At 35.2% G+C, this 115,524-nt stretch overlaps 1 protein-coding gene across 1 annotated transcript; it reads right to left on the minus strand.

The window, feature by feature from the left end:
- Window positions 1-40,633: 40,633 nt before the first annotated feature.
- On the minus strand, window positions 40,634-108,492 carry SHOC2 (SHOC2 leucine rich repeat scaffold protein). The gene is given in 10 exon segments (XM_017887130.1): window positions 40,634-42,697; window positions 44,525-44,642; window positions 44,970-45,107; window positions 46,994-47,116; window positions 49,523-49,711; window positions 53,736-53,866; window positions 67,721-67,858; window positions 87,372-88,052; window positions 88,055-88,307; window positions 108,369-108,492. Coding segments are annotated over 9 exon segments (1,746 nt in total). The 5' UTR covers window positions 88,074-88,307; window positions 108,369-108,492; the 3' UTR covers window positions 40,634-42,488.
- Between the last annotated feature and the right edge of the window lie 7,032 nt (window positions 108,493-115,524).

The following is a 115,524-nucleotide window of genomic DNA, read 5'->3' on the forward strand; positions in this document are numbered from 1 at the left end:
AGGGAGGAGGAGAGGGAGGGAGGGAGGGAAGGAGGGAAGGAGGGAAGGAAGGAAGGAAGGAAGACAAAAATCCTAAATGTATATGCACATTAAAGATCTTCAAAATACGGACAGGCGCAGTGGCTCAAGCCTATAATCCCAGCACTTTGGGAGGCCGAGACGGGCGGATCACGAGGTCAGGAGATCGAGACCATCCTGGCTAACCCGGTGAAACCCCGTCTCTATTAAAAAACACAAAAAAACCAGCCGGGCAAGATGACAGGTGGCTGTAGTCCCAGCTACTGGGGAGGCTGAGGCAGGAGAATGGCATAAACCTGGGAGGTGGAGCTTGCAGTGAGCCAAGATCCGGCCACTGCACTCCAGCCTGGGCGACAGAGCGAGACTCCATCTCAAAAAAAAAAAAAAAAAAAAAAATTTTAAAAAAACTTTGAGAAAAAATTAATAAATTTTAAAAAAAAAAAAAAAAAAAAAAAAAAAAAAAAAAAAAAAAAAAGATCTTCAAAATACATTAAGCAAAAATTGATAGATTTTAAAAAAGAAATACACCAATTCACAATGATGAGTTCAACACTCCTTTCAGGGTAATCATATATAAAGGTCCTGAAAAAACTATCAACCAAATTGACATTTATAGAACACTCCATCAACAATAGCAAAATACATACTCTTTTCAAGTACAAAAGAAGATTCATCAAAATACCAAATTGGAAAGATGACCTGTGTTCATATACTGAAAGACTTAATATTGCAAGATGATAGTACCTACCAAATTGATCTACAGATTCAATATAATTCTTATCAAAATTTCAACTATCTTTTTATTAGAAATTTATAAGTGATTCTAAAATGTACATAGAAATGCAATGAACAAGGAATAGCTAAAATAATATTGAAAAAGAAGAAAAAGTTGGAGAACTCACACTTCCTGATTTCCAAATTTGCTACAAAGCTACAGTAATTAAGACACTGTGTTTCTGGCATAAGAATAGACATATAGATTAATGGAATAGAATTGAGAATCCGTAAATAAACTTTCACATCTATGGACAATTGATTTTCAACAAGGGTGCCAAGACAATTTAATGGAGAAAAAGAATGGTCTTTTCAAAATGTAGTGCTCAGACAACTGGATTTTCACATGCAAAATAATGAACTTGGACCCCTACCTCACACCATATGCAAAAATAATGCAAAACAGAACAAGGACCTAAAAGCAAGAGCTAAAACTATAACACACTTAGAAGAAAACAGAGATACAAGTCTCTGTATCTTGGATTAGGCAATAGTTTCTTAGATATGACACCTAAAACACAAGAAGCTGATGAAAAAATAAATATATTAGACTGCATAAAAATTAAAAACTTTTGTGTTTCAAAGGACATCACCAAGAAAGTGGAAAAACACACAAAGCACAAGAAAACATTTGCAAATCATATATCTGATAAGAATCTAGTATCTAGACTATCTAAAGAACCTTTATAACACAATAATAAAAAAGATCCAATTACTAAATTCTATGTAGGCAAAGGATTTGCATAGACATTTCTCCAAAGAAGACATGCAAGTGACTAATAAGCACATGAAAAGACCTTTAACAACTTTCTGTATGCTAACTTCAACTTTCCATAGATGGAAATGCATATTAAAACCACAATAAACCCAAATGTGATGAGGTGCTCCTATAGTTCTTGGGAGGTTACTTGGGAGGCTGACATAGGAAAATCACTTGAGCCCAGGAGTTCAAGGCCAGCCTGGGCAACACAGTGAGACCCCATCTCTTAAAACATATGTAAACACATACACATACAATGAGATACCACTTCACACCCATTAGAATGACTCAAATTAAAAGTTAGATAATGACAAGTATTGATAAAAATGTCATCTGCTTTGGAAAACAGTTTTGCAATTCCTAAATGTGCTAAACATAGAGTTACCCTATAACTTAGTAATTCCAGCCTCAAATATATACCCAAGAGAAAAGAAAACATATGTCCACACAAAAATTTGTACATGAATGCTCATAGCCATTATTAATCATATACAAAAATATTATACTTAATATACATATACAAAAATCAAGTACTTAATGTTCTTTGATGAATAGATAAACAAAATGTGGTATATCCATATATCCATATAATAAAATATTACTCAACCATAAGAAGGAATGAACTACTGATACTTCATTTTCAAGTTTTGGATAAAACTTGAAAACAGCCTGGGTGAATAAAGCCAGACACAAAACGCCACATATTATATGATTTCATTTGTATCAAATGTCTAAAATATGCAAATCCATAAAGATAAAGTAGAAAATTACTTGCTTGGGGCTGGGAGGAGAGAATAGAGTTACTGCTATGGGTACAGAGTTTCTTTTAAAGATGGTGAACAATGATCTGGAATTAAATAGAGGTAAGGGCTGTGCAACCTTGTGAATAAAGTAAAAACCACTGACCTGTATGCTTTTAAACAGTTAACTTAATGGTACTTGAATTATCTCTCAATAAAAATAAAAAATATAGACCATATTCTGGCTTATAAGCAAACCTTACTAAGTTTAAAATAATTGAAATTATACATAGTATATTATCTGACCATAACATAGCCCAACTAAAAATCAGTAACAGAAACTTATATGGAAAATCCCCCAAATATTTGGAAACAAAATATCACATTTCTGCAGAACACACATGTCAAAAGGGAGTCTCAAAAGTAATTAGAAAATATTTTGAATGGAATGAAAATCAAATACAACGTACCAAATTTTTGAATGCAACTAAAGCTGTGTTTGGAGGAAAATCAGTAGCATTATATGACTATATTTAAAAAGAAGCAAGTTCTCAGACCAATGATATACATTTTTTAAAATAAGTAAATTATGCCCAAAGCAAGCAGAAGGAAATAATAAAAAGTAGATATTAATAAAAACAAAATCTATTGACAAAGATCAATGAAACCAAAAGCCAGTTATTGGATGATATAAACAAATTGATCAATGTGTAGCCAAATTGATCAATGATACTTACACAGAACTGCTACCTATAGGCTGCAAAGAACTCAGGTCAGTTCATTTACCCTGAATGGTTTGCTTTTTTAACTTCTCAGGGTTGCTCTTTAACTTCTCAACCTGTTCCTGTTGAAAGCCAAAATTTTACCTCAGGCCAAATAAAGCATGAGAATACAGTAATCATAGTATAATATTTCTAAGCTAGTGGAAATTCTTAAAATCTTTAGGTAAAAGAAACATCACCCTAACATTAAAAAAGAGGTAGAGGTAAGGGTTGCCTGGCTGTGCCTTAGAGAGATGTCTATCAAGAATTAAAAGACTTTTATTTTCCCAAATTTAAAATATTTTGGTTTCTAGTCCAAAATATTTTATTTCAATGAAAAATACTTATTTTTTATGTAGCTACACTAGTTCTTTATGGAGATGTCAGGCAATCATGGAATAATTTTTTTAACTTTTTATTTAAAATAATTTCAAACTTACCAAAAAAGCTCCCAGAATAATAAAAGTCTCATATATCCTTTATCCAGATTTACCTATTGTTAAAATTTTACTCCATTTCCTTTATAATTTACTCTCTCCGTACTCCTTTTAAATCTCCACATGCATGTGCACACACACACATACACATACACACACGAGTATTGCTTTTCAGAACTATTTGAGAGTAAGTTACAAATATCATAGCACTTTACCACTAAATACTTTGGTGTGTATTTCCTAATAATTACCTGTTATTTTACATAACTACAGAACAGACACCTGTACATTGTTTTCACCAATCTACCATTTGTATTTCAATTTTGCCAACTGACCCAGTAATAATTTCTTCACTACAAAAGCCATTTTAGGATTACGTATCACATTTTATTGTCATGTCTTTGTAGTTGGCTTTAATGGATCATTTTCAGACTTTGTCTTTTATAATAAATATTAACATTTTTGAAGAACAGTGGGTTGTTTTAAATATGATTCCTCATTCTGGGTCTATCTGACATTTCCTCCTGATTAAATTCCAGTTATACATTCCCATCAGGAATACGAATGTGATATTGTATCCTTCTTAGCATATCACATCCAGAGCAAATAATGTTCATCTGCCTCCTTTGGTAGGTTAATTTTGATCACATAGTCAAGGTGTTTCTCGGATTTCTCTTTTTTGTAGTGACCATTTTTTCCTTACAACTAGTAAGCAATCTGTGGGGACTTACTTTACAGTTATACAAATATCTTGCTGTTGATAAAAATATCTTCCTGGGTCTATCATCTGTTGACGATTTTGTTTTACAATGATGGTTGAAAAATTATTTTCTAATCTCAGCACTCTATCCTCTGACTCTCTCTGAGTCAATTTTTGGCATTCCACAAGGACCCTAATTTCTTCCTTAAGTATTTATTAATCTATCACTGATATGTATTCATGGCTTTCTATTTTTTCAATGATTTATAACTAATTATTGTTCTTAATTATTTTGGTGTTCAAATAATCTGTGATTTGGCCTCTGAGAGCCCCTTCAAGCTGGTTCCTGTGTGCTTGTGACACGCCCTTGTCAATTTTCTGAGTACTTTCTTGCTTTGGCTTAAGAAGAAGTTTCAGGGATTCCTCGTCCCTAGATTCAGCTGTTTCTCTAAAGAGCCCTGCTCCCTGTTAATGAGGTAATAGAAACCAACATCCAGACACTAGGAGCACTCATTGCTGCTTAGGTGTCTTTTTCTGGGTCCTTTCAGCAGATAGAGCTAGGAAATATATGAATGTATATACACATAGACATAGATGCATATATACCAACACACACCTATACATATACATGTACACACATATTTTAGAAATCATGAGTTCACATTGTTACCCCAGTGCCTGTCCATTCCCACAGGGCTCTTTCTTGCCTTTCCCCATTCCAAATTTATATGACCCTTCTTTCACAATAAGGACCCTGACTCCTAACAACCTTAATATAGATCCTCATTTGCTCAATCTTATAATACATATAAAATGTTAATAATTTAAGAGTTGCTTCACTCATCTTACTACCCAAAAAATCTTCTATAAAGAGTCCAGAGATCTTAAGTATACTAAATGAAAGAAGCAAGACACAAGAGTCACATACTGTATGATTCTATTTATAGGAAATAGCTAAAATTGCTAAATCCATAAAGACAGCGGATTCATGCTTGCCAGGCACGGGGGTAAGAGGGAGATAAGGAGTGATTACTTTATGGGTATAGGGTTTTCTTTTGGAGTGATGAAAATGCTTTGGAACTGGATATAGGTGGTGGTTGCACAACCCGGTAAATGTACTAAATGCTACTGAATTTTACACTTTAACAGCTAATTTTATGTTATGTGAATTTCATTTAAAATATGTTTTAAAAATTTGTATGCCCTTCTCCTCTATCCTGCAACCCCCAACACTGAGGAAATACAATCAAGTAGGATTGAGTTTGTATGTTTGCTTCCAGGTTTTGTTTGTTTCCCTCTCCCCTTCCTATCTTTATTTAGTTTTTTTGTTTGGTTTTTGTTTTCCAGAGTTATTACTGTATAACTGACAAACAGAAATTGTACATATTTAAGATGTATAATGTGATGTTTTATACATCGTGAAATACTATCACAATCAAGCCAATTAACACGTCCACCACTTCACATCACTTTTTTTTTTTTTTTTTTTTTTTTTTTGAGACGGAGTCTCGCTCTGTCGTCCAGGCTGTAGTACAGTGGCCGGATCTCAGCTCACTGCAAGCTCCGCCTCCCGGGTTTACGCCATTCTCCTGACTCAGCCTCTCGAGTAGCTGGGACTACAGGCGCCCGCCACCTCGCCCGGCTAGTTTTTTTGTATTTTTTTTAGTAGAGACAGGGTTTCACCATGTTAGCCAGGACACATCACTTTTTTTTAAAATGGTGAGAACACCTAAGATTTGCTAAGAAAATTCAGTTATACAATAGAGTATTATTAACTGTAGTCACCATGCTGTACACTAGATAATCATCTTATAATTGAAAGTTTGTATCCTTTGAACGTTTCCCCATCCCCCCAGATCCAGCTCCCAGCCCTTGGCAACCACCACTCTAGTTTCTGCTTCTGTGAGTTCAAGTTTTTTAGATTCTCCAGATACGTGAGATCAAACAGTATTTGTCTTTCTGTGTCTAGCTTATTTCACTTAGCACAGTGTCCTCCAGACTTATTTATGTTGTCACACATGGCAGAATTTCCTTTTCTAAAGGCTCAATATGTTAGATAGAGACAAGGACAGATAGATCACATTTTCTTTATCCATTCATTCTCCAGTAAACACTGAGGTTGTTTCCTGGCTATTGTGAATAATACTGCAATGAACATGACAGTGCAAATGGTCTCTTTCAAGACACTGATTCCATTTCTTTTGGAAAAATACCCAGAAGTGGAATTACTGGATCATATGGTAGTTCTATTTTTAATTTTCTGAGGAACCTGCATACTGTTTTCCATAATAGCTATACTAATTTACATTCCCACCAACAATGCACAAGGGTTGCCTTTTCTCTAGACCCCTGTCAACACTTTTTTTTTATCTCTTATCTTTTTGATAATTGCCATCCTAACAGGCATGAGGTGGTATATTATTGTGGTTTTGATTTGCATTTCTCTGATATTCAGTAATGTTGAATATCTTTTCATAGATCTGTTTGTCATTTGTATGTCTTCTTTGGAAAAAATGTCTATTCAGGTCCTTTGCCCATTTTAAAATCATGATAATTTGGGTTTTTGTTGTTATTATTGAGCTGTGTGAGTTGCTTATACATTTTGGATATTAACCCCTTATCAGGTTTATGGTTTGAAAATATTTTCTCCCATTCTGTAGGTTGTCTCTTCACTCTTAATCATTTCCTTTTCTCTGCAGAAGCTTTTTGTTTGGTGTAGTTTCACTAGTTTATTTTTCCTTTTTTTGTGGGTGCTACTGGTGTCATATCCAAAATAATCATTGCCTAGATAAATGTCAAGGAGCTTTTCCCCTAGGTTTTCTTCAGGGAGTAAAATGGTTTTAGGTCTTACATTTAAGTCTATAACACGTTTTCAGTTAATATTTGTGTATGGTGTAAGATAAGAGTCCAATTTTATAATTTTCATGTGGATATCAAGGTTTCCCAACATCATTTATTGAAGAGGCTATCCTTTCCCCCATTGTGTATTTTTGGCAGCTTTTTCAAAGATTACATGACCATATATGTTTGGGTTCATTTCTGGGTTCTCTAGTATGTTCCATTGGTCTATGTGTCTGATTTTATATGGCAATGCCATACTGTTTTGATTACTCTAGCTTCGTAACATAGCTTAAAATAAGAAAGTGTATGCCTCCAGCTTTGGTCTTCCCACTCAAGATTGCTTTGGGTCTTTGGGGTCCTCTGTGGCCAACACAAATTTTAGTATTTTTTTCTATTTCTGTGAAAAATGCCACTGGAATTTTGATAGGGATTGCATTGAATCCATAGATAACTTTGGTAGTATGGACATTTTAATAATATAAATTCTTCCAATCCATAAACATTGGTTATCTTTCTATTTATTTGTGTCTTACTCAATTTATTTCATTTATATCTTGTAGTTTTTAATTTACAGATCTTTCACCACCTTGAATAAATTTATTCCTAAGTATTTTATCCTTTTGATGTTATTGTAAATGGGATTTTTTTTCTTTTTCAGGGAGTTTTTTGTTAATGTATAGAAGTGCAAATAAATTTTTAATATTTATTTTGTATCCTGCAACTTTACTGAATTTGTTTATTCTAACAGTTTTTTTGGTAGAGTCTTTAGGGCTTTCTATATATAAGATCATGTCATCTGCAATTTAACAATTTAACATCTTCCTGATTTGTATGCCTTTTATTTCTTTTTCTTGCCTAATTGCTCTACCTATGGTTTCCAGCAGTGGCCACTCTCATCTTTTTACTCATCTTAGAAGAAAACCGTTCAACTTTTCACTGTTGATTATGTTAGCTGTGAGCTTGTCACATATGGCCCTTATTATGTTGAGATATATTTTTTATAGACCTAATATGTTGGGAGTTTCTTATCACAAAAAAATGCTGACTTTAGTCAAATGCTTTTTCTGCATCTATTGAGATGATCACGATTTTTATCCTTAATTCTGTTAGTATGATGTACTATGTTTATAAATTTGCCTATGTTGAACGATTCTTGCATTCCAAGGATAAATTTCACTTGATCATGATTTATGAACCAGTTAATGTGCTGTTGAATTTGGCTTGCTAGTATTTTATTGAGGATTTTTGAATCTATGTTCATCATCAGGGATATTGCCTATAATTTTCTTTCTTGTTATGTCTTTATCTGGCTTTGGTATGAGGGTAACAATAGACTCATAAAATGAGCTGGGACAATTTTTTGAAAAGTTTGAGAAGGATTGTCATTAACTCTTCCTTTTATTTTTTATTTTTATTTTTTGAGATGGAGTCTCACTCTGTTGCCCAGGCTGGAGTACAATGGCCCAATCATGGCTAACTGCAACCTCTGCCTCTGCCTCGCGAGTTCAAGCAATTCTCCTGCCTCAGCCTCCTGAATAGCTGGGATTACAGGTGTGCACCACCATGCCTGGCTAATTTTTGTATTTCTAGTAGAGATGGGGTTTCACCATGTTGACCAGGATGGTCTTGAACTCCTGACCTCGTGATCCCAAAGTGCTGGGATTACAGGTGTAAGCCACCGCGCCCAGCCCATTAACTCTTCTTTAACCCTTTTCCTGTTTAGAAATAAAAGTGCAGCTTGCTGCCAGCACTCATTTAATTTTACATAAGCACACTCTTCCAGGCTGAAGCAAATCAGACTGATTTTCCATTGTGAAAATAAAATATGAAAACTGTTTTTGGAGTTATTTCTAAACAGAACTAACATCAGAATCGTCTCAATCATCAGAATCATCTATTTTGGAAAAATCTGATTCATCAAATGAATCTTCAGTCAACAACTGTTCAAGAACGATGTTAACATCGTGTGTAGGAATGCTATGCTTTCAAGGATTTGAAATTTTTAGCAATCGAGAATTACTATATTTTGTAAATGGAGATACCCCTACTAAAAACAGAATGCTATAAATAGAATGATGTATTTTGTTTCCAAAGTTGATATACTAGATCAATGCAAAAATAATAAAAGCAATATACTTTGTAGCAAAGTTATCTCGGGGTAAATGCTGCAGCTGCAAGTGCCGCTGGTGAATATTCTCAGGGCAAACGGGAAAAGGGTTAAATTTTTGGTATAATTCACCTGTGAAGTTTTCTGTTCCTGGGCTTTTCTTTGTTGGGAGATTTTTGATTACTACTTCTCTCGCCTTACTTGTAATTGATCTGTTCAGATTTTCTATTTCTTCATGATTCGGTCTTGGTAGGTTGTATGTTTCTAGGAATTTATCCATTTCTTTGATGATCCAATTTTTTGGTGTGTGACTGTTCATTGTAGTCTCTTATGATCCTTTGTATTTCTGTAATATCAGTTGTAATGTCTCCTCTTTCATTTATAATTTTATTGACTTGAGTTTCTTTTTTTTTTTCCTTTGGTTAATCTAGCTAAAGGTTTATTTATCCTTTCAAAACAAAACAAAAAACAAAACCAAGCTCTTGGTTTATCTATTTTGTTTAGCCTTTCAAAGAAACTTTTAGTTTCATTGATCTTTTCAGTTGTTTTACTATCTAAAATGTCATTTATTTCTTCTCCAATCTTTATTATTTACTTCCTTCTGCTAACCTTGGACTTAGTTTTCTTTTCTAACTCCTTGATGTATAAAATGAGTTTTTTTTATTTAAGATATATTCCTTAGGCATTTATCACAATAAACTTTAAATTTTAAATTTTATTTATTTATTTTTGAGACAGAATCTTGCTCTGTCGCCCAGGCTGGAGTGCAGTGGCATGATATCGGCTCACTGCCACCTCTGCCTCCTACGTTAAAACAATTCTTTTGCCTTAGCCTCCCAAGAAGCTGAGATTATAGGCACATGCCACCATGCCTAGCTAATTTTTGTGTTTTTAGTAGAGATAGGGTTTTGCCATGTTGGTCAGGCTGGTCTTGAACTCCTGGCTTTAAGCAAACGGCCTCCCAAAGTGCTGGGTTTATAGGTGTGAGCCACTGCACCTGCCCTTAAACTTTGATTCTATAATTACTTTTGCTGCCTTGCATAAGTTTTGACATATTGTATTTTCATTTTTGTTTTACACAGGATACTTTTTAACTTCCCTTTGATTTCTTTGTTGACCTATTTTTTTCAGGAGTGTGCTGTTTAATATCCACATACTTGTGGATATTAAATATTTAATACTTAATTTTTAATATCTACATACTTGTGGATATTAAATACTTAATACTTAATTTTAATATCCACATACTTGATATTAAAATTTTCCAATTTTCTCATTATTTACTTCTAGTTTCTTATCATTGTGATTGGTAAAGATACTTGATATGATTTTAATCTTCTTGAATTTCTTAAGACTTGTTTTGTGGCCTAAAATGATATATCCTGGAGAATGTTCCCTGTGTGCTTCAGAAGAATATATATTCTGCTGCTATTGGATGGAATGTTCTATATATATCTTAGTTCCATGTGATCTATAGTAGTGTTCAAGTCAGCTATTTCTTCCTGATTTTCTGTCTAGAAAATCTATCCTTTGTTGAAAGTGAAGTATTGAAGTTTGCTACTATTATTGCATTGCTGTCTTTTTTTCCCTTCCAGGTTCTTCATATTTCTTTATATATTTAAGTGCTCTGATGTTGAGTGCATATAGTTACTATTGTTATATCCTCTTGATAAACTGACCCTGTATCATTAGTGACCTTCATTGTCTCTTGTGATGGATTTTGAATTAAAGTCTATTTTGTCTGATATAAGTATAGCCACCCCTGTTCTCTTTTAGTTACCATTTGCATGGAATGTTTCCATTTTTCACTTTCAGCCTGTATGTGTCCTTAAAGCTAAAGTGATGAAGTGAGTCTTTTGTAGGCAGCATATTGGTGAGTCTTGTTTTTCTTTTAATTCAGTCACTGTGTTTAATTTTGAGAATTTACTTCATTTATATTTAAGGTAATTATTGATAGGTAAAGACTTACTATTAGCATTTTCTTGTTTTCTTTTTCATAGCTCTTTTCTGTCTCTCTTGCTTTGTGATTTGTTAATTTTTGGAATTATATGCTTTGATTCCTTTCTCTTTTTTGTGTATGTACTATGAGGGGTTTTTGGTGGTTATCATGCTTATATAAAATATATTTATAACAGTCTATTTCAAGTAAATAACAACTTAACTTCAATTGCCCACAAAAACTCTACACTTTTACTTCTCCCCTTACCCAATATGTTGTACTATTTATTTTATACTTTACACCTTTTTATACTGTGAATGTATTCATTAACTCATTACTATAGCTATAGTTATGTTTAATTACTTTTGTCTTTAAATATTTATACCAAAGTTAAAAGTGATTTCTACACCATTACAGTATTTGAGTACCGTTGACCCTTGAACCACATGAATTTGAATTGTGAGGGTCCACTTATACACAGATTTTCTTTTACCTCTGCCACCCTTGAAACAGTGAGACCAACTACTCCTTTTTCTGTTCTCCTCAACCTACTCAACATAAAGACAATGAGACCGAAGATATTTATGATGATTCACTTCTACTCAATGAATAGCAAATATATTTTTCTTCCTTAAGATTTTCATAATATTTTTTCTCTAGCTTAAGAATAGAGTATATAATACATACAACATACAAAATATGTTAATTGACTATGATATCAGCTTTTAGTCAACAGTAGGCTATAGTAGTTAAGTTTCTAGAGAGAGAGTCAAGATTATACATGGATTTTCAACTGTGTGGGGGGTCAGCACCCCAACCCTTTTATTGCTTGAGTCAACTATATACTGAATTTGGCTATATATTTATCTTTACTAGTGATTTCTATACTTTCAAGAATGTTTATGTCATTACTTGGCATCCTTTTATTTCAACTTGAAGAACTCCCTTTAGCATTTCTTGTAAAGTCTAATGGTGATTAATTCTCTCAGCTTTTGTTTGTCTGGGAATGTCTTTATCTTTCCTTCATTTGTAAAGGACATATCTTCTGGGTATAATATTTTAGGTTCACAGTTTTCTTTCCCCTTAGCATTTTTTTTTTTTTTTTTTTTTTTTTTTGAGACAGAGTCTCACTCTGTCACCCAGGGTGGAGTGCAGTGGTACAATCTCGGCTCACTGCAAGCTCCGTCTCCTGGGTTCACACCATTCTCCTGCCTCAGCCTCCCGTGTAGCTGGGACTACAGGCACCCACCACCATGCCCGGCTAATTTTTTGCATTTTTAGTAGAGACAGGGTTTCACCATGTTAACCAGGATGGTCTCAATCTCCCGACCTCGTGATCCGCCCACCTCAGCCTCCCAAAGTGCTGGGATTACAGGCGTGAGCCACCGTGCCCAGCTACTCTCAGTATTTTAAATGTTTTATTCCACTTCCTCCTGGTCTGCAAGTGTTTACTGAGAAATCTGCTGATAGCATTATGGAAATTGGTTTGTACATGAGTCATTTTTCTCTTGCTGTTTCAAAATGTTCATCTTTGACTTTTAATAATTTGATAATAATGTGTTTTGCTGTGGATTTTTTTTTTTTTTTAGTTTATCTTATTTGGTGTCCTTTGACTTCTTGGATCTGGATGTACATTTCTTTCACCAGATGTGGGAAATAATTCAGGAAATTAAGTAAGTTTTCTACCCTCTTTCTCTGTCTCTCTCTTATCCTTCTTAAACTCTCCCATAATGCATACATTTGTTCATGTGATTGTATCCCATAGATCCCATATGGTTTCTTCACATGCTTTCTCTCATTTTTGTTCCTCTAACTGGCTAATTTCAAATGATCTGCCTTAGAGTTCACTAATTCTTTCTTCTGCACGATCAGGTCTGTTGTTAAAGCTCTCTATTGGATTTTTTTTAAGTTCTGTCAAAGTATTTTTCAGCTCTAGGTTTTCTATTTGGTTCTTTTCAATATGTTCTATTTCTTTATTAAACATCTTTGTTCAATCACTGTCTTCCTGATTTTATTGTTTGTCTACCTCTGTTCTCTTGCATCTCATTTAGCTTAAGATAATTACTTTGAATTCTTTGTCAGGCAATTTGTAGATCTCCATTTCCTTGAGATCAGTTGCTAGAACGTTATTGGTTCCCTTTGGAAGTGTCATGTTGGTCTGATTGTTCATAATCCATGTAGCCTTCCACTGGTGCCTGTGCATTTGAAGGAGCAAGCACCTCTTCTGGCATTTACAGACTGGTCTCAGTACGTAAAGATCTCCTGTTGGGTCCCTGGGCTGATAGGATTGCTTCTGGGATCACAGTTGAGAAAGTTTGAAGCTGGGTCATGTGGCTGCTGCTGGGTTCACAGTTAGGTGTGCAGTTGGCAAACCTATTTCCAGAGGTGTGGATCCTTCTTGGTCCCTGAGTGAATGGGACTGCCACCGGTACTTTGGTCAGTAAGGCTGGCTCTGCAACAAGAGTTCACTTCAGGGTGTGTAGTTGTGTCTACTCTTGCCAGGTGCATAGGTGAGTGTGACTATATACTGAATTTGACTACATGTTTATCTTTGCCAGTGATTTCTACACTTTCAAGTTACTTGGACAGTTTTAAATTTCACATTGGTCCCTGGGTGGGCTACCATCAGGTGTCTGGGTGGGTTCCTGGGTGGGCAGGCCTGGCCCCAGACTGTGGCTGAAAGGGGCTGGAACTGAGTTTGACTGAGTCACTCTTCAGGTGCCACAGCCAAAACTGAGATCTGCAGGTCTGCCTCCCAGTGTACAGACAGGTGTGGGTCCATGAGTGGGTAGAACTGCTCCCAAAGCATCATTGAGAGGGGTTGGAATTGAGTTATAGGGCCACTTCAGAATCAGCAATTGGACCATGATCACAAGGCCTGTAAACCAACACATTGGTAGGGATAGCTCCTCCCAGATTCCTCAGTGGCCAGTCCTATTGGTAAGACCAAGGCCAAATGGGGCTGTAAACAAGTCCACAGAAGAACAGAGTTGTTTGTTTGTCCTGTGGGAAGGACCACCCTTGCATCATATTGCATCACCACCACTTGTACATAGCCAATTTACTTGTCTTCCTTCTATAAATATAAGCAAATGTGTGTTTATTTCCTTTTACTACACAACAGGTAATATTGTATATATGTTTATATTTTGCTTTTTTTTCCTGAACAATCTGTCTCCTAAACATCACTCCATAACAGTTATAAAGACTTCCCTTCATATATTTTGTATAGGTGCATAGTATTCCATTTTGTGGATACATCATATTCAACTAATATCCAAATCTGCTTGAACTATTATTTTTCAATATTTTGCCATTATAAATAATGCTTCAATGACTAGCTTTATGCATATGTGCTTTCATATTGTTAGAGATGTATCTTCAGGGTAAATTACTACAAATGGGGCTGCTGGAGTGAAAAGAAAATGTATACCTAGTTATATTAGATATTGATAAATTTCCTTTTCAGTGGTTGTGCAATATTGCTTTCCCACCAGTAGGGCTGGCACTGCAACAAAGGTTCACCTCAGGGCCTGTTCTCTACAAAGCCTTGCAAATGGAGCATATGGTCAAACTTTTACATGTTGCCAAGCTGATGGGTGAAAAATGCATTAATTTACATTTATCTTATGAGTAGAGCTGAATATCTTTTTTACATATTTTACATCTATTTATGTATTTAGCTTATTTTTCTATTATTCAATTAGCTACTTTGGTCATAGTTTAGAAGGTTTTCCCTATACCCATATTAAAAAGTAAATCACCTATGTTATCTTCTAGTTACTTGCGCTTTTTAAATTTTACATTTAGGTCTCTGATTCATTTGGGGTTCATTCTTGTGTGTGGTGGGAAGAATGGATCTAATTTTTTCAAAGAGCTATCCAGTTGTCCTTATACCATTAATTTAGAATATTTTTCCCAAGTGATTTATCACCTTTATTACATAGATTTCCACCTGTAATTAAGCCTATTTCTGAATTTTCTACTCTAATCCATTGGTCTCCCTATACATGTACCAGTATCCCATTTTTAATTTTAGTATATTTTATTGTCTGATAGGGAAATGCTCATAGCTTTGTTTTCAGTGTTTTCCTGGGTATTCTTGCATATTAGTTTTCTTACAAAAACTTTAACATCAACTTGTTTAGCCCCATAAAAACTCATTGGCATTTTTTGTTTTGCACTAAATTTGTAACTTAGGGAGAATATCTGGATGATGCTGAGATGTGTAAGCAAGAAAAAGAATTATCTTTCAAATTGCTCAAGTCTACTTGTCTTTCAGGTGCATTTTATACTGTGTGCATGTACATATGATATATATATAGTATGTGTACATATATATCTATATATGTGTATGTAGTTTCTGAACATTTCTTGTTAGATAATTTGTTTTTCTTGCTAACATAATTGGAATTTTCTCATCCACTGCATCAACTAACTGGTTATTACTTGTGTATACCACACATTCTCAATAGTGGCATTATTGTTCCTCAAAGACAAAAATTGGTTTGGTGGAATAAAAATCTAGTTTGTGGGTCTCTAAAAGATCACAGTACGTAAGCAGAATACACTATACCTCTGTTCAGGTTTGGTCTCAATTTTGTTATTTTATGTTGTATTCATTGTATTTCTCTACTTGCTGTGTCCTGTCTTGCTTTTTAAAAATTTATTTAGGTATTAGAATGGTTTGCCTTTTTATTTGGAAGGTTATCTTTGCATTAATAGTTTTAAAATAATGCCCTAGTCCCCTTCTCATTAACCTTTTACTATATGGTATGTTGCTCTTATGTATCTTTCAAGTTTCACCTATACAGTGATTGATGATCTTATTTAAGCTTTCTCTCTGCCTTCTCCCTTTTAACAGCTTTATTGAGATATAATTGATATAACATACAATTCATCTACCTAAAGTAGATGCTGTTTTATTAGATACTATTTTATTATATTTGGAGTTATGCAGTCATCACCACAATCAATTTTAAAATATTTTATTACCCCTGTAGAAATTAGCAGTCACTCTTCATTTTCCTCCAAGATTTCCAGCCTTAGGCAACCACTAATCTATGTCTATGTTTGCCTATACTGGACATTTCATATAAATGAAATTATACAATATTTGGCCTTTTGTGACTGGCTTCTTTTACTTAGCTTTTTCAGATAATGTTTTCAAGGTTTATCCATGTTGTAGCATTATCAGTATTTCCTCAGTTTTCATTACCAAATAACATTCCAATCTGTGGATATACTACATTTATCTATCCATTAATCACCTGATGGATTCTTGGGTTTTTGCCTTTTTTGCTATTATGAATAATGTTGTATGAATATTCTTGTACAAGATTTTGTGTAGATGAATGTGCTCACTCATATTGGGTATATATCTAGGGGTGAAATTGCTGGGTCGTGTGGTAACTCTGTTTAACATTTTGAGTAACTGCCAGACTGTTTTCTAAAGTGGCTGTACCCTTTAACATACCCACCACCAATTTATGAAGGTTCCAATTTCTCCACATCCTCATCAATATGTATTCTTATCTGTCTTACTAATTATAGGCATCTGAGTGGGTGTGAAATGACATCTTCTTGTGGTGTTGATTTATATACCTCTCCTTTTCAGACTGCATTCTCTCTACTTTGTCAGAGTATTTAGTGTTCATCTGCCCTTCATTCCACCCCGGTTTTAATGTTATTTCCACAAATATACAAAATGCTCACAGTTGGTGTTTGTTTTCGCAGTCATCTTTTTGCTCAGTAATACTATCTAGTAGATTCTTCAGGAAGGGTACATGTTTACAGCATTGCCTTAGATCTTGCACATTCAAAACTGCTTATAGCCTTAATACTTGAAGGTTAACTTTGATGGATATAATCTTCACACTAAACTTCAAAATAATGTTCCACAGTTGTGCTTGTGCTTTCATATTTTTGAAAGTATAATGTCTCTCAATCTCTTGCCTTTAAAAATTTTTTTTCCTGAAGGACTTAAGGATTTTTTAAAAGACTCTTCAATAGTTTTACATAGTGTGTCTCTGAGTCAACTATTCTAGTCAATTTTCTTGGGGAATCAATAGACTCCTTCTGAGTGTGTACATTCAGGTCTTCTTTTATTTCTGGAAAGTTATTTTCACTGTAACCAAATATGGTGAAATACTAAGTCCTAACCTATATTCAGTATTTTGGCATTTAATGTTGAATTTTCTCTTTTTGGGGTGAGTTTGTTTATCTAAGCAAAAACGGTGGAAGCAACACAAAGTTTACCACACCAACTTGGGCAAATGCTGATGGCTTTTCCACCAACACCTCAATATCCTCCTAGGTTGGTGACAAGACTTCACTACATTATTTTCCACAATTTTATCTCAAATGACCAAAATATTTCCTGTTCTTCCCAACATTAGAATGTAACAAGTCAGAGAAGAATGTCACTTCTAGGGAGAAGTGAAAGTTTTAAAATAGAAAAATCAGAGATGCAGAAACACTATTTTAAGATTACATTTTTTGTGAAAGCAATGAACAAGCTTTTAACAAACATTAACCAAACAAAAGAAAAAGAACTTAAAAGTGACATGATTTTTGACAATATTAATTGCAAAATAAAATGATTTTAGAAAAAATGTGCTAAAGAGGAGTTAACCATGCTCACTACCATGGTAGGATCCAATATACAGTATCTGGGGGAGGTCAGTGTGTTATCAAGAGTAATTCTGAGAGTTGCACAATAACTGCATGCTAGGACTTTTATAAGTCATACTTAGAGATAAGGATAAAATCGCAAAAAAAAAAAAAAAGTTCTTAAAAGGATATTTTGAGGCTATTTATTGATACTTGGGGCATCAGGGTACTGCCATAATAATTTCATAGAGAGGGCACAGGAGTTGATTTCTCTCAAAAAGAGAGAGCCACCAGAGAATTTCTGAGAATGACGGTTTCTCAAAATTTTGAGAGGCTCGTTATAAATCCAGTAGAATAACTAAAATGAAAACGTCAAACAATAGTAAATGTCAGGCAAGATTTGGAGCTATGGAACCCTATATATCAATTAGTAGAAGTGCAAATTAATGCAACCACTTTAGAAAATTGTTCAATAGTGAGATCATTTGGCTGTGTCCTCACCCAAATCTCAACTTAAACTGTAGTTCCCAGGATTCCCTTGTGTTGTGGGAGGGACCTGGGGGAGGTAATTGAATCACAGGGGCCAGTCTTTCCTGTGCTATTCTCGTGATGGTAAATCTCACGAGATCTGATGCATTTATCAGGGGTTTCCACTTGTGCTTCTTCCTGATTTTTTCTTGCTGCCACCATGTAAGAAGTGCCTTTCACCTCCTGCCATGATTCTGAGGCCTCCCCAGTCATGTGGAACCATAAGGCCAATTAAACCTCTTTTTTGTCCAAGTCTCGAGGATGTCTTTATCAGCAGCATGAAAAGGGATAATACAGTAAATTAGTACCAGTAGAGTGGGGCATTGCTGAAAAGATAACAGAAAATGTAGAAGCAACTTTGGAACTGGGTAACAGGCAGAGAGGTTGGAACAGTTTGGAGGACTCAGAAGACAGGAAAATGTGGCAAAGTTTGGAACTCCCTGGAAACTTGTTGAATGGCTTTGCCCAAATTGCTGACAGTGATACGGACAATAAAATCCAGGCTGAGGTAGTCTCAGGTGTAGATGAGGAATTTGTTGGAAACTGGAACAAAGGTGACTCTTGTTGTGTTTTAGCAAAGAGACTGGGGGCATTTTGCCCTGCCCTAGAAATTTATGGAACTTTGAACTTAAGAGATAATTCAGGGTATCTGGCAGAAGAAATTTCTAAGCAACAAAGCATTCAAGATGTAACTTGGGTGCTGTTAAAGGCATCCAGTTTTATAAGGGAAGCAGAGCATAAAAGTTTGGAAAATCTGCCACCTATGTGATAGAAAAGAAAAACTCATTTTCTGGGGAGAAATTCCAGCTGGTTTAAGGAATTTGCATAAGTAACAAGGAATCTAATGTTAATCCCCAAGACCATGGGGAAAATGTCTCCAGGCCATGTCAGAGACCTTCATGGCAGCCCTTCCCATCACAGGCCCAGAGGCCCAGGAGGAAAAAGTGGTTTTGTGGGCCAAGCCCAAGGTCCCTGTATTGTGCAGCCTAAGGACTTGGTGCCCTATGTTCCAGCTGCCCCAGCCTTGCCTGAAAGCGGCCAATGTACAGCTCAGGCTGTGGCTTCAGAGAGTGGAAGCCCCAAGTCTTGGCAGCTTCCATGTGGTATTGAGCCTGCAGGTGCACAGAAGTCAAGAATTGAGGTTTGAGAACCTCCACCTAGATTTCAGATGTATAGAAATGCCTGGATGCCCAGGCAAGTTTGCTGCAGGGGCAGGGCACTCACAGAGAACCTCTGCTAGGGCAATGTGGAAGGGAAATGTGGGGTTAAAGCCCCCATACAGAGTCCCTATTGGGGCACTGCCTAGTGGAGCTGTGAGAAGAGGGCCATCATCCTCCAGACCCCAGAATGGTAGATCCACTGACAGCTTGCACAGCGCACCTGGAAAAGCCACAGACACTCAACACCAGCCCCTGAAAGCAGCCAGGAGGGAGGCTATACCCTGCAAAGCCCCACAGGGGCAGAGCTGCCCAAGACCATGGGAACCCACCTCTTGCATCAGCATGACCTGGAGTCAAAGGAGATCGTTCCTGAGCTTTACAATTTGACTGCCCTGCTGGATTTCAGACTTACATGGACCCTGTAACCCCTTTGTTTTGGTCAATTTCTCCCACTTGGAATGGCTGTATTTACCCAATACCTGTGCCTCCATTGTATCTAGGAAGTAACTAGCTTTGATCTTACAGGCTCATAGGCAGAGGGGACTTGCCTTGACTCAGATGAGACTTTGGACTGGGGACTTCTGGATTAATGCTGAAATGAGTTAAAACTTTGAGGGACTGTTGGTAAGGCATGATTGTTTTTGAAATGTGAGGACATGAGATTTGGAGGGGCCAGGGCACAATTATATGGTTTGGCTCTGTCCCCACCCGAATCTCAACTTGAATTGTGTCTCCCAGTATTCCCCCATGTTGCGGGAGGGACCCAGGGGGAGGTAACTGAATCATGGGGCCAGTCTTTTCCGTGCTATTCTCATAATAGTGAGTAAGTCTCATGAGATCTGATGGGTTTACCAGAGGTTTCTGCTTTTGCTTCTTCCTCATTTTCTCTTGCCGTCACCATGCAAGAAGTGCCTGTCGCCTCCTGCCATGATTTTAAGGCCTCCCTAGCCATGTGGAACTGTAGGTCCAATTGAACCTCTTTGTTTTTTCTCAGTCTCAAGTATGTCTTTATCAGCAGCATGAAAACAGACTAATACAAATAGTATCTAGTAAATCTGAATATCTGTATATTCTATAAGTAATTCCACTTTTAGGTATATACCATAGACACATACATATGTTTATCAAAAGACACATTCAAAAATGTTCATAGCAGCATTAGTCATAGAAGCCTGAAACTGAAAAGGAATCACAATATTCATCAGCAGTAGAATGGTGATATAAATTGTGGTATATTCACATTATGGAATACTATATAGCAATGCAAATGAACAAACTACAATTACATATGCATCATAAATTTCATTTGTAATTTGTGTACTTTTATATATATTTTTACTTTTATAGTTTATATAAAAAAGCCACCTACAACTGAAAAATATATATGTGACTTACTTGACAATGTAATACCTTTCATACACACAGAGCATTTAAGATCAGAAGGAAAACAAAACTAGTAACTCACAAAATAGTTAAATTTTCAGAAATTGTGAAAAAATATAAAAGGTAAGTTTTTTCTTCCAGATTTAAAGACTGCTACCCAAAAAGAAGCATTTGATGATATTGCACATTACAATTCTAGCATTAGCTAGATTAAAAGTCTTGGAAGTTTAATTCACACACTGTATTCTCCATTTTGGTTAATGACGACAAATGCCTTTATGTTACTTGTCGCCTTTCCCATTGGTTTCATATCTTGGGAAGCATTTTGTTTTTTCCTCTTAGGAATTTTAAAGAAAGGTAACATTCACATCCAAGAACGAATCAGATGCTAACTCCATGGTACCCAGGTGTGACAGTGATAAATGTCAGTGATAATTATACATTATAAAATTCTCAGATTAAGATTTAAAGTGATAATAGATACTAAAGCTCAGACTAATTCCATGATCTTTCATATTTCATCATGTCAAACTCTAAAAAGGGAAAAAGACAGTGATCCTTTTTTTTTTTTTTTTTTTTGAGACGGCCGTCATCGCTCTGGCGCGCGAGCGAGCCGGAGCTCAGCTCACTGCAAGCTGCCGTGGCGCGGGTGGTTCCCGCCATTCTCCTGCCTCAGCCTCCCGAGTAGCGGGACTACAGGCGCCCGCCACCTTCGCCGGCTAGCTTTATGTATTTTTTAGTAGAGACGCGGTTTCACAGATTAGCCAGGATGGTCTCGATCTCCGGTGACTCGTGATCGCCCGTCTCGGCCTCCCAAAGTGCTGGCATTACAGGCTTGAGCCCCACCGTGCCCGGCCCGACAGTAGTACTTTTAGTGTTTGGGGGGAAAGTTCAAAGTTGTGGTATTCTCATGGCAATCACAAAGGAAAAAACCTATAATAAATACACTAAACATAAAAAGCAAGGAATTAAAACATACTACCAGAGAATACAGAGAATACTACTTATCCACAAAGGAGGACAAAGAAGGAAGACAGGACTTACAAAACAACCAGAAAACAACACAATGGCAGTAAATTTTTAGTAGAGATGGGGTTTCTCCATGTTGGTCAGGCTGGTCTGGAACTCCCGATCTCAGGTGATCCGCCTGCCTCGGCCCCCTAAAGTGCTGGAATTACAGGTGTGAGCCACTACACCTGGCCTAAACCTCTTTTCTTCATAAATCACCCAGTCTCAGGTAGTTCTTTTTAGCAGTGTGAGAATGGACTAATACACGTGTTTTAATGCATCTTAGCAGGGCTGATCATAAACATATTTGACAACTGAATAGCACAGGCATCAACCAGTCAGAACAGATGCTAGCAGTAAATAGCCATGAATGTCTCTGGGGCTCATAACTGAACTAAAAGGACCTCAATATTCCCCATCCGGCTGGTGATTGGGGTGCTAATAGTCCCCTGAGAGTGGGTTCCTGCTGTTTTCACTACACCACCCTGGCCTCCATAATAAGTCCTTACCTATCAATAATAACGGTAAATGTAAAAGGACTAAATTCCCTAATCAAAAGACATAGAGTGCCTGAATAGATTTAAAAACAAAAACAAAAGCAAGACCCAACTATATGCGGACTATCAGAAACTCACTTTATCTGCAATGACACATGTAGACTGAAAGTGAAAGGATGGGTAAAAGATATTCCACACAAATGGAAACCAAAAACAGAGCAGTAGCAGCTATACTTATATCAGACAAAATAGAATTCTAGTAAAAAATTATAAAAACACAAAGTCATTATGTAAATGATATGGGAGGGGGCAGGGAAGTGCTGGGTAGGGACATGAAGGGTACCCGACAAGGGCTCTACCCTCGGGCCTGTGCCTGCAGACCTACGTGGGCAGGCACTCCAGTTTTTGCAACCAAATGTTGCATTTTTCAAGACCACCCTGGCCCGCCATGCCCCCATCCTATGTCTAAGAAAACCCTGAGACCCAAGACCCTAGCGGGCACAGAGACAAGCGGCTGGACGTAGAGAGGAACACACTGGCGGAAGAACACACAAGTTCCTGGATGTGAACCTCTTGAGGGGCAGAGTGGAAGAGCACACCGACAGGTACCAGCAAATGCTGACGGGTCATCAATGCGGGACAACATGGAATTCAGCCAGGGCGATCACAGGACAGTCCACGGCTGGGTAGCCCAACTCCAGGGGAAGACCACCTTCCTACTCCATCCCCCTTAGGGCCTCCCCATTCAACTCGCTGAGAGCTACTCCACTCATTAAAACTTTGCACTCATTCTCCAAGCCCACAGGTGATCCAATTTTTCTGGTACACTAAGGCAAGAATCTGGGATACAGAAAGCCCTCTGTCCCTGCGACAAGGCAGAGGGTCTAACTGAGCTGATTAACACAAGCCGCTTGTGGACAGCAAAACTGAAAAAGCACACTGTAACACATGCCCACTGGGGCTTTGGGAGCTGTAAACACTCAGCCCTAGACACTGTCCGGGGTCAGCACTCTCCACGACCAGCCCGTCTGTATGCTCCCCCTAGGGGTATGAGCAGTGGGGCACTGAAGAAGCAAGCCACATCCCCACTGCAGGCTCTGCGAGGAGAATAAGGCAACTTTTCCAGATGACAAAGGGGTCAATTCAATAAGAGGATATAGCAATAATAAATAGGTATGCAACCAACATCAGAGCACCCAAATATATAAAGCAAATATAATAAATCCAAAGAGAGAGACTGAAATAAAATAATATTAATAGATTTCCACATCCCAGCTTCAGCAATGGACGGATCATTCAGACAGAAAATCAACAAAAACATATCAAAATTCATCTCTAGACCAAATAGAACTGATATTTACAGAACATTTCATCCAACTACTGCAAAATACACATTCTTCTCATCAGCACATGGAACATTCTCTAGGATAGGACATACGTTAGTTCACAAAATAAGTCTCTAACAAATTTAATAAAATCAGAATTACATCAGGTATCTTTTCTGACCACAATGGAATAAAACTAGAAATCAATAACAAGAGGAACTATGGACACCAAACAAATACATATGTTAAACATGCTCCTGAATGACCAATGGGTCAATGAAAAAACAAAGAAGGAAATTTTAAAATGTATTGAGACAAATGAAAACACAACGTACCAAAATTTACAGGACCTAGCAAAAGTAGTACTATGAGCGAAGTTTCTAGCAATAAACAACACCAAAAAGTAACAAGATGTCAAATAAACAAACTAGTGATTCACCTTAAAAAATCAGAAGAGCAAGAACCAGCCCAACTCAAGATTAAAAGAAGGAAAAAATAAAGATGAGGGCAGAATAAAATTGAGGCTACAAATATACAAATACCAACAAAACAAAAAGTTGGTTTTTTGAAAAGACAATATAAGCAAATCTTTAGCTACACTACCTAAGAATAAATAAATAAATAAATAAATAAAGTTAGAGACAAAATAGGAGACATCACAATGATACCACAGAAATTCAAAGAATTGTTAGGGACTATTATGAGAGCAATGTAGGCCAATAAAGTTGAAAACCTAGAATAAGTGAATAAAGTTCTAAACACATACAATCTACAGGATTGCAATATGAGAAACAGAAAACCTGAACAGATCAATAACAAGAAAGAAGAAGTAATAAAGTCTAACATCAAAGAAAAACCCCCAGGACCCGATGACTTCATGCTGAATTCTAGCAAATATTAAAAGAACTAATTCTCCTCAAAGTGTTTCCAAAAACTGAGGAGGGAATACTTCACAAACTCATTCTACAAAGCTAGCATTACCCTGATACCAAAATCATACAATAATAATTTTTAAAAAAAGAGTACAGGCCAATATCTCTGATGAACATAAATGCAAAAATCCTCAACAAAAACCTAGTAAATTGAATCTAACAACACATAAAAGAGATCATGATGATCAAGTGGAATTCATCTCAGGGATAAAAGGATGGTTTAACATATGCAAATCAATAAGTGTGACATCACATTAATAGAAACAAGGACAAAAAAAATGATCATTTCAATAGATGCTGGAAAGGCATTTGATAAAACCCAACATCCCCTTCATCGTAAAAACTCTCAACAAACTGGGTATAGAAGGAACACAATAAAGGCCATATACGACACACCCACAGCTAGCATCATATTGAATGGTGAAAAATTGAAAACCTTCCCTCTAAAATCTGGAACACAACGAGGATGCCCATGTTCAACACTTCTATTTAACATAGTACTGGAAGTCCCATCCAGAGTCCATTCCTACTGGAAGACAAAGAAATAAAGGGCATCCAAATTGGAAAGGAAGATGTCAAACTGTCTGTGTTTGCAGATGACTTGATCTTACATTTAGAAAAAAAGACTCTTCCAAAACATTACTAGAACTGATAAACTAGTACTTACAAGATACAGAATCAACATACAAAAATCAGGAGCTATGATGTTAGTTACGCACTTGAAAAAAAAAAATCAGTAGCATTTCTATATGCCAAGAGCAAACAAACTGAAAAGGAAATCAAGAGAGCAATGCCATTTCTAATAATTATAAAAAAGCCACACCTAGAAACAAATTTAACCAAAGAAATGAAAGAACTCTACAATGAAAACTATAAAACACTACTGAAAGAAATGGAAAAGGACACACACATACCAAAAGGAAATACATTCTGTGTTCATTGTTTGGAAGAATTAATATTGCTAAAATGTCCATACTACTCAAAGTGATCTACACATTCAATGCAATCACTATTAAAATACCAATGACATTTTTCACAGAAATAGGAAAAAATTCCTAAAATTTGTATGGAATCACAAAAAACAAACAGAATAGCCAAAGCAACCCTGAGCAAAAAGGACAAACCTAGAGACACAATATCTGACCTCAAAATATAGTACCAAAACAGCATGGTAGTGGCATAAAAAGAAACACAGACCAATGGAACAGCATAGAGAACTCAGAAATAAATCCATACATTTACAGTCAACTGATTTTTGACAAAGGCACCAACATATATTGAGGAAAGGATAATCTCTTCAATAAATCATGATAGGAAAACATATCCATGTGCAGAATGAAAATAGGCATCTCTCTCACTGTATACAAAAATCAACTCAACATGGATTAAAGACATAAATATATGACCTGCAGCTACTAGAAGAAAACACTGGGAAAACACTTCAGGCCACTGATCTGGGCAAAGATTTCATAAGGCCTCAAAAGCACAGGCAACGAAAGCAAAAACTGACAAATGGGATTACCTCAAGCTAAAAAGCTTCTGCACAGCCATGGAAACAATCAACAAAGTGAAGAGATAACCTAAAGAATGAGAGAAAATATTTGCAAACTATTAATCCAACAAAGTATTAATAACCAGGATATATAAGGAACTCAACTCAATAGCAAATACTAATACTCCAATTTAAAAATGGGCAAAAGATCTTAATAGACATTTCTCAAAAGAAGACATACAAATGGCCAACAGATATACGAAAAAATGCTCAGCATCACTAGTCACCAGAGAAATAAAAATCAAAACCACAATGAGGTATCATTTCACCACAATTAAAACAGCTATTATCAAAAAGACAGAAAATAATAAATGCTGCCAAGGATGTGGAGAAATAAGAATCCTCATACACTGTTGGTGGGAATGTAAATTAGTAGAGCCACTATGGAAAACAATATGGAGGTTTCTCAAAACACTAAACAGTGAACTACCATATGGTTCAATAATTTCTTTGCTAGGTACATATCCAAAAGAAAGGAAATCAGTATATTAAAGAAATATCCATACTTCCATGTTTATTATAGCAGTAATCACAATAGCCAAGATACGGAATCAACCTAAGTGTCCATCAACTGATGAACGGTTAAAGAAAATGTGGTATATATACATAACCAAGTATTATTCAGCCATGAAAACAGAAGGTTATCCTGTCATTTGAAGCAACGTGGATAGAACTGGAGGACACTATGAAATAAGCCAGGCACGAAAAACAAACATATCTTCTCACTTATAAGTGGCATCTAAAAAAATTGATCTCATGAAGGCAGTGAGTAGAATGGTGGTTACCAGAGGCTTGGTAGGGCAGTGAGAGTGGGGGTTAAAGAGGGGTTGGTTAATAGGTACAAAAATATGGTTAGATAGAAGAAATAAGATACAGTGTTTGGTAGCACAATAGGGCAATCATAGTTAACAATTTATTGTATATTTCAAAATAGCTAGATTTGGAATGTTCCCAACACAAAGAAACTATAAATGTTTGAGGTGATGGACATCACCTCAATTGCCCAGATGTGATCATTACACACTGTATCCTTATATAACTGCATGCATCCCATAGATATGTGCAACTACTTTTTTTACAGTTCGTGGGATTCTTGTAATTCTAGGAACTCAAGCTAAAAACCTTAAAATCATCCTTCGCTCCCCTTTTCTCACACTTGCCATACAATCTTTCAGAAAATACGAATTTAAGGGTATATCTAGAATCTACCTCTCATCATTTCTACTGCAATCACTCTTATCCAAGCTATTGTTTGATTATTGACCTTGCCTTCTAATTGGTCTACCTGCTTTCACCCTTGTGCCACTAATAACCTCTACTCCTCATCACTACCTCTGTATATGTTCAACACAGCAAATAGGAGCATTTTAAATACCTAATCAAATAATGTCATTCCCCTGTTCAAAATAATGATGCAAATACTAATAGCCATATATATATATATACATATAACTCCTTTTAATGCTCATATTACTAACACTAATCGTTAGGTATTCTTATTATCCCCATTTTAGATATGAGTAAATTTGGAGCAGAGAGGTAAAAATAACTTGCCTAAGGTCACAGAACTAGTAGTGGCAGAGCTACATTTATTCACTTCATTCAGGATAAAAACTAAAATCCTTAGCATGACACACAAAGCCTCGTGATCTGCTTTTCTCTTCCCCATCTCTCTGACTTTATGATCTACTCTTAACCAACTTGCTTTTCCTCACTCCAGTCACACAGGCCTCATTTTTCCTTAAACATCAGCTGTTTTACCCAAAATGCCCTTCCCTCAGATATAGCTAAACTTCATCTCTTATAAGACTCAAATGGCACTTTCTTAGCCAGACTTACCCATACCACCCTATCTGAAATAGCAACATCATATTTTTTCAAATACAAGTTTTAAGAGCAATTTTACATTCAGAGCAAAATTGAGCAAAATACAGAGCTCCCATATATACCTATTCCATACACACCCACAGCCTTCCGGGCCAGTGTCCTGTGTGGTACATTTGTTACAGTTGCTGAAGACTGATACATATTAAGACCCAAAGAACATAGTTTACATAGTGTTCACTTTTGGTATTGTACATTCTACAGGTTTTGCCAAACGTGTAATGACATGTATCTCCCATAATATCATACCGAGTTCTTTCACGCGAAAAATCCTCTGTGCTCTACATATTCGTTCCTCCCTTCCTCCAAACTCTTGTCAACCACTAATCTTTTTATTGTCACTAAACATATGCCTTTTCCAGAATATAATTTAGTTAGAATCATACAGTATAAAGTCCTTTCAGACTGGCTTCTTCACTTAGTAATAAGGATTTCAGTTCTCCATGTCTTTTTATGGCTTGATAACTTCTTTATTTAGGGATTTCCCAGACACCTCAGGCTCTCTATGTGACCCTGAGAGGCAGTCAGAGTGCATCAAAATGGTAAAGGCATACAAGGGGTCTGGCTGTGATACCTACAGTATTTGCCACTCCTCCTCCTATAGAATAGAGTAATATCCCATTGTATGAATGTACCACAGTTTATCCATTCACTTACTGAAAGACATCTTGATTGCCTACAAGTTAGCCAATTATGAGTAAAGCTGCTGTATGCATTTAATTGCAGGGTTCTGAACAGATGTTTTAATATATTTGAGTAAATACTAAAAAGCATGATCATATGGCAAGAGTATGTTTTGTTTTGTAAGATATTGACAAATTGTCTTCCAAAGTGACTGTACCTTTTTGCATTTTCACTGGAAATAAATGATATTTCCAGTTATTCCACATTCTCACCAGTATTGGTGCTGTTGGTGTTTTGGATTTTAGCTGTTCAAATGGTTGTGCAGTCATATCTCATTGTTGTAATGTGCAATTCCCTAATGATAGATGATGCTGACCATCTTTTCATGAGCTTACTTACCATCTGTATATCTTCTTGGTGAGGTGTCTGTTTAGATCTTTTGCTCAGTTTTTAATTGGGTTGTTCCATTTCTTATGCTGAGTTTTAAGAGCTCTTTGTCTATTTTGGGTGAGTCCTTTATCAGGTATGTCTTCAGCAAATACTTCCTCCCAGTCTGTTGTTCTTATTCTCTTGATAGTGTCTTCTGAAGAACAAAAAATTTTAATAAAATCCAATGATGTCTTTCATGAATTGTGGGTTTGGTATTGTATCTAAAAAGTCACTGCTAGACCTAAAGGCATCTAGACTTTCTCCTAGGTTTCCTTCTAGTTTTATGATTTTCCATGTTACATTTAAGTATGGCCAATTTTGAGTTAATTTCTGTGAAAAGTTTAAGGCCTAGATTTGCTTATATTTACATATGGTTGCCCAGTTGTTCCAGCACTGTTATGTTGAAAAGAACTATCCTTACTCCACTGAATTGCCTTTGCTTCCTTGTCAAAAATGTTGACAATATGTGTGTGGGTCTCTTTTTGGGGACTCTCTAGTGTTACTCTGATCTATTTGTAATATCACAGTATTAATTACAATAGCTTTATAGTAAGTCTTGAAGTTGGGTGGTGTCAGTCCTCTTGACTCTTTCTTCTCTTTAAATATTTCACTGGCTATTCTGAATCTTTTGCCTCTCCATATAGGTTTCAGAATCAGTTTGTCAATATCCACAAAACAACTTCCTGGGATTTTAATGGAGATTATGTTATGTTGAATTTATAAATCAAGTTGTGAAGAATAGGCTTCTTGACAATATCAAGTCTTCCAGTTCATGAACATGGAATCTCTCTTCATTTAGTCTTATCATTAGAGATCTGTATTTTTCCTCATGTGTATTTTGTATTTTGTTTAATTGATACCAAAGTATTTCATTTTGGGAGAGAGGTATTAATATAAATGGCATTATGTTTTTGATTTCAAATTCCAATTATTCGTTGCTCTGTATGGGAAAGCAATTTGCTTTTGTATATAAACCTTGTATTATGCAACCTTGCTATAATCACTTGCTATCATCAGTTGTTTTTGTCAGTTCCTTTGGGTTTTCCATAGACAATCATATCATCTGCAAACATAGACTTTTATTTCTTCCTTCCCAGTCTGTATGACTCTCACTTCCTTTCCTTATCTTGTGGCATTAGCTATCACTTCCAGTAAGATAATGAAAAGAAACTGTGAGGGAGAACATCCTTCCCTTGTTCTTGGTCTTCGTGGGAAAGCTTCAAGTTTTTATATTTTATTTTATTTTATTTTACCAGTAAACATAATGTTAGCTGTAGGTTTCAGGTAGATGTTCTTTATCAAGTTGAGTAAGTTCTACTCTGTTCCTAGTTTGCTGAGAGTTGTAACGAAGGAGTGCTAGATTTTGTCAAATGTTTTTTCTGCATCTATTGATATGATTTTTCTTCTTTGCCTGTTAAGGTGATGGATTACATTAACTGTTTGTTGTTTAAACAGCCTTGCAGGTTGACATTAATCTTGTGAATTCTTAGTCATTACTCCTGAAGTACTTCTGTTTCTTTCTCTTTATTCTTCTGGGCTTCACGTTAAATGTATATTACATCTTTTGTAGTTGTCCCACAGTTTTTGGATATTTGGTTCCAGTTAGTTTTGCTTTTTCTCCTCTTTGCTTTTTATTTGGGAAGTTTCTACTGACACATTATCTTCAAGCTTCCTTCCCCAGCAGTGTCCAGTGTACTAGCCAATCATTCTTTATCGTTAGTGCTTTTTATTTCTAGCATTTGTAATTCTTTTGTAGAATTTCTCTGCTATATTACCCACCCATTCCTACATGCTGTCTACTTTTTCCATTACAGCCCTTAGCATATTAATCCTACTTATTTAAAATTCCTGGTCTGGTAATTCCAGCATTTGTCATATCTGAGTCTGCTTCTGATGGTTGCTGTCTCTTCAAATGGTGTTTTTACCTTTTTAGTATGCCTTGCAATTTTTTTGTTGAAAGCTACCCACAATGTGCTGGTTAAAAGGAACTGAGGTAAATAGGCCTTTAGTGGTGTAGTGCTAAGTTGTGGTGGGGAGGGGAAGCATTCTACAGTCCTAGGATGAGGTCTCAGTCTTTTAGTGAGCTTGTGCTTCTGTGCTGTGACCTAAACAAATGCTCTTAGCTTCCCCTCCCCCACTCCCAATTAAGTCAGATAAGAAGTATAGAATTGGAGATCTCCCTTCTCCCACATGGAAAGCTAGAGGTGACTAAAGTTGGGTATTTCCCTTTCCCTGAATTGGGTAGGCAGGAGGTTAGGCTCTGATAAAATAATTTCTCTTGAGGCCAGGCTTTGTTAAGAAATACAGAATGCTCTGGTGTATTTCAAAATGGTTCCTTTTTCTCTCCCCATGCTGGAAACATGAGATTTTGGTTTTTTTCTTCTCAATCTTCACTATGAGAACCGGGTAGGGCTCCTAGAGGTAAAACTCAGAAAAGGGAGGGGATCCATTTTTGATACCCCTCCAAGGTTTTGTTTTTAAAAGTATTTGTCAAGACCTAATATATTCAAAGTGTACATGATTTAATATACATATATTGTGGGATAATTACTACAATCACATTAACATATCCATCGCCTTCCCCCACAAGTTAACTCTCAGACTTGTCCACATTGAGCTTCCAGCAGTATGTCAATTATAGCTTAGGTTTTTCCTACTCTGCCCTTGGTTCCCACAAAGGTTTCTGCTTGTGGGTTTTTGATCCAGTAAGTTGTGATTCTCTGCATCCATGTGTCTTTCTCCAATTTGGGGGGCTTCAGTTTGCTCTGTGACCTCCATTCTCTGATGGATCTAAGAAGAGTTGTTGATTTTGTTTGTTCAGCTATTTGTTAGGACACAGTGACAACTTCCAAGCTCCTTACATGTTACATCAGAAACCAGAAGTCCATTGCTTTTTTATAAATAGTATCTATCAACCTTTAATAAATCATAAAATTTACTTAGTATATTTATCTTTTGCTTGCCTTACTAGAATGTAACTATGGTCTGTTATGTTTGCTAACATATCCTGCACCTAAATCAGTGCTCGGCATGTTGGTGAGTGCTCAGATATTTGCTGAATGATATACACACTGATTCTTCCTAAGAAACGAGATATAAAAAATATCAGTTGGGCACTGTGGCTCATGCCTGAAATTTGGAAGACTGAGGTGGTGGGATCGCTTGAGCCCAGGAATTTGAGACCAGCCTGAGCAACACAGCAAGACCCTGACTCAACAAAATAATAATAATAATAATAATAATAATAATAATAATAATAATAAAATTAGCTGGGTGTGGTAGTGTGTGCTTGTAGTCCCCCTGTTACTCAGGAGGCAGAGGTGGGAGGATCACTTGAGCCCAGGAGTTGGAGGCTGCAGTGAGCTATGATCATGCCACTGCACTCCAGCCTGGGTGACAGAGCAAGACACCTTTAAAAAAAAAAAAAAGATAAAGAAAAAATATATCTTAGACTTTCCTAGGAAAGTCATGAGATAGAAAAAAAATGAACTTGAATGTAGACTCATATATCAACCATACTACAAAAGACAACTGTGATAACTTTAATTTGCATTTATATATTGCAGGACACCTGGCTTCCTTGGTCTTGGAAGAAATGCAGTCTGGCTGCAATACCTGTCATTCCTTTTTTCCCCCTGGATTCATCTAAGCCAATCAGATTGGCTAGCCAAGAGGCACTCTTTCTTAATTACTGCTGCATGCACAGCTCCAATCTCTCCCAAAGCTGAATTTTTAGAAAAAAGAATGTGATCGTGGCTAAAGCATCAACACCAATTCACAAAATCACAGTTAATGTGATAGAATCAAAAGAATACTATACTAGGACAGGTGGTCCCCAGTATCCTTATACTATTTATCAGACAGTTGGCTTAAAAACCTTCTGATTTGGTTACTTTAAAATGGGATAATGTCTTATCTTCCTGAGAGAAAGGGGGCAGTCTATGTGATTTTTTTGAACCTACAACTGTAAAGTCACTGTCCAAGACAAAAATTGTATTTGATATTCTCCCTATAAACATGAAAGATCCCAAACAAAAATAACAGCAATTACGTATGCAAATTATATAGATTATACACTTAAGTCTTGCACTTTTGTTTGTGGCTTTACTCTTGCATTTGGTTTAAAAGGATGAGGAGGAAAGAAATGTGAAACTAATCAAATTTATGGCTATTACAATATATGCTTTTTCAAGTTGGAATATTAATGGGAGAAAAGTTGTGCCTGATATGGCTTTCACCTGGTTAGCCTATTTTAGTCAAGGCCCCACTTTATCAGCTTTCACCTGGCTAGTCTATTTCAATCAGGCCAGTGCAGATGTCATGGTTTAGATGGTGAGGCAATACAGTGGAGTAGAAAGAATACTGATTAAGTAGTGAAAGACTAAGGTTGTAATTTCAATGCTGATATGACAGTGCATCAATGTATAAGTCATTCACTTTCCCTGGATATTCCCTGAAAATAAACTTAGATTTACATAGAAACCAAAGAATCAGGAAAGGAAACATGAAATTAGCTTATTTGTCTAAAATAATACACAACTGATCCTTAAATAAACAAACTAAGCATAACTAAAACTAAAGAAGTGTAAAAAATGATTACCAACATTGTCATGACAAGTTTTTAAAGGTTTAAAAGAAACCTAGGTCCTTAACAACACTCAATTTAACTTGTGGCCCAAATGGAATGCTAGTAATACAAACCTTTTAAAAATTTGCACTTGGACAAACAATAGTATATAATAGAGAAAAGCTATAAAATAACTGCCAAGGCACACAGGCATAAGCAAACTCTTGTTGAATTCAAATTATTTTAAAACTTCCCTTGGAAGAACGGTTTACAGTACAGTATTTTTTTTAAGTAGGTATTTAGTAAATAATATTCAAATGTCCTACAAATGTAATTTCCATGAAGAGTGGTAAATGAAACAAATATACATATGTATGGGTATACACATATAAACTGAAAAACAGTAATGCTTAATTCTTAGATATATCATCTATGCTAACACCTAATGAATATGGTAACGATCATCATGCCCTGAGAAAATTAACTGGATAAATTATTGTACAAAAACATAAAATTTGAAAAATTTTGCTTTTACGGTTCTCACCTGCAATCCAAATAAATTAAGGGTTACCCAGAATTATTGGATGTACAGTATTCTTTTGAAGTGCATATCAAAGGCCAAAATCTGTAAATTTATGACTTGCCTCTAAGTTGATGATCACAGAAAGAAAAAAAGAAAAGTCATCTCCAAACATTTTATTAGAAAACAGTGATTACCTCAAATCTAGGTTCATCCATGAATCTTCACTGTTAACATTTTAGTCTCTATAAAGGCAATCAATGTCCTCACTTGCCCCAAGATGGACTTTATTCCACAGTCACGGGAGGTGCTTTGGAGGTTAGAAAAATCGAATTCTGAGTTAAATCAGATATTCTTACTTTTAAAAAAGTAGATTACTCAAAATAGGTGTGAATTCCATTAGTTTGTGATCTAAGGGCAAAAATTTTCTATCTGTCCATTGTGTGTGTTTGACAACAGAAGATATAGGATAAACATTTAATTTTGCACTACTGAACAGTGCTAGTTAAAAGACATTGAATATATAATAAATAAAATTCAGCAAAATATAATGATCCCAAATCAGGGAAAACCAGAGAAGAACTTCTTGACAAATTGGTCACCTGCCTGAGTTGAGACACATAAAGTTCACTTTTGTTTGTATTTTCACCTTGGTGATTTTATCCCTTTTCTCCTCTTTCATATATTCGTATGTATGTACACACGTGTATACACATGGTACATCTTTACATTTCAGAAACTGAAAAATGAATCCCAAACACTGTGTGCACTTCTGCCATAAGAAATACGGCCATTTAGAGTCTAAAACACTGAGCATTAAAATCCACCACCTTCTTGCTCTAGAAAATAAATTTCATTAAAACTGGAGTTTCCAACTAATTTTCAAAGTTAGTGATACAATCTAAACTAAAAAAATCCAAACATTTAGATTCTTATCTCTAATCTCAACAAGGAAATTATTCAATCAAATAAAATATTTTTTAAAAAGATCTGGACATTTGCAATGCCTGATTTGGAAGATAATATTTATAATATATGTTCTCAGGAGGTATATAACTCAGGGGTAGAGCATCTGGCTGTATATATATTCTCAGATATATGCACTTGTAATTTGAATAAATGATTACCCAGTCTTTAAGAAATTCCAGTAAAAAAAAGTTCAACAGTCTAATCACTACTAAAGCATTACAGAGCCAATAATCCAATCATTTAAATGTAATTTATTTTTATATTTTATAACAGTATTCTTTTCAAGTCAGAATATTTTGTCTGTCTATTTTAGAACTGGACCCTTCCAAAATACAGGCATTCTCTTCCTAGGCCTAAATTTTGCTAACAAAGCTAAGACTATGAAAAAAAATCTAATTCTTTAACTGGATCAGGTAAGCCACTCTGGATCACAGATGAATTAAAAACTAGACCTAGTAGTTATCTCAAACCTAATCTATTCCACAAGGTTAACCACAAAGTAAAGGAAGAGTTAAAGAGCAAAATGAAGAGGGAAAAAACAGCATAAACAGGTTAATTAAATAATTAAAAGTCTGGAAAAGAGCGATAAAATTTTTTTTAATGCAGAAAATAAGCTCAATCTTTACGTTATTTCTAAAGAGAAGATTTAAGGGAATTAAATCTAAATAAAGAGTATAAGCAGTCCTATACTGCCCTTAACATTCTCCACCCCAATTCTTTAAGGAAATAAAATTTCTCACCTCTACTACAGCTACTTCTTGATTTTTGGAGTTCATCAGGGATTCTGTCTTTTTCCCATCCTACACAACCTCCCTAGGGAATCCTTGTTTCAATTACCATCTATATGTTGGATCATCTGTTTCCAGGCCTAACTTCCTAACAACATGTACGTATCCAATTGCTTACCTGGTATCTCCACTTCATGTTCCACAGGCTCTAAAACACATTCTCTTCCTACCTCTAAACAAACCAAAAGAATCTGGTCCTCTGCCAAGGTTCCTTAGTTTAGTAAAAACACTCAGATGCTTAAGCCACAAACCTGGGAGTATTCTTTGATCCTTACTCATTTTACCCAATCAATCATTACTTCGTACTAATATGTCTTGCTAAGGCTCCCTTAAGGGTCATTCTTTCCACCCCTATTACTAAAATTCCAATCAAAGCCACTGTCATCCATCATCTGGATGACTCTAACAGTCTCTCATCTGGCCTCTTGGTCTCTAGTTGTGACATCCTTCAATCTATTCTTCTCAAGGTAGCCACAGTGGTTTTTAAAAATACATATTAAAGAATGATACCAGGAAAGATGACATTTAATCACATTGTGTAAAGGACTAAAATTTGTTGTTTTCCTTTTCTTCAGTCAATTAAATAGTAGTTATCATTGGGTATTATCTCCTTTATCCTCATAGCTTTTGTTCTTGTGAAACATTTTAAAACACAAACTTACATAGTTTTCTTTATTAGCCAATATTACACCTTTTTTTTCTAGGAAACCTGCACTCAATTTCCACCTTTAGTTACCATGACATCCTAAACAGCTGAGTCAGAGCAAACTTTCTTATGAAAGTTTACAAAAGAACACAAAAACATTTTCTTTACATAACATGGAGATCATGATAAAAATACTATTAGGACTAGAAGGCTCAGAGCATGGGAGAATTACTTCTAAGAATTCATTTCTCCATTATAGAGCACAGTCTTCATTATAGGATATAACAACAACAACAAAATCCGAAATTTAAGGTTTTCAAAATAATAATATATAAACAACATAAACAACTATATTGAAGGACACCACTGACCATATCAAATACTATGCTGCATGTTTTTGTGCACTTATTTCTGTATACCTTCTGCATGCCATTTGCTGTTTCAAGTTTTCCAGAAGAATTTCATAGTAGTAAAAAGTCATTTCTCTCAGTTCCACATTTTTATGGTTTCATGACACTGCAAAGACTGATTTCAGGTCCAGCTTCAGTTACACACAGCATTGGAAATCTTTTCAAAGACTCTATGGCAGAACGTTTACAAATACATTATTTCCATTGAATAACAATACAGAATGACTTACTAAAATGGCAATTTTTATAAAGTCAAAATAATCAACAATATAATTCAGGTTCAAAGTACATTATGTGAAGGCTGTTTATACCTTTTAGTCTTGAATCATAATTCAGAATAGCTAAGTATTCTAAGCACAGTACAAGCCCTGTTAAACATCAGTGGAAACCTGATCTTTACCTGGAGAAAAATCCAAACTGTTAAATATATCATCATGTTCTTATGTAGCAATTATAAGGTAACTTTCTGAACTATGTTAAAAATGAGTTTTGAGGTGGAAGAAGAGACAAACAGCAAATGTGAAAAAAGTGTATATTAGTATATTTTCTATTCAAGACTAGTATTAAAATAAATTATTTGATCCACCCATAAAACATTTTTAGTAGTGGACATCAGGTTTTAAGTACTAGCTAAATTGGCAGATTTCTTAAATAATTTCTTTGAAATCATAAAAAGAAAATGGCATAGATGGCTGATGCAGATGCTACTTGTATACTGTTTAATCAGACCAGTGGAAGGTTAAATTCTCCATAATGCTTTAAAAACTTTATCTATTTTCATTTTAAGAAACAACACAGGCCGGGCGCAGTGGCTCACGCCTGTAATCCCAGCACTTTGGGAGGCCGAGGCAGGCAGATCACAAGGTCAGGAGATTGAGACCATCCTGGCTAACACGGTGAAACCCCATCTCTACTAAAAATGCAAAAAAATTAGTCAGGCGTGGTGGCAGGTGCCTATAGTCCCAGCTGCTCGGGAGACTGAGGCAGGAGAATGGTGTGACCCCGGGACGTGGAGCTTGCAGTGAGCCAAGACTGCGCCACTGCACTCCAGCCTGGGCAACAGAGCGAGACTCTGTCTCAAAAAAAAAAAAAAGAAACAATATCAGTAATTATAAAAAGCAAATTAGATAACACAGAACATCTAAATGATGATGGTCACTGATAAAGCACCCAAAAACTCTCATTAGATTTTCCAAGTAAGATGATTTTTTGGAGTACCTATAATATATAAAATGCTTCTAATGCCATTTAAATATTATTACATTATTATTAGGATTCCTAGGATGGAACTCTAACAATTTGCACAAAGACAGAATCTCCCCTCTAGCCAAACTTGCACCATTGTGCAAGAAACAAAAAAAAAAGGCTCCTTCCTTAAGGTTCTTAAGTCAGAAATGTGACATAATATACTGATTTTGTTAGAACAAGAAACTTTACCAACACCTGCTAAAAAAAAAACTGTGATAATATACAAATCTATGACGTGAATAAACGTCACCCCCAGTATGGTATGCTGCTGTATACTGCACAAACTGCAAAAGCTGTATACTGCATGCCCTGCCCCAACTACTCTCAACAGTAGAGGCTACTCCTCCTAACAAACTTGGATACATTTCCAGTCTGAAATACTATAAACTACTACCCAGATAAAGTCTTGATCACAGACAGGTATTTAAATTCAAAACCGTTTACATAAAGAACTTATAGTATGTCAGTGGGATATTTAACAAGTGTATACAAAAGAAAGTATTAAGGGTAATGAGAACCAACTCCAGTTTTTTAAAATTTAAAAAATCCCTTATTTTAAAGTCATTTTTTAAAGTGAAAAAATAAACCCAGAAATTTTTCTCAGAAAGGCATTCTATTCAGTAACAAAGTACTGATAACTATTTTATAAAACATTCTCATATTTTCCTAATATAACAATATTCAAGATACTCCCTTAGATACCAAGTCAATGTCACAACTCTTGCACATTCAAATTCTCCAAGATTACATAATCAACTAAAGATTTGCCATGTGTTTCCCAATGACTCCTCAAGACTAAACTACTCAAAAGAATAAAGCAAGAGAAAAGTTTTAGCTAAGACATTTGATACACTATCTTATCTTCTGATCAAGGCAGAAGGAGACCTTTCCTCACAAATAATTCATTTTAGTTCAAGTTTATAGATTTCAGGAATGTATACTTCTCCAGTTTATTTTGAATTATGCTATCTGCTTTCATCTAATTTTAATCATGCAAGAGTGATCATATATTCTGATTTCCTGAGACCACTGTTGCGCTGTTGTCCCTATATAACTATCGGTAGTGCCCCCTTTTCATTTCAGAAGTGTCTACTTTTATATACTTAGTTACTATACATTCTTATTAATAAACAATTATAAATTCTGCAAGGTGAAATTTGGATTCAATGCACATGGCTTAGAAATAACAGATGAGGCTGGGTGTGGTGGCTCACGCCTGTAATCCCCACACTTTGAGAGGCCGAGGCGGGCAGATCACGAGGTCAGCAGATCCAGACCATCCTGGCTAACACAGTAAAACCTCATCTCTACTAAAAATACGAAAAATTAGCCGACCATGGTGGCAGGTGCCTGTAGTCCCAGCTACTCGGGAGGCCGAGTCAGGAGAATCGCTTGAACCTGGGAGGCGGAGGTTGCAGTGAGCCGAGATCACGCCACTGCACTCCAGCCTGGCTGACAGAGCGAGACTCTGTTTCAAAAAAAAAAAGGAAAAAAAAAGGAAATAAAAGATGAAAAGCAAAAGGTTTTAACAAAAATTTACAGAAAACCTAGACAAATTTTAATGTATAATAAGTAACCTATTTTAAATGATTCAAGCTGCACAGATAAATTAGAAATTTGCATTACATTTTTTAGAGATCATTCCCATTGCAATACCTACATTTTAAGTAAAAATAAATGTTTTAAGTGTATTTTTCCTTCCTGTATCATCTACTGTTTTCATTTATATCTATAAAGTTCATAAATTATTTAGCACCTCCTCCTTTCTGTATAAAATAATCATGTGGGATTTAGAAAGTATTAAACTCTCACAAAAGGACAGGCTGACATTACCATTGCCATTTTTCTGCTACATATTAACAAAAGCAAAGTTTAGAGCAATGTTTTATAATGTAACATCCTTGAACATTCTTATTTGCTGAGTCTCATGGAGAGACTAAATGTAATTTCTTTAAAAGAAAGGAAAATTTTTGGACATGCCAATTAGTCCCATTGCAGTTTCAGGAAAAAGTATTAGCTCAGATGTAGTCTTCAACAATATCCCTTATTATATTCAAACTATTTAAATATTAAATATCTTGATTTCACAGGGATATCTTAATCAGAGTTCATTTTAGTTTCTTGGTAGAAATAATGAAATTTGTGGGCTCTTACAAGGTGACAGACTGCAGAGGATATGTTTTATACTTCTTCAAAATTTTTTATAATTTGTCATTATATTGCTTACACATAGCATGACTTCTACATGTAAGACCGATCATTTTACATTTCTGTTACAGATTAACATAAATAAAGGTGGAACAAAAATGCTTTTAAAACTCTATTTTCATTTTAAGAAATAATAACCATTTTTTTTTTTTAAGAAAAGACATTTAGTTACTACCTTTAAAGTTCAAGTTCCATCATCTTAATCTTAATACATAAAAGCATACCTGGATACGGAATTTAAAAAAACCACAACATACACACAAGCTCTAGGTAGAGCTGTAATAAACAAATTCCTTTTATAAACAAAATTTTAACTGAAAAGCCACAGTAGATGGGGGGGAAAAAAAAGAAGAAAGGATATTACTTGGTAAAATCCAGTGACATCTACAATAGTTTTACAGCACATTTAAGCATTCTAGGGTTTTATATCTTCACCAGCCTTCCATTTCTTAGTTGATCCTTATAAAATCTCTAATTACAAACATAGGTTTGATCTCAAACCTAGTCATGAATTTGAGTGCCAGGAAAAGCAGAACAACAGTCCAAATTTCTATCTTAATATCACAGCCTTAATTCAAAAATGGTTTTGTGTAAAACACAACGCCCAACTAAATGGAAAAAAAAAACACAAGCAGCAATATGTAATTATACAAAATAGTTATTAATTATATATGAAGTGTTTTTTAGGATGACATCCAGAACGCAACTTGCTCTGAGACTCCTCAATAATCAAATTGACTTAGACCAACAATACTGCTAAGTATTAAAAGCAGTGAAGCAAAAGAAAATATATCAAATAGTACATGCACATCTTACAGAACTTCCACTGAACTCCCCAATGGCTTCTATGCAATGTGCCTCTTTTCCATAACTGTATTAACAAATACCAAGAAAGGAAAGATGAGATTAAAAGTAATGATACTGAACTGAATTGTTTGAAGCCAGTGCCCCACATGTGGGGAAAGTGCATTTAGTTCAGCAGCAATACAGCACAGTGTGAAGATATTGTGCTTAGACACAGATATTCCAGAATTGAAAGATGTACAAGGCAAGTCAAGATATAAAACCATAGCACACTGTTAAACAACCTTGAAACATACATATATTGCAGTTTTCAAAGAAAGACATTCATGTCATTGTACAAGGATAGGAAGAAATCCTTAAAGTTACCTACTGTAGTTTATGATATAATAAATACATATCTATATAGCATTGTATATACATATATAGATTGTGTGTGTTTATATGTAATTTATTTGCCAAATTATCCTGTTAGTTTCTGTGGATCTGCAACTTTCAGGAATGAAAAAACTCCTTTTCACTACACGTTTCTCTTCCCCCAAACTTAAAAAATATTCATACTAGAAAAGGTCTCAATACCCTTCTCCTACCCCAAAGATTCACTTCAGGTATTTCGCTTCACAACTCATCAGAGAAGCACAATTTAAGAAATTCTAGATTTTCAACTGTAACTTTTCACTTTGCCAGTTTTTGGTTTTTTTTTTTAACAAGCAAATACCTTTCACTATTTAAACCAGCTGATGCAAATTCTTTAGCAGAGGATTCAAACTCTAGATTTGACTGAATAAAACAGAGCAAATCAAAACAAACAAACAAAAATCCAGTGATTTACTCTGACTGTAAACAATACATAAAATTTAAATCTCAAATCTCAAAATAAGTTAAAGAAAAATTCTACTTTCAGGGCCTACAATACTATAAAGATACAACAATTGGTAAGGGGAAAATATATATGAAAAGTTGCAACAAAATTGTTTGCCCATTATTTTTCCTAAGAGAAAGTATATCTAACTATACTACCTCTGTCCCTTAAATTTAATAACTTCATAATTTGTTGGCAAATGTTTTAAGCAAACTGGCATATCAGAATACACAACAGAAAAACATCCATCATATTCAGCAAAGAAAACTTATATAAGCCTTTTGTACAGAATTTAAAAAAAATTCTAAATGGCTATGATTCCTCTATTAGCATAAACACATAATGCAATTTTTATAAATCTGCCATATAACAATATCTACATAAATAGATACAGATATAGATAAGAAACATTAATGGCAGTCTATTTTTGAACAGTGTGTGGGACCAGCAGATTTGTATCAGACCATGGCACGATACGGACCCTGCATCTTTAAGAACTGAATGATGAAAGAAGGCCCCCCAGCAACAATCTGAGGTGGAAGGTGACTGAGTGGACAGTTCTCAATACTCATGATTGAAAGCTTGCTACAGAGTGCCAGCTCAAAGGGAAGGCTATGCAGGTTGGGGTTGTCATTCAAATACAGTTCTTCTAGGTTCTCCAGTGTACCTGTTAAAAAAAAAAAAATCAAATCAATTATTTTTTTAAAAATTAGTTGCTATTTTAAAAGTTCAACCGGGCATGATGCTATTCTGGTCATTACATATACTGAGCACACATTTCCCTTAATTCTCCTTTCTTAACTTTAAAACTCTACAACCATGGATCTCAAATTTTGCTGCATATTCAAATCAACTTGGAAGACTTTTTAAACTCCTGATGTCCAGCTCACACTCCATACAAACTAAATAAATTAGAACCCCTTCCTTTATGGTAGGTCTTCAAGCTTGGAGAGCTTTGTATTTTGAAAGTACATATGCCCCATCTCCAGAGATTCTGTTTGGGATAGTTTGGCACATATATAATACTTACTTATATATATTTTTAAACTCCAAAGGTGAGCTTATTATATATTCAATGTCTATAACCACTTTTCTGTTGTAGATGTAACATTTTCTCAAATTAATAAATTTCTTATGTGCAAAAGTTTTATTACTTAATATGAACCTTTCACTGAGAGTTATCACATGTATGGCAGTAAGCCAAAACTCGATTTATGTAGACCTTTAAAATTTTTTTCTTAGACTATCTTAGGATACTTGTATTCTCTAGGAAAATGTCTCAAGCAATTAAATGAGATCAGGTGAATATATATACTAGAAATATATGTGTAAATTTGCCTCATGTGTTTCCAATTTTTAAATTTCAGAATTCAGAATATTTGACAGTGGTATTTATTAGAAAACTAACAGAAATAATAACTAGTATGTAATCAATGTGTTTACATGTAAGATACTTAAGCTTCAGAACAACCCTATGAGAAATTACTATTACCATCATTATTTTACAGGTAAGAAACTTGAGGCTTAGGGAGTTTACATACCTTATCTAAAGTCACAAAGCCAATAAGCAGCAGGGCTAGATTTTGAATGCTCAACCATCTCCAAAACCATTTTTTTTTTTTTTAATTATACTTTAAGTTCTGGGGTACATGTACACAACATGCAGGTTTGTTACATACGTATACATGTGCCATTTTGGTGTGCTGCACCCATTAACTCATCATTTACATTAGGTATATCTCCTAATGCTATTCCTCTCCCCTCCCCCAACTCCACAACAAGCCTCGGTGTATGATGCTCCCCACCCTGTTTCCAAGTGTTCTCACTGTTCAATTCCCACCTATGAATGAGAACATGTGGTGTTTACTAACCTATAGCTCCTGTGGGACGCTGCACTACAGATGGAAGAACATAATGCACAGAATTACTAATTTAAAAGCTAACATTTAATTACCATGTGACCTTAATCAAGTAATTCTCTTTATAAAGCAAGATTACAACTTGCACTGTCTAAAATTCCAGGTGGTCATGTATATTACATAAAATAATGGAAATGAAAACACTTGGAAAATGTTAAGTATTCCCAAATGTTAATATTGGTTAAATATTAGTATCAATTCTAAAATCTCATAAAGAAATGTTCTTTTGGCATAAAACATTACGAATTTAATTCAACCCTGTGTAATTTTTAAATTTAGAAGGAATATAAAATAACTTCTAAATTGAGGTTATACATAAAACCTAACGGAAATGTAAGTATTCCAAAACATTCTCAAATACAGCATTAATCTTAAAACCAATCCTAACAGCCTTTAGGAATCCTAACCAAAACCAATCAACAATCAACCATCAGTGCTCTATTAAAAAAAAAAATCTTAAGCCTGATATAACCTCAGTTTAAAAAACAATAGATTTGTCATATTTATCTGATATACTGCTTGAATGCACAAGAGCAACTTATTAGTACAGAGTCAAGCATTCATAGGGTTCATACCAATTTCTTCAGGAAGGTGAGTAAGCAGGTTCTCTCCAAGACCCAGATGTGTGAGATTAGTAAGGTGACCAATGCCTCTGGGAAGAGTGGTCAACTGGTTGTTTGTCAAGACTAATTTCTAAAAGATTAACAAAATAAAAGACAGTTACAAATATATTTCCTACATTTAATGTAAATTAAAATAATATGTCTAAACAATAAAATAAATAAACAGGGAAACTAGATTGGAAAGAATGAGAATCACTTACGTTACATATTTTTCTTTCACAAAATATCATTTGTTAGGAAAACGAAGCCAGGTTATATGAACATAAAACTCAGCCCTAATACTAGAATAGGAAAGTCTATCTGATCCAAGAATTACATCAAAATCTTAAGAAAATGTGCAATTTAGAATGGATTCCAAAACTTTATATAACTACAAAACCACCAGGATAATGTTTACCTGTAAATCCTTAAGATATGCAATTTCATTTGGCAAGGATTCCAATTTGTTCTCTTCCAGATCTAACTCTCTTAACTTCCTAAGGTTTCCAAGACCATGGGGAAGCTTCTTTAGAAGATTGTTTGATAAGATAAGAACCTAATGAGAAATTATTGATAATTTTTAGCAAATCATGAAATGAAATTATATGCTATCATTGTGTGGCTTAAAATCTATTAAGCAATGCTTATTTTCCAAACAGTGAATATTAAGGGTAATGTTCAATTATATAACATATAAAATATTTAACTTACTTTTCTAAAAAAATCACCATAGTTATTAGAAAAGAGATTTTACTTGATTATATCAAAACTAATGAAAACAAAAGAAGCAATTTAATTTTAACTACATTCCAAAAAAATTACTGAATAGTTAAACAAATGTTTATCTAATAGGAAACTATTTATTCAAAACCCTTACAAACCATTACTAAAGGAAGGTAAAAACTAAATTCTAAACTTGCTATATCAATCCACTGTATTTATTATCTGTCGTGTACTTATTACATTGAAAGCATCCTAGAAGATACTGAAGAGGGGGAAAATGGCAGAGGAAGATAGCCTTTGTTCCGATAAAGTTACAAACTAGCAGAAAAGACGGAGACAATACTGGGTTGGGAGAAAAAGCAACAGGTAAAACAGATATGTAAGGTTCTGGGTAAGTTTTTATGTTCATTTATTTTCCCTAATGTTATACCATCCATAATAAATACATACAATAAGTCCGAGAAAATAATAACAGCAGTCACCATGTGACTTCACTATTTGCAAGGCACTGCACTAAATGTATTATGTGCATTATTGCATTTAATCCTAATTACAACTCTACAAGATAAATACTCTTATCCCCATTTCACAGCTTAAGAAACTGAAGCTTAGGTAAGTTAAGTACATAAATATACAAAGATAATTACACTCAGCTTTGTTTGACTTCAAAGCCAATGTTTTTAGCCATTAAACCACACTATTTCACCTTATTAAATAATTTAAAAATTAGATCTTTAAAAAACATGGATATGAAGGAAATTTTAAAAAATATATTTACTATTAGTAAGCGTTTTCACCAAGAGATGAAAACTCTAGGAACTCAGAAGCAGGAGAAATCATCCTTAACTGAAGAGGTGAAAATAAAATGGATCTTTTTTTTTTGAGACAGAGTCTCGCTCTGTCGCCTGGGCTGGAGTGCAGTGACAGGATCTCAGCTCACTGCAAGCTCCGCCTCCCAGGTTTACGCTATTCTCCTGCCTCAGCCTCCCGAGTAGCTGGGACTACAGGCGCCAGCCACCTCGCCCGGCTAGCTTTTGTATTTTTTAGTAGAGACGGGGTTTCACCGTGTTAGCCAGGATGGTCTTGATCTCCTGACCTCGTGATCCGCCCGTCTCGGCCTCCCAAAGTGCTGGGATTACAGGCTTGAGCCACCGCGCCTGGCCAAAATGGATCTTTAGTCATGGAAAAACATACTAAAAGAAAAAAGGGGATGATAAGAGGGCATTCTAGATACAGAAAACAATAGGACTAAGCTTAGAGGGCTAGAAATAGGCATACCAGATTTACAACAAAGACAATAATCAATGAGTAAATAAAATAGCAGGTGGGTAATTAGGATGAAAAAGTATGATAAAGCATTCTAAATGACAGTCTGAGAATCGATAATTATTTTGGTAGACAATGGTGTAGTTTTTAAATAGACTAAAGAAAAAAATTGTTCTAAAAGATGCTTTTACAGAACTTTTCTTTTAGAGATATTAATATTTTATGGCACTCAAACATACCAACTTTTAGTAGGCAAGAGAAATTCAAAAGGACTGAATCTAGACTACTTAAGTCAACACTTCATTATCCTATTAGAGTTGTATGTTTAAGTGAGTTCTAACATTTCTAATTACAATCTTCACCCAAACAGAAATTGTTTATTTCAATTTGAAATTTTTAAATGAGGTAAGTATGGAAGGTTCTGAGGTGCTCTAATTGCTCATTTATACTAACCTCAAGAGAAACAAGACCAGACACATCCTCAGGGATCTTTGTGAGCTGATTAGTGGCTAAATTCAATTCTACCATACTGGTCCAAGTTCCAAAATCCAAGGGAAGTGATGTTAATTGATTGTCCTGGCAAAGACAAAAGAAGCATCCAAGGTAGAACCACAAAACAAAGTTCCATATACACCTGTTGCTTCAGAAAGAGAATTCTTAATTAAACAAAATCTTACTTTCCTTTTTGATATTTAAATATAGAAAGAAAAAAAATCAGCAACAGAAAACTCTAAGCCTCCAAAGTTTTTTATACAGTAATGAGGCTTTTATTTGGGAGTTAAACTGGAAGTTTGTTCCTTATGTGATTGTAATGGTAATAGAAAAATACACTATACAGAGAAACACTGGAGATTTCAAAGATCCTATAAATATGTTTTTACCATTTCACAATATGTAGAAATCACTGAATAAAATATAAATGCTCAAATAAAGATATGAAAACAATAGAATAAGACACATCTAATCACATCTCATGAGGAAACCGGAATGAACTCAGGAATTCTTGAGGTGCTAAGCAGTAAAGTAGGGGAGGAAAAATAGTCTTAAAAAGACAACAAATTAAATCATTAAAACACGAATCAGGTATTTACCATTTCACTTTAAAAATCCATAAGAAAAAAATGGTAAAATATATTCATCGCTGAAACAGAGGAAACAGTAAATATGGTCTTGACTTGGTTTAAAAATTAGACACGGCTGTTCACAGAAAAAAAGTATGCTACTTTTATTCATTTATAAAGTACACTTTCATCAATAACGACTTGTACCACATTGTTATGTGTTAGGGGTAATGGTATTGGGAGAGGATAATCAACACCCCAACCAGCTCAATACCAACGATATATGCCAGTATGTTAACAGTGATGCTACCTCAGTGGCAGTATTATTTTATATCCTTTATGTCAATCTGTATCTTTAAAATTAGCTGCATTGCACATGGATTGTCTCATTTCACACAAAATGACCCATAAAAGAAATCCCAAGTAGCAAACATTCTTTTGAAAACCAACTTTTTCTTTTATTGTAATATTTAAACTTGTTATCTATTTAATATTTAAGCTTATTGCCTATGTATGCCTAAACTACTGACACTTATAGTATGATTTATAAGGTATTTTCATTTTTAAAAATTTACTACTGGTACTTACATGCAAATGCATAAACTAATGAACATCTGAACCACTGTGTTTTAAGCCTATTACTACAAAATGAATATTCAGAATCAACACCATTACCACTGCTAAATCTCATATAACCAGACTGATTAACAAGAAATTTTACAATTGTTAAAACTGTAAGAGCATCTTGAATTTCCATTAGTTTACTTATTATATACTTCCAAAGAATCATCATAAAAGATACATACCATATTTATGAGCAAGTGTGGATGAAATTTAAAAATTGTACATTTAAGATTATAGTTTAAAGAACCACAACTATGTTCAAACGGTTCATCATGACAGGAAGAATACTATTAGCTATGTGGTCAATTCAGTTATCTTCTTTGGGCCTAAAGTTTGTCCAGTACAAATTAAATCACTGAACTTGGTAATTTCCCATTTGTTTTCTCCTTTTGCAATAAATTGCATTACAAAGGTGAAACTTGATCACTGTAAGCAAAAGGAAACTAATGTTCACCCATAAATAATTCTGATCTCTAAACATTTTGGCAAAAACCAGCTATATGTATAAATATAAAGATCTTTAATATATAATTAAGCATATTAAAACAGCTTTCAAAAGCTCTCGGTGGGAAAAGATTTTTTACATGCTTTAACTTTCTTCCACTTGATAAAATGAGAATATTTCAACTAGTATGTAGTGTTCTTTTAGACCAAAATATCATTTTTAATGGCTCCACAGTATTTCACTAAAGACACTTAACAAAATTAAATCTCTATTAATAAGTTGGTACCTATGAAATAGATAGCTCTGCAATACATATCCCTACAACTATACTTTTATAGACATTCATATTTCCTATTTTGTGGGGGATAGGGAACAGGTTCTTGCTCTCTTGACCAGGCTGGAGTGCAGTGGTGCCACCATAACTCACTGCAGCCTTGAACTCCCAGGCTCAAGCAATCCTTCTGCCCCAGCCTTCCATGTAGCTGGTACCACAGGCCAGCTAATTTTTAAAAATTTTTTTGCGAGACAAGGTCTCACTATATTGCCCAAGCTGGTCTTGAACTCCTAGCCTCCAGGGATCCTCCCACCTTAGCCTTCCAAAGCACTGGGATTACAGGTGCATCAGCCACTGAGCTGGACAATGATTATTTCTTTAGGACAAATTCCTAAGGGTATGCACAGTTCTAAGATATTTGTTATCGGATACAAAGTACCCTGAAATGTCTTATTATCAGTTTAGACCCATTAGCAAGGTACAAGTACCCACTCCCCACACAATTAGAGAAAACATAAATATTAGTGGAAGTACCAGTTAAAGCAATTCCTTCCCCTAACAAACAAATATATGCTTACCTTCATATTCAGCTTACTTAATACTTTTGCTCTGGAGAAAATTCCAAATGGAATTTTATTGATTCGATTGTGTTCCATGTTGAGGGAATAGATGGTAGAAAACTGAGATGGACCACCCACTGGATATAACTGGAAGCAATTCCTAGCTAAGGTCAAACTATTCAGTTTCACAAGACTTGATAAAAGACTCTGTAAAAAAATAATAAAATAAAATAAAAATAAACATAAGAATTAGAACTGTGATGAGACTCATTTTGTATAGAACAGCAGTCTCAACACAAATGCCTCAAAGGGCTTTGGGGGTGACAAATGACAAAGACTGGTTGGGGCAGTCTGTGACACCTCTTTACAGGGACAGTCACTACATAGCTCTAGCAGATTGGTGCCTTGCAGAAATGTGGAACCAATGTAGACGTCCAGATTTTATAGGAGGAAACAGAACATTTTTCCAATTTTTATTCTTTGGCTTCAATTTATTTAAAACACTGTATGGAATAAGGAAAACATGTCTGTGTGTGAGAGGCGCCTCATGGGTGACTAATTTGAAATTTCTACATTGCAGAAACTTTAGTGTCAGACAGTTCCAGGTCTGAGTCCTGCCTCTGCCACGGGCTGTACCACAAATCCTACCTAGTCTTAAGTTATATACCTATCTCTAAATTATTAAGATTAACATAATGATTCCTTTTAGGGAACATTAAATTCAGGAGATTATGCTTCCTGATACTGTATAATACACCGCTTTTCTATATGGTAAAATTTCTGAGGGCATATATGTACCCATTAAACAAGTATTTACTTAGCACATAACCCCATCTTCTCCTACTTTAGCCTCCCACCATTTAACCAAAGTACTGAATATTCAGGTATTACCAAAGAATCTCTGCAGTTAAGAAGATTAAGTTCTATTTATAGAAGTACATAGATAAGAAATTAGAAAATAATATATGACTGTATATAATCAATAATCAATTATATAGAATAGGCTCATGCTATTCAGTCTGGGCCAAGGAAAAGCAATATCAGCATCCCCTGGGAGCTTGTGAGAAATGCAGACACTTGGGCCCCACCCCCACTGAATCATAATATGCATTTTAACAAGATTCCCAGGTGATCTGCATGCTCATTAACATCTGAGAAATACTAGTACAGGCTATAAACTGTTTTGAAACTTGACTCTATCTTTAAATAGCTTGTGACTTTGGCAAGTTATTTTTCTGAACCTAGTGTATCATTATTTAAATAATGATATTTTATGGGTCATAGGGAAGACTAAAAGCGATAAAATACATAAATAACTTCACAATACCTAGCAGGGAGTAAGTGCTTAAATTTTAAATCCTTTCTCTATTTAAATTCAAAGCAAGGAATACTGGAATAACTGGAAAAATAGGATGAAAGTTGACAGCTACATCTTGAAGGATGAAAACATTTTAAAATACTCAGAGAAATAGAAGAAACACTCTAGATTCAAAGTAAAAGCACAAGCAGGGGAGAAGCAAGCACTGTGTGAGGTATGTATGTTTTTTAAATAATGTTCAAACTTCAGCTGTCCACCATCAGCAAATTGAAAACTTAGTACTTGAGGTGACAGTATAATTGCCAAAGCCATCTGAAGGAATGAAGTAACTATATAATTGAGGATATACCTATACAGAGAACTGAAACTTGTTTCTTTATACTATATCTTAAGAAGCTACCCTTAAAATCTGTGTATTGTTGTACACAAACAAAAGGAACAACAGAGGTAAAACTGTGGCAAGAAAACTGCGTGGCAGTCGATTCACGAAAAATCTCTACAGCTACTCAATTGAAAATAAAGGAGTTTTACTGAGCCTCATGGCAAAAAATGTGTTTCTTTTTATTCTTACAACTGACTTTATTGAACTGACTCATATGATAAAAAATGTTAATATTGAGTATATTTGAGAAGGGGCAACAAGAAGGCACCTCTTCGAGCTCTCATTTCTTAGTCACATTGTGAAACAGGGGTTGCTTTTTTTTTTTGGTTAGAATCACACACATCTAGGCTCCTATTTTATACCTTCTACTAAGTTTTGTCAACTTTGGTGAATTAATTAGATAATCAATATACCTCTTACCATACTTCCAGAAAAATATTTAAGGTAACAAATTTGGCCAAAAATATAACCTCTCTTAAGCCTTATTTTGCTGCTTGATGAGGATACTCCAATAACTAGTAGGTTTATGAGAAAGATTAAACGAGATAGTACATGTAGAGTACCTAGACTCATGCCTTGGGACTATGTGGTTCAAATTATTAAGTTCCTTTTACTTATATGTATACATCTACATTAAAATAAGTCCATTTTCAGTCAGTCTTCAAATGACAAAATAGTCATTTTAGCAGCTCTGATTTCAGCTATTTAATATGCCCTTATTGAAAACCACTTTCATAATTTCTTGCCTAACCCAGCTTGAGTATCTTATAAGTGCTGTCTAATGGATTTCACTGTTTTCCTTACTATAAATGCAGATAATTTCACATTTGCATTGAGACTATGCTGCTTCCAAAGCACACTGATTACTTTTAAATTAAGATTTCATACTTTCCCATATTCAGTGGGACTAGGAGTGGGGCCCAAGAGTCCACATTTCTAACAAGCTCCCAGGAAAATCCATATTTCCTAACAGGTACCCAGTAATTATTAGTTTCACTTCACTGACAATAAGACTGGATATGTATTAATTTAAATTTTTTCACTTATTTTTTTTTTTGAGACAAAGTCTCCCTCTGTTGCCCAGGCCGGAGTGCAGTGGCGTGACCTCAGCTCACTGCAATCTCTGCCTCCTGGGTTCAAGTCATTCTCCTACCTCAGCCTTCTGAGTAGTTGGGATTACAGGTGCCCGCCACCTCACCCAGTTAATTTTTTGTATTTTTAATGGAGATGGGGTTTTGCCAAGTTGGCCAGGCTGGTCTTGAGCTCCTAACCTCAAGTGATCCACCTGCCTCGGCCTCCCAAAGTGCTGGGATTACAAGTATTAGCTACAGCGCCTGGCCTTAAAGAATCTTTGTTCTTAATTCGATCACACACACACATACTCAGAAAAACTACCAAGCCAAAACATAGGAGCAGCACTTACGTAAGACATTTTTTGTTAAAAAAAAAAAAAGACTTTGCAAAGCTCAATCAATCAGTAAGTCCACAATTCTTTTGTTACATTACTACAGTAAGATATGCTTGAACAACTATAAGCAAACATGCATTGTTGACATGCTAAAATAGGTAGGAAAATAAGGAAAGTCAATAGTAAAAGACTAATAATAATATTGATAAAGACAACTTTAAAAGAAGAGTATTATATTGGCTGGCCGCGGTGGCTTACGCCTGTAATCTCAGCACTTTGGGAGGCCGAGGCAGGTAGACCACTTGAGGTCAAGAGCTCAAGATCAGCCTGGCCAACACAGTGAAACCCCCATCTCTACTAAAAATACAAAATTAGCCTGGTGTGGTAGTGCCTTTTATCCCAATTACTTGGGAGGCTGAGGCAGGAAAATCACTTGAACCTGGAAGGCAGAGGTTGCAGCTGAGCTGAGATCGTGCCATTGCACTCCAGCCTGGGCAACGGAAGCTAAACTCCGCCTCAAAAAAAAAAAAAGTATTATATCTTACCCAATTAATCCTTAAGCAAAATAAGTGAAAATACTTTTCTAATAGAATCAACAAAACCTAAAAATGTGTTTTAAAAAAAGATTCTGGCGATTGTTTTATACTAAATAGGCCTTAATATTATTGCACAAACAAGGTAATAATTTGAGTCACAGGAGAATTGTTGCTAATATTAATTTTGATGATAGATAGTGCATTCTGTGTCACTTATCATCTTTCTTTTTATAACTGAACTGGATAGGGTAGATGAATTTTAAAACCAGCCATATAGCTTTTCCTTAATACCTTTACTGTCAGTTCCCAAAATGAAATGAGATTTACATGGTGCTAAAGTAGAATACAGCACACTTACTTTTCTCCTAGTTTTCCCTTTTCTTTGCATTAAGAAAATAAAATAGGTTCATATACCCATTCTTTCTTGTTTGGAGTTACTTTAGCAGTGGTGGTACATCCACAGCATACTCATTATTTAAACAATCTCAATCACCAAATTATTTACCCTGCTATAAAGATTTACTAGCTTTCCTTGAATTATCTTGCAGACTCACTTCAAATCTTGTTTTCTCTAATCCACTTCTTACCTCTGGTAAAGTAGAAATGTTATTGTTCTCTAAATTTAATTCTTCAAGTGCACTGCATTTTGATAATGATCTGGGTATTGCTGACAGTCTGTTATATCTCAGACCAAGACGACTTAAACTGGACAGGTTTCCTGTAAACACACACAATAAAAGAAATTTATTTTTTACAAAATCTGATGAGCCTCTCACTGTCACAGGCTATCTACTAACTATTTAAAAATTAAAGTACTGTTTCAGCAAGATCCTTAACTTCTAGCACAAGGAACCCACACTACACTATCGATTAGGATGAAACTGAAATCACTTTTATGCTCACTTGTCTCAGAGAAATAAGGAAATATACAGCTATAAGTTAGTTTTTAAATGAACAAAGTATTCGCATACTTTAACAAGTTAACCTTTAGATAAGACCTAATTTAACTGCATCAAAGCTGTGTATATTTTAAACTTACAATAATTATTCCATTTGTTCTATGTTATGATGATCCAATTTAGAACAAGTGGTTATATATAAGTATGTACACGTAATTTTGGAGAAGAAATTTCCAAATATCTAAAATAGTATTGTTTAAAACATAAATTATTTACTGAGATCAGAAAGGTTCAATACTGAAAAGTTGGCCTGATGGTAAAAAATTTCTCAACCCCCTCCCCAAAACTTACAAACTGAAGTAAAAGTTAGAGTCTCTTTTATCTAAGCATATCCAGCTTGAGCACAAAATAGCCATTATTGAATTTTAAAAAAGCAGAACATTTTCTTTTCTTTTCTTTTTTGAGACTGAGTCTCACTCTATCGCCCAGGCTAGAGTACAGTGGTGTAATCTCAGCTCACTGCAACCTCCACCACTCGGGTTCAAGCGATTCTCCTGCCTCAGCCTCGCAAGTAGCTGGGATTACAGGCGCCCACCACCACACCCAGCTAATTTTTGTATTTTTAGTATAGACGGGGTTTCACCATGTTGGCCAGGCTGGTCTTCAACTCCTGACCTTAAGTGATCTGCTGCCTAGGACTCCCAAAGTGCTGGGATTACAGGCGTGAGCCACTGCGCCCAGCCGAGCATTTTATTTTCTAGGTATTTTCTACTTTTCTTGCCAAGACTACATGGCCAGCTATATATAATGAATGTATAATAACTTCTGCCATCATAAATGGTTCAACTCAAATTCAATTCTGCAAACAATATACATTAAAAATAAGTTAATTTTGATACAAAAAAAGCTAACAAGACAAGAATTTAGTCCAACATACTATCTTGCTGTGGCTGATTAATTTCTTTTTTCACTTCAAATCACAACTGTTGCTATGAGATACTTGGATGGGCCAGGTTAAAATGCCAAATGTAGCCTTTACTTTTAAATTAAACAGTTATTTCCAGTGTTAGAAATTACAGAAGTGGATGCCTGTGTCAACACTTAACTTTTTGGAGATAGTATTTTGAGGCCTTTCAGCCTTCGCAACCTCTTGATATCCATTTCTTTCCTTTTGCTTTAATCACTGTTCAAAAAGCTGTCGTATGATCAACTTACTTCCTTAGATGCAATATTACAACAATACTTACAGAAAACATACATTAGTCTATAGCATAAGTTAAGCCTTGACACCTTAAGAGGGCACTCATTATGCCTCATGATCCTTATCTGGTCATCAATCATCTGCATCTTTCCTTCTTGTGGAAAGTATCAAGTGAGTGAAGTTACACATAATGAATAATTGGAGCTAATTTTTAGCCTTTACATTTTCAAGATAAGAATCAGTCACTGATAATAAAAAAATACTCCTAATTCTATGCCATAAGTTGTCAACTATAATGCAGAAAAATGTAACAACCACTTCAATTCTTCCAAATAGAACTATTCCACAGGTATGCTATGTTCATTTATTAATGCATCACTTTTGTACAATAGTGTTTGGAAACTGGGCCAAGAGTTTACTGGGTCTATCTAATTAAGTGAGATTCCAACCGGCATAAAGTTGAATACAAAAGCAACAATAAAAAACCACCACTTAGCAAAGACAAGTTAATTTAGTCTTTAAAATGCTTTGTAAATTAACTAAGGATGCTTCACTTAGTGACTTCATCAGAAGTGTCTTTCTGATGACACTCTGGTGAGACGTGTCAATTCTGCAGGAGAAAACAAAATTGACTTTCCAAAGCCTCAGAAAATTCAGTGGTTAGAAATATGAACGAAAATATTCACTAATGCTATCACTGCGTTAGGCCAGGCAGGCATGGCGGCTCACACCTGTAATCCCAGCACTTTCGGAGGTCGAGGCAAGCGGATCACTTGAGGTCAGGAGTTCAAGACCAGCCTGGTCAACACGGTGAAACCCAGTCTCTACTAAAAATACAAAATTATCCAGGCATGGTGGTGCACACCTGTAGTCCCAGCTACTTGGGAGGCTCAGGGAGGAGAAGAGCTTGAACCCGGGAGGAGGAGGTTGCCATTAGCTGAGATTGCATCATTGCACTCCAGCCTGGGCGACACAGCAAGACTCCATCTCATTTACAAAAAAAAAAAAAGACAATAAAAATGTTACTTAAAAGCTGGGTTGGCAGAAAATAATTTGCTTTATGATAAAATATGTTAATTAAGTCATATATAATGGCAAAAATAGGGACAATCTAAATATTCAACAATAGAAGAATAATTATTTAAATTGGAAGCATCACAATGTAATAGAAAAACCGAAGTATTTTATATTATTTATATGTCCATGGGCAAGTTATTTAACCTGTGTCAGTTCCTTATCCATAAAGTGGAAATAATGCCACACACCTAACAGGGTGGCTCTAGGGGTCAGATATAACACGCATAAGATACTTAGCACCATTACTAACAGATACATAATAGATGTTCAATATATAATTTTCATTCTGTAGTATGTCTATATTCTGCAATATTTTGTACATATTAAAGTTGTTATAAAAAGTTTTAAGATGTGAAAGACTTTAGGTATGATGTTAAGTTGGGGGGAAAAAGCATGATAAAATTGTGTATTTTGTATGATTTCAACAACGTAAGAAACAGGCATGCAAAAAAAGGGAAAGAAAATGTATCAAAACTAACTGTTATCTCTGCATGGCAGAATTATGGAAGAACAATTAAAAATCTGTTTCATTTTGTCTGCATTTTTCCTAATTTTCTATATTTTAAATTTTAAAACATTTTGATAAGAATAGATCTATAATTCTAAAGTCATCCTAATTTTAAAAAAATTGTGACATCCTTCCACCATCCTTTTCTTTTGGATGAATATTTTACATTACAGAGATATTTTATATAATGTGACCAATTTGCATTATATGCCTGTACATGTTTTTAATAGTATATTAGACAATATATTGCAAGTTATTTCACTTAATTCTGGTTTCTAAGTCAATTTGTTTTAAAGTTCAAAATGTGCTATCTTAACAATGCAAAGACCAAGGGGGAAAATGCCAATAAACAGTATACATCATTTGCCAAATAAAGAACAAAATAAAAATGCCCAAAATTCATTTTAGAATTCCTAGTTTCCTGATATTTAACTCACTTAACTCTATGCTCTGTGATAAAGCTCTACCCACCTCTTGACAAGTGCACAGGCGCACCCACAGCACTGTGCCAATACCTCTATCGTCATGATTACACCATATTATAAATGTTTATTTCATGTCTGTGTCCATTTTTAGACTTAATGAGCTATCCACTGTCAGAACCCTAGTGCAGAGCCAGACACTGGTAATAAGTATTTGCTGTTTACTGAGAGTTTATTATAATAAAGCAAAAATTGAGAAACATTAAAAGGGTAGGTTGTATTCTATAAAACTGTGTTTATAGAAAGGGAATAAGTATATATTTATCTAGTTAAAAATGTTTTCTAATATCAGTTTTATCCCTTCTAAGTCAGTCACAAAATTCTATTTGTATTCTCAAAATGTATTTCTCATGTTTGTCCCTTCTCCAATCCCACCCTCATCAATTTTTTTTTTTTTAAGAGACAGAGTCTGACTCTATCGACCACAGTGGAGTGCAGTGGCACAATCATGGCTAGCTGCAGCCTCAAACTCCCCGGCCTAAGGTGATCCTCCTACCTTAGCCTCTGGAGCAGCAGGGACTACAGGCATATGCCACCACACCCAGCTAATTTTTGTATATTTGTAGAGATAGAGTTTCGCCATGTTGCCCAGGCTGGTCTCAATCTCTGTGCTAAAGTGATCCACTCACCTCAGTCTCCCAAAATGCTGGGATTACAGGCGTGAGCCACTGCACCTGGCCAAAAACATTTATACTAAAAACAACCTATTTCCTATTGTATCAAATGTAAACACTCTTTGCTAGCTTCTAGGGGTCCTCATGATATACCTCCACCCATCAATCAAGCTACTTATTTAACTGCTGTAAAATTGCACAGTGCCACACAAGACATAGTCTCTTCTCTCAAGAGGCTTACAGTACAGTGGTTTATTTTCACAAATAACTATAATACTTAGTAGATTACGATAATACCCTAAAAGAAGTATGAACAAAATCTTTGAATGTTCACAGATGGGGGAGACAATTTCCAACATAAAGGATCAAAGCTGGCTTTATAAAGAAAGTGAAAAAGTTAATCTTAGAAAGAAGGAACATCTCTGTCTCTAGGAACAGGAGAGAATGAACAAAAGATGAGCAAACAGGAAAAATAAATGTAGAAGAAAGAAGTTTGGGCACTTTACATGGTAAGGGTCATCTTCTCCATAAAGTGAACACATAAGCTAAATTGTGAAAAAAAAAAGAGTATAGTGGTTTTAAGTTTTAGATAGCCATCCTGTGACATTTGATAAAAATAAATGAAAAAGATACCTAGGAAGCAGCAGTAAGAGCCATCTGAGGGTAATCAGCAGGGACTTTACCATAACATTTGTGAAATAACTTGTCACAGTCACCAGCTAGTTGGTGAATCCAACTTGGCTCCCTATCAACAAATCTTCCTTCAAGATCTTCACTGACTTTGCTCCACTTAGTTTGTTTCCTTGACACAGAACCATGCTGTGCTCATTCTCACCTCCATGCTGTTTGACTGTCCTCACTTGTGTTCACGGACTGCATTTTTCTTCCATACTGATTCCAACGCATTTGTTCATTAAGTCATTCTTAGCCATTTTTATCAAGATCTTACTGACCTCCTTGTAAAATGAATACACCAGCATACTGCTTTCACCGTAAGTTGGCAATTAATTATATTTGGTCTTATGTTAACTGTTTCATGGATCAGTTATCTCCCTCACCAGACTGAAAACCCAGTAAGTGAGGAGCTTTGCAATATTTCTCTCCACAGAATTTGTTTCAGTGCTAAGCATACAATAGGCATTAATTCATACTTTCTTGATAATTACAAAAACTAAAACATTTCATTATTTGTCCTCCTTTCCATTAGGAACAAGACACAAAAAATTATATGAAAGGCCCATAAAAATCTATTTTCTTCAACTCATTCTTATTTTATAAAATAGCATGTCTATGCAATAGAGACTTTATTGGACATAACTGAAAAACATATATGCTCATCTGGTCTATCTGAATATAAATTAATTATTCTACAAATATCTGCAGGAATTTTTCTGAGATATCCAACATCTGAGCAGTCCATACTTAGATATCAGCCGGGAAGGAACTACTAACAATTCCAACTTTCTGCATTCCTCCCACCCCACCACATCACTTTTAGTTATAAAATATGTAAATGTATCTTCCTATTTTCCTTAGATAACCATGGTTTATGGTCTGTTACATACCTATTGAGACCTGTCTCTAAGCACTTATTTATACATATAATACAGGGATTTCTTATGTTTATATGTTTGCTTTCATATAAATGAGATCATTCTATTTGCTTCTCCCCTCCCCCATATAACAGGTGATAGAAATATTTTCATGCTGAGTAAACACAGATATACCTCATTCTATTTAACCATTGTAAAGTGTTTCATGGTATGTGTGCCATTATCTCTCCAATCATTGCTCAACTGATGGCATTTGTTTAATTTTTTAAAAAAGAATTATGTAATAAATACCCTTAGACATATATCTCTGTGTATATGTGAAAATATTTCTTATGTGTCAGACGATATAGATATTTAAAATTTTAATAAATAACAAAAGGCTACATCATTTTTATTTCCACCAAGAGTGAAGAATAGCCCCATTTACTCATATCCTTGTAAAATGGGGAGGGATGGTATCAACATTTTATCCCTTGCCTATTCCATTCCTATGGCCACCACTATAGCAAGGTCAGCAGAAGTGAAAATTTTCCTGCGAGTAGTGATCATGTTTGATTATAAAGAACTTCAAAATCTTCTGATAAAATTTTAATTTCCTGTATGCAGCTGCAGATAAAAGAGGCAGCTAACCTTTAAAATAAAATGGAAGTAAATAAGACCATCCCTTTTTCTCCTTTACATCACCGCTTTCCCTATGGAAGACAGTTGTTTCATTGTAACAAAATGGCTGACTCGTTCACCAAGGGGTCTTTGAAGTCTGCCATAAGAGGGGAGAATTTATTAACAGAGGAAAGTCTCCATGATCTTACTCCATCAACTGACATGCCTCATTCAATAACCCTTTACAGTATCACAGGAGATGAATACAATAAACATGTTTTTTATTCTCACTGAAAACTAAAAAACTTTCTCTGGTAACAATGATTAGTAGGGGAACCAAATTCTAAATGTTTATCAACTCAAATCCTAGTAAATAGAACCAGATTCTTGAAACTTCTCATCCAAAACCAAATAACTCTTAAGTTTCTCACTTTTAAAACCAGAGTAGGTTCCTAGAATTTAAAATTACAAAATAAAATAATGTAGCTAAATTGCTACATGACATTATCTAGTACCAAAACCAGCGGTAATTTAAATTAAGAGCTACCTCCACCTTTGTTGGATCTAAATTTTTTGCTTTTTGGTGAGGCAGAAGGGGTTGAATTTCTAACACTGTAATCCATGAGAATAGGCTATTCTGATGAAGAAATTTCACATTTGCAAAGGCCTTATCACTTGAGACTGCTGGCAAATTCAAAGAGTCATCCACATTTTGCCAGAGTCCATTACTCTCAGCTAAATAAAAGAGGTTAAGAAAATTAAGGATGAAATATCAAAACTCTTTTATGCCAGAAGAAAACATCAGAAGTCTAGCTTTTATTGTGATTCACCCTCTGCAGTGGTTTCAACTCTAACCTCTCTCAATGAGTGGTTTTAACCACAAACTAAACTGCAACCTAGAAATCAACACATGCTTGCTGTAATGTTGAGCCATCTTGACTAAGAAATAAAATCATTGCTGTTGAGCTTCTGTATATAAACGTAGGCTGATCAGTGCCAATCACTGGCATTTAGCTTTCAAGTGCTTAACTTTGTCTATAAATTGTTCTGTGCTCCACTTTGACAGCTTGCTTTCTCTTATGCTGTCAGATTTTAAAAATATGGTGAAATCAAATGGCTATGAATTAAAATTAGATTCTTTCAATTTCAGCAAATATAACCAGCAGCTTTAGGTTAATTTAGTATAACTTTTGAGTAAGACTAATTTAAATGATCATAATCTTATTTTAACAAAGTGGCAAAAAAGTAGTAGGAAAGACTCAGGGTTCGAAGGATGAAATGTCAAAGGTACAATTATTTTTTTAGAAACATTAAACTAAAAGCAAACTGAAAAGTAAGCAACACAGAAATTCCTGAATGTTAAAAACCCAAAGAACACCACCATTAAAAAGAAAACTAGTAAAGTTGTTATACATACGCTGCACTGTAATTACCTAAAACCCAATTACTAAAATGACTAAAATGCTACTTGTTGGTATAACCATAATTGCTGTAACATTTCTTCAGAGCCCAGTGCAACAAAAAGGCCTCTGTGAATTGTTCTGTGCTCCAGCCTTGAAGGCAAGGTTTTGTGGCATAGTTCTCTCCTAATATCATTTTGAGAAGAAATAGAAAGTAAAATATTTTTTCCTACTTCAGACCGTTTCTTCCCTGGATTACATAAAACTACCAGAGGTACCAGAAGGCTTTAAAAAACATCAGGTTCATACTTTAAAACAAAGTAATTGTTGGTTTGAAGCTTAATGTTTTCTTCTGTTCATAGCTAATTTCTGAATGAGAAAATATTCATATAAAATAATACATTTTTTAATTCAAGAAGGCAGACTAACAATTAAATCAGAGAAACTATAAATATGTATTTAAGCACTCTCTTACTTAACTGCAACTTGGTAAACCCCAACCCATTTCCTTCTGTCTCTTCCTCACATCCTATGAGCTGCCAGCAATACTAACTGCTCAGCCTGGAAGTAAATGGCAGCAATTATCACAGGGGAGTGACAGTTACTCCAGGAATGTTCATGTTAAATAAAGAAAAAAGTAAAAACATTCTGGTCTACTTATAAGAAAAAAGAAAAGAAGGAAAAGGCAAGTAAATACAGTGATTTCTGGAAAGTAACTGTAAGATGATACAAGATTTTATTTTCAGTTATGAATTTAGGGCAAGATTCTTTAGTCCAGGGAAAAGAGAGTGGGCAGCTGCTTCCAGACTAGCATCAACTCTGCAGAATAGGTGTTGGCCTTTCTGTTTTTAAGTTATACTTTCCCAGAACTAGAGTAGGATTTAAAAAAGGAAAAGTATCAGGAGAACCATAATTCACTTAAGTTTCCACTATTTAGGGTAAATTGTTCTTCCTCAATAAATGAGAGTAAAAATCTCAAAGGTCAATTAAAACTGTTGAAATTTGTAAGAGACCAAGACCCAAAGGTCAAAGTTGCCCACCAAACCTCAATCTTCTGCTACATAATCAAAATACTAGCACTGGAAAGGATGGAGAAAGACAGAATAATTATTTTAATAAACATGGTAATTGATAAATGACTACAATGTCATAAAAAGTTTCAATAAATATTACCAATTTACTTTGCCATTTACTCAGAGTAACAGCTGTACTATACTTGGCGACAACTATCAAAGCTATATAAAAGTAAATGCAATGTTATTTAAAATTTTCTTGTTGTTCATGTTTTAGTTCTCATTGATTTCCAATTTGTAATACTGTAATCTGACCCTACAGAATAAGCTAGAGGTGAGGCATATGTGTTATTCTGAGATAACATCTAAACTACAAGAGATTAATACTAAAATCAAATGTTTTCATATTAGTAAACACACTTAAAACACAGAAGAATCACCTCTAATAGGACACTAATCCTACTTACTAGAAGACTGTATTATATATCACCACCTATGCTTTCTCTGTTTGCCAGGATTATTCATTTCAGTACTTTAATCGCATGCACCTTTGACTATTATTTAACAAGACTGAGATACAGACACATATAAAAATATTAAATAATAAAATATTGTTAGACTATTTGAGACAGAGAAGGTTGAATGAAAATCATGCTTTATATATCTATCTGATCAGTTGAAGGAGTAGGCAAAATTATACAGATATTTAGGAGAAAAGAGTTCTAAACAGAGAGATGGGAAGTACAAATATCTCAAGGCTAGAATTTACCTGATATGTTCAAGAAACAATAAAATGTCTAGCATGTGTAATATCCAAAGATATACACAGTGACTAAACATCAATGAGAAGGATAAGAACATCACTTTATAACATTTCAAGTATCCTAAATTTTAGTTCTCCTGTCTGATTTGCAGTAGAGTAAAGCAACATTTTGTTTTTCTAAGACTAAGAATTTGGATTTTATAAAAAGTCATTTTTTGAAAGTGCTTTTAGGTGACGTTTCACTTAAAGTGATTATGATGAGATTATGCATTATTCTTTCTTTTCTTCTTTACCATTCCAATTAGTTGGTTGTTCATACTAACCAAACTTACAGATACATATTTCAATGTAAAAACATACAACACAAACTAAATATGTCACTGTGTGACATATTTACTATACTGAACACTATACTGAATATATGCTGAATATATATGGCCAACAGAGAAAGCATATATACACTGAATATATACTGAATATACTGAAGAACACTGTACTGAAATAAAATGTAAACCTATATGTTGAATTGGCCCAGAGTATACTAGGAAAATGTGATCCTGAAAAATAAACAGTGAGAAATAAAATATAGTTCTTAAATTTCAGAAATCTAGAAATAATACTTTGGCTGGCCAAGCAAAATGACTAAGTCACTTATCACGGGGGAGAAAAAAAAAATGGACTGGCCTCATCTTTGTACATTCAATTCCAGAAGAAGGTAGAACTATCTGTTAGTTCTACTGAGATCCTCAAGGAAAGGAAGTTTGACCCAATTATTTATATCCATCTAAACTGTTTCTGAATTATATGAATTATAAAAGCTATACACATACAAGAACTATAGGAGAATACTGTTCCCATGAACCATTTTTGAGAAAATGACTACCAACCAGACTGACTTCAGCCAACCAAGAAATGACTGAGGCAACTATGGCAACAGGACATGAACATTAAGACTAAAAACAAAAATGGGAATTAGTATAACAAGGTATGTGTTACCTATGCTGACAATGCAATTAACAAAAATAAGAAGAAAAGAGACTCCTCCAGAAAGGGCAGAAAGTAGAATAAACTCACTGATTGCCTCTTCTGTAACATAATTGATATTTATGGATCACTCTACCCAACAAAAGTAGAATACATATTAAACTGCACATGGAATACTTTTACTATGATGAAAGAATTCAAGTCCTATCAAGAATGTTTTTGGCCACAATGGAGGTAAACTAGAAGTCAAAGTCTAAGGTTTTGCCTTTAAAAGTAATAGCAAAACCGCAATTACTTTTTTACCAACCTAATAAACAAGCCATAGATCACAGAAGAAACAAAAAGGTAAATTAGAAAATACTTTTAAAAGGAAAATACAATATATCAGAATTTGTGGGAAGCTGCTGAAGCAGTACTGAAGGGGAAATTTATAGTGCTAACTGTCTTTATGAGAATAATAGAAAGGTCTCAAATTAATGACCTCAAGCTGCCACCATAAGAAACTAGAAAAAGAACAAATAAAACTCAAAGTAAGCTGGTGAAAAGAAATAATAAAGTTCAAAATGGAAATCAATGAAATAAAAACCAGAGAAACAATAGGGAAAATCAATAAAACTAAGAGAGGATCAATAACATTGATATACTTCTAGCCAGAATGATTAAGAAAAAGAGAGAACATACAAGTTCCTGATATCAGGAATTAGAGAGGTGGCATTACTACAGATTCTACAGATATTAAAATAACATTAAGAATGTTATGAACAACTTAAAGCTTTAAAATATGATAAATGAAATAAAATAAATATATTCCTCGAAAGACCCATATGACCAAGTTTGCTGAAGAAGAAAGTAATAACCTGAATAGCCCTATACCTATTAAAGTAATTGAAACTGCTTTAAAAAAAATTCCTATAAAGAAAAGTCCTGTCCTGGATGGCTTCACTGGTGAATTTTATCAAATATTAAAGGAAGAAATAATGCAATTTCATACCAACTATTCCAAAAATTGAACATATGTAGCCAGCATTACCCTGAAACCAAAAACTAGATAAAGATAGGTTGTATAATATTACATGTGAATTTATTGTTTATTCAAAACAAATACATCTAATATTTAGAACTTCTACCAGAATGTAACTTTTTAATTTATTTCTTCTTGGTAAGCAATTTTGGTCTTATTATCTGGTTTTTATCAAGTTCAGGGAAACATTATAAAATTAGATTTTATAACTGTATCACCACTATTTGGCCTTCTGGAACATCTAGTCCTATCTGCCATGACTTTGTAATTTTTTCACTTCTTTTCTACACATTTCTTTTTGATCTAGATTCTAGGGGACTTTTAGTTTATCCTAGAGACTGGTTTCTGGCTGTGTTCATCTGGTTATATGGAATTTTCCATTAAATTTGATCTGGCAAACATATCTCTAAGAGTTATATTTTATTCTTTGTTTCCTTTTTGTATCAGCCTGATCATATTTTAAACACGCAGTTTAAATATCCTTTCTATGTTCTTTTTCTCCTAGGATCACTTCTCCTTGTTCATCTTGGCCATTTCAATAGATTTTAAAGAGAAAAAAAAGCATGAAATAATTGTGCTTGGTCCTTATCATCTTGAACCAGAAATCTGATTCTCTTATTTATACAGGACATTCAGTAGAATATTAATTTTGGATATTAATAGAATAATTCAGTATGTGTTGCAGACAATCTTGCCTTTCAGAGGGACATCTAAACCATAAACCGGTTAACTAGAATATGTAATCTCTTTCCACTACAAACAGTAATATGATAGTGTCATGGGCCAAAAATCAGGGAAACATAGATTCTAATGGCTACTTATTACATCCATGTTTCAGCTTGCTTTTCTGTAAATAATTGTCCTGTATAACCTAAGACAGTCTACGCAACTCTGCTAAGAAATTCCCTAAAACTGCTTTGTTTTAAGTAATGGTAGGTAATTCAAATAAATGCTCCCAATAAAAAAATAAATAAATAAAAACATCTTCCAAAACCAAAATCAGAGAGTTAACATAATAACTAAGCACCAGACCAGAAACAAGCTGGGAACCCAGACACAAGCAAAACAATGGAGATAATTCCGTCTTAAGAGCACATCCCTAACTGGAAGACGCAGCTAAAAAGCTAAGCCATTTTTTCAGCAAGAGTCAAAATCTAGGGTCTGCCAAGGGTGAGGACTCTAGTCATCAACCTCACCTGGGACCCTCTAGAGCTGCACCCTACCAGTAAGGGTGAACTGGAAATAAAACAGCCATCCAGTTAGCCTGCAGAAAACCTTTTAATCACTTGGGGGACCAAAAAAATCTCAAGCCTTGAACACAAATGGATTAAAGTGATCCCCTCTCTACTAGGTACCCAACAGAGGCAGACAAAAACTCTTCTGGAGAAAGATAACATCATCACAGGCCTCAAATTATTTAGTAATCATGCCTCTGAAATACTCATGACTGGACCAAGCGTGGTGGCTAAGGCCTGTAATCCCAGCACTTTGGGAGGCAGAAGTGGGCAGATCACCTGAGGTCAGGAATTCAACACCAGCCTGGCCAACATAGTGAAATCTCATCTCAATTAAAAATAGAAAAAAATTAGCCAGGCGTGGTGGTGGGCGCCTATGGTCCCAGCTACTCAGGAGGCTGAGGCAGGAGAATCGCTTAAACCCAGGAGGCGGAGGCTGCAGTGAGCCAAGATCGCACCACTGCACTCCAGCCTGAGCAGCAGAGTGAAACTTGTCTCAAAAAAAAAAAAAGAAAAAAGTAAAATACTATTCATGACTGAAATTATGTAAATTAAGTAGAGATGTAATTTTTCTAAGTAAACATTATAGTATCCTTATACCACATTAATAACTAAAAGGCATCAGAATTTTAAAATTCCCTTTACTGGTATAAATTTATGCACAATCGGAAAAAATAAACAAGACTACATAAACACAGAACATATCACAGCTCAATTCAATTTTTTTGCAATTTGGCTAAGTCTCTAAAACATATTTTGAACTTCAAGTCATCTCCTCGCTTATCCCCTTAGTATTACAGATAAACAAACTTTAAAGTATACTGGCCGTGTTTAAAAAACTAAACAACAATGGTTTTATTTTTCAGTATGGAATACTTTAGCAAAGAAAGGACCACACCCAGTATAATAGCATGCAACTCAGAAATAAGCAGAAATAGAAAAAGCCACCCATTTTGCAATTTAAACTATGACAGAATATATACACATGTAACTCAACATTCTCTCTCTTTTATAATCCCATTGGGCTCATTTCCTAAAACCTATTTTCTTTGTCAAGAAAAGGAAATGAAAAGTTATTTTAAAATATTATCTTAAAAGTTTTACAACTTTGGTAATTGTGAATTTTAATCCTGAATTTTCATTACCAAATGGACCAAAAATAGTCCTGTTAATATCCAGTTAGCTATTAACAGCTATCAATATCTTCTTTCTCCTCTCATACCTATAGTATCTGGGAGATCTAGCAGTTCATTGTGCTGCAAGTCAAGGTTGGTTATCTGTGTACAGTTTCCAATCTCCTTTGGAAGGTGTTCAAGTTGATTGTGAGCTACATCCAGCGTAATGAGGTTACATAATTCACCTGTAAATTGACCAACATAAAAATTCAATAAGCATTAAAGAACACACTAGATAATACTTGTAAGCAAGAAAATAAATCTTATAATTTCTGAAAACTGGAAACAAAACCGTATTAGATAGGCAACTTTTATTTTAAAATTTTAAATCATTTAGTGAACACACTTGCATTGCAAGAAAATGAAAATTTCTTTTTTCTGTATCACAATTGCATTTTCTTTCTCAAAAACTAAGTCAACCACAAATCTGAAACCATTACTTCAAGATGACATCTGATAAAATCTCGTTTGTGAATGATTACTTTTCCAACCTCTTTAAGTAACCGATTCAGTCACAAATGTTTACATATATTCCCAAATTTGAAGTACTGATTTTGTTAACCAAATTCAGCATAAATAATATCAGATACACCTTGAGTTCAGTTTGAGGGTCATAATCTATCTCAAGATATGGAAATAAATGGAAATGGAAAAGTAATTTTAAAATATTATCTTAAAAGTTTTACAACTTTGATAATTGTGAATTTTAATCTTGAATTTTCATTACCAAAATGGATCAAGATAGTCTTCTTAATATCCAGTTAGCTACTAATAGCTATCAGTATCTTCTTTCTCCTCTCACACCTATAGTATCTAGGAGGTCTAGCAGTTCACTATGTTGCCAAACAAAGTTGGTTATCTGTGTACTGTTTCCAATCTCCCTTGGAAGGTGTTCAAGTTGATTGTGAACTACATCCAGCTTTCAAATATGAAATCTCATATATGCTTTTGAATATGCATGTGTTCTGATGTTATATAAATGCATAAATTGACATTTATAAATAAAAATTGCTTCTCAATTTACTAGGACTCTAAAAGGACAGAAAATAAGGTATATTTCTCCCTTTCCATTCTGGTTGAAAGGTCTGTACTGGCAATTTAAATTACCTGTAGTGTTACTGAGTTTTAAAACCTTTTCATTTTATTGGTCTTGTCAAGGCTTTTCTATTATTATTTTTTAAGGCAGAGGTTGGAGATACAGAAAAGTACAAACTATAGAACTCTGAAGAATGGGTGTGTAACACATTTTTAAGCCACATATAATAAACACAGGCAACAAAAGAAAAATCGATCTTAGATTTTATCAAAATTAAAAATTTTAGTGCATCAGAGGATACTATGAAGAGTGAAAAGGCAACCTATACAGTGGGAGAAAATATATGCAAATCACATATCTCATAATGGATTGATATCTAGAATATATAAAGAACTACAATAAAACAAGACCACCACAAAAAACCTCAAAGAAGCCGATTTTAAAAAGGGCAATGGACTTCAATAGATATTTCTCTAACGATATACAAGTCGGCAATAAACACATGAAAAGATGCTCAACATCAGTAATCACTAGGGAAATGCAAATCACGAGATACCACTTCATACCCATTGGGATGGCTATTATCAAAAAATAGAAAATAACAAGTACTAGTAAGGATGTGGAGAAACTGGAACCTTTGTGCACTGCTGTTGGGAAATGGTACAGTTGCTGTGAAAAACCGCACAGTGGTTCTTCAAAAAATTAAACATAAAATTACCATACAAGTCAGCAATTCAACTTCAAGGTATACATCCAAAAGAACTGAAAACAAGGACACAAACACATATTTGTACACCAATGGTCATAGCAGCATTATTCACAACAGTCAAAATGTGGAAACAACCCAACTATCTATTAACGAATGAATAACCAAAATGTGGTATGTATATATAAAGGAGTACTATACAGACTTGAATACATTTCTGATAGGTGCTAAACATGGATAAACCTGGAAAACATTATATACCACGTGAAATAAGCCACACACAAAAGAACAATTTTATGAGCACTCTTATATGAGGTACATGGAATAGTCAAATTCACAGAGACAGAAAGCAGAACGGTGGTTAGTAGGTGCTGAGGAGAGAGGGGAATGAGGACTTATTGTTCAACAGGTACAGAGTTTCAGTCTCAGACGATGAAAATGTTCTGGAGATGAATAATGGTAATCGTTGCACGGCAATGTCAATGTGCTTAATGCCACTGAACTCTACAAGTAAAAATGGCTAAAATGATACATTACACGTTATGCATATTTTATAATAAAAAAACGTATGGGACATAGCTAAGCCAGTGCTAAGAGGGAAGTTTATAGCACTAAATTTTTACATTACAAAAGAGGTAGGATCTCAAATCAGCAATCTAAGTCCATCTCAAGAAAAGAGAAAAAGGTAAAAATAAGTCCAAGCAAGCAAAAGGAAGGTAATAAAATGAGTATAAATCAATAAAATGAAAACCAGGAAGAAAGAGAATAGTTAATGTAAATATAAGATGGTTTTTTGGGGGAAAAAATCAATGTTTATAGCCCTCTGCCATGATTTACAAAGATAAAAAAGGGAGAAGATACATATTTCAAATATTAGCAATAAAAAAAGAAATACAGATCCTACGGTGTTTAAAAAGATAAAACGGACATACTACAAAAATCTTTGTAATTATAAATCATAAATTCAAAACTTAGAAGATATAACCTAATTATTCCAAAGCCACAAACTACCAAAACTCAATCAATATGAAACAGAAAGCCTGAATAGTACTATAACCATTAAATAAGTATTTGTAACTAAAAGTTTTCAAAAAAGAAATTCTAGGCCCAGATGGCTTCACTGCAGACTTTTACCAAATTATGCAATGTCTGCCAAAAAATAGAGGAGGAAACAATTTCAAACTCATTTTATGAGGTATTACTTTGATATTAAAATCAAAGACAGTACAAAAAAGAAAACTATAAATCAATGTCTCTCATGAGATTTCTATGTCAGGAACTCAGACACAAAAATTCTCAACAAAATATTAGAAAACTGAATTCAACAATATAAAAGGGATTATACATCATGACCAAGTACGATTAGGATTAATTCCAGATATGCAAGGCGGGTTTACTATTTGAAAATCAATCAATGTTATTTACCATATCAACAGTCTAAGGAAGTAAGATCATTTGATGATTCATACAAGGAAAACTTTTAACAAATGCAAAATGCATTCATGTTAAAAACCATCACCAATTTAGAAACAGTGGGGAATTACCTCAATTTAGTAAAAGCTTCTATAAAACTTACAGCTGACTTCCAGTTTCCAATCTAACACATAAAAAAATTTTGAAGTCGTTGCTCCTGTCCTCACAACAAGAAAAAGGCTGAATAAAATGAAGATTATCAACTCTTCTCATATCCTTTTGACATCTAAGGACAAACCTCTGCCCCCAGAACTGGAGAGAAATGTGATACAGAGTTACCAGGAGTAGAAGCCACAGCTAGGAGCTTGGTAGGAACACTTACTGAACTAATTAATTCATTCAGACAAAAAATTATTGCTATGTACATTCTCTTTTTTCAGGCCCAATACTGGGCACTGAAGAAACAGACTACAATATACCAAATGCTTGTATTCATGAAACTTACAACTTGGAAAAAGACAATGTGATTTAAGGGAGGCTACAGAGAGTCTCTGCTCCAAATAGGTCTCCTTCCCTGCTTGCTTATAAAATTTCACCATTAAAGAGCCATTCTTTTGGATCTTCATGGCCATTCACCTCAAAGTTCTTTATCTTTAAGGTGGTGACCCTTTCACTGACTCATTCATGAAAGAAAAACTTACTGTGCAACTACTGGAGATTCAACAGTGCAGGAAATGAAACAAGTTTCCATCTACATGAAAGATTCAGCAGTGCAGGAAACAAAGCAAGGTTCCATCCACATGAAACTTAACACTGTAGTGTGCATGGAGTGGGGAATCATAAAATAAAGAAATAAAGTGTCAGGATGTGATAACTGCTGTAAACAACAAGAAGAAAACACACAAGGAAAGGAAGCTGGAACTGTGACTGTTGGGGGAAGATGGGGTGGGAAAAAAAAAAGCATGTTTGAACTGAGACACAGGGGATTGGGAGGGGAAACAGGCAGAAAAGGAGAGGAGGGAAAGAAAGTGAGAAATCTAGGGTCTTAAATATCACCCTAAGGAATCTAGACCATTTTGACCAGATAATAAAGCACAATTTAAAGTTTTTAAGCAAACCATGATAATCAGAGTAATGTTCTAAAATGTCTGTTTTCTCTAGATTTGAATGGACTGGAGAAAGAGAAATAAAAAATACAGAGCCTAGGTTGATGCAACTGCAATTAGCCCACAAGAAATAGTGTGAAAGTCTATACTACATCAATGGCAGTGGAAGTAAGTGAATGAACAACAGGCCTACTATCAAGAGGGACAGAAAAAGTGACAAGACACTTTGGGAGCCCGAGGCGGGCGGATCATGAGGTCAGAAGATCGAGACCATCCTGGCTAAAACGGTGAAACCCGTCTCTACCAAAAATACAAAAAATTAGCCGGGCATGGTGGTGGGTGCGTGTAGTCCCAGCTACTCGGGAGGCTGAGGCAGGAGAATGGCATGAACCTGGAAGGCAGAGCTTGCAGTGAGTCAAGATTGCGCCACTGCACTCCAGCCCGGGTGACAGAGCGAGACTCCGTCTCGGAAAAAAAAAAAAAAGTGACAGGAATGTGGTAGAATATTGCTTTTCAGACTACATATGGTAAAGGCCTGGTTCTTTGTCTTTTGCTTTTCCCAAGTGGTTGTAGATGAATATTTAAAACACAAACACACACTTGGATGTCTCAGCAATGTCAAATTGTTATATAAGATTCTAAATGCTTACTTTCAGTTTCTGTTCTTAATTTGGGCAAACTAGTAACAAATAGTTGGTGGCCCGGTACTTGTCTAGTGAGTAGGCTACACCTTGACTAGAACTAGAACAACAACAAAAAATTCTCTGACTCTAAGATATTGAGTCTGGGTTGATACAGAAGATAAGATGCAATTATGAGAGAGGAATGGAATCCACAAAGAAGAAAAGTTGAGCTGAAGTTATAGTTTGGTCATGATGAATTTGAGATACCAGTGTGACATCTACGTAAAATATTTAGTGGCTAATTGTGGGGGAAAAAACATGAAGAAAATGTTATCATGGTAGAACATGTTTGTCCTAAGAGAAAGTTGGATTTAACATCTGCAAACATTGAGCTCTGGCTAAGGGTAATGGTGGAGTTGTGTTGATAATTTAAAACTGTGGATAAAATATTTAAAGGCATACAGGGATACCAAAGTTAAAACTAGAGGGAATTTTAACCCTTAAAAAGAAGGGAACTGTAGTAGGCAGACTTCTAAGATAACCCCCAATGGCCCTGCCTCATGAATAATTGTATACATTATCTAATTACCCCTCCCTTTGAGTGTGGGCTAAACTTAGTGACTTGCTTCTTACCAATAGAATATGGCAAAGGTGATGGGATGTCACATTTGTGATTCAGTTGCAAAAGATTGTGACTTCCATCTTGCTAGCACTTTAATGATTTCTTAGCTTACACCCTTTGATAAGGCAAGCTGCCATGTTGAAAAGACCCATGTGAAAAGGAACTAAGAGCAGTCTCCAGCCAACAGTCAGCAAGAAATTGAAACCCTCTCTCCACCAACCTGCTAGGAACTAAATCCTAACAAAAACTACATGAGCTGGGAATCTTTTCCCAGGAAAGCCTTCCCAAGCCCTGGCTAACACTATGACTGAAAAATCTTGTGAGAGACCCTAAATCAGAAGGTCCAGTTAAGTTGTGCCTGATACCCAAACCAAATAAACTATAAGATAACAAATGATTGTTGTTTTAAAAGTTATCTTTTAGAGTAATTTGTTACACGACAATAGACAACTAATACAGCAATCACATGAGATTCACCTTCATAAATGCCTTTTTATAAAGCTTTTACCATGAAGTTACTAAAAAATCTGTAGGTGAAAAGTAAATCTCAAGTCAAAAGCCAAAGTCCTACTGCCAAGAAGCCAAAGGACAGGGTTCAGGGTTATAAGAGTGACTGGAATTCAAGGTTGGATACTCTGTAAAGGAGGAAATCACAAAGAGCAGAGTCCTAAAATCTGCAAATACACACTCCTCAAATTTTTGCCTGACTCTGAAAATGCATGTGGGAGAGGAGACTGCAAGGAGTCCAAGGGAAGAACCACAGCTAAAAGGCTAAAGGAGCTGAGCAGAGATTTCAACAGTGGCCAAAGTTCTTTAAGAGTTTGGATTTTCAGTCTTGTTAAGTTGTTGGAGAGTAAGAAAACAAAATTCCAAGAGGGCTATAACATAGGAGAGTAAAGACCACATCTTAAAACTAAGGAATTTACCCTAGGTTTAAGGATATAACCAAATAGCATCACCCTTAGAAGAGCTAAATCTAAGTCTCTATGGTCAAGATGACTCAACAGCAATTTAACTGCCTAGCAGAACAAAATGTAATACTTTCCAGAGGATAACAGAATCCATAGTAGTTACAGTATTAGCTATTTATACTAGCCAATCAGAATTACTAGACTGTCGTTCTATTTACCACAATGGATGCAACTAGAAAATGAAAAAAATGTTTGAGAAAATGGTTTGCTGACTGTAGACAATAGCCATATATGACTGTGCTCCCTTGTATCAAAGGAAAACAATAGGAGGTCCTATGATTGCCCCAGGTTACTGCCTGGAGCCAGGTTCCAGGTCACAGAAAAAGCAGAAAAGGAATATAGAACAAGGGCCAATAGTTATTACTAAGTTAGAGCAAAATATTTTAGTCTAGGAAAGCCAAGATGATTAGAATTTGTGAGGCAGAATTGGAGACAGAAGAGAGTAGCAAATAGATTTGTGCAATCTGCAAGAAAGACTTATTCAGTCTTTGCCTAAATTCTTATCTGCATTAGGTGCAAACAAACCACCAAAGGCTAGGCAAAGACCTAGTAGCAGCAACCCAAACAATTCCCAGCAGTCACACAAGGTTGTGAATAGTTTGAATTCCTATCAGCCACAAAATAGACCTCGTAATATATAGTTTATCAGGGAGTCATCAAAATTTATTACCTTAGCAGTGGGGCTAAATTAGATGTAGACAAAAGGCTACTAAAACTACCATAACAAAGCTTAAAAGCCAGAAAGGATTAAACTGACTACAGAAAAATTTAACTGTATGCCAGGACACAGTCCAGCACTATTAAAAGAATACAACAAAATCTAAGACTTAACAATGAGAAAATGTTATGAAGCTCACATCCAATTAAAAATTACTAAACATGCAGGATGGGTACAGTGGCTCACGCCTATAAACCCAGCACTTTGGGAGGCTTAGGCGGGAGGATCACCTGAGGTTGGGAGTTCAAGACCAGCCTGACCAACATGGAGAAACCCCATCTCTACTAAAAACATAAAATTAGCCAGGCGTGGTGGTGCATGCCTGTAATATCATCTACTCAGGAGGCAGGAGAATCGCTTGAACCCGGAAGGCGGAGGTTGCAGTGGGCCGAAATCACACCACTGCACTCCAGTGTGGGCAACAAGAGCAAAATTCTGTCTCAAAAAAAAAAAAAAAAATTACTAGACATGCAAGATGCAGGAAAATAAGACCCACACCAGGAGAAAAGTCATTCTGTAGCAACAGAAACAAAAATAAAAGATGAAACTATAAGACAAGGACAGTGAAAAAGCTATTAAACAATGAGCTCCATATGTTCAAGGTAAAAGAAAACTTGAATAAAAATGACACCCAATGGAAAGTATGGAGGTGAGAAATAAAATACCTGATATGAAAACTTCATTGTATAGAACAGTAGATTTAGACACTGAAGAAGAAATGATATACAGCAACAACAAACAAATAGGTATAAAACTATCTAAAATATACACGGACACACACAGACAAATAGAGCATCAATGACCTAAAACGCAAAGTCTAATATATATGTAATTAGAGACTCAGATAATAGAAAAAAAAAAAAGGACCAAGAAAGGGAAAAGTTACAAGAAATAATGGCCAAAATTTTTCCAATTTTGATGAAAACCATAAACCCACAGATCCAAGAGGCTCATAAACTCCGAGATAAAAATAACAGCAGACTTCTTGTCAAAAACTAGGCAAGCTATAAGAAAACGGAGAGATGTCTCTAAAATACTGAGGGGGGGAAAAAAGGAAACTTTCAAACTAGCATTCTATATTAGGAAAAACAGCTTTCAAAAATGAAGGCAGCAAGGTGTGATGGCTCACACCCTTAATCCCAACATTCTGGGAGGTTGAGGTGGGTGGATTGCTTGTGCCCAGGAGTTTGAAGACCACTCTGGGTAATACGGTAAGACCCTGCCTCTACAAAAGATACAAAAACTAGCTGGGTGTAGTGCACACACCTGTAGTCCCAGCTACTCGGGAGGCTGAGGAGGGAGGATCACTAGAGCCCAGGAGGTCGAGGCTGCAGTGAGCCATAATCACACCACTGCACTCAAGCCTGGGTAACAGAGCGAGACCCTGTCTCAAAAAAAAAAAAAAAAAAAAAGCAAAATAAAGATTTTAAAATAAAGCTTAGCAAAATCATTTTGAGCAGACCTACACTACAATATGTTAATGCACGTTCTTTGGGCAAAAAGAAAATGATTTGAGGCCGCGTGCGGTAGCTCACGCCTATAGTCCCAACACTTTGAGAGGCCGAGGTGGGCGGATCACCTGAGGGCAGAATTCGAGACCAGCCTGGCTAACGTGGTGAAACCCCGTCTCTACTAAAAATACAAAAATTAGCCAGGTGTGGTAGCGTACACCTGTAATTCCAGCTACCCAGGAGGCTGAAGCAGGGGAATCGCTTGAACCCGGCAGGCAGAGGTTGCAAGGAGCCAAGATGGCGCCATCGCCCTCCAGCCTTGGCAACAAGAGCAAAACCCCATCTCACAAAAAAAAAAAAAAAAAGAAGAAAAGAAGAGAAGATACAGCAATGAATACTAAAATTAGTGAGCAAAAGATTAGGGAAAACAAGGTATCTGCATAGTCTAAAACATCTCCCAAGATAAATTAAAAGAAAAAAATATTAACTTTAAAGTAGAGAAGCACAGCAGAAATCACATTAACCAACTGGTCAAGGTCAAAATCACCAGTAATGAGACTTATCAATATGAATTGATATAATTCACTGGAAAAGGCATCACAATCACCACTGTGGTATCCCTGACAAAAAAACCAAACTCAAAACTAGTCATGAAAAAAAAAATTAAACGAAAAATGAGTGATATGCTATAAAACATCTGAGTGGTACTGTGCAAAAGTATCAATGCCATTAAAGGAAAGCCTTTCAGTCTTTGCTTTCAGATTGTCAAAGATCAGAGGATACCATGGACACATACATGACTATTAAAAATGTAACATGGGCCGGGCGCGGTGGCTCACGCCTGTAATCCCAGCACTTTGGGAGGCTGAGGTGGGGGGATCTCGAGGTCAGGAGATCGAGACCATCCTGGCTAACACAGTGAAACCCCGTCTCTACTAAACATACAAAAAATTAGCCAGGTGTGGTCGCGGGCACCTATAGTCCCAGCTACTTGGTAGGCTGAGGCAGGAGAATGGCGTGAACCCGGGAGGCGGAGCCTGCAGTGAGCAAAGATCTCGCCACTGCACTCCAGCCTGGGCGAATAGAAAATTGACATTAGTGGAAAAACCGGTGAAATTAACTAAAATTTGTAATTTAGTTTATTGTACTGTATAACTTAATTTCTTGGTTCTGATCACTATACAATGGTTATATAGGATGTTAATTAATATCTAGAAACTGAGCGAAGGGTATATGGAAATCTTCCAAAATTGTTTTGAAACTTTTCTGTAAGTCTAAAATTTGTTCAAAATAAAAATTGTTGAAAAATTGTTTAAAAACATAATTTAAACCTTACTGCAAAATAGGATCAATGTATTATTATGGGACTTATGATAGTGAAGAAGTAAAATGTATGACAATAATTGTACGAAGAATGGAAGGAGGGAAATAAAGGTGTTCTGTTGTGAAGTTCTTAGGATATATGCAAAATAATACAATATTATTTCAATGTAAAATGTGTCAAGTTATGATACGTATTGTAAACACTAGAGGAAACACTAAAAAAAAACCACAAAGATGTGTAACTAATATGCCAAAAGTTGAGATAGATGAAACTTACATTTAAAAAATACTTAATCCATAAGAAAGCATGAGACGAAGGGAAAAAAGGAACAAGTGGCTGTCAGGCAGGGTAGAAACACAAGACCTAACTATATGCTGTTTACAAAACCCATTTTAAAAGCTAGAAAAGGTATACAATGCAAGCACTGTATGACACTGCTGAATGTAAAACATTAACAACCAACTTGACCTTGCTGATATTTTATAATTCTCCAAAAAACAGCAGAATATACAGTCTTTTCTTCAACTGCATTTAGAACACCTATCAAGACAAGTCCTATTTCATAAATCAAAGCAAAAAAAAAAAAAATCTGAAAACCTCTCTCATATATTTGGAAACTGAACAATTAACTTCTTAATAATCCATGGATCAGAAAATAACAAGGGATACTTAGAAAATATTTTGAATAATGAAAAGACAACCCACCAAAATTTGTGTGCTGCTAAAAAAGTACTTTGAGGGAAATTTTTAGTTATTAAATAGTTACATAATGAAAGAATAAAGGCCTGAAATCAATCTAAACCACCAATTTAAGAAAACAAAGAAAACGTATTAAACCCAAGGAATTAAAATAAAACAAGAAAGCATAAAAACAAAAGATTTTTTTAAAGATCAATAAAACTGATACACATCAAGCCAAACTGATAAGCAAAGAGAGAAGTCCCAAATTACCAATTTCAAGATCGAAAAGGGAACATCACTATATATATACATATGTGTGTGTGTGTGTATATATATATGGAACATTAAAAGCTTAACAAAAATATGAACTTTAAGCCAATAAAATCAACAAACTGCACAAAATAGACAAATGCCCTGACAGATCAAACCACAAATTTTCAATAGAGAACAAATAGAAAACCTGAATAACTATGTGTCTATTAAATAAACTGAATTTGAAATTCAAAACTTGTCCATACACACACAAAAAACCCTACTCCCAGATTGTATGGCTGATACATTCTACTGAACATTTAAGGAGGAAATAATACTAATTCTGCACAAACCCTTCTAGAATACAAAACAAAAGAGGAAGAAACATGTCTCAACTCATTCTATGATACGAGGACATTATTACCCTGATACCAAACCATGATCAAAATTTTAAAAAAAGAAAGTAAAATTATAGATCAATATCTATGATGAATACAGATTTAAAAATCCTTAACAAAATTTTAGTAAATTAAATCCAGAAATATATAAAAAGGCCCTCTGAAAATTTACCTAGTAGGCAATCAAAGATTGGTAAATGAGTAATTTAGGTTTGTTTCATGGTTATAAACTTTCCTTTACTCTTACTTGACTCACATTTAGGATTCTTACATTCTAAAATAACCCTTGTTCTTTATAGGGATATTTTCAAATATTCAGAGTTTAGCTCTATAAAATCATAGCAAATCTTAATAAAACACATTTGTAAAACTATATACTTAAAAAGAGTTGGAAATACTTGTCCCACAAGTTTGAACAGATTTAGAGAGGTCAGAATTTATAACAGAACATTATTTATACTTGTGTTAAAAGCTTAATTATCCCTTTTCATTACAAAGATGACTTCAAGGGCTCTTCTGCAACTAAGGGACATGGACATGGACAAGTGACAATGTTCCTCTGATTTTGTGACATGCTGTCTTTAGGGTATAATGTCTGTCCCCCTCTTTCCCGTATCTCAGCCAAATGGAAAGTAAACTGTCTCCTTTGAACCTATCAAATCCTTCTGAAACAGTTCAAGTGCTATTTTTCTGTGTTCTTTTTTTTTTTCCTCCTGAGACAGGGTCTCTGCCACCCAGGCTGGACTACAGTGGCGAGGTCACAGCTCACTGCAGCTTCAACCTGCCGGCTCACGTGACTCTGACTCTCACACCTCAACCTCATGAGTAGCTGGGACTGTGGGTGCGTACCAGCATGCCCAGCTACTTTTTTGTAGAGATGGGGTTTTGCCATGTTGCCCAGGCTGGTTTCAAACTCCTGGGCTCAAGTAATACACCTGCCTTGGCCTCCCAAAGTGCTATTCTGTGTTCTTTTTTTGCCTCCTTTAGCAATAATAACTTCTCTGGGTTTTTGTTGTTTAGTGAAAAGCATGAAAATTTCATAACAGTAATAAGTAAACAGTTCATTTGTAGGTTTCTAATGTTTCATGCTGGTTCCCAGTCAAAAGGAGTTATTTATTAACAACTATGAATTCCCTTTACTGATTTCTCTTTCCTGCTAAAATAAGTTACTTATTAGCATTTGTACAAACGTTCAAATGAGATTATTAAATAATGTTACCTGGACCATATAAGCAATTGTATCACTCCTGGCAGTCCTGAGAGAATTTCAATAATTTTAGTGATCATAAGTTACAATTTTAGTTAATACTGAAAATATTACTGAAATATTATAATGTTATACTAAAATAAAAATACATAACACTAAAATCTTGAAAATGCTAGTTTTATATATTATAAAGTTATAGTAATACCATATTATAATACTATAATACTAAAATATAAAATAAAAATAGGTTAATAGTACTGAGCTTTATTAAATTTCCTTCAAGCCACATTTATTGAAAGCCTACCACTTCACGTCTAAAAAAATTCACAGAAAAATTACATAATAGGAGTTAAACTAAATCTCTGAGGTCAACTTTTTGAAAAAGTTGCTGACTCTGTTCAATATGCTTTTATATAGAGATATTAAATATATACACATGTATATGTTGGTTATATGTACATCATTTGACTTATGATAAAGTGTAACACCCCCATATCACAGAATAGTAAGAAACTGATTTTGTTTTCAATAAATGTTACTGAGTCAAATAGGTAATTTTAAAAATGCTGATTCTTAAATGTATATTTAAGGAGGTGAAAAAGCTCTATGATGAAAACAATGAAAGAAATTCAAAGGGACCAAAAAATGGAAAGACATTCCACGCTCATGAATTGAAAGGATTAACAGTGTTACAATAACCATACCACCCAAAGTGATCTACAGATTCAATGCAATCTCTATCAAAATGCCAATGACATTCTTAAAAAAAAAAGTGTATATATATACATATACATATATATATATCCTAAAGTTCATGTGGAACCACAGAAGACTCTAAATAGCCAAAGTAATACCGAGCAAAAAGGACAAAGCTGGAGGCAACATACTACATGACCTCAAAGTATACACAAAGTTAGAGTAACCAAAATGCACAGTACTGAATAAAAACAGACAATAGCCCAATGGAATAGAGAACCCAGAAATAAATCCACATATTTACAGCCAACTGATATTTGACAAAGGAGCCAAGAATATACACTGAAGAAAGGACAAACCCTTCAAGAAATGGTGATGAGAAAGCTGGATATATATATGCAGAAGAATGAAACTAGATCCCTATCTCTCACTATATACAAAAAATCAACTCAATAAATTGAAGACTTACATGTCAAGAACCAAAAATATAAAACTACTAGAAATAGGGGAAACACTTCAGGACAACGGTCTGGGCAAAGATTTTATGGGTAAAACCTCAAAAAGTAGGGCAAACCCAAGCAAAAATAGACAAATTGAATTATTTCAAACTAAAAACTTCTGCAGAGCAAAGGAAACAAAGACTGAAGAGACAACCTGCAAAATGAAAGAAAATATATGCAAACTACTCATCTGATAATAGATTAATATACAAGAAACTCAACAGCAAAACAATAATCATCATTATGTGATTTAAAAATGGGCAAACAATCTAAATAGACATTTCTCAAGACATACAAATGGCCAAAAGGTATATGAAAAAATGCTCAACATCACTAATCATCAGGGAAATGAAAATCGTAAGTACAATGAGAAGGTATCTCAACCCTATTGGAATGGCTATCATCAAAAAGACAAAACAACAACAACAACAAAACAGATACTGGTGAGAATGCAGAAAAGAACTCTTATACACTGTTGGCGGGTGTACCATAAATTGGTACAGCCACTATGGAAAACAGTATGAAGGTTGCTCAAAAACCCAAACAAAAACCTACCATATGACCAAATAATCCGACTACTGGGTATATATCCAAAGGAAAGGAAATCAGTATATCAAAGAGATATCTTCACTCTCTTATTACAACACTATTCACAATAGTTAAGATATGGAATCAACCTCTAACAACAGATGAAGAAAGAAAATGTGGTATATATACACAATGAAATGCTATTCAGCCAAAAAAAGAATAAAATTCTGTCATTCACAGCAACATGAATGAGCCTGAAGAACATTATGTTAAGTTAAATGAGCCAGGCACAGAAATATAAATACTGTATGTTCTCTCATGCTAAAAAAGTTGATCTCAAAGTAGTGAGTAGAATAGTGGTTACTAGAGGCTGAGAAGGGTGGCGGGGGTTGGGGAGCCGCGGGATGGGGAGAGGTGGATTAATGGACACAAAACTACAGCTAGATAGGAGGAATTCTATCTGTTCTAAATTCTGCTATTCTATAACACTGTCGGGTGACTTCAGCAAACAATTTATTGTATATTTTCAAATAGCTAATAGGGAGGATTTTGAATGTGTCCAGTGAAAAGAAATGATAAATGTTTGAGGTGATGGATGTGCTAATTACCATGATTTGATCATCACACATTGTATACATGTATGGAAACATCACATTGTAAACCATAAATAGGTACAATTATTATTTCTCATACATATGAATGCTGTGAGAATTGCTTTGTAAATGAAGATGATCTGGGTTCTCAAAAAGCATATACTTTAATATATCAGATAATTTTCCTAAGCAAAAAGGTTGACAACTAGACTCACATGAAATTGTATACTACATAAATATGTAGCATTTTATTGAACCTACAATGTAGGTAGAACACGTTTTTTAAAATACTCCAACTTCTGTTTTTATAAAGAATAATAAATAAGGGCAACTTTAAAGAAAGAGAAGAAATCCTAAACACACAATTCAGAGAGAAAAGAAATCACAGGAATATTAGCAAAATACAAAATGAAGTTTATATCTGGTTTCAATGAGCAACAATTTCCTTCCCAAAAAAATAAAATCCTTTAAAACTTCACTGTCTACAGTTGCCTGAATAAACAGATTCATTATTCAAACTGACTATCTGGTGGCCCCTGCTTTAACCCACTCATAAACAGAGAATATACAAAAGCACATCTTTAACAGGAAACTCAAAGGAACCAATCAGTTGGGAAAGAAGGTTTAAAAAAGTGGTTATTTCCTGTTTTCCCTCTGAAAACATAGGTTCTTGACTGTCTTTGTGTAGAGTGAAGAGTCTTTTTAAGATTAGAAATGGAGAAAGAAGGAATGGAACAATGATCTATAAAAGAAAGCAATGACTAAGGTTTCAATTTATCTACTTAACCCAAAAAGAGGGGACGTTTACTTTATTTGTCCATGCCTTAACATACAAAAGGAGAAAAGTAAGTGAACATTAACAAATGAAAAGTTTTCTTAACTACTTTCTGATATATTATCTCTGGCTCTAAACAGTCTGTTCCAGTATCTTTTTACTGTTTTCTGCCAATTTTTACCCATGTGAATATGTACCATTGGTATCAAATCGCATTACATTAATGCTTAAAAGGATAAATGTTCTAATTTTAATATTTTTTTCCTATCAAGGCAACAGCATAGCCCAATCTTGTGTAGTGGTTAAATTCCAATTATATTATTTAAACTAAATAGTAGGCTCTATTTCGAAAATTCCTAATTTAAAAAAATTTATTTTTATTTTTTAGAGATAGGGTCTAGCTCTGTTGCACAGGCTGAAGTGCGGTGGCACGATCATCACTGACTGCCCCTCCAGTTCCTGGGCTCAAGGATCCTCCTGCCTCAGCCTTCCCAGTAGCTGGGAGTTGAGGCGTGAGTCACAGTGCCCAGTTGAAAACTTATATTCCTCAAATATACTGCTGAATACAAACTGGATGGCATGATTTAAAGTGATATATTTATTCAAACAATGAAGAAGAATAAGCATCTAATATAAATCTAATATATATTTATAAATAATGTAGCTCTAATATGCATAAATCAAAGTTTAACAAAACTATAATTAGCATAAATTTTGAATTAAAAATTCCCTGTTATGGGTTTCTGCAGTAAGTGAAATTATATTAAAGGTGTTTAACACTTTACAAAATGTCAAATTTCCATTTTATTTGATCATTGAGCACAGGTCTTATTTTATAAACATTCTCCAAGGAGCTCAGAACTTCTTTTAAATTAAAAACCCATTAAAGCAAGATCTACATCACAGAAAATAACTATTTCTGTCTTTCCATTATAATAAAAGATAGCTCTCAAGAATTAAAAACAAATATATAGAGATCAGGAAACTGCAAATCAGAACTACAATGAGATACGAATTCACACCATAGAATGGTTATAATAAGAAAAGACAGATAACAACAAGGATACTGAGAATGTAGAGAAACTGGAATCCTCAAACACTACTGGTAGGAATGTAAAATGTTGCAGTCCCTTTGAAAACAGTCTAGTAGTCCCTCAAAAGGTTAAACAGTTACCATATGACTCAACAATTCTACTAGGTATATACTCAAGAGAAGTGAAAACAAATGTCCACACAAAAACTTGTACACAAATACAGTAACTATACTCATAACAGTCAGAAAGCACAAACAACAACCCAAATGTCTGACAACTGATAACTGGATAAATAAAATGTGGTACGCTCATATAATGATTATTCAGCAATAAAAAGGAATGAAGTACTGATACATGCTATAACCTTGATGAGACTTGAAAATATTATGCAAATTAAAAGAAACCTGTCATAAGAGACCACATACTATATGATTCTATTTATAGGAAACATCCAGAGAAAACACTAATCTATAGAGACAGAAAGTAGATTAGTGTTTGCCTAGGGTTAATGAGTTAGCAGAAATCAGGAGTGATTGCTTAAGGGTTCAGAGTTTCTTTTGGAGGTACTGAAAATGTTCCAACATTATCTCTGATGGTTACATAAATCTGAATATTCTAAATATCACTGAATTGTTTATTTTTAATGTATAAATTGTACGGTATGTGATTTATATTCTAATTAAACTGTTAAACGCAATCCTCCCCCAAAATCTTGTGCAATGGCTTTCAACTGCAGTTGCACATAAAATAACACAGGCTGCACTTTAAAAGTACAGACCCTGGACCTACCAGAGAATCAAAATCTATGGGGGTGGTACCCACTTTTCTAGATTGTGGGGAGAGTACAGTGGAAATGACCAAGACTTACACTTCAAATTCTGACTCTGCCAACCTAGAAGCATGATCTTCAGTAAATTACCTAATTTTCCTACATTGTCAGTTCCTTCTTCAGTACAACAGGGAAAATACCTATTTCACTGGGTTACCGTAAGAATATAAGATAGTATATTTAAAGTATACACGGACAGAACAATGTATAGTATTATGATTCATGTGCTCAAACAACAGCCATTCTTATTATTATGATGTTATTTTTACTAACCTTTATTTTCTTATTCCCTATAAAGAAACAGATGACGCAGACTTCTGCATGTTTGCCCCAGATCCATGCATCTAAGTTAAACTTTATAAACCACAATTCCTTATCAGAAACATTAAATTATACTTTTAAAAGCAGTTTACTTTCCGATGCCCTGCTTAGAATGAAATAAGCAACACTTACGATATTACCATTTTTACAGAAGTTCAGCAATTACAAAAACACAAACTTTAGTAATGTCACTAATGATGGGAAGGAGCCCATTAACAAATTCAATGGCTGTTTTTAAAATTACAATTTAGGAATAAAGGTCAAAAGACTAGATAGCCACAAATACAAGCCATATAATTACTTAAAATACGCCAATTTTAAAAGATACATTCACTTTTTAATAAAAATGCTATCTATATGCTCAAGAACATATATGTATGTTAATTCCGAGGTAATTTGATAGTATTGCTATGGAAAAAGTCCTTAGAGATTTGTGAATTAAAGTCAGACTTTTAGTACTGAGTGTAACACTTAAACACAAAACAATAAGAACAAAGACAGGAAATAACTTATATTTCTATGTAGAAATTCAGCATTTATTTCTCCAATTGCCTGTAATTCTATTCCATAACGAGCCATAATACGCAGGTCAAATTTTGACTATATATGACACTAAAACAAGTCCTTCAACAACCACATTTCTATCTGAAGACATGGAATGGAGCATTTTCACTCAGAAATTCCTGGGAATATTTTAATATCTCATGAGTAAGTCATACTCTACAGTACATTACTTGAGAAAACCTATCATAAATTTTCTAAACACATTAAATTAAACCAAAATTTAATTAACATTTGGATTGTCAAGAGTTAAATGTAACAAGTCATACCTAAAGTTTAAACCACATCTTTTTTCAAAGCTAAACAAAATATTAAAACATCCACAGAATATCGTATCTTTGAAAAGCTGCAAAGCCTAAAAATCAGAAAGTTTATCACTCATTATAAGACCAATACTGAAAGCAACAATATAATCTTTATTTTTTTCAGAATAAAATAAACTGCCTTTAATACAAAAAGAAAACATCCTTTAAAAAGCTTCATAATCAACATTTTATGACGATTTTTATAAATCTTATAAAAAGGGCCCACAAAGGTAATACCTTTATCAATTTTTCAAAACTGATGTCGATGGATTACTATATTCCAAATGTTTCAGAATGTTTTTCCATAATTAAAAATGCCAGAACTAATTTTTAATTTTTTACTGACATGTTCACATGTGTATATTCCCTGTTTTTCTCCTACTACTAGGCTTTAAAAAACATTTTCTTTGTTTTAGTACAAGTTAGCTTTATATACAAGACTGGAATGAAAATTACCAAAATGCTAACAGCGTTGCATTTGCTACAGGTGATGTTTCTTCTACCTTTCTAAATTCTTGTGTTATTTTTAATAAACATGTAAGTACTTTCAAGACGCAAAAATAATTTTTTTCCTATTTTCTTATGACACTGCTCTTTCGTAAAGCTCTGATTTGTCAACCTTTTGTGGTAAATTAGGTAGAAAGTGATGTGAATTTAAACATGTTTCAGATAAAGATGGAAAAGTCAGAGAATGAGAAAATGTAGTTTTCATATATCTAATAAAATTGTATCAACAGATACTTTAAAAACAGGTAGCAACAACTTGAAAATTTGGCAAACATCTTTTCTTCCTTAAATTTACTTATTCTCCAATGAAAGTAAAAGAAGATATCTAATTACATCTATTTTCTAACTCACTTTTAAGTCTACGAAACAATTTCAAGCCATGTACTATTAATAGTGCTGAAAATGGAATAAACCATTTAAAAGTTGTAATTTAGAAATAAGCTGTTTTAGGCAAGTATCAGGGATTTTTTGATATGAAAAAGCACTCAGAATTATTTAGCATAACAAATACTACAAATAATAATAATCCAAGGCCTCTTACCAATTTCAGCAGGTAGTTGTTTAATTTTGTTCTCTCGAATGCTAAGCATGCTGAGTTTTGACAAGTTTTTGATGTCCTTTTCCACAGTAGTTATACGATTAAAGCGAAGGTAAAGAGTGGTGAGAGAATCCAGCCTATACACCACTGAAGGAATTTCTCTCAGTTTATTATGCCGTAAATCAAGCATACGCAGCTTCTTCAAGTTATCAAGAGAGTCAGGCAAACTGGTAAGTGAATTTTCACTTAGAGCCAATGTCATGAGATTTACTAAACATCCCACCTCTGCTGGGAGGGACTGCAATTTGTTACTGTATAAATAAAGTTCTGTTAACTGAGTCAACTCTTTGATTGATGATGGCAATATGTGTATAGATCTCTTGGATAAGTCCAAACGCATTGAATTCTCTTCCCGGCATTTGTTGAGTTCTTTAATCACCTCTGCATTGCTGGATTTTTTTCTAGTCCCAGGTGCTGGGTTTGGCCGTTTGATCGTATTGTCAACTGAAAATGCCACCCCTGGTTGGGCAGCACTGGAGTCCTTCTTTCCGTCTTTGGCATCTTTCCCTTTGGTCTTAGGTTCTTTTTCTTTGCTCTCTTTCCCAAAACCTCCAGAAGCTTTTGCCTCCTTTTCTCTTTCCTTGGCTGATGGTACTTTGGGATCTTTTTCTTTAGAGTCTTTTCTTTTCCTAAACTACTACTCATGGTGACTCAAGCCTGGACAAAAACTACATGAACTCCTTTTATTTTCCAGTAATTGAATTCAAAGATGAAGAGACAAAGATCCTACACAATCAAAAAAGTACTGGCTCGAAGAAGTAATCAGCATGCAGTAACATCCATCTGTTACATGTTGAATCTAAAAGTACTATGCCCATTTCTGATAATTCATTCCAACTGGTAAAATAGTGCTGGTCAATCAATGATTCATTAGAATTCCTGAAATATAATATAGAGAGTATTAAATTACTTTAGATAATTTATATTAAGTAAATAGACTCTGAAAAACAATCTTATTAGCATTTGTCATTTTCTTATGATTTCATTCTTAAATATTTATGAACATCCTTTATTATGTAAAAATCCATTTAAAACTACACAGCTTAATAAGGCTGGCTCTATCTTCAATAAACTTGCAGTCTAATAGGAAGAGATAGGAATGTAAGTTACTTTAGAATAAAATTTTGTAAGAGCAAAAAAGTGGAAGAAACCACAACAATAAGCTTAATATTTATTAAGTCCTTTCTATGTACTAGCATTATTCTGAGGAATTCACATATATTAACATAACACATACAAGAGCCCGATGAGATATATTGTTATCCCCATTTTATATAAAGAAACATTAAAGCACAGAAATATTTTTAAGTAACTAACTTTGAGATCTTGGAAACATGACGGAGCCAATATTCCAAATTAGGTAGTATGTGCTCACAGCCTATGTTCCTAACCCACTACATTGAAACAGTTCTATCTACAATTAATTGGCAGATAGCTTCAGATAATAGAAAGGATTTCAATGGTGGTGACCATAGAAGGGAGAGCAGTCTGGCAAAAGAAAAAAAATGAACAAAGTGAAATATGTATGAAAAACAGCACAGTTCAGGGAAAGGGGCATTAGGAATCCGTACTTTAATAAGCACTCTATATGATTCTGATGGAGGTAGACCTGGGGCTCACCTTTGAAAACCAGTGATAAAGGGCAATGTCCGATGATGTGTATATTCTAGGGACTGAAAAAGTGAGAAAGATCAATGGCACAGGGTTCTTAAAAGCAGAAAAAGTTTGCTCGTAAAATGACAGGCCGAAAAGATTGGCAAAGGTCAATTAGTAAAATATTTATGGAAGGAATCAGTCCTCCCTAAACATTTTGGAATTTAAAATTAGTAATTCTTATTTTGTGACTCTATTGTTAACTCTATTTATCTAACTGATAATTATTTGGTACTTGGGATTAAAGATAAAATAACTTCTTAACTGACTAGCTTAAGCGGTTAAAACAGTTATTAGAATTTTGTCAGACTACCAAAAGGATGTGATAATGTTAAGTGCTAAGGATTCTGCTAATAATTTATTTTTACAGGATGTGAACCCCACTCTATATACAAGCTTGCAGTTTAGACAGCCAAAACACTCACATATAACAAGTAATTGATAAGACAATATATTATTAAATCCTCAGATGAGTGGCATATACTTACTATAGCACTTTTGAGAAAATTGGTATCAGTGAGAACGGTTGAGAAAAGCATACAGGAAGGACTTAGGCTAACTAGTCCTGGATTAACGGGTTGTGTTCAAGCAAGTAAAGGAGAGGCGGCAAAGCATTACAGATGGGTGTCATGAAAAACAAAGTTTTGCCTAGAATAAGGAATGGAGCTTAGTTTGCACAGGACACTGAGAATGTGTCACTCTGCTGAAGCAAATGGTCAAAAGTGCAGAAACAACAGGAACTGGGGTAGAGGATGAATAATCTGTAAATTTGAAACTGCACAGTGTGAACTTTACTGGTATATAAGATTCTACAATTAAACAAACACATCATTATTTGCTAGCACACCAGGAGAGCTCTATCTACTACTACTCACCCCTTTTGAAAAAAAGAAAAGAATTATTTTGCACTACAATGGAGAGAGACCAAGAAAAACTCTATAGAGATACTGATTCAGAAAAGAATGCTGATAAGCCAGTAAGAAAGTACATTTACTAAAACCATACAACTGTAAATAATGGGAAGTATGCATAGCTAAAGGGTTACAGGCATTGCTTATCAATTTGTATTTAAGAAATGTCACTATATCAAGTTTCTGGAATCAAATTTCTATTTAGCAAGATATGTATATCCTAAATTTAGAAGAACACCTCCTATATAAAGATCAAATGAGATATATAAGGTGTAAAATCACATATATTAAGTACAGAGGATAGAACAAGACTATCCCTATTAAAAGGTAAGAAAATTTGGAAAGAAATAAAAAGTAAACTTTTCTAATGATAAAACAAAAAAAGAAAATACATGACCTGAGATATTTGTTTAAAATACAATTTCCAGGCTCCATCACAAACCACTGAATCAAAATTTTAGGGAGAAGGGGTCTAGGTATTTTATAAAAATAAATGCCTCAGCAAAAGCTTATCAAGTTTGGGAAATACACGATATGACCAAATGTAAAATACGAACACCAATATATTTAATATTATAGTTTTCAAATATAATTAAAAAATAATGAAGGTTGAAGGTAATGGGTGGGTCAAGAAACTGTATTAATGAAAATACAAGTTATTAATAAAGTTCCCATTGAAATCTAAAAGGACTTCCCATAATCTATAATACTATCCACTGTATCTGAAATTCAGACTGATACTTGAACTGTCTGATGGGTTTACTGCAGTGGTGATGAATTTGAACTAGTGACCCACAAACTCATCCTGTAGCTCTTGTACCTAATGAGATTTGCAGATCTATATAGTTCAATAATAGCTCATAAGAAATATAACTAGTCAGAGAATAAAGCTTTTGACCTTGACAAAATCACTATGCTTTACTTAAGGGAATTAACCCACCAGCCAGACTTAGCTATTAACTAAAATTTCTCACATCCAGTAAAAAATATTTTGGCCAAGAGAACTAACAAATTATCTGACAGTCAAAAATTAAGTTCTGGATCTAGTTCAGACCTGAATCAGGTGACACTGTCAAACATTTTAGATAAGAAAACATATTGAGAGTAATCTTTCATGTTTCTTGGAAATAAGTTATTTATTTAATAGTTGTTTTTTAATCACTTCAACTCCACTATGTTTTGGGGGAAGGCTATATTTGCACACAATTTGAATCTTGTACCCACTTAGGTAATAGAATACACAGTACCCAGTCTCGAAATGCTTGAAATCTAGTGATAAAAGCGTAAAATTGCATCAATAATTAAGCTGAGGCTGGCAAGGAGGTTTTTATACTGGGATCTTTACTACCCCAGAGGACTCTTTTATTCACCTCCACCTAATAACTACCGCATATGAAGCACTTGATATGTTAGCTCCCTTGAATACATTTAACCATTAGTGACCTCGAACAAAAAAACTACAAATTTGGCAGGTGTGGCAAATTTGCTAGGATTACACGTCTGTAATCCTAGCACTTTGGGAGGCTGAGGGAGGTGGATCACTTAAGGTCAGGAGTTCGAGACCAGCCTGACTGACATGGTGAAACATCATCTCTACTAAAAAATACAAAAATTAGCCAGGCGTGGTGGCGGGCGCCTGTAATCCCAGCTAATCGGGAGACTGAGGCAGAGAGAATCGCTTGAACCCAAGAGGCAGTGGTTGCAGTGAGCTGAGATTGTGCCACTGCACTCTAGCCTGGGCAACAGAGAGAGATTCCCCAAAAACAAAACAAAAACTACAAACTTGGTGGAGCTCTGAGTTGATACCATTTTTCTCTGGTACATAACTATATTCCAAATTATGAAAACTCTGAATTTCAAATTCCTAAGAGTTCCTCTAGTCCCAGTTTACAAATGAGAAAACTGAGGCACCAAAGTCAGATACCTACTAAGTGACTAACGAAAAATTCAAAACCAGGTCAGCCTGGTCAGAACTCGAAAGCCCAGATATATTCTTCCCCCATCCCATGTTGGATTTCAGAGATAAACATCCAAATCATGATTATATGAGGGTGTTGATTACAATTCATTTAGGCTTCTAACAGCTTCTAAGTCAAGGGTGAGCAAACTTTTTCTGTAAAGTGTCAGATATTAAACACTCAAGGCTTTGCAAGACAGATTGCTTTCTGCTGCAGGTACTCAATTCTGTCATTTTAGCATAAAAGTAGACAATATGCAAATGAGTAAGAGTGGCTGTGTTTCAATAAAACTTTACCAAAAACAGACCTCAAACTGGCTTTGGCCATCAGGCCATAGTTTGCCAAGCCCTGTCATAAGTCAATGTCAGGTTTTAAATCACTCCTTTCAGGAACTATATTTTCATGCAAATTGGACACAAGTAGTAAAAAATGTAGGCTGCCAAATTTGGAAAGGCTGGTTATTCAAATTTAGTAATTTGGACTTTATCATGCAGACATCATGATTCTTTCAACTCTAATGTTCCAGCAGTATACTCTCAGGGGCTGCCAAGAGTAAATATAAAAAGCCAGTAAAGGACTCCTGAAGGAGAAGAGGCTATGATTACAGTCATATTTTAACAAAATTTACCTGACACTGTTAAGAACGATTGTAAACAGTCAGGACTTCAGAAGGAAGGCAGAAAATTTAAAAAGCTAATAATTTCGTGTTCAATCAGTGCCAGACATTTTCAGCAAGAATCATCTGGGGAGCTTAGAAATCCTAGCCTCTAATCCAAGAATGCTAACAAAATAAATATCTGTGGTAGGGAACAGTGAGTTGTATGTTTAAAGAGTTTTCCAGGTGATTGTATGTAGAGGCAAATTTGAAAGTCACTGCAACAGTCCACGCCAAACATGATAAAGGTACAATCTAACTATTTTTAGCTACAGTATTTTGGAATTTTGTAGGTTCACTTTAGGTTGTCTCAATGTTTAGAGAAATGCTACTGGCATTTAATGGGCCAGGTCTGGAGATAAGAAGTATCCTTGCATACTGTACAACCTTCAAATACCTACAAATATTCAATCTATGTAACTAGGTGAAATACCTGTTTATAATTTTGAGCACCTTGAATCTAATTCCATTTTACACAAAAACTGCAGTACTTTTGCACTATTCTTTTAAGAGTTATTTGTTATTTCTGATGATCACTGATACTCATACTGATCTTGGTATCCGAGTCACAAATATAACACATCCGTATCAGTTTGCACTTCTAACAATCACATTCATGAGGACATATGTACAACCATTTGCTCTTCATTGCTTTCTGGTATCGTGCCTGAACACTTAAGTACTGAAACATAAAATGTATAATAAATTCTTCATTGTTTTCTAATATCATTGTGCCTAAGCATTTACATAACATACAAAATGTACAATATTTTTCTTATATATCTCCTTTAAGAAATTACATAGATTTTTAAAAATAATGTAGGTTACTATCATTTTAGAATAGTAAGGAACTGTTACAGAATGTTGCATAAATGGGATATTAGGTCTGATGTACTTGAGAACAATTGGTTTAAACTACAAAGGTACTAGGAAAACAGGAAAAATTCTAGAGACAGAAAGCAGCTGGGGATGAACAGGAGTAGAGAGGAGGAAGGGATTCAGGGTAATGTTTGAGTTGACAGCTTAAATCAGGTGGATGCAGCATGATTATTCAAGACAGGGAACATAGAAAAAAAGAAAATTAGTAAAATTTTGAACAAATTTATACTGAGATTCTAGTCTAGTCCACACTTGAAAATGTGATTTTAGAATAAAGGAGGAAGGTCTGGGCTAGAAATAAAGATACAGCTTTGGTGTCAACAGCAAAGGTTTGAAATGAGAATATCCACAAAATGCATGTAGAAGATGGTACTGGTACTCTGGGGAAGATAAATATTTAGAAATGGATGGATGGGCCAAGTGCAGTGGCTCATGCCTGCAATCCCAGCACCTTGGGAGGCCGAGGCAGACGGATCACGAGGTCAGGAGATGGAGACCATCCTGGCCAATATGGTGAAACCTGTCTCTACTAAAAATACAAAAATTAGCTGGACATGGTGGTGCACACCTGTAGTCCCAGCTACTCAGGAGGCTGAGGCAGAAGAATTGCTTGAACCAGAAGGCAGAGGTTGCAGTGAGCCGAGATCACGGCACTGCACTCCAGCCTGGCAACAGAGCGAGACTCCATCTCAAAAAATAAAAAAAAAAAAAGAGAAATGGATGGATGACAAAGCCCTCAAAGAGAAACAGAGGTACACATAAACTAGGAAAGGGTATTGTCAAAGCAGCAGCCAGTTCATCTATTTAAATTTTAGAAGGAAGGAGTAGTCAAAAATACGCAGCATACTGGGAGAAAACTTAGCCTTAGAGAAGAAGGATCTTTTTTCCTTTCAATTAAAAAATGAGAATGACCATTCAGGACATAGGCATGGGCAAGGACTTCATGTCTAAAACACCAAAATGCAACGGTCAAACAAAAGCCAAAATTGGAGCAAATGGGATCACATTAAGACCTAAAAGGAGCTTCTGCACAGCAAAAAGAAACTACCATCAGGATGTAACAGGCAACCTACAGAATTGGGAACGAGAATTTTTGCAATCTTTACTCTCTGACAAAGGGCTAATATCCAGAACCTAGACAACATAATTTACAAGAAAAAACAAACAACCCCATCAAAAAGGTGCGCCAAAAATGATGATGAACAGAACCATTTACTCAAAAGAAAGGACATTCCTATACAGCCACAGAACACGGATGAAAAAATGCTTATCATCCAACTGGCCATCAGAGAAATGCAAATCAAAACCACAGATGAGGATACGCAATCTCACACCACGTTTAGAATAGCCCAATCGGATTAAGAAAGTCAGGAAACAACAGGTGCTGGGAGCAGGATGTGGAGGACATAGAAACACTGTTTACACTGTTGGTGGGATTGTAAACTAGTGTCAACGCATTATTGGAAAAACAGTTATGGCGGATTCCTCAAGGACCTAGGAACCTTAGAAGGTACCATATGACCCGAGGCATCCCGAGTTACCTCGCGTATATACCCAGTAAGGGATTACAATTATGCTGTTATAAAGACCACCCATGGCAACATATGTTTATTGCGAGCACTATTCCACAATAGCAAAGACTGGAATCAACCAAATGTCCATCAGGTGACAGACCTGGATTAAGAAAATGTGGCAACCATATTACCACCGATGGAACACTATGCAGCCATAAAAAAGGATGAGTTTGAGTCCTTTGTAGGACATGGATGGCAGCTGGAAACCATCATTCTCAGGCACAACTATTGCAAGAACGCGGAAAACCAAACACCACCCATGTTCTTCACGCGATAGGTGGGAACTGAACAATGAGATCACTTGAACTCGGGAAGGGAAACATCACACACCAGGGCCTATCACGGGGAGGGGGGAAGGGGAGGGATTGCATTGGGAGTTATACCTGATGTAAATGACGAGTTGATGGGTGCTGATGAGTTGATGGGTGCTGACGAGTTGATGGGTGCAGCACACCAACATGGCACAAGTATACATATGTAACAAACCTGCACGTTATGCACATGTACCCTAGAACTTAAAGTATAATAAAAACAAACAAAAAAAAAGATAGGAGTTCAGAAAGCCACCAATATAAATAAAGTCTCCGAGGTTATTCAAGGAAAAAAAAAAATTAGAATGGATTCAGCTACAAACACGTTTTGTTTGAAGGGAAGAGGAATAAGAGAGTTAAGTGGGATTATCATCTCCAGTTACATACAGAATCATATTCGTTTGGTGAAACAGAAGCAAATTAATCTGCTGAGAGCAAGAAAGGCAGAGTTTGCTATGGGGTTGATGAAAGAAGTAAAAAGGAATGGATGAGGACATAGACCTGAGATAAATAAAATTGCTGAGTCTGATAAATTTTGATATCATTAATTTGTAGTGGCATCAATCTTCAAAACTGTATTTGGCAATCTAAATTGCATTCCTAAATTAATTTAAAGTTGAGGGGATTCACAGAGCAAGTGTGGCAGAACAATAAGGCACCAGACAGTACAGTTTGGGCTGGCAAGGAGAAAAAAGTGAACCTAATAAGCTATTCGTTTCTTAGATAATTAGAGGAAAAGGGAGAGATCAAGGAACTGGAAGAGTGACTTGGAAATTGTGGGGGTGGGGTGAGGGGGTGTCTTACCGATTAAGAATCTGATGTTCTTCCTGCAGAAGAATTTACATTTATCCACAAACATATAAACACGGCATTATACACACCAGGTAAAAAACTATGTTCAATTAAGTCAAAGAGTCGGTATAGCAGACGAGCATTAAAAAGCTAAAAAGATAGTAAATTATGACAAAACAAAGCAATAAGCTTTCAATCACAACAGTCCTAAGAATTTGAGATGTAAAGAAATGCGCTGATTTACTCAAGCGCATATTGGAGGCACTGAGTTGCTGAAACTAGAATACAGAACTATTGATATTCAGGGTACTATTCTAACCAATCTTGCTGACTACAATAACATATCTTATCTGATGAACCATTTGAATGGCATGAAAGCATGAAACAATACTACAACCAAAGGTACCCATTTATGAATATTGCTATTTCCAAACTTAAATACAAAGATCAGCAAATTATAGAAAGAAAATATCTATTAAGTTAATGTTGCCTTAGGACAAATGCCCAATAAAGAGCTTGTTTTCTTAATCTCCGAACAAAGTTCCACGTTCACCAGAAAAGGTACCCTGATGTCTAATTCTGCAGGTCAACTAAAATTTTTCTTTCAATTAAAGAGGCTACAAATATATCTAACTTTCTTACAAGAAGCAGCTACTTATAAGATATTGCACTGGCAATATATACACATTAAAAGGAATACTTTGTGGGTTTTTTGTGTTTTTTTTTTGAGACAGTCTCGCTCTGTCGCCCAGGCTGGAGTGCAGTGGCCAGATCTCAGCTCACTGCAAGCTCCGCCTCCCGGGTTTACGCCATTCTCCTGCCTCAGCCTCCCGAGTAGCTGGGACTACAGGCGCCTGCCACCACGCCCGGCTAGTTTTTTGTATTTTTTAGTAGAGAAGGGGTTTCACCGTGTTAGCCAGGATGGTCTCGATCTCCCGACCTTGTGATCCGCCCATCTCAGCCTCCCAAAGGGCTGGGATTACAGGCTTGAGCCATACTTTGTTATTTAAAAAAAGGATTTTGCCCACGGCCCAATCATTTATTTTTTCTTTTATTTCTCATAAACATGAAATACATAATGATTATATAAGGTAACAGAAGCAGACAATCTAAACCCAAGCAGATTAATATAAATGTAAGATTTAAAACATTCATGTTATACAAGACTATCATTTTTTAACATGTAAGAAGAGTTTTCAAACTGGAAAAGTCTTAAACTTTTATTCCACAATTTCAACATATTTTAGGACAAGGAGTGCTGCTGTGAAAACAAAGGTTTTTTAAAAGCAGCAAAGTATCACAGGACATTAGGCAAAGAAGCAGAATTGCAAGCAGTTATATCCAAAGAAGCAGAGTGGTCTTAAGGTATAAAATGTTGTCAGGAGTTTGAGACCTGCCTGGCCAACATGGTGACACCCAGTCTCTACCAATAATACAAAAAAAAATTAGCCAGGTGTGCTGGCGCGCACCTGTGATCCCAGCTACTCGGGAGACGGAGCTGGAGAATCACTTGAACCCTGGATGCAGAGGCTGCAGTGAGCCGAGACTCCAGGCACTCCAGGTGGTGTGCAATGAGCGCCACTGTACTCCAGCCTGCGTGACAAGAGTGAAACTCCATTTCAAAAAACAAAAAAACAAAAACATGAAATGTAAAAAACCTGTTGGATGCACAGGAGTCATTTCAGGCAGTTAGGCACATGCAGATAGCAGAGGAAGCTATTACAGGTGACTCTGCAAAGCCTACACTTTAATTCTCTACATGTGTCAGTGCATGTGCTACCCATACATAGCCATGTATTTGGGTTGCGTGATCCATGTACTTAAAAAGCATATATTTAATAAGGTTTCCATCATTTACAACTCTGTCATATCTTCCAATTTTGATGACAATGACCTTTAAATTATCTGAAATTATTTTATTTGCTTAACTGTTCCTTATGCCTTTATACCCTTCCTTCCCCCTAACTCTTCAATGAGAACAGGAACTTTGTTCAGTATTGAATGAACATTGTAATATCAGAAAATAAAACATGTAATTAAGTCTCATATTTCCATTTCTACTCTAGAACAATGTGCTTTAGTAAAGAAGAAATTATAATATTTTGGTTGAAACAAAAATTACAGAAAACAGAGCAATGACATAAAGTCACATTATGTATTTCTTGGTTAAAAGATTCTGTTTTCCCCCTGAATTCCCTTTCACACTACAGATTAACAGATGTCCCACACATGATATCGCAAGTAATAATTTATTAAGTCAGCAGTTAATGAGTTTACACAAAACTCTGCATACAGAGACCTCAATAAATGTCTTTTAAACTGAACTGAGATAATCAATAGATTTTCCCCCAATCTCTCTAAAAACCTCCTACCTTATTTGCATCAGACTTGATTTCCTTCCCAATCAGATCTTTATCCCAAACTGCTCCATTTCAGTAAAAGACAACATTCGATTAAGCAAGAAACTTAAGAAACTTAAGAGTTATTCCTATTCCTCCTTCATTTCCCATATCCAAACCTTTGGCAAGCATGGTGGAGTCTAGTAAAAATGAATCACAAATCGTCTACTCTCCACATTCATTGCCTTCACTGTACTCCAGGCTCTCATCATCTCTCTCTTGAACTACCTTGTCTCCTACCTTGGCCTGCTGATTCCCACATACTTTAAATCCATCCTCCAAAAAGTGAACAAAGCACTTTTTATCCAGATAGTTCACATTACTCTCCTGCTCAAATTCTCTAATGGCTTTCCACTGTAAGCAGCACAAAATGTTACAGAGGACCAGAAATGGCTAATTTTTCAAACATTAATTAGAAGAAAAGACATCTTAGAGTTGTTCCATTAAATCTCAAAATGAACATATTTTAGGAAAAGGTTTCCCTGCCTGTCTCTTCAAACTTATCTCTTATCAATCTCTCATTGGCTTACTATTCCCCAGTCACACTGCTCTTTCTGTTCCTTGAAAACACCAATTTCTTTCCCACCTCAAGTACTTGTCCCTGTTGCCTCTGCCTGGAATGTTCTTCCCCTATTTTCACACGGCTGACTCTTACTAATATTTAGGACTCACCTCAAGCTTCAGCCCTTAAATAAAGCCTTCTCTGACCATCTACCCTGTTTTATTTTCTTCAAAACATTTATTAGTATATGAAATTACTTTACTCTTTTATGTTTATTTGCTTATGATACATCCCATTTCCCTGCAAGAATGTAAGCTCTGTAAGACTTCCTTCCCTAAGATAAGAGACCTTGTCTGTCTTGTTCACAGATACATTGTTAACATCTGTATCAGTGCCTGTTTTATAGTAGTTGATTAGTACCTATATTAAAATAACAAGATATTTAAACTTTAAATTCAAAGGCACTTTTAATTTCAAAGTGATTTGAGAATCTGCTGCAAAGAAACTAGCTGATACTACCCCTTTATTTTGATGCTAATATAAACATTTATCATATAATTAGGTAGTGAATGAGATGATTCTAGATAACCAAGTCTTCTGATTCCATAGTCAATATACCCCTGCCACCCTAACCATGCTGCCTCTCTCATGTTAAAAAATGTAGTATCAGAAAATAAAACATGCAATTAATTCAAATATTTCAATTTCTATTCTAGGACAATATCATTTAGTAAAAAAGAAATTGAATTTGTAATATTTAATATTAATGTAAGTAAATATTTTAACTTAATAGTATATACTGTGACACTAAATTGGAATATAAACATTAACAAATTATACATAAAACAATGGACATTTTCCTTTAAAAGAAGCAAACAACAGCTTTTCTGAAGACAAATTATTTAGAATACAAGTATAATTTTCAACAAATTGTTGGACAACGAAAACTAAATTAGTGCTTATAGACAAGCCAAATTAGAAAATAAAATGATCGAAGACAGATGACTTCACTTAGGTTAAATACATTAAAAGTAATAATTATATATAATTAAAATGAGTTTCTCCTTTTATATTATAGAAGAGGTATCACCGGATATCCATTTTTAAAGTATATTTCCTTTTCTATTCCCCCCAATCCATCAAATATGTGGCATAAGATGGTAGGTTTAAATATATATATACACATCAAACATATCAAAATATATATATACACATATGTGTATGTGTGTATATACACATATATCAAAGATTTACTGTAACTATATACAAGTTATACAATCCATCAACTGTGCTCCTTGGTGTTACCCAATGAGATGAAAACTATGTTCACAGAAAAACTTGTACACAGATGTTTACGGCAGCTTTATAATTGCCCAAACTTAGAGGCAACCAAGATGTCTTTCAATGGGTGAATGAATAAACTGTGGTACATCATAAAAAATACAATATTAATGAGCGCTAAAATGAAATGAGCTATCAAGCCACAAAAAGACACATTTTAAATGCATTTTAAAAGAATTTTAAATGCACATTTCTAAATGAAAGAAGCCAATCTGCAGAGGCTACATACTGTATGATTCCAACTATGAGACTTTCTGGCAAAGATAAAACGGAGAAAATAAAAAGATCAGTGATTCTGATCATTAGAGAAACGCAAATCAAAACTACAATGAGACACCATCTCACACCAATCAGAATGGCGATTATTAAAAAGTCAGGAAAAAATAGATGCTGGCAAGGCGGTGAAGAAATAGGAACACATTTAAACTGTTGGTGGGAATATAATTTAGTTCACCCATTGTGGAAGACAGTGTGGTAATTCCTCAAGGATCTCAGGAAATACCATCTGACCCAGCAATCCCATTACTGGGTATATAGCCAAAAGAGTATAATAAATCATTCTATTATAAAGACACACGCACACATATGTTTATTGCAGCACTATTTACAACAGCAAAGACTTGAAACCAACCCAAATGCCTATCAATGACAGACTGGATAAACAAATGTGGTACATATATACCATGGAATACTATGCAGCCACAAAATAGAATGAGCTCACGTCCTTTGCAGGAACATGGATGAAGCTGGAAGCCATCATCTTCAACAAACTAACACAGGCACAGAAAACCAAACATTGCATGTTGTCACTCATAAGTGGGAATTGAACAATGAGAACACATGGACACAACACAGGGAGGGGAACAACACACACCAGGGCCTGCTGCGGGGTCGGGGGCAAGGGGAGGGAGGGCATTAAGACAAACACCTAATGCATCCAGGGCTCGAAACCTAGATGATGGGTTCATCGGTGCAGTAAACCATGATGGCACATGTATACCCATGTAACAAATCTGCACATTCTGCACATGTATCCTGGAACTTAAACTTTAAAAAAAAAAAAAAATCAGTGATTGCTAGGGGTTGGGGAAGTAAGGATGAATAGGTGGAACACAGGAATTCTCAAGGCAGTAAAGCAATTCCCTATGATACTATAGGGATAGCTGCATGTCATTACACATTTGTCAAAATCCATTGAACCTACAACAATAAAAACCGTAATGTAAACTATGCGCTTTCGGCGATAATACGTTAATGCAAGTTCATCAATAATAATCAATGTGCTTACTCTGATGCAAGATGGTGGTGACAGGGAAGACTTCGCTTGCAGGGTGGAAAAGGGAATATATGGGAACTCTACTTTCAACTCAATTTTGCTATGAACCTAAAATTTATCTAAAAGTGAAGTCTGTATTTTAAAAATGTAACTGGAAAAAATCACTTAAAACACTGCTTTATTAAAAGTTGAAAAACCAAAATGTAAAGGCAAAAAATTAAGGTTTACAAACTAGTATGAAAGAGGGCAATATTTAAGAGAAACTAGTAGTCTCATTGTCTGTAACAATCTACAGAGGACCTCTTAAGCCTCTCCTAACTCAAGAATAAAAACAGCCCTATGCCTATAAGTTTTAATCAATTGAAAAAACATTATTAGGCCAGGTGTGGTGGCTCACACCTGTAATCCCAGTAATTTAAGAGCCTGAGGCAGGCGGATCACTTGAGGTCAGGAGTTCAAGACCAGCCTGGCCAACGTGGTGAAATCCCATCTCTACTAAAAATACAGAAAAATTAGCCAGGCATGGCTATAATCCTAGTTACTCGGGAGGCTGAGGTAGGAGGATCGCTTGAACCCAGGAGGTAGAGGTTGCAGTGGGCCAAGATCAGATCATGCCACCGCACTCCAGCCTGAGTGACAGAGCAAGGCTCCATCTAAAAAAACAGAAGAAGAAAGAAAAAGAAAAAAGATATTATGAATACCTATGTATCAGAAATCCTCTCTTTTTGCAAAATAATTCCTATAAAAGTCTGAACAGAAAATGTAAAATATCGGGGAGGGAGGAAGACAACTTTTAAAAGTTCTAAATCTCTAATTAGGTAACAGACTTGGGTTAACACTTTTACCTAAAATCTCATCACTATAAAGTGAAATTAGAATTAAAACAGTCTGACATCAGCAATTAGAGGACTGAAACCTTTCTGAATGACTTGCTACAAAATATAAGATGATCTGTTCCTTTCCATTCTACTGGTTTTGGTATTTTATGTCTCAGTTCAAATCCCAATTCTATCTGCATAAGATCTTAGATATTTCTATAAATTCAGTTTTCCTAGGTGAGCTATTTTTTCACTACTGATTATCAGAAGAGAAAAATTTCCCACAATAAAATCAGAAGCAACGTCATGCATAGAATTTAAAAAATAAAAAGACCTTTGGTATCTAGTACAATCAACTATTCTACAGATGAACTGATCTGTGCTCAGTTATGGGGTCAATTAGTGGCAGAGGCAGGAATGAACCAAATTGTTCTAACTTCACAGTGCTCTGCTATCTCATCCTACCTCCTCCAAATGATGTTATTTCCACTTACAACACATCAAATTACTTGAGTGACTATAAATTCTCTCATTCATAAATATACAAAAAAAGTTACTAAAATCATTTGCAAGACTCAAGAACAAGTATTTGTATTTTCCCAAAGTTAGGTGCCATGTTAACTTTAATGAATCATAATTGACAAATAAAAAGTGAATATATTAAGGTGTACAATGTGATGTTCTGATACACATACATAATGTGAAATGAATACCACAACTGAATTAACATATCCACTAACACACAGAATTATTTGTGTGAGAACACTGATACACTTTCTTAGCAAATTTCCACTAAAAGACACAGCATTAACTATAATCATGCTGTACATCAGATCTCCAGAACTTATCCATCCTAAAAAATGGAAACTTTGTACCCTTTGACCAACATTTCCCCCATTATCTCCAATCCCCAGAAACCACTATTCTGCTCTCTGCTTCCATGAGTTCCACATTTTAAAATTCCACATGTAAGTGACATCAAACAGTATTTGTCTTTCTGTGTCTGGCTTATTTCACTTAGCATATCAGCCTTCAGGCTCATCCACATTGTCACCAATATCAGGATTTCCTAGATTTGAAGGCTGAATGTCACATTTTCTCTTTGTATTCCTCCATCAATGAAGACATAGGTTGATTTCATATCTTGGTTATTATAAACAATGCTTCAATGAACATGGGAATGTAGATATCTCACAACATAATAATTTCACTTCCTCTAGATATATACCAAGAAGTCAAAGAAATGAGATTGATGGATCATATGAAAGTCATCTTTTTAGTTTTTTGATGAAACTCCATACTATTTTTCAGTATGTGGATGTACCAAGTTATGATGATGTAAAAGAGTTCTATTCTCTCTTATCCTTACCAACACTTACAGTCTTACTATCGTCTTTTGGATAATAGGTATGAGGTAACATCTAACAGGTGTGAGGTGACATCTCATTGTGGTTTTTATTTGCATTTCCCTGATGATTAATGATGTTAGGCATTTTTTTCACATACCTGATGTACATTGTATGTGGTCTTTTGAAGACTATCCACGCAAGTCCTTTGTCCATCTTAAAAAATTGGGTTGTTCTTGTAATCATTGAGTTCTTAAATATATTTTGGATATTAAATCTTTATCAAATGTATGGTTTGCAAATATTTTCTCCTATTCTGTCAATTATTGTTCACTCTATTGATCGTTTCCTTTGCTGTGCCAAAGCTTATTCAGTTGATGCAATACCATTTCTCTATTTTCGCTTTTATTCCTCATGCTTTTGGGGCCACATCGAAAAAATCACTGCCCTGACCAATGTCAATAAACTTTTCCCTTTGTTTTCTTCTAGTAATTTTACAGTTTTAGCTCTTTAAGTCTTTAATCTATTTTCAGTTGATTTTTGCATATGGTGTAATGATTTTCATGTGAGTTTTTATATATAGTACAGGAATGAAATTTTTATGCTCATGCTTCTGCATATGGATATTGTTTTTCCAACACCATTTATTGAAGAAACTATCCCTTCCCCATTGTGTGTTCTTGACATCTTTGTTAAAGATCGACTGACGATACACATGGTACAAGCTTTCTGTTCTGTTCTACCAGTCTTTACCTCTGGTTTTATGCCAGTACCACACCATTTGGATTGCTAGGTTTGTAGTATACTTTGAACAATTCTGGAGGCATCGGGTAGTACGATGCTTCCAAAATTGTTCTTGCTATGGCTGCTTGGAGTCTTTCGTGGTTACATACAAATTTTAGGATTGCTTTTTCTATTTCTATAATACTGTAGGATCTTTAAAGAAAAAAAAAAACTTTTAAAAAAACTGTCTCTTGATCAGAGAACTTAATCCATTTACATTTAAAGTAATTGTGGATAAAGACTTAACAATGTCATTTTGTTGTTTTCTGACTATTTTGTAGTTCCTCTATTTTTTCATCCTCTTAATGTCTTCCTTTGTGATTTGATTTTTTTTTTTTTTTTTTTTTTTTTGGTAGTTATATGCTTTTTCTTTATCTTTTGTGTATTTACTACAGGGGTTTCTCTCCACACGATGTATATAAGACGTCTTATAGTTATAATAGTCTGTTGTTAGGCTGATAAAAATTTAATTTCAATCACATACAAAAACTCTAACTTCTCCACACCCTCTCCAAGTTTACATTATTGAGGACACAATTTATATCTTTTTATATTATATATCTATCAACAAATTATCATAGCTAAAGCTTTATTTTGTTCCTTTGATGGTGTCACGCTTCCCTGATCATTTGAGATCCTTATGGACTTGCACGGGTTTCTACATATTTGAAGAAGTAGGCACCTCTCCAGACTTTAAAGAGGAGCTTAAACATAGGAAGCCCTTTACCAGTCAGCCTGTCCAGAGATTGTGGACAGTATGGCTAGCATTGTCCATGAGCAGGCTTGCTGCTTGCCTTCTCCAGTAGGCTAGCCTCAGTTACCAGGTTCGCAAGGGTGGGTCTGGAGACTGGTTCTGTGGGATCTGGCCTGGTGCCCTGGGTCCACGGTGCCAGCCTGGCACTGGGTTTCATTGAGGTGGTTCTAGTGCTGGGGTTCACAGTAAAGTTGGGTGCTCACTTGACTCTCCTTCCTGCACTTGGAGGGTATCTTTCTCCATACTGTGCTGCACAGGCTTGGGAAGGGATGAAACAATTAATGTGAAACTGTCCTTCCTAACATCTTCAATGCATCATTTTTGTATCTATGCTACACCCGGGTGCTACAATCTATCATTTGGAATCCTTAGCTCTTGTGAAGGTATTTTTGTCTATGAATGGTTATCCCAAATGTTTCTGTGAAGAAACAAATGCTGAAAACTACTATTCTGACATTTTGCTAACATCGCTCTTTCTATTTAACTTGTAAGTATGATGAAGTCACTCCCTTGCTTAAAAAGTCTGATGCCATCCCATCTTTCAAAATAAAAGGCAAGTCCTTACTCCAACCTCTAAGACTCCACATGATCTAGCCCCTACTCCTCTAGCTTTTCTCCAACTCTCCCTGCTAGGTACTTGCATTCCATTCACATTAATTTTGCTTTTCTCTGAATGCAGACCTACATTCTCACACATTAGGTCTCTGTTCTAGCGATTCCATCTGCATATATATAGCCCTTTCTCTCAAATATCATTGTTTGTTCCCTGCTCAAATATCTCATTCTTGATCTACATATAAAATAGAAATGTCTCTTTCCTATTATTTTTACCCTGCTTCATTTTTCTTCACAACATTTACTACCTGATAAAATATATTTACTTATTTATTTTGTCTATCATCTCCCTCTCCTCTATGAAAGTGAAATCTGTGAAAGCAGGGGCTTCTGACTATTTGGTTTGCAGCTGTATATTCAGAGCCTAGAACCTGGCCAATACTAGATGTCTAAGAAATGGTTACTACATGAATAAAACAACAAATTAATATATCTAGATATAATTTTTTAGAATAAATTTCTTCTTTAAGAAATATAAACGATCAGCTTCAAAATATGATATCTCAGTAAAACAAAACTAAAATGAAAATATAGAAGGCATAGTATAGAATTATGTTATTCCCATTCCCATACCCATCAGAAGCTACCACTACAATAATAAGATATCAAGGATTTCACTGAGTGATATCATGATTATACTATTCAAACTTAAGAGATTTTTATTTGATTAACATATCCTACTCAGGGCCTGAGTAGGATGAAAAGGACAATCCCACAAAGATGCAGTTCTGTGTAGGGTATCAGTCAGAACAGGAAGAGATAAACACTGACATATTATGGTAACCCACAAGAGGTTTAAGAGGCCAACTGGGATACGGTGGGTATGCTCATAGGAAGACAGCTCAACCTAGAGAATCAGAACCTGATTGGGGGTGAGAAGAACATCCACAGGTAGTGAAGAACCACAGTGTGATACTGGAGTCTAGGAGAGTAAGGAAGATTTCTACATGATAGGCTTGATGATTAAAGGGGAGGCTGAACATCATGAACAGTTAAGACTTCAAGTAAGGTGAAGAAGGCATTCACACAGAGGGTAAGCCTAGCATGGAGAGTCAGAGTCTGAGCGGGGTTGGGGTGGAGATAGGGAGAGTCAAACATGGAGGTCTGTCAGTATGGAATGCCAAAGCCCAAGTGGAGGCGACATCACAGAAAACAGCAGAGTAAAGATCTCTAAAAATTCTCTCTTCAACAAAAGCACTAAGAAAACTGGAAAATATAGTCAGAATCACCTTTATCAGAACTCTAAAATTAATAAAAGCTTGCATCCAAGTCGCATTTATTTTTAAAAAGCTTAATCTCAGTAAGAATGATGAGTTTTCTAACATTTTAACTTGCCCTAGACCCATCCCTTGCTCTCCGGATCCACAGTAGTCTCGAAGAAATGACAGCTCACATTCCCAGTGCACTCTAGAAGCTACCTTAAAAAGCAGCAAGAGTTGTAGCTCATTCAAAGCTTCATTTCCCCCCAAATTACTACTTGACTGATCTTGTTTCCAGGAAGACCCTATTTGCAATGTGACCTGACTCAGAGCTTGCACAATGCAAAACGACTTGTCCCCAGGGAGATATTCATTGAAAAAAATTACAAGAAAGTGTTTTATACCACATCTACTTGAAGCAGTGAATAACAGTTGGAGCAAAAGACTAAAATCTTAAAACAAAAAGCTGAGAATGAAATACCCATAGGGACTTTGAAAAGTTCTGACATATTACTGGGAATCTAGAAGATCATATACATGCTTAAGGCTGTGTGCATGCTCAATAAAGACCTGAAAAGGCCCTAAGCTTTGACGCTCTGCACAAGCAGGACATAAGGACAAGGCAGAGTTGCCAACTACCCAGCTGAGTGTTGAAGGCATGCCCCAACACACACACAGAGAATTCTCTGGCAAAGACTAGGAGATTTACTGGTTCCAGGCATGTAAAGAAATCTTTGTCCAGTCATTAGCAACAACTAAGCTAACCAACTAGTGACTGAATGATCTACTGAGGTAGTCACACACATCAAATAGAGTTTGCAGAATTAATTCACAAAAGTAATTAAATGAAGAACCAACTACAAGTATTCCAACAAACCCTGGAGAGAGGGCAAAATGTGCTTTTCATAGTTGCCAAATTATTTTAAGTTTCCACTATTTTGACATTTTTATGCTAATAGAATGTCCACATTATTTCAAAGATCATTTATCATTTAAAATGTCCAAATGTAATTTTCAACAAAAAATTTTAAGATAGATAGGCAAAGAAACAAGAAAATATGAACCATACACAGGAAGAAAAGCAAATAACAGAAACTGTCCCTGAGGAAATTCAGATATTGGACTTATTAAACACTTCTAAGTTGGCTTTTTTTTTTGGCTCAAAGATACATACTTTTTATTTGTGATCTGAATAATCTTCATCTTCCACTGTAGGCAGAAGGAGCACACATAAAGGTAGGATCCATAGATTTTCACTGGATAATGGTAAAATGTAACAGGGCCTGGATAAGTACCAACTTCAAAATAAAAAGCAGAAAATAGTATCACAACGGAATATCCTAAGAATGGATATAACAATATATCATGGAACAAGGAGCTTATGAACTTTGTAACATGTCACATTTCAGATTTCATAATAAATTTTCCATGGTATGTTTTTGTCATTCTCAGTTTTTCTATAAGAACAAAAAGGCGGGGAGATAACAGGCAGGTTTTCCTTTGAGACGAGCAAGGAGGAGGAGACTGGTGAGATCAAATCCAATCCGTAGCCACATGGGGCAAAGTTGGGGCAAAAGAGGATCTGAAATGATAATAGGTGGAAGAAGTGTGCTAAAAGAGTTGGTAGAAAGATTCTGGGTTGCCAAGAAGAAAAGGAGAACGCAGACTGTTAAAATTGATCCATAAAAGGCCAATGTGACTTTCCCTGACCAGAATTCTTAATTCCATTCTTACTGCCTCAAGATTAACTTCCTTGTTTAGATATAGGAAAATAAGTTCTCAATTTGACAAACACAAGTTACTCACTCTTAATATTTAACATAGTGAGACTACTTTTTGTTGTGTGTGTGTTTTTTTTTTAATGAGATGGAGTTTCATTCTTTTCATCCAGGCTGGAGTGCAGTGGCTCGATCTCAGCTTACTGCAAACTCCTCCTGCCGAATTTAAGCAATTCTCCTGCCTCAGCCTCCCGAATAGCTGCGATTACAGGAGTACACCACCATGCCCGGCTAATTTTTTTGTATTTTTAGTAGAGATGGGGTTTCACCATGTTGGCCAGGTTGGTCTCGAACTCCTGACCTCAGGTGATACACCCGCCTTGGCCTCCCAAAGTGCTAGGATTACAGGCGTGCGCCACCGTGCCTGGCCGTGAGACTACTTTTTGTTCTCTAGTGAGTCAGCAAGGTTTCAGTGTTCCAGCAGGACAACTCAGCCATTTATTACTGATCAAGCCATAGAGTTGAAGACACAGGCTCACAGAAGGTTGTGATAGCTCATGTTCACTTAGGTAAAAGTTGTAAATGAAAATTTAAAATCCAATTTCCTGTAAGTTATCTATTTTAAAAATGTTCAATGAACTAAAGGAAAACACGCCTATAGAACTAAAGGAAGGTATAAGGACAATGTCTCACCATATAGGGAATATCAATACACAGATATAAGTTGTTTTTAAAAGAACCAAATAACCTGGAGTTGAAAGTGCAATCACTGAATTGGAAAACTCACTAGAAGTGGTCAACAGCAGAGATGAGCAGGAAGAAGAAAGAAACAGCAAAGCTGAAGATAAGTCAATTGATATTATCCAGTCTGAGGAACAGAAGAAAAAAAAAAGAATAAAGAAAAAGAAATGGAGCCTCAGAGATCTGTGGAATATCATCAAGTGAACTAACATACTTACAATGGGAGTCCCAGAAGGAAAGAAGGAAAAGAAATAATGGTTGAAAACATCTCAGTTCTGAAGAAAAGCATCAATCTACACATTTTAGAAGCTTAACTCCAAGCAAGATAAATTCAAAGAGAATCCACATGAAGGCAGATGATTATCAAACTGCTGATAGACAGAATTTTTTTTTTTTTTTTTTTTTTTGAGACGGAGTCTGGCTCTGTCGCCCAGGCTGGAGTGCAGTGGCCAGGTCTCAGCTCACCACAAGCTCCGCCTCCCGGGTTCCCGCCATTCTCTTGCCTCAGCCTCCCGAGTAGCTGGGACTACAGGCGCCCGCCACCTTGCCCGGCTCGTTTTTTGTATTTTTTTAGTAGAGACAGGGTTTCACCGTGTTAGCCAGGATGGTTTCGATCTCCTGACCTAGTGATCCGCCCGTCTCGGCCTCCCAAAGTGCTGGGATTACAGGCTTGAGCCACCGCGCCCGGCCCAGAATTCTTTATCTTAGAAAACTGAGGATGAAAAAACCGAAAACAAAGGCAACAAGAGATGTGACTCATCATGTACAAGAGATACTAAATATTAACATTTAATTTCTCATCAGAAAATATAAAGGCCAAAAGGCAGTGGGATGACATATTCAAAGTTCTAAAAGTATTTTTTTAAATTGTCTAAAAGGAATTCTATATCCATAAAAACTATCCTTCAAAAATGAAGGTAAAAGGAAGACATTACCAGATAAGCAAAAACTCAAAAGAACTCATTGCTAACAGACCTGCCCTATTAGAAATACTAAAGTGAGTACTTTGGGTTGAAATGGAAGGACACTAGAAAGTAATTCAAATATACACGAAGAAAAAAATCATAAAAGAAAAAAACCAATACACTGCACTTCATCAAAAATAAAAAGTTTTGCACCACAAATGATCTTGTTAAGAGAATGAAAAAAAACAAGCTATACAGACTGGGAGAAAATATTTGAAAACCATGTATTCGACAAATGCCTTACAGTTAAACATAAAAAGAACTCTCAAAACTCAACATTAGGCCAGGCACAGTGGTTCATGCCTCACTTTGGGAGGCTGAAGCAGGTGGATCACTTGAGGCCAGGAGTTCGAGACCGGCCTGGCCAACATGGTGAAACCCCGTCTCCACTAAAAATACAAAAATTAGCCGGGCATGGTGGTACATACCTGTAATCCCAGCTACCTGGGAGACTGAGGCACCAGAATTACTTGAGTCTGGGAGGCGGAGGTTGCAGTGAGACAAGATCGCACCACTACACTCCAGCCGGGGCGACAGAGGAAAATGCTGTCTCAAAAAACAAACAAAAAAAAAAAAAACAAAAAAAAAACCCTCAACATTAATAAAAGAAATAATACAAGTAGAAAATGGGCAAAACACTCAAGCAGATATTTCACAGAAGAGGAGATACAGAAAACAAGTATGTTCAAGTAAGATGTTCAGTATCATTAATCAATAGGGAAATGCAAATTAAAATCACAATGACAGATCACTACAAACCTATCAGAACTTAGGAAAAAAAAGTGAGAGATGGGGAGAGAGAAATAACTTAAATACCAACTATTTTAAAAATTAGTTGGGTATGGTGGCATGTACCTGTAGTCTCAGATACTTGGGAGGCTGAGGTGGAAGGACTGCTTGAGCCTAGGAGGTGGAGGTTGCAGTGAATAGAGATTGTGCTAACTGCACTCCAGTCTGGGCAACAGAGCTAGACCCTGTCACGGAAAAAAAAAAAAAAAAAAAAAACAACCAACACAAACACCACTATTTTGTCTTTCCTCAGGAAAGACAAATGTGTGTGGTCAATCCACAGAAAGAGTGTGTGAATCATTTTTCAACATATCCAAACATCCTATAAAATGTATACCAGTTATCCAAGTGGCCAGGTTGAGTGGATGGTGACAGTTCCTCAATTTGTTAAAAGAAAAAATCTAAATTAAAGACAACAGAAAACCATTAAATAAGAGAGGAACTGATAAAATCATCACAGTAAATAAAGATGACAAGAAACAGAATCAGTAAATTAAAATGTTCATAAATGTGCTGTAATACCTAAGCAGCACCTGAATAATTTGTTAATATAACCTCCATATAAAATTGTATAACTATGAATAATTGAATTTACATACATGATACATGCAAAATCACATGTATTACACTTTCAGCATTTACAGGACTTTGAATGGATATTTTTAATATACACTATTTTCACATATATGCTGACTTTTGAACCTAACCCTAAAGATGTGCCTTCTTCCTAATATGATTCATTTCTTTTCTAAGAAAAATATAAAGTATGTGAGAGTTATGCATCTCTGAAAGAGGCACAGAAGAAGAAACAGAAGAACATGCACCACAATTAATATAAAGATTAGACACATAAACCCCAAGAAACTTTGATGAAACAAGATTAGGAAAGGCAGCACTGCTTTCCAGTCTTGGCAAACTGAGTAAAATGAGTGGCCCACAAAATACACAAAATCCACATGTCTATCTCAAAAAAAACTTTTCTCCTATCATTTCAGTCCTGATTCTATAGATAGCACTAATAATTTTTATCATTCTGGTAGTTAAAAGAGAAATTTATTCCAATAATACATTATGTCTAAATGCATAATTCATATAACCAAGAAGCCAATTATTTTCAACCAAGAAGCCAATTATATATAACCAAGAAGCCAATTATCTTTCTGAAAAGTATGTTAAAAATATATATATTCTATAAATTTAAATTCAGTACCTTAGAGATTAACTTCATAGTCATTTAAGTCCACTTTTCCATTAATAGTAGGAAAATATTTCCACAACTGACCAATAGGAAGGGATGATGTAGCTCAGTTGAGAAAAGAATCCGACTCATCCATTCTTGGCCTGTGCACCAATTCTTAAAAACTAGCACTGATTATTCCTTAGTATAATATTGGTAAGGGTACATGCTTATTTTAAAACTACTCTTTCTCTTGCCTAGCAGAAAAATAATTCAGAGAAGTGAGGGGGAAACTAGATGTCTAGAAACTTGAGTTCTACATATATTAAAGTTGACATACCTCATAATCTAACATCAAAGATGACTTGATATCTTACCTCAATTCTCATGCTAAGTGGAGATACCACCTAGCTTTCCATCTCAAAAGTAATGTACTCAAAAGTAATCCCAGAACTTTTGGAAGCCAAGGTAGGGGGATTGGTTGAGGCCAGAGGTTCGAGACCACCCTGGGGAACATAAGGAAACCCTATTTCTACAATAAATAAAAAAAAATTGCCAGGCATGGTGGCATGTGATTATGGTCCCAGCTACTCAGAAGGCTAAGGTAAGAGGATGGCTTGAGCCCAAGAGATAGGGGCTACAGTGAGCCACGATCATACCACTGCACTCCACTCTGGGTGACACAGTGAGACGGAGTCTCAAAAAAATAAATAAATACAATTTTTAAGGCAGTAAAAAAAACAGCAAAAAAAAATCTGGAGTTATAGGATTTGGTTCCAATGTGACTTAGGCAAAAGCTACATTTCTAGGCTTCAGTTTTACATCTGAAAAATAAGTCAGGAGGGCTACAAGATCTCTAACATTCCTCCTACTAAGACTTAACAGAAAGTAGTTCCAAAGGAGATCAATTTTTGATGTTTAATACATAGGAGGCATTCAAGAATTACTTTTAGTCTGGAAAATCAACTGTAACAAAATTTCCATGTCAAAGAATTCTCAGATTTATAGAAAACACACTACTACAGTTAGTTCTTATTATATTTACATCCTGGGACAGCAATTATTATTTATTCCCATTAAAAAGCAACTGACATGCAAATACATGTTTTGAAATACCATAACAATACACTGATCTGAAAATACTCTATAATATATTCTCGGCATTTCCCAAAATGTATTTCTATAACATTCAGTTCCATTATCAAATAGGTTTGGGATAAGATGTGCTTCCAATGTAATTACACTCCTTAAGTAGAAATTATTAGTGTTCTATACATTCTTCGCAAAGTACATTATTATATTACATAGAAGATATCCCAAATTTATTTGGATCACAAAACCCTTTTTGAGAAATATCTATCAATATCTCATAGTGTTTCAACTGCTCAAAGTACATTTATTTAGTACTAAACACAGGCACTATCATCAAATTAAAACACTGAATTTTATTATAAATTATTAAAAATGTAATTGAGATTTTAAAATACTGAAATGATCAATAATTGAAATAACAAAGGCTAAAACTGAAAGCTCCAATAATCTACCAAGCATTAAAATTTTCTGTGAAGCTATTAGATGTGTTTTTATATTTGAGACTAAGAAATATATAGTCAGTCACATAAAAGAAACGGGGTGGAAAAAATACTTAGCTTCTCTTCACAGGTAAAATTAAACTCAGGCAAACGAATATAAGAATATGTTCAAATCAGAGAAGAGAAGGCTTGCCCACTAGCTATCAAAATTTTTCAAATGTATTTCTTTAACACATAGGGCCAATTAAGTGAGGAAATTAAATGGACATTACCCTTGAAAAACAAGATGCCATTCAGAATACCAGATTATTCCAGAACTAACATTCATTAAGCCAAAGGACTTAAAAATATTCTAGTAGCAGAACTTAGCACATGAAAGTTTAATTTTCAGATTCAGCTGAAAGAAGAATCATCATCTAAGGCAAACTGTAGAGCTGATGAGCCCTCTAAAACTAAACCCTAGCTTTAGTTATTAGTCTTTAGGCATTAGTCTCTGGTCTCATGCTTAATTCTTAATTCTAGACTTAACAGTTTCATTCTTAATGCTTTCTAATGCACAAGACTTCCTAACTACAAACTGATATGATCAAACTCATATGTTAAATTGTGATTTTGTTTAATAAAAAAAAATTTATCCAAAAGAACCTCTGTAAATGAACTATTTTGGCTTTCAGAAAACTACATCAAAACATTTTATTCCTTAAAGTGATCTTAATTCTGACAAAACTGGACTGGCCTATAGATGTTAGGATTTCTGATTTGAAATGGCAGGAGAATGATGGTATGGTCCCCTCTTTTCCTCTTAAAAATATCTGAAAACAACTAGGAGAGGAGAGTGAGAAACAGAAACACAAACTACATCTTCAACAAACTTGGACATATCCCTAACCACACTATATGAGAAAGTCTACTAAATACAGTGAAGGTAAAGAGGGATGCTAGAAGAGCTCAAGCCAGGGAAATGGCTTGCATCTTCAAATCTTAAAACTATTAGTTCAGTTCTGTAAATTACATGACAGTCAGAAAAGCAAACCCAACAGTCCCTTGCTTGAAACATCTGAAGCTTTCACAGACCTCATGTGGCATCACTAAAACATAGAGTCAGGATTGGACCAAAAAAAAAAAAGGACATGCCCTTTCCTAAGAAAAGATGATGCAGACTAATCAAGATAAATACTGCCATAGTAAAATGACTGTTTCTCAAAGATTTAAAGAGAGAATCCTTTGAGAATCTAAGCAAAAAACATTACTATCTTAACATGTGAAGGAGAAGGGAATCAATGTTTAAAAATCAGTGAAGCAGGTTGGGTGTGGTGGCTCACGCCTGTAATCCCAGCACTTTGGGAGGCCGAGGCAGGCGGATCACCTGAGGTCAGGAGTTTGAGACCAGCCTGGTCAACATGGTGAA

The sequence above is a fragment of the Rhinopithecus bieti genome, unplaced genomic scaffold (assembly GCF_001698545.2).
Source record: "Rhinopithecus bieti isolate Rb0 unplaced genomic scaffold, ASM169854v2 scaffold_13348, whole genome shotgun sequence".
In the NCBI taxonomy this organism is placed as follows: domain Eukaryota; kingdom Metazoa; phylum Chordata; class Mammalia; order Primates; family Cercopithecidae; genus Rhinopithecus; species Rhinopithecus bieti.